The following is a 144,179-nucleotide window of genomic DNA, read 5'->3' on the forward strand; positions in this document are numbered from 1 at the left end:
TAGATGGATATAATCTATCTAATTTATGAATTACTTTTACACACTTTATTCTATTCCTTTAGCTGCAAATATCATGGATATCTGAACGTTTGTCCAGATCACACACAACAACAGAAAACATACAGTAGAACATATAGAATTTAATCTTTTTATTACAATGACGTTCACAGTCACATAAGTTTGGCCAGTGGAGTTTAAGGAGCCATGTTTTTGCACTTCAGCATCATTTAAAATGTTATGTATACCTTAACCTGCCGTATGACATATGACTGCCATATATGACTGACAAGAGACCCAAGGAAAAGATACTGAGGGCAGAAAACAGTTGGCATTCAGAGAAGTCAAATAAACCAAAGCCATAGTGTGGGGCAGCCGCAAGCAACTTAGATGCTATGAATGCTATGTGCATCCGAGTTGCTTGTGGCTAACTGTGGGCTAAATTCCTTTCAAACTTTGTCCTCTGTTCTCTCATACCCGATTTAATAAAACCGTAAAATACATTTCTGTACAACAAAAGACTTTTAAATAATGACAGGGGATGGTCGAACAAGAAGAAGAAATAAAACATTTCTTGAACTGAGTAGGAATGATAAATGATGCATGAACGAAGACGGTGTTTCAACAAAAAAAATCATCCGTTTTCAGAATCCTACATGCTGTGACAGAAGCACAACACATCTCAGGGTGCGTCCGTGTATCGGGCTGAAGTCAGGTCCTTTCATGTTGATGTTTTTCTTTTTTTTTTACAAAGGCTGCATCATGATGACGCGTGGGCCTCTGTTAGCCAGGTGTGTGTTATGTCTCTCTCTCTCTCTGCAGCCGCGCCGGGTCGTCGCCTTCATCCGTTTCATCCCCGCCGTGACCAACAACCCACACTGCCACGAGGAACACAAAACATGTCATTATTTAGTCACATTTGTAATGCACAATTAAATTATTTATTTCACACCAAGGGGAGATTCATATCTTAATGAAAACAACACAATAAAACAATCAGTTTCAAATATGCAGACATGTGTGCGCCAATGGTTCCACAGTCTAGGAGAGGAGAACGTGACAAAACTGCATATATATAGGCTTGGTTATAACAGAGATGATGTCAATTTCTGACTCAGAGGCCCTACACATAAACCTATACATAAGGTACCCAGACAATAACAAACATATTCGGCACTGGAGCTTCTTGGAGCTCTCAGCCGCAGCCTCATGCTGTCATTATAAGCCACTACAGATTACTGTAAATATCCTTCCTCCCTTGTGATAAATTGGCGAACATAAAATGGATTATCATTCAAATCCCAGTTTTGTTTGAACATAAGCATTAACCCTTGCGTCCCTATTCTGGGCATGTCATAATAGGCAAAACATTGGGCAAAAATGATCTACAAGCTCATGGGTCAGCTATTTTCTGCAAAGATATTTGGTGTAGAAGGGAAAAAAGGGGGGCAAGAATTAATGAATTAATTTTATTTGTATAGCGCCTTTCCAAACATAGTTACAAAGTGCTTTACATACATGTTAAAAACAGCAAACATCAGCAAGAGAAACAATAGAAGTAAGAAACAGCATTTGTAGTCAGACCATAAAATAATCCTTAGGAAAAACACGTTATATACAGATGTGTTTTCAAAAACAATGTAAAGGAGGACACTGACTCTGCTAACCTAAGATCCAAGGGTAGGGCATTCCAGAGCAACGGGGCCCGGGCCGAAAAAGCCCGGTCCCCCCAGGTGACAAAGTGAGTTGTGGGAGGATCCAGGAGGGCCCTATCCGAGGATCTAAGTCGGCACACTGGCTCATGGGGTTTCAGCAAGTCCACAATGTAACTGGGAGCCAGTCCATGTAGGGCTTTAAAAGCGATCAATAAAATCTTAAAATCAATTCTGTAGCTCACAGGCAACCAGTGTAGGGCAGCCAGGATGGGTGTAATATGTAATATGGTCTGGTTTCTTTGTGTTAAGAAGTACAGACCCCTAGGGGACCCGGGTCAATGAAGTAGATAGGGGTTTAAACTTAAGTGGTTAATAAGTGAAGACATCAAGGGTACAGAGTAACATTTGAAGTGAGACCAATGTAAAACATATGTTATAAACAGTAATACATTTGAATAGTTAGATATGACTGACATCATCCTATTTAGTGCAAAAGAGTAACATTACTGTGTCTGCCTTAAACTACAGTCAGGTTCACCCCCAAAATGACTATTTTTTCCTATCGATTAGTGTCACCCCATGGAGACTTGAATTCATGGATATTTTTTTGTTTCTGTCGCATTCCTAAGCAAATAATTTGATGACCGGCAGCGGTTCCGGTAGGAGACACAAAGGAGACTGCCTACCGGTCATCAAATTATTGGCTTAGGAATGCGACAAAAACTAAAACCATGAATTCAAGTCTCCATGGGGTGACTAATCGATAGAAAACTATCCCTTTAACAGTCTTGTCAAACTTTACACCGGGTGCATGTATCAGAATACACCGCATAAACATCATGAACCAAACCTCCAGTTTGCCATACCTCAGATCAATGGAAGTAGCTCTATTCATCATCGCCGGCGGCCTTGAACTTGCCGCTGATGTAGGGCACATAGTCCAGGAACAACCTCCAGTCTGTGAAGTGCACCAGAGCTACGCCGCCAACCGTTCCCCACACCGTCAGGGTTGGAACCCTTCATGAACAAGAGAACATCAAACATGTCATTACGCACATTCTAAAAGGCATTAAAGTCATACTGTGTAAAATTAAACAAAACTTACTTTCATAATCTTTCACAATAACGGTTTCAGATAAATGTTTTTTTTTTCCTGACAACTTCCCAGTTCCACAACTTATTTTAGCATTTTAACATTAATGAATACCAAAATATCCTCAGGTGTTGGACTAGCCATGGATCAAGACTATCACAGACGTATTCTTTCAATGTTTACATTTGCATATCTATCATAGATACAAAAGTAAAAGTCAGGCATGATAAAATACATCTATGATAGTGTGACTCTTGATCGAAGGCTACAAAACGACTATAGTGATGCTTGGCCCCTAAACACATGATGCAGGTGATCACCTGCTTTGTTGTATATTGAACGTTTATTTGCCATGAAAGACCTAATGTTCCCTAACCCACAATCTCAAAATAGTCTGAAGCTCTCTGCATTTGCTCCACTATTTCCAAGCAAATGTTCTAATCTCAGCCTGCAGTAGCTGGTTACTATATCTGAAAACGTTTGGCACAAATTAGTTTCAGCAACACCATTAGCCCCAGAATGGCTGCTATTCCAGACATTTCACAATACATGCAATGTAGTAGTATGGAATATATCAGCCATTCTACATGAATAATGTACAACACCATACAGTATACAATATGGAATATATCAGCCATTCTATAGGGTTAATGTACAACACCATACAGTAAACAATGTACAGTATGGAATATATCAGCCATTCTATAGTTAGCAACCATACACTACAGTAAACACATCAGGAGAGATAAGATTACACATTACACAAGCTTCTACTAGTTATATAGTTGCTATTCTGCTTACTGGATTCAATTGTCATGTGTAGAATAATACTAATACTAACAGATCATTTGTGCCTGTTAGACGTCTTGTAAATCAGTGTAAAGGTTAAGATTGTCTTTTGTTGACATCTATAGTGTGACCTCCACACAGCTAGCTTGTGGCTAACTAGCAAGCTAGCTGACGTTTACAAGTCAAAAACACACTCCTTTGATCTCCCCGCCACAGAAAACATGCTCATATATCTTACCAGGACTTGACGATGGCCACGTACTTCGTGCCGATCAGTTTGCTGATCTGCCCGATCATTTTGTATTGATGAATATCTGAGGTTTCTCCAGTCTGTAGTACAGATGTCACCGTGACCGGATGTGATGTCACTCCTTTTAGAAAGAACACCAACTACTTCTTCTCTCAATTGGCGGCGCGTTGTTGCAACACCGCCACGGAATGTCTCATGATAATCCTTCTCTGTGGGAAGACCCTCTGCCCTGGCCCTGGGGGCCAGTTGCACCACCTCACACTAAGTTCAAACTTAGCCTAGTTATATAGCTTAACCCATTCAATCTGGGGAAGTATCTCTGTCATTTTAGATTTCTTTGGCTATTCAAAAATAGCAGACATACAAGCTCATAGCGCGCGCTATGAGCTTGTAGATCTGCTATTTTTTTGAAAAATCGTGAAAATGAGTGCAAATCTTTGACTATATATTTTTCAAAGTGAACATTTGTAGCTCAAATCTTTGCTTCTGGGGGGTCCCTGGAACAAAAATATTTTACAAATGTTAAAAAATATATATATTTAAAGATTTGCACACATTTTCACGATTTTTCAAAAAATAGCAGATATACAAGCTCATAGCGCAGCACTCGGTGCCGCGCTATGAGCTTGTAGATCTGCTATTTTTGAATAGCCATTTAAGCTATAACTAGGCTAAGTTTGAACTTAGTGTGAGGTGGTGCAACTGGCTCCAGAGGTCTCTGCACAGTCTGCAGTCTGCAGAGAGAACAGACTGTGCAGAGACTGCAGACTGCTGCAGACAAAGTATGTGTTCACCATGTACCTTTACCTTAATTGTAAATAAAGCTGTCAAATAAATGTAATGGAGTAAAAACGGGTTTGGTTCTGAGATGTAGTGGAGTAGAAGTATAAAGAAATGGAAATACTAAATCAAATAAATGTAGGTAAATCAAGTAAATGTATTTCCTTGAAAATAACTACTCACATACTTTGTCTCCCATTTCTGTTATTCTTTACACCTTCCATCCATGGATCGCTTATGTTTTGTCCATATTAGTTTAGATACATATATTAATTAAATAAGATTATATAGATAGACTATATGAAAGCACTTCTCTTTCTGTATCGCTTTAGGGAGCATTATTTTTCAACACAATAACTGTCACAAATGTTGTCAAGTATTAGTATTTTTTTTTTGGATGCATGTATCTATCTATTACTTACTTAAGAAATTACTTGAATAACACACAGTAACACAGTCGTCAAGCAATCCAGTAAGACAGGTTTACCAGCCCATTATAGGCACTATAGGTTGTGTTAAGACTCTAACTAACACAACTCTAACAGTTAGAGTCGCTATTTGTCGTCCTTTACTCCTCTGGAAGATACTTGTTATGTGGAATTGTCACATTCCTCAAGTTGACACGATCCACAGACAATAGTACATGGTGGTCCATAGATTCTACAAGAACAGTAGGAGTGTCTTGCAGGCAGTGGAGCAGTTACAATGAATGATCTTCAAGAAACTGTCTGCAGCAGCATTCATTCTTGACATACTGTGAGTGGGACGAATCGATTATCATGCAGGTTCCACCCCTAGCTCATGGCATCCATATACCATCTTCTTTTCCCATCCAGACCATGATCTCTGGTACTATGTGCTCTATGGCAGTGGTTCTCAACCTTGCCGCGACCCCCCAAAATAATCATATTTGAACTGGGGATCCCTCACAATAATCATATTTGAACTAAAGGGACCCCCCCAAAATAATCATATTTGAACTGCAGGGACCCCCCCAAAATAATCTTATTTGAAGTGGTGACCTCCCCACGCCGACAAGCACTTGGAATTGTAGGAGTTGAGGCATTACATTTAGTTTGACTCGGTTCCACAGATAAATATTGTGAAAATAGCCGATTTACAAGCTCACAACGCCTCGCGTTGAGAGGCGTTGTGAGCTTGTAGATCAGCTATTTTCACAATTCTTTCACAAGTCTCTTTTTATATTTTTTGACCAGTTTTTATTGTGTAGTTTGTTGATTACTTTTGATGCAGTGATGGTCTTTTTATTTTATTTTATAAAAATGGATAGAATAATCACTAGGAAGATCCATGGGTAGTTGCATCCATAGATGAAACCATCAGACAGGCCCTGAGGATGATTTCAATCAAAGGGATGAAATTATATTCCAAACAACAGATCCGGTACACGACAGGATGATTTCAGACCCCACCCATGTCCTCCACCCACCCAGAGTATCAGCTTCTCCCCTTTAGGCAGAGGCTTCAAAGCCCCCCTGTGCAAGCTGACCCGCTGTTGTCCCCCTGTCCGTCCATCAAAGCCCTAAATGACAAGCTAGCCAGAGCTTGAATTTTAATGTAGGCTATTTTAACTGGACAGACACGTACGTTTTTATGATGATTTGAAGTTGATCTGACTCAGTGGTTCGAATTTTTTTCATGTCAAGGACCCCCAAATTGACACTTATTAGCCCGCGGACCCCCATTTGAAAAGATATGCCAGGGACCTCCATAAGAGAAGATTTTTATGGCTCTAGCAGTGATATTCTCAACCGTTTTAATTTCAACGACCCCCACTTTGACATGCATTATGCTACGGACCACCATTTAATGGCATTTCTATCTCTGGGACCCCAATTTGAATAGTAAAATCAATGTTAATTTAACTCTGAGAGTGTACAAATGGAACCAAATGGACCCGTTAGGGTCCATTTGGTTCAAATGGAACCAAATGGGACCAAATGGACCCGTTAGGGTCCATTTGGTTCCATTTGTACACTCTCAGAGTTACAGACCCATAAGGGTCCATTTGGTTCATAAAGTCATTTAGCTGGGGACCCCCTGGAACTCCCTCAAGGACCCCTGGGGGTCCCCGGACCCCACTTTGAGAACCAAGGATCAGCGTGTGGGTCATTGAGCAGTGTCTGTGCAATGTGTTATACTGCATGCTGTACAGTACAGCATGTACTGTAACCAATAAGTGAAATACCACAAACAGCAGATCTACAAGCTCAAAACATTGCGATTGTGTTGGGAGCTTGTAGATGGGCTATTCTGTGTATCTTTACACTACGCCATTGTAGTACAAAGTATAAAATACATACGTATTAGAAAAAGGGAGCACTCCTTGATTATTTGATTGATCGTAACATTCATAGAATTCAAAGAAAATAATCAATAGTTATGTCCTGTATGTTTGCATTATGTTGTCTCTGTATGTTTAACAGCAGTTACTGCATAATGTCCATGACACATTTACCATCAGGACAATCAAGTCTTATCTTATCCATCCTACCATATCTTTCCCTATGTATCCTACCATATCTTATCCTATGTATCCTACCATATCTTATCCTATGTATCCTACCATATCTTTCCCTATGTATCCTACCATATCTTATCCTATGTATCCTACCATATCCCATCACGCCAGAAGGAAATGTTTGGATCGGGGCGGTGCACCTGATCTGGCGCAGCGCTCAGGTCCTGGACCTGGTGAGACGAAGGAGGAGCCCGGCCAGGAGACAACCCACAGAGCCTAGTCCCTCCACGTGCCAGAGCCTCCCCGAGTCCCGGCAGAGTACTTCCAGAGAAGCGGACTACCCTGTCTTTCCCTATAGGACTGACCGTGGGTGCTACTGGGACGTAAGTCGGGGCTTGATCAACCCTGGCTGGGTCACCTGGGCGAGGGTGTATGTTGTATGTTGCGAGACCCGAAACACCCTATGACCCCAGGCTACAACACTGATGATACGTCCCAGTTGCATCCATGTGATGTTTTTCTTTATCTATCACACCTATCCTACCATATCTCATCACATCTATCCTACCACAGCTCTTTCCCCATCAAGTTGGCCAGCTTCAAAAAGACAGAGGAAAAGGGTACATTTTGTTATTAAAAATGGCACATTTATTGCTACATTACTGTTATATACACGACAGTTCTCAATATCTACTTTATATATAAAAAATAGGAAACTGGAGGCACTTTGAGGACAATATCCTACATGTAGATGCTGTCCCCAAATATAAGTGTGAGACAGTGAGTTTACGTTGTATCTGTTGTCAAGGGGAAAAAGAACAGGGCTAAGTTTTGCCAACAACCCCCTTGGCAAAATAAAACGCCAGTTTTTGTCAAATAAATTCAATGGATACTGAAGACAATGTTTCTTAGATGCAAAAAAGGAAGAGTAATTTTGCGTCGGTGATCACTGTCTCATTTTCAAGAGCACAATCTCTGGAGGAAAGGGGAGGGGGGGGGGGGGGGAGGGGAGAGAGAACATTACAAAAAAAAAACAGCCAGAGGAAAATAACATTCGGGGCTTAAATGATTGGGGGGGAAATTTGTGACCATGAACTGACAGAATGGACAAAATGGAAGGTAAACCAAATACTGTTACATATTAGCATCAGTTTACATTGATAAAATGGTTGGTAAACTAATATACTGTTATATATCAGCATCTGCTTACAATAATAATAATAAAAATAATAATAATAATAATAATAATACTGATGAGGCCATATCACACTGCTGTACATGTATAATAAATGAACATGCCAATCAAAAAGGATGAAATTATATTCCAAACAACAGATCTGGTACACGACAGAGGAGAGGCTTTTTAAGTAGAGTTTCAGCGTCACATTTATGGTCAAAAACATTGCGTTCATAGATGTCAGGATTCTTTATGAATGGATCTTAAACCACTTAAAAAAACCTATATATACTTATGTTGACCGGGGTCCCCCAAAGGTCTATACTAGGTCCGCTAGTATTTCCCCCTCTCTCTACACCAATCTCGTTTGCTGAAAATAGCTGATCTTACAAGCTCACAACGCGGATGCGTTGTGAGCTTGTAAGATCAGCTATTTTCAGCAGAAACGTTCGCCCCCCCCCAAGCTAGAATACAGATGCTAGGTTTCCTGTGGTCAATGAATCCAAAGCAATGCCACTACAGCCAACTGATGTTAAATCAGTGTGGTCACTGGTCGGTCAGTGAAGTGTTAATTGTTCAGAGATGTGCTGAAAACATTGTCAAAAGGTTTCCCATGTAAATCGTTTTTTTTTTTTTTGCTTTTCTTTTTATACATCTGTATTATTATATAAAAAAAAAGGTTCAACCTATTTATAAATTCCTCAAATGCGGTAACATAACATCCACCATGTAGCAGAGAAGAAGTTATTTTTCAGGCACTGGTGAGTAACCATTTATCAAAACTCCCCAAAGTCAGGAAAATGACTAAGGCCACCCTTTTTTTGATTCATTTTTCATGATTCATATTTCTGTCCTAATGAAACTTTCTTTTTTTTTAGGTAATGTTGTAAGATTGTGCAGAACGTATTCACAATAACTCAACAATTTAATTGCGGACTAGACATTTGCAATATGGGGCGAGGGGGGGGGATATTAAGTCATGTCAGGATATTAAGTCTTGAAAACACCAGATTATTCTGATGTTACTGTGTGTGGTTGGCCCGTTTTTTTTCTCTTTCTGTGTTTCGTGAAACCAACTTATTCAAAAATGGCCAATATATATAACAAACAATCGTGTGATGTCAGCCAGATAAAGTTGGCATTTTGCAATAATATCTGAGCACCTGGCACAACATGTTCAGGATGAAGAGACACACCTCACTTTGTTCCTGGCATCTAAACTGAGCGTTGCCTTTAAGCCTGACGTATACCCGGTTATACGCCGGCGTCGCGCACCAAAAATAGCATTATATTGATCTGCCATTTTCGCTGTGCGACACAGAACGCACAACCAAGCACACGTCAGGCGTTACATTTCAACAATGTAAACAAAAAGAAGGGAGAGGAAAAAAAGCTTTTCAAAAGTAAAAACTCATACAGCTATCTTACAAAGTAAAAAATAAAAAATAAAAAACAACAATGATAAATCAATCAATTCTACAAAAAGAAGGATCCTTACAAACAAGGTTTTTGCAATTGTTCGAAGAGGAAAACAAACCAAATGCTCTCCAACGCGGAGCGACAACGAAAACAAAGTCACTCGATTGGCAAATCGGGTGAAATTCACCACAAGGTGAACAACGATAACGCATTGATGATCCCTTTGAAATCTCAAACTACCATTTTCACCTCACGCTTCCAGCTAAACGCAGTTTTTAACTAAACATACAGACTGTCTTTTCAATAAGTCTTCACCTTGTGTGTGTGTGTGTGTGTGTGTGTGTGTGTGTGTGTGTGACCTGGACATGTGTAGGGTCACTGTGCTGTTATGGAAAAAGTGTCCTCGGCCAGGCCAGGCCAGGCCAGGCCAGGACAGGCCAGGACAGGACAGAATGGTGGCATGCTGGCATGACACTGGCTGTGTTGTTTTATTTGGGGGGGGGGGGTTTGGGGGCTGGGGGGGATCAGACGATGCCAGCGGATCACATGTCCATATACGTCCTGGCTTAGGGGGATGAGGCAGAGTGGGAACTGACTCGAAAAACAAACAAAAAGACTGGTTTCACGGGCAGTGAGAGTCAAATCCTTTTTTTACGCATCGGTCCAACAACAAGCGGTGTCCGAAAAGGAAGCTTGAGATGACCATGACGCCGACCCGCGTGTGATTCTACGTCATGGCGGATCGCCAGTAGTCACGAGTCTGTCTGTGCTCACGTGTGTGTGTGTGTGTGTGTGTGTGTGTGTGTGTGTGTGTGTGTGTGTGGTGGTGTAATGTATATATATATATGTATCCCATTCTGGCAGTCTTTTACGTTTTTCCATAGCCGTGGCAGTGACATGAAAAAGATGGCCGAGGGCTCCACCGATTAAAAACAAAAAATACAAAAAAAAATAACCCCAACAAAGCAGATTTATCCACCACACACCTAAATAAAATGATCGTGGTATCTTTTTTTAAGCCAACGATGACCAAGATACCAGATAGAGGAATCAATCTTCTAAGCTGTCCAGTTTCTTTAACCACTTGAACCCCATTATAGTTTAGTTGAGCGGAGCCCGCAGGGGGCTCTGACTGTACTAGGTCCTCTAGTATCTCGCTCTACACCGAATCTCTTCACTGAAAATAGCAGATCTACAAGCTCGCAACGCGCCGCGGCGTGTTGCGAGCTTGTAGATCTGCTATTTTCGCCAAACGTTACACCCCAAGAACAGGGGCGCTGCCAGGGTTCAAGTGGTTTGTAAATAAATGCTGCTAGCATGGCCTGGATGTCTCCAAACCTACCTCTCCGTATTTCAGTCATCATCCTAACCAAAGGAAAATTTATAAATCATGGCCACTTTTTATCTTACCCAAGCGTTTTAGTGCTATACAGTAAGCTTATAAATCAGACACGTACTCAAACATAGGTATCATTCAAAGATAAGATTAATAATAATCTGGTGTCCTCTTTGTTATAATGAAAGTAAGACCTCCTTTTTCAGATGGGAATGCCAAATAACGATCCAAGGACACCAATGCGAATTCTTTTTTGCTCACATGAGCAATTGATCCAAAAATACTATTTGATCCAAACAAATTTTGCTCCCAACATTGTAAAGCAACTTCTTTTTTTCTTTTTAAACGTCTTACAAAAACATGACCATTTAGACAGAAAGTCGTTTATCTTCCGTTTTCCCACTTCGCCCAAAACCAAGTGTCTCTTCAGAGTCCAAGGTGTTGTTGCTAGGGTACAAGGTCCTCAAACAGAGTTCAAGGTGTTGTTGCTAGGGGGGGAAAGGTCCTCAAACAATTGTCATCTGTTGTCAATGTTGTGTGTTTACTGTTGTATTCGTCATGGTCAGGAATGTGGCCACTGGCTGTGTGTGTGTGTGTGTGTGTGTGTGTGTGTGTGTGTGTGTGTGTGTGTGTGTGTGTGTGTGTGTGTGTGTGTGTGTGTGTGTGTGCCACGTGTGCCGCGTGGACAAACACGCGCTGAGATGCATGATAAGAGAGAATAAGGCCACGTCTTCTAAGGGCTGTACAATCAACAGGAACTGCAAGAGAAAGAGAGAAAGAAACATTTACACGTCAATCTTCTGCCAGTAACCTCCTCAGAGAAAGTAGTTTCAATTTATTTCACTTTGTTGACTGTACATGGTTACTATCTCCTTGTCTAACTGTGCCGTCTTAGGGGGCGATCCCATCGATTCACTAAGCCAGGGGTCTTCAACAGGGGGTCCGGGACCCCTAGGGGGTCCTCAGAGTTACTACAGGGGGTCCGCCAAATCTTTGTGATATTATATATTTTTTTTACATTAACCACTTGAACCCTAGTATCCCTTTTTCTGAGGAGAACTTAAGCCAAAAAATAGCAGATCTACAAGCTTGTAGATCGGCTATTTTTGGCAAAGAGTTATAGGTGTAGAGGGAAAAAAGAGCAGCAAACATTTATCTGAAACACAATTTTATATAATATAGAGGGGGTCCCTGCTTCATCTCTCTCTCAGCTAGGGGGTCCTTGGCCTAAAAACGTTGAAGACCCCTGCACTAAGCGGTTTACGCCCATATTTTGAACTGAAAAGTTGAGATTATACATGTCTACCGTCATGTGCAAAAACGATGAGAACGACACACTGTGCGGTGCAAGAGAGTAGACATTTTTGGGGAGATACCACGATACCGCCATACCGTTGATAAACAGTGATTTATTACCGCCGCAGCCCTACTGTTACATTTGACTGACAGGGTGGTGTTTGACTGACCTGGGTGTTACTAGTCTGGGAGACATCGGCTTAGAGCCTGGACAGCAGGGGCACGGCCACTGCGTTCTGATTCAAATCAATAGCCAATGAAGAAAAGGGGGGCGGGATCCACATGCAGTGGGTGTTGCATGTAAATAGGAGCGACGGGAAGCAATTTCTCCTTGAGAAATTGCGGCCGCCATTGTTGTGTACTGCTGTTTGCCTCTCGTCTGACTGTTTAGACGAGTTGCACAGCTCTCAGACCGGTAAGAGGCGTGTGTCCGCTCAGATTCTGAGCGTAAGTTACATCCCGCCCACAAATACAGGGGTTTTGGCACAGAAGTTTCCTCGCCCCTCCCGTTTGTATGCGAGAGCTGGCGAAAACTTCTGGGAACTCAGATTAGGGTGTTACAAATGACTGACCTTGATGTTACATTTGACTGACAGGGTGGTGTTTGACTGACCTGGGTGTTACATATGGCTGACAGGACTGACCTGGGTGTTACATATGACTGACCTGGGTGTTACATATGGCTGACATTGTGTCCGTCTCCTCCTAGACCAGGGTGACCTCCTCCCAGCTGCATCTGGGGGTCGACGCCAGAAGCTTTCTCCTCCTCTCGTCTCTTTAGACAGGCAGCCTTGGGGTTCAAATTACGCTCTTTTTGAGAGAAAAAAAAACAGGACATACTGTTTAATATATCATAATGAGAAGGAGAATAAAAAAATAACTTAATAATTGCATCCGTTTCTGTGATTGGAAATTAAATTAAATTAAATTAAAAATAAACAGCAATGTGGCAGTTCTGGAAGAAAACAGATGAGGAAAGGAAAACGGAAAAGGAGAGGGAACAGATGGGAAGAGAAAACAAGACAGGAAGGTGAAAACAGGACAGGAGAGTGAAAACAAGACAGGACAGGAAAGTGGGCCGAAAGAAAGGTGGAAAAACTGCATGAAGTTTGGCAGAAGAGCAGGAATATACTTCCTCCTCCCCTCCTTCCCTCTTTTCATCCTCATTCCTTCCCTCTTGTCTCATTAGCTGTTATGAAATGGCTATGGCGGAAGTAGAGAGGTGATGACAGACATGACCGTCGGTCGGTGGCTTTTAGTTCTTTCATAGTTCTCTATAGCGGACTGGAACAGGTGAGGGCTGGGGGGCAGCCTGCCTGGTGGCCTGGGATCAGGCTGCCTGCCTGTCTCCCCTCTGGATGAGACGGACGGACGGATCGTGGCCGACCTACCTCGCACCTGCTGCTCCAGGCCCAGGATGACCTGCACGGCCTGCTGCAGGATGATGAGCTTGGTCTGGGCCTTGTCGCACTGCATGTGGACCTGGACCATCCGGCCCAGCTCCCGGAAGGCCTCGTTAATGTCGCGCACGCGCACCCGCTCCCTAGCATTGTTGGCGTGGCGCCGGCCGCGCTCCCTCTCCTCCTTCTCCTCGACGGTCAGGTTCTCGTCGGTCACCGAGGTCACGCTCATGCTGCAGCTGCTGCAGTGTGTAGAGGTCGGGAGGAAGGGGGTTCTGGTTAACACAACCTGAGCTCTAAACCGCGCTGACGTTCCTATAACGTTCCTAACCCTCAAGCTGCTTTCACTAACAGCCGGAGCCGCTCACTGGCCTTCTGTCTGTGGACAATCGCTAGTGCCGATAACCACAATTTATGGTCTAGATTATTTCAAAAATAGCCAATCTACAAGCTCGCAACATGTCGCATTGCCACACGTTCTGAGCTTGTAGATCGGCTATTTTCAAAACAATGTCCGTCTATGATGAATACCCCAAAGTGGGAGGTCAGGGTTAAAGGATTAATCCTTTTGACCACCATGTGTCCAAACATAACAAACAGTTCATTTCGGGTTTTTTTGCTTGCTTGAAGGACGGAGGATCCTCGTGGCGTGGCGGCGCTGCTTTGCAGGAGAGAGCGTTGGGGTGGAAACTCACGAGGTTCTTTCTCTTGTGTTGGATCTACTGAACATGAACGGTCACAGTTTTCACGACGCGTCCGTAATATCCTTGTTTTTTTCAGAGAAATCAACTGATTTAGTTTTTCTCCACGCGTTCTTGGCAGACCCACCGAGATCAAAACGAGTGGGTCGACATTTTGACTCCTCAAATCATAACGTGTTGATCAGATCAGATGTTTATATATGCACATCGAGGCCGACCGACTAAAATAGGGTCTTTTTTTTCTGTTTCTGGTCATTGAGGTTCCAGGAGTTCAGAGAGGTGGTGGGGGGGGGGTGAGGACTGTCAGATAGGAGGAGAGGAAGGATGAGGAGGAGGGAGAGAGAAGAGAGGGAGAGAGGAAGCAACACCCTCTGCCAGGTACAGACACACACAGACCATAACAAAGGAAAAGAAGCCAGGAGGAAGGAAGAAGAAGGTTGGTGGCGTCATGTTAAATACATCACACACACAGGAGGATGTATTTATCTGAATATATGAGGAGGAAGAACAGGTCACTGCTGCCATCTGCGAAAAGGAAAACCAGGAAGATAAGGGGGGGGGGGGGGGGGGGCAGGAATGGAGGGAGTAACGAAGAGATGGAAAAGTGTGTATAGAAAAAGGGAGGCAGCTAAAATAATGATTTAAAAATAAAAAAGGTTAACATCTGAGAGGCCAGGACATGCAGCAGAGACACTGCAATGAGGAGGTTAATAATAAAAGTGGCGACAGAGAGGACAGCCTCTGGTTTTTTAATGACGACCTGTGTCATTTTATTGGTAGAATGGTTAAGATAGGGACAGGTAGACTTTAAGCAGTACTAGATAAGATAATAAAATATTATAAAATCTATAATCCATAATACTAATAATAATAATAATAATAAACTATTAATAAAATGCAGTCTCCTCTAAACAAATGACCATGTAGCTTTAACTTCAGGCTTAACCCATTAAGGCCGGGAACGCATCTGTGTCATTTTAAGATTTCTTTGGCTATTCAAAAATAGCAGATATACAAGCTCATAGCGCGGCACCGAGTGCCGCGCTGTGAGCTTGTAGATCTGCTATTTTTGAAAAATCGTGAAAAAATATTTTTTAGATTTTTTTCCAAAAAAATGTTAGGATTTAGAAAACAGTTTTAGAATCGGCCTCAGGTCTTAATGGGTTAAAGGGATAGTTCACCCAAAAAATGGAGGTGAACTATCCCTTTTAGGGCCTCTACGGTGGTTAGAAGCAGCAGCAAGTAGAAAAAGAGTGGCAAAAACGAAACCAGAAGGTGAATATGAAGAAGGGACAAAAAACATGTGATGTTAATCTAGCAGAGAGAGAGAGAGACATGTAAGCATTTGGACGGTGGAGGAGACAGACAGTCCATTGTAAAGACTAGAGCAACACAGGGCACATCAGGACAGATGTGTGTGATACCCCAGAGGATGAACCAGAGAATGGGCCACAGACACAGCCTCACTTCTTTGCCCCAGATCTCAAAGATGAAACGACACACGGGTATGACACCAGCACAGAACCTTAAAGAACCATAACCTTTGTCTTTTTTTTAAAGCTTTGTATATTTTGTACATAAACATAAAGTTTCTGTTGACGCCTTTATTTATTTTTTAGATATCAGAGTCATTAAAAACACAACCTAAACTTACCTGAACAACTGAGTTGATGTTGGGTAAACGTCATTGCATGCTTAATACGTCATGGATGGATGTCCAATTCATGCTCTGTCGTACGATGGTTTCACGCTCGGCATTAAGTATAAACGGGGCTTAAAGGGGAATTTTGGACCACGGTTTTCTGACCTTTTCTATGATGTTATGATATCTCAGGATGAATGGTCAGTAGAAAAAAATCATAACTCCATCCCAGGTCCGCCACAGCTTAAAACATGTGCCTTGTGCTAGATTGCGTATTTTAATAGCTTTTTTTTTTGGCATAGTGTGCATCAGATCTAAAAAAAAAAAAAAATGTGGTCCGAGATTTACAAGCTCACAACGGCTATTTTCTGCAAATGATATTTAATGTAGAGCAAAAAACAGGAGGGGGGACTAGTATACAGCCCTGGGGTTCTCCGGTCAACTACGTATAATAGGCTTTAAGTCTTTTAAACATGTCAGACATGCCGGTATGGTCCTTTAAAGAACGGTTGCATTTGTACTGGTGGTGTGAAAGAAAAACTAAAACAAAAAAAAATGTAAACAAAGAAAAGCAATGTAATGTAACAGAAGCTTTGAGATGCAGGGAGCAGCAAGAAGTGAGACTGTGGATGAGGACTGTGTATGTGGACAACCCTCCTCCTTCCTCCTCCTCCTCCTCCTTCCTCCCTGGACGCCCCCAACAACCAAACCAACCAACCAACTGACCTCGGACTTGCTGCTCCAGGTTGAGTATAACGTTTACGGCCTGGTGCAGTATGAGCAGTTTGGTCTGGGGTTTCTCATTGTTCAGATGGAGCTGAACCATGCGGCCCAGCTCTTTAAACGCCTCGTTGATGTCCCGCACGCGGAGCCGCTCGCGGGCGTTGTTTGCCACCCGCCGCTCTTTCTCCCGCTCCGCCTTCACCTCCACCGGAAGGTCCTCATCGTCCTCCTCATCCTCCAGCTCGCCGTCCCGACTGGACCAACAACACCAGCCAAGACCAACAAACAATGTCAATAAAACGGCAAACGATAGAGGGGGGGAACATAGGGTATGTATGGGTACGGTTCAACCGAAAGTTACTTTGTCTACTGATGATGGTGTGCAGATTCTGTGAGAGAAACAAGCAACCAGGTCTAAGAAAAAACAGCCCAAAAGAAGCGACTATGGACCACAGGAGTACTTTAACCAGGGTCCCCACACATTTTTAGCAATGAATTTCCAAAACTTTTCCAAAACTTTTCCAGAATATTTAGCCCAATTTCCAGGCCTATATAACAATCATTCGGCGCAATAATGTGTCTCTTACTCCTATGTAGAATGCCCAAAGATAGGCAGTGTAGCAAAAATAAAGTTTGAGACATACATTAGGCTGCCGTCACACAGCCCGTTCGGCGAAAAACTACTTATGTTACATATTTCGTGTAATATTATTCATGTTTATGAAAATGTTTTGTTTTAACAAAATCAATAGCCAAAAACAATGCATAGCCAAATATTTTTCCAGGACCCTTGATCAATTCCAGGACCTTTGATGATGTTTGATCAATTTCAAACCTTTTCCAGTACTGGATTTTTTTTTTTTTAATTTCAAAATATTTCCAGGAATTTCATGACCGTGGGGACCCTGTTTAACATGTACATCAGCTATTTGAAAATAGCAGATCCACAAGCTCACAACGCGTCGCAATGCGACGCGTTGTGAGCTTGTGGATCGGCTATTTTCAAATACAATCTTGCTGGGAAATTATAATAAGCAGATCTGGCAACCCTGGTGGTGTGTGTGTGTGTGTGTGTGTGTGTGTGTGTGTGTGTGTGTGTGTGTGTGTGTGTGCAGTAGTTATTTAAACAAAACAAGGAGGGTCGCACCCAGAATTAAGGTAGCGGAGGCCTAGAGGTTAGAGGAGCACACACTGTTGTCAGAAGGTTATACCGGTTCGATTCCCCCGGACCGGCAGGATGGAGCTGCTCAGTGGCCAACATGTATCAGACTGTGGTTGTACTGGTCAGCTCCCAGGTTTTAATGTGAGTGTGTGTGTGTGTGTGTGTGTGTGTGTGTGTGTGTGTGTGTGTGTGTGTGTGTGTGTGTGTGTGTGTGTGTGTGTGTGTGTGTGTGTGTGTGTAGGGCATTGTTGAAATTGAGGTCACTTGTGGTCAGCTACTACCCCTGGGTAAATAAAGAACTTAATGTTTTCCTCCTCCATAATATGATGAACAACAAAATGTACTTTTAATTGTGAGTACGACCCTCCTTGTTTTGATGTAATGGTCAGAGCGAGGTGGTATTAGTCGAGCGTTATTTTTTTCTCCAAATATGACTAATAGACGTATATATATATAAAATAAAATAATATGGTCTGGCACACTGCCCCCAATTCTTCGATCAATTCATCAAAATGTCAATATATGCAATAAACAAGTAATGTTGGTATTGTTGTTGATAATGGAATACCTGGCTCACTAACTAAAATCAAACTGAATTTCAATGCTTTATAAATGTGCATGACGATCGCTTGCTTACCTCGGCCAGCTGTCAACGGGACTAAACCATTCCTTCATTGTTAGGTCATAGCTAAGGTTTGGGATATTGTTTATTACTCTTTGGAGGCAACCAACCTGCGCTTTGAGACGGGTGGTTCTTCTTCCTCTCCATGTAATGCATTAAACACCTCCTATAGTGGTGTATTATCCCGTACGTACATACAGCATGTTTCAGAAGTTTGATGTTGTCTGCAACTACTTTTAAGAAAATGGAGCCTTCATCCGACTACTCCAGGAGCAGCCTAATTGACATAATTAATTTACAATGATGTCAATGTAATTAGCTTAGATCCCGGGCTCCCCCAGTTATTCAATGTTATGATTCCATATTATCAGTTTATTCTTAACTACTAAAAAAGGATATTACAAGGGGTGTGATCTTTTTGTTTTCTTTTTGCATTACGCTTCTACAAGCTGTGTGGTTAACGTGATTTGCTTTGCTTTGCTTTGCTTAAAAAGGGGGGAAGAAAAGTCTCTCTTGACAACAAAAAACAAAACCAAACACGGTGCTGATGATGTGTGGTGGTGTTATAAATCTGAGCAACACAACCATTGGCCCACATTTGATCTGGAAAGCTACCAACATCATAAATGCCCAAGGACATAAAAATAATTATGGACTATGCAAGCAACTCCTCTAGCGCAAAACCGATAAAAAAAAGCCTTTATTGGCTAGTTCATCAAGGAACTATTAACCACTTAAACGCCTATATACTTTGTTATATGAGGAATAGCGGAAAAACAGCCAATCTACAAGCTCATAATGTGTTGTGAGTTTGTAGATTTTTTTACTTATTTGCCTATTGACATGCCCAAAACAGGGATGCCAGATTGAAAGTGGCTAAAAAAACAAAATGTTTTTGGCCATAGACTGGCCTTCTGTGGAGCTAATGGTCCACTATTAACTAGCCAGTTAATAAATACTTTTTTTTATCCATCTTATACATGAAGAAGTTGCCTTGGATCTTGGTTTTGTTTCTGATATATTCTAGCAGATAAGTATCACATCCAACTCTTATCCTTTCATTCAAATGTCCCCTTGCGCTGGTCTTAACCCATTAAGACCGAGAACGCATCTGTGTCATTTCTTTGGCTATTCAAAAATATGTGTAATCAGTAGAATACTCCTTACACACGTATATACGACTCACTGTGTGGAAATACATGGGCAGCGTGGTGCGGAATGTGCAGGAGCTAAAGTAGGACTAAGTTTGTGTGTGTGTGTGTGTGTGTGTGTGTGTGTGTGTGTGTGTGTGTGTGTGTGTGAGGGGAAGTGCTTCAGACACCTTGTTCGAATGCGCTTCATGTCCTTTTTCTCGTCATCCGACTTGTCGGCGATGGACGAGTTCTCGTCGTCGTCCTTGTCCTCCCGCTTGATATCGCCGGCGCTCGACCGGGACAGGCTGCCAGACAGGCCTGCAAGGACACCGAGAACCAAGCCACTCGCTGTCAAAAAGCGGGGAGACGGACACCACCGGCGTATTACAACCAAGCTGCTTTAAGTCCATCTATGGAGGTGGAAATAAAGAAGCTAGCTGCCCCATGCCCCTTTATTAATTACCCAGAAGGCATTAGGGCAGTCGTTCCCGTCCTATACTCACCAGTGAAGCCTTCAGGCTGGGAGCCCGGCTGGCCAGACGGAGTGCTGTGGTGACCGTGCAGAAGTCCGCCACCAGAGGGCAGACCGGCAGAGTCCTCATGGAGGCTGGAAACCTACACACAACACAGGTTCAAAAGAGATTGCATCATCTTCTGGGTTTAAAACAAAAAAAAAGAAAAGAAAAAGACTTTACCAGGACAATAACACAGGAAGTTCCCCTTTTACTAATTTGCAGGAGTCATGGATTAAAGCAAAAAGAAACCCACAACGGAGTGAAAGCTAGGTTTTTGTCAGGCCAACCAGTTGAAGAAATCGCAGATTGAGGCTTTAACCTTTGTTGCCATGTGTTGTTAGCATTTAGATCAGCTTTTTCGGTGTGTGACACCTAAGTGTCGGTGCGTAGTATAAACTATTCTTTTAAGAATACATTATTCTTTAAAGAATGCCAAGATAAAGACATGCTGGCCTCTACAGAATCCAAATAACTGATATCAGCGCCGATATCCATGAAGACCAAAGCACAGGAAGCACTTCATAACTACAACCACTGCACTGTTTTTTTAAAGTGGGGTCCAGGGACCCTTATGTTTCTTTAGGGGAGGGAGGGGGGGGTCCAAATGGGGGGGACCAGTTATGTTTATGTTTATTAAAGGATCCCCATTAGAGTCAAATGAATGAGCCTCTAGTCTTCCTGGGGTCCTGGTTACAGGTCTGTAACTCTGGGAGAGCGTACAAATGGAACCACATGGACCCGTGTTATGGGAGGTCCTTGAAATGAAAACGTTTTAAAGCAAGGGGGCTTCAACAGGGGGTCCGGGACCCCTAGGGGGTCTTTGTGTGAAGGGGACTTTTTATCTTTACATTAACCATTTGAATCCTAGCATCCCTATTCTGAGGGGAACATTAGCCGAAAATAGCAGATCTACAAGCACACAACGCCTCGCGCTGCGAGGCGTTGTGTGCTTGTAGGTCGGCTATTTTCGGCAAAGAGGTTTTGGGGTAGAGGGAAAAAAGAGCAGTATTGAGGGTTTAAGTGGTTAAATATCTGAAAACACACATTTAACATGAATACAATATGTAGTGGTGGGAGTCCCTCCTTCATCTCTCATCTCTCAGCTAGGGGGTCCTTGGCCTGAAAAACGTTGAAGACCCCTGTTTTGGAGAACCACTGAACTAATGTATCCCCCCCCACAAAGACATGACCCTCCATTCAATTCCAACGATGATGTGCTTCCTGGTTTTGTTGTGTGGTTGAGGCTCACCAGTCCGGGCAGGCGGCTCGCCAGCCCCAGCCCCGCTGCTGCGGCGCTGAAACCTGGTGGCATTCCTAAGCCAGACGACAGCAGGCTGTGCATTTCAGCCAGAGCCGGGCCTCCCTGTGCGCCGGCGTGACGCTGGAGAACATGGATGGCTTCCTCCAGACGATCCTCCATTTTGTTCTGCCGTGTTTGGAACACAAACGCAAAATGCAAAATGGAGGAAAAAAAAACGTTGTCATGGGAGAGATAAGATAAAATTAAGGCATGTTTCTTCTTCTTTACGACTGAAAACCTTAGCCAGCTCTGTTTAGGCTGTCATTTATTAGTTGTTGTGTGGGTGTTTTTTTACAATGAGACTGGACTCACCAGGGCCTGAATTCCTGGCTCAAAGTTGGGTGAAGGGGTGGCCTGGCCAGAGGACCGGGTCCACTGGGAGGCAGAACCTGGAGGATGACAGGAAACGCACAGTTTCAGCTTTCAGACAACTGGCTTCAGCAATAGATTTGACGACCATGCAATTCAATGGAGCTTTATTGGCATGAGATATCATACGTTTACATTGCCAAAGCAAGTGTCAAAATATAATAAAAACAGTTGAAAATGGGGAAAGTATATACAGTTGGAGGGGGGTACAGCATTGTGTTAAATAGAGCTATGTCACATTGCGTCGTTTTATACATTGTTACATGTACAGGGTATGCAGTCTCCTTATGCAACGGTTAAAATGTAATTTAGATAGCATGTTATTTAGACATATTCCAGGTTCATTTGTTTACCTGGAATCCTATAGTTTCAATGTACAGATCCTTTTTTTTAATATCATACTGTTTAGACTGATGCTAGGTTCTTGGTTTACCTGTGATCCTGTGAACAGAGGCACTACACTGTCTCTATACATTTGATGTATGTGTTTACCTTGCTTACTGTAAGTCGCTCTGGATAAAGAGCGGCTGATAAATAACTAAATTCTAAATTGCAATTTGGTTCAGCCTGACAACTGGCTTCAGCAATTAGATGTCTTAACAGACCCACTGAAAGAGAGCAGTGTACGATATGCTTTGATCTCACGGCGACACGATCTTGTGGGTCGTGACTTGTGTGCCACAACTCTGCCACATCAACAACCATTATGAGGATTCAATGTTTGGAAAACTAAACATTAAAGTGTTTGGAACTATTGGTCGGCAAGATGGCCAAGCGTTGCTTCTGCACTCATGTTGTGTTTGTCCTTATCTCTGACTTCACCGAAAAATATACATTCCGAGAATCAACTGTAATAATTCAATAATAATGATTGAATTATAAAATGTAATTTTATCTTACAAATCTATGGGAGAGTCATAACTATCTCTCTCTCAGTGGCTCTGGGCTTCACCGATGTGACCCAAAATGATCTGGAAATGAAATGTCTCGCCGCGCTTTTCACTGCATCATTTTGCTACTTTGTGATGCGTAAAAAAGAGAATAAAATGGTTGTTTAAATGTGTATGTGAATTGGCCCGGTCAGCTCAATTGCTTTGAGTTGAATGAAGTCTTCAGATTGCCGGGTGGATTTCTTTGGAAGGCACGTCGTCGAGTTGTGTCCAACAAGGTATTTAATACCGCCGTGCTGCAGTGTAGATCAGTGTAAAAATGTCTGAATAAATAAATAATGTACAGCAATCAATCCGCTAGCGTCAAATAATTTAAGTTCCCCTTTTGGCCCAACAGATGGAGCTACATCATTGTGAACGCTTTGGCTTTGGTCATGAAGGAACGTGATATGTTTAGAAGATTTCTATCATTCCCCAGCACACAGGCTGAAGAAACCTTGTATCTCCACATTTAATCATTTTTATGTTTACTTTCATAAATCAATGTTGTATATCTTGTACTTGTCAGTCGCGCAAAAGCAGCCGATCTACAAGCTCATGTCGTGATGCGACGCATTGTAGAGTTTGTAGATCGGCTCAGCAATTTTTCCCATGGCCAAAATCAGGACACCAGGTTGAAAGTGGGTTTTATAAAATATTGAACCAATGAAAAGTATTAACAAGCTTGTGACTAAATAATAATAACTACATCGGATCCTTTTTGGAAGGAACACTCTACGTTCTTTCATTTCCTGAAACCTGTAACGTTTTTTTTGGACATATGTGGTTTCCACCTGACGAGTGACAGAATGACACGACCTGCCAAGTGACACCGAGGCGAGGCGTCACTTAGACGGAGAGCTGCCCGCTCACCTGATATAGCCTGGGGGGAGCCGGCGGGAGTGGACGGAGATGGAGGGAAGGTGGTGCTGTTGGGGTCTGAGGGGTAGATCTGCACGTAAACACACAAACAAACACACAAACACGTCAGACTTTTTCCACTTCCTTCATATAGCCTTCTTTAGCGTTTCTCCCAGTGGTGGAAAAGGTACTCACATGTGTTACTTACGTGAAAGTATCAATAGTGCAATGTAGTAATACTATGTTACATGTAAAAGTCTGGAATTCAAAATTTACTTGAGTAAAAGTACAAAAGTATTGGTTTCAAAATGTACTTGAAGTACCAAAAGTGGAAAGTACTCATTATGCAGAATGTCCCATTTCACAAGTTTTCAAATGTATAAAAGGTAGACTAATCTACCACTGGTTTCTCCTAATAAAGTAGATTTTATGTATGTGTGTATTTGGTGTATATGTGCTTGGAAGAGAGACATTTTGAACGTTGCTTACAGAGGCCAGTGCTTTTCCAATCTCATCACCCGAGCTTCCAGGAGCTGTTCCCCGATTGGCTAGTGGAGGAGGGAAAAAAAAGAGATACAGACACAGTTAAATTAGGACCTGTGTTCAATTGCTACTTCTTCTGAGTGAGGTTACTGATACCATGAATAAATAAATCAGACATTGAACTAAGGCAATTATCAAATCGCAGAGGCTACATAAATAGGCTTCTAAACAAGCTATTGTAGTGTTTCAACCCACTAAACCGCATATTACAGATCTAAAAGCTCTCAACATGTCGTGACGCGACGCATCGTGAGCTTGTAAATGCGTCATTTTCCCGCAAATGTTCATCACAGGATAGGGATGCTAGGGTTCATGTGGTTATGTAATATTTGGCCCATGAATCAAGCACAATATTCATTTGAACCTTACATGCGTGTTTGAATGTTTAGTCCCCTGTCTAGAAGTCACACCGTAAAAGTCACAGTCATACTGTCATAGCAACAAAACAGAGGAAGTACTGCTGTCTGTCTGTCTTCTTGTGTTGTCATTGCTGTTACTGTGTGCTCATGTGTGCTGTTCCAAGTTTTGTTGTGGAACAAGTACAGTGCAGTGGAAAATAATTCCCCCCTGGACAATAAAGTCTAATGTCTGTGTAATACCATTTTCTTAATGTTCCAAGAAGCTTTTTGGCTTCCAGTCATCTCAGCACGGTATGCAAATCAACTTGCAGAGACTTGAAACTTGCTCGACACAAAGTAATCTAACACAGTGAACTTTACATCACCTTTATTGCGGTCAACGTTACGTTATTGTGGTGTGATAATTGCAGGTGAAAGACATGGATTGATTTGAAAAGTCTCGCCGAGAAGAATAGTCCCTGGATAATTAAGTCCGTGACTTCATCACGATGGTGATGTGAATATTAGCAATAAAGTGGGATTAACCACCTACTGTAGAACAGGGATCTTCATCATTTTCAGGTCAAGGACCCCCTAGCTGAGACAGAGATGAAGCAGGGACCCCCTCTATATTGTATAAAATTGCGTTTCAGATTAAACCTTTTTTGTTTACTTGGTCTGCTCTTTTTTCCCTCTACACCTATATCTCTTTGCCAAAATTACAATATATTTCTGTCTCAGAAAAGGGATGTTAGGGTTCAAGTCGTTGAGGTAAAAAAAATCATATCACACAAAGATTTGGCGGACCCCCTGTAGTAACTCTGAGGACCCCCTAGGGGTCCCGGAACCCCTGTTGAAGACCCCTGACGCAGAAGTTTGAGCTACAATATTAAGAAAATCTGATTATTTATTATATTCAAAAATGTTTAAACAAAACTGCGTATGCTTTGGAAAATCGTCGGTAATAATGCAAAGTATTCATGACTTGTAGTCAATGGGCTAAACAGGCAATAACACCGGTATGGCCATTTAAATATCAATTTACCGTACGTACATAGACAGAATCTGATGCAGTCATACTGTAAACAATCACAATCTTAGCAATCACAATATTTGGTGTAAAGGATTACAGTACCCAAATGGTTCAGCCCTAGGTACAGTACACAGCAAAATCCTCAGTGGTAATTCATTCGTAACTCTGGGAGTGTACAAAGGTAACCAAATGGACCCGGAAGGGTTAAATTAACACTGGAGATTTGACTGTGTAGTGGAAAAGCCTAGTGGAATATGGTGGGGTTTAGTTTTTTAACCGATGAGGGTGTCAGTTAGCCTGGAATCCAGACTGATTTGCTTACGTTCGTCTTTTTCTCACTTCGTTACTCAGTCTGGCCAGGGTCCTATTTGACTCGTATTTCAATTACGTAGTCAGGAAGTGACTCGAGTTTTACATTGGACTACACTGGTTCTGCCCCCCCCCCACAGACCAATCAGAAGCCGCGGATTGTTTTCTCCCGTTTGTGCACGGAGATAGGAGGTTTTTCAGAATGTGAAGCGAAGTGAGTAAAAAAAAACGCCGAACGTAGCAATCAGTCTGGATCCCAGGCTAGGTGTCAGTGCCATTGATGGGTGGTGTATGTATGCGGTGTTTTACCCATGATGGTGTCAGTGCCATTGATGGGTGGTGTGTATGCAGTGTTTTTACCCATGATGGTGTCAGTGCCATTGATGGGGGGAGTGTGGTTGGGGACACCGTAGCCGGCGGAGCCAGAGTGGAAGCCGGAGGGGTGGGTCCCGTTCACCTCGCTGGCGTGCAGGGGGTAGTTCTGGGGGGAGAGGGGCAGCGGCTGCCTCTTCTATAGGAGGAGAAAAGATACATCCAAGGTTATGGACTGTTATGTAGTTAAAGCTGCACTATGTAGCTTTCCTCTTCAACCCCGTGATTTGAACCCTGGTTTCCAGCGCGAGTGCTGACATTTTTACCATTGAGCTAAGAGAGACAAAATTTGTGTCAGATCCTGTGTCTAAGGTGAGACATGATGACCTACGACACGATCTAAATGTCTCAATAGAGGAGCAGGGAGACTAATCAGTTATATTGTATTAACACTTTAAGACCTGAGGCAATTCTTTAAATTGCTTTCTAAATCCTAACAGTTTTTTGAAAAAAAATCAAAAACATTTTTTTTTCAAGATTTTTCAAAAATAGCAGATCTACAAGCTCATAGCGCGGCACTCGGTGCCGCGCTATGAGCTTATATCTGCTATTTTTGAATAGCCAAAGAAATCTAAAGTGACACAGATGCGTTCCAGGTCTAAATGGTTTAATATACTCTAGCATACAGATTGGAAAAAAATACTTATATTTGTATTAATTAAAAAAGTTACAAATAAAAACTAAAGTTTAGAAAAAGAAAAGAAAACGAAATAAGGCCAAACTAAATTGAATGTAAAATCGTTTTTCTTTTCTCCACCATCATATCTGACGGCATGCATTCTTCCAGTCTACCTTTATCAGCTTCTACAAATCAAAGCTTTCCTCATGAATGCCGGAAAAACTCAAACTAAGACTAACTAACTGAGTTAATTAGTTTGTTAATTAAAACTGGTTAATTATTTAAAACTAAAACTACTTATGGACTCGTAAACGAACTCAAACTAAACTCGAATCAAACACCAAACTGAAAGAAATGTAATAAAAAAACAAAAACAAATTAATTATTTCAAAACTATAATACTTCTGGATATTCCAAACATTAAAAAAAAAAAAAAAAAAAAAAAGACTACACAATGAAGCCCTGCATCAGTCCAAGTATAGAAGCGCCATGGGTCCTCTCACCATTCTGTCCTGGGGGTTGATGGCAGTGAAGGGACCCGCTTGTCCCAGGTGGGGGGAGTTGCCCAGCATGGCGGAGTATCCAGGCTGCACCATCGACCCGCCGGACGCCCACGGATCAGGGGAGGGGTGAAGACCTTCTGTCAGGGGGCCGCCATCCGAGGGAGGAGGAGGAGGAGGCAAGGGGAGGGAAGGGGGTGAGGAGGAGGTGTAGGGTGAGAGGAGGGATAACCAGCCACGGGAGATGAAAGACAATGAAAGCCACATATGAGACATGTCACATTATTGTGACAACTTCATTGAAGCGTGATGGCTGCCGTTCAGCAGCGATGGCGCTGCGGGGCGGCCGCTTGCGCCAGCTTGAGGCGGAGAAAAAAATAAAAAAGCGCCCCAGCGGTGTCTCTCTCTCCGTTGACTTACGCATACGCTTAAAAAAAGATGCTGATCTACCAAAAAACTAAACATGATGCACCAAACAGGCGTCCATATTTTTTGGGGGCATATTAACTTATCAAGCAATTTCAAAAGCTTTCATAGTTTTACAACGCTTACAAAGCGGCGCATTGTGAGCTTGCAGATCGGCTATGTTCGCGCGTCACCATCATACAACAAAGTATAAAATAAGGCTTAAGTGGTTTTAAGACGCCAATCCCCAAACTAAATATGATCCATTATATCAGTGGTTCTCAAAGTGGATTTCAGGGACTCTTTGGGTTCGTTTAGGGGGTCTAAATTGACCCTTACAAGTATGTAACTCAGACAGTGTCCAAATGGAACCAAATGGACCCGACAGTTAAGGGGAGACCTTGAAATGTAAAAGTTTGAGAACCATTGCATTATATGACATTTCCACATCTTTATTACCGAGAGTATAAAGGGCTTTATCCAAATGTCATGAGACAATCTGTTCATCACCACACAGCAGACTATTCCTTCCATAATTTCAATATCATTTTATATAAACACAAATTCAATCATATACATATGATACACAGTATCGCATACATGTTATTACAGTGGTTCTCAAAAGCGAGGTCAAGGGACCCTCAGGGTTACTTGAGGTGGGTTCCAAATGCACCCTTACAGGTCTATAACTCTGATAGTGAACAAATGGAACCAAAATAGACCCGTAAGCAAATGGACCCTACTTACGGTTCCATTTGTACACTCTCAAGAGTTATGGTGGTCTATTGAAATAAAAAAAGTTTGAAAACGATTCCCGGAAACGGTTCCAAAATGTGATAGAACCGATTCCGGGTTCCTCAATGTTGGATCCGGTTGCTCCGGTTCCCGGATCCCCAACAACCCCTAATCATCTGTTGATCCCAAATACTAAACATGGATGGATGAGGTCTGGAACATAGACATATAAAGATAGACGCCTCCTCTGACTCTGGGGCGTCTGTATCACTGGGCGCCATTTTTGGGAAGGCAAAGTGCCTATCAAAGTGACTACTGGCCAATCACAGCGCGTCTTTTCTGGGACTTGGCAGAATCTAGTTGTATAAAAAAATATAACGGGATATTCTTTATACAACTAGATTCTAACAGGTCCCGGAAAAGACGCGCTGTGATTGGTCAGTAGTCAACTTTGAGTGGCAGCGTGCGTGCCTTCCCCAATATGGCGGCCGCGGATACAGGTCGCTCCAATGAACTGCGGCGGCCAAATGAGGTATCGAAGGTTTCTATATCTATGGTCTGGAAGGTGCTCTCTCACCTGGCATGTAGAAGGGCGCTGGGTAGACACCTCCTGCCTTGGAGGCGGGGTACCCGGCGGCACCGTCTCTGTTGTTGAAGTCCTCTCCTGTGGCCGACGCGTACACCTGCATCACACACACACAACAAGAGACAACAAGAGACAGAGTTATTGGCATGGATTAAAGAAAAATAAAATCTGCGTCATCCCAAAGCCTATACCACTTGGTCAAGGAGTGGCAGTTGGGGCAAACACTCACCCCAAACATGCTTTACGATTCTGTGCCTATCGGTACATAACTTGGACGGCGCTGAGTCGGCTCAAGCGAACTTCACAACGTTCGGCACCGCGACTAGCTCGCTTAAGCTCGCTCTGCGGTGCCTCGCGTGGCTCGAGTTCGTTTGAGACGGCGCGCCTCCGTTGCGGTCAAAAACTATACTTTATCGGCCCAAAACATTTGTGCTATAGGTTTTGGTATGTCGCACAATTATGGTGTTTTGGTAGCCATACAGCCAACAAGTTGAAGACATTTCAGATTGATGCTAAGGTATTCTATTGCTAGTTTGCTAGTTTACAACAAGCTCTTAGATAGGCTATTTTCGGTGCATGGCATGCTTCCATTGAAGACATGCTGACTTCTATGGAATCCAAATGACTGAGATCAGGTCATAGCGACTGAGAACTTTAATCCATGTATTGGCCTGACACACTGACCACTAGGTTCTAATAAACCTTGTTTATGCTGCAGTACCCATGCGTTCCTTGATGAAAGTCATCAACGTATGAAAAGTGCTGAGGAGGACGGCGGTGTGGTGGTAAAACAGCTTCTCTTTACGCTATGTACGTACCTAATGACAATCTATACTTTTCAGATTTAAAAGCTTAAAGATTTAAATCTGAAGGATTTATTAAAAACGTAGCAGAGAAGTGGACGATTCCGAGTTAAGTCTGGGGTTTTTGAGGTTGAAGTCGCGTGAGGCCTGTTGTGTACTTGTTGTGACTGCAGTTGATTTTTTTTCCCAGCAACATTTAGAAAAAGGATAAACACATAATCGTTGCTGTCGTGCAGAAAACTCTTATCTCCATATTCTAACTTTGTGTTTTTTTTTCTGTAAATCAATGCCCTACAACTTGATCATACTACAGTGTCACACAAAAGCGTAAAAATCAGGAGATCCATTTCAGCTTGTAGATCTGCTGCTTTTGCCATTTTTGAATTGGAATCCTGAAAATGAACAGTTATTTATTAATTTATTAATTTATTAATACTCGCTCAATATCTCCTTTTCTCCCATGGGGGCGAGACATCTCGCTCGTATTATATTCAAATAACCGGGGTTACGTTCGTAACCTATAGTTTCGGACATATGAGGTTTCCTCACCCGACGGAGGCGACGTTCGCGTCTTTCGACCAGGACTACTTTTTATACAGTACATCAGGCCAAACAGCAGTTTATTTGTTGTTGTTGGGTTGGGCTTTTCTGTGCCGTTTTAGACCTCCATGCCAAAACCCATTCTACTGTCTGCAGCCGTTGCAGCGACATCCTCCGTGTAACACTGCTCCTCTTGTTGTTTATTCTTGGCCTGGTGCACATTTTTACCGTCTGATTTTTTTTTTTTTTACTGCTTAACCCATTGAATCCGGGAACGAATCCGTGTCATTTTAGATTTGAGCTATAACTATAATTTTTATACTTTGGCTATTCAAAAATAGCAGATCTACAAGCTCGTAGCGCGGCACCGAGTGCCGCACTACGAGCTTGTAGATCTGCTATTTTTTAAAATATCTTGAACATTTGTGCAAATCTTTGAATATATATATGTTTTGAAACAACATTTTTAACTCAAATCTTTGCTCCCTGGAACAAAATATTTTGATGGGGATCGGCGGCCAAAAACATAATTTATGGGGGTCCTTGACAAGAAAAGGTTTGAGCACCACTGATATAACAACAATAGTTTTTCAAAAAACTGTTAGGATTTAGAAGACACTTGTCAAATGTTTGACAAATGACAAATGCTTTATAAAATATATATTCATAGATTTTCACGATTTTTCAAAAATAGCAGATCTACAAGGCGCTATGAGCTTGTATATCTACTATTTTTAAACAGCCAAAGAAATCTAAAAATGACACCGACGCTTTCCCGGTCTGAATGGGTTAATTCAATAAACAGCCTTCCAACAGCTAGCGCAGCACAGCCTCGCCGAGCTATTGGATGTGCTGCTGTCAGGGCTTTTATTGGGCTCCACTTACTGTCTCCTAGTGTGGCTTTTACATATTAGTCTCTCAGACACAGACGAGTGGGGAGAACGCTTCGGTAGACCAGTGGTTCTCAACCTTTTCGGGGCCGTGACCCCCCCCAAAATAATCATATTTGAACTGGGGACCCACCCAAAATAATCATATTTGAACTGGACCCCCCCCCCCCCCCAAAATAATCATATTTTAACAGCAGCCGAACCGACAAGCACTTAGAATTGTAGGAGTTGAGGCATTCAATTTAGTATGAGTCCCACAGAAAAATATTGTGAAAATAGCCGATCTACAAGCTCACAATGCCTCCTGTTGCGAGGAGTTGACAGCTTGTGAGCTCGGCTTTTAATTTTTTTTTACTCTTATATTATTTGACAATTTGGCCAATGTTTGACCAGTTTTTATAGTATAGTATGTTGTTTACTTTTGATGCAGTAATGGTCTTCTTTTTCTTAGCTTAATTTCTTTCTTTTCCTTAAATTGCCTAACCCGCTGGCCTAGCGGTTAAGGCGCATAACACATATAGGCTCTAATGCAGCCTGACAGCGAGTCGCGAGTTCGAGTCCAAGCCCGACGACCGTTGCCGTCTCTCTCTCTCGACTGTGTACTATCAATTAAGTCAGAAAAGCCCCAAAAATATCTTTAAAACGGCGTCGACACCGCCATACGACAAAGTATATAAAACGTCACCATTTTACACTTTGGCTATTCAAAAATAGCAGATCTACAAGTTCATGGCGCGGCACCGAGTGCCGCGCTACGAGCTTGTAGATCTGCTATTTTTGAAAAATCGTGAAAATGTGTGCAAATCTTTGAATATATATATATATTCTTTTAAAGCGAACATGTACTCAAATCTTTGCTTCTGGGGGGGGTCCCAGGAACAAAATATTTTGAGATGGGGGTCCGCGGCCAAATTCATATCATTTTTGGGGGGGGGTCCTTGACATGAAAACGAAAAACCACAACATTTGAAAACCACGTACCGCCATACGACAAAGTACAGTATATAAAACGGGGCATTTTCAATAACATCAGACGTGACAGTACAGAGTGAAGTTGACGTAGGGATTGTGCTTGTTTTCTAACGCAGATTAAAAGGAAACCGTGTTCTGAACTGACATCACCCCTTTCCCTGCCGACAGCACAAAGAAAGGAAGAAAAAGAAAAAAAAGAAGAAAAAAGGAAAAAGTAGTATAAAAAAAACTCTGCATCTGAAAACTCCAAATCCAAACGGACTGAAGTTTTCTTCTGTAATTTGATTAAACAGGGAGGGAGAGAGAGAGAGAGAGAGAGGAAGGAGTGAGAGAGAGAGAGAGAGAGGAGAAGAGGAGAAGAGGGAATGGAGAGATGCACTCCTAATTACTGAACCATCTGCCCAATCCTGGACGGCAGCCAACTCTACTGGCAGCTGGGAGAGAAAGAGAGAGAGGGAGCGAGAGAGAGAGAGGGAGCAAGAGAGAGAGAGAGAGAGAGAGAGGGAGCAAGAGAGAGAGAGAGGGAGCGGGAGAGAGAGAGAGGGAGAGAGAGAGAGAGAGAGAGAGAGAGAGAGAGAGAGAGGGGGGAGGGAGGGCTGTTGGGGTGGGGTGAGATGGGAGGGTGTGGGGGGTGTAGTGGAGAGGAGGAGGAGGTGGGGAGAGGAAGAAACAGAGAAAGGGAGGAAGTAGAGAACCCGGGGAGGGAGGGAGGGAGAGAGAGAGAGAGAGGAGGAGGAGGGGGAGAAATGGAGGAGGAGTAATAGAGGTAGAGAGAGAGGGAGAGAGAGAGAGAGAGAGGAATGGAGGCAGATTACAGGCCAGGAATGGTATAGAGAGCGGCTGGATAAATAAAGATGTGGAGTCTCAGATAAATGTGATCCTAAGTGAGAGCAGTCTGAAAGCCATCAAGTCTCATTATGGCCTCCCTGCTCTGATCTAACAAGTACACTTGGCAGGGGGGGGAGGAGGGGGGGGGGGGGTGAGGTGGTGCATGTGGCTATAAAATAAAAAAAAGGCCCACAAATACAACGAACGCACTATAAATACGCTCTGCAAATGAATGAGCGGGGTGAACGAGTGGCTGTACGTATCGGTATATATATATATACACATGTATATATATATATATATAACGTCTCTGTCAGGTCGAAACCTCATATGTCCAAAAAAAACTGTTACTTTACAGGATTCAAATTCAAAAACATCAAAAGTAGCAGATCTACAAGCTCGAAACGCGTCGCTTCGCGCCGAGTTTCAAGCTTGTAGATCTGCTACTTTTGATGCTTTCGCGTGACGCTGTAGTATGATCACGCAGGGCGCTGATTTACGAACAAACACAAAACGTTGTGTATGGAGATAAGAGGTTTCAGCCCCAACAGCGATGATATATATATATATACATGTATGTATTTATACACACACACACATACTTAACATTTTTCAAAAATAGCAAATCTTCAAGCTTTCGTGTGACACACTGTAGTACGACGAAGCAAGGCATTCATTCACAGAAAAGAAAAAAAAAGTTGAAATGTCGAGATACAAGGTTTCTGCGCGACAACGACGATATATACACGTCACGTATATAACCCACCCCCCCCCCCCACCCCTTCTTGCCTCCCCCCACCCCCCCCGACCGCAACAGTGCAGATACACAGCTGTAGGAGCTGGATGTCCTGTCTGGCAGCCAGTCCCCAACGCTTTTACAAGCCAGGGAGAGAAGCTTACGATGCCAGTTGGAATGCAAAGGGGGCATAATCTGTGCACATGTGCTCCCACGGACTGACTGCAGGGGCCCAGATACAGTTTAGGGGCTGCGGCAGGAGACGGAGAAAAAAAGAAAACGAGAAAAAAAATAAAAACTGGGATGTGGGTATACTCACCGAAGAGGGCAGGCCAGGGGGCACTTTCCTGATCTTTTTTGGCTGGGGATCTGAAGTGAGAGAGAGGGAGGGTAGCACGTACACACGCACCACATACATACACACACACACACACACACACACACACACACACACGGAGAGAGAGAGAAAGAGAGAAAAGTCAGCACCGCCTATAGAGCATACATTACATACCAATGCTGTTTATTTGCACAGCTTCCCCTCTCGGTTTCGCCGTGCTGAAGGAATCTCTATCCATCTGTCTTTATGGCTGCTCATTAATGCCTAATCAAAGGCATATTCTAATCTTATCTGATGTTATTCCACACAACCGCTGGGGTTGCGCGGCGTGTGTGTGCGTGCGTGTGCGTGTGCGTGTGCGTGTTCGTGTGTGTGTGTGTGTGTGTGTGTGTGAGAGCTCACAGGGACACACCTCTACTGGGTTGTGTGTGTGTGTGTGTGTGTGTGGGTTTTTTTTAAACTCCTTTCTCCTTTGCTAAGCAGAAGTGAGATTTCTCGGCGAGCTTTTTATAAACCTCACTAGGAGAAGTGACGGTATGCCGCGGAGCTTAAATATAAACCTAGAACAAAACTCAACACTATCTCACACTTCGAAAATGGAATCTGGAATTTCTGCTCAAATCGCTGCGTTTGGAAAACGCATTGGTCTTGCATTGTGTTTTAGTTATAAAATATATAGGACAAAATATCCCTAAGGTGGTGGCGGGGATTTGGTTGTTTAACAGCAGCCAGAGGCAGAATAATAAAACACACAAGATAGACCCGACAAATTAATAATAGCTCAATCCAAAGATAAATGAATAAAAAACATTTACAAAAAAGATATAAATAAAAATGTGATGTCCAGACAGCGGCAGTGTTGATTTCGTCGACTAAATCTATGACGAAAAATGTTAGTCGACTACCTTTTTTCACTGACGAAAACTAAATTAAAACTAAGCAATGATGACTCAAACTAAGACTAAATATATTGACAATTTCGTCAACAAATAAAAACTAGACAAAAATGTTAGGGTGGTACTAGTGGAGAAGACATTTTATATTTGGCTGCGCCCGGGTGTTCGGGGTGAAAATAGCAGATCTACGAGCTCACAACGCGTCGCAGCGCGACGCGTTGTGAGCTTGTAGATCTGCTATTTTCAGCATGCAAGTTGCAACCAAGTGTAAAATCAGCCATTACGACGCCATCAAGGCACCGCCAAAATAGTCGACGAAACTAGACAAAAACTGAAACATTTCAGATGACTGAAATATGACTAAAACTGAACGGAATTTTATCCAAAAGACTAGTATGACTGAAAACTAAATCAAAATTTGCTGTCAAAATCAACACCGGTCAGCGGGGTCTTACCCATGCTGTCCTGCGGGGGTCTCCTGCGAGAGCCGGCTACCGGGTACGATGAGTAGAACTGCGAGTTGGACTTGAGACCAGACGGAGAGAGGGCATCAGGACTGGGCATGGGCATCTCACTGGGCATGAAGCCCTGCTGGAAGAGACAAGACAACGGATCAGAGGAAATAAATAACTCTCTTGGGGGAAATAAAACAATGGGAGGAATAGAGAGAGGTTTCATGAAAGGAGAGGAGGAGCAGGTGAGGTGCGGAGAGAGAGAGAGAGAGAGAGAGAGAGAGAGAGAGAGCATAGATGCATTTCTTTAACGCCCTGATTTATACATAGTTGGATGCCGGGGGTATATCTCGAACCAACAAAAAAAAACTGCTAATCTACAAGCTCACGCGCCTCGCAAAGGTTGATGCGTTGTGAGCTTGTAGATCAGCTATTTTTAAGACCTGGAACGCATCTGTGTCACTTTAGATTTCTTTGGCTATTCAAAAATAGCAGATATACAAGCTCATAGCGCGGCACCGAGTGCCGCGTTATGAGCGTGTAGATCTGCTATTTTTGAAAAATCTATTTTTTGGGGGATTTTTTTCAAAAAAATGTTTTTAGAAAACAATTTTAAGAATCGTCTCAGGTCTTAATGGGTTAAAAAGGTGCGGGGAACACCGGTGAACAACTTTAAGTATAAATCAGGACGTTTCAGCCCTCCGGTTAATTTCAATTCAATTTACCTGTGTCGCGAATGAAGACGGGTACGGTCCTCGCTCGGGCTTGCCTGTCAAACGATGAGAAAACACAACATTGACAATCAGGTCATCATCGTGTAGAGAAAAATAAATAAACCAACAACAAAAAAAAAAACAGGGGGCTTTTTGTGTTTTTTTTTTCATGCCAATGGTAATTCACAATCTGGGTTGTTCCCCTTTTCTCCAGTTGGCCGCCTCCCATCTGCCGTGGCAAGAGTATATACGGTGGTATATGATGTGTGGTATTTACGGCTTTGGACTGCAAAACAACAACAAATTGGCCCATTATAAACGGTCCAAGGGTAATCGGCCCCCGGCCCCCCCCTGGCCCCCACCTCCCCTCTCTTCTCTCTCCCTTGACAGTTCAGCTGAGGAGAGCTATAGGCCACCGTAATCCCAGGGGGAGAGCCTTGTTTGCGCATGGGTGCTCTTAACCGTGTCCCCCCCCTCTCCACCTCCACCCCTCCCTCCCCCCACACACACACACACACCACACACTGCCTCCACACATACTGCCACACACACACACACACACACACACACACACACACACACACACACACACCCCTCCCCCTCGTCCGTTCCATCCCTGATTACCCTGCTCCCCTCCTCATCCCAGCGCTACCTAAGCATAAATATGGATTGGCCTCTGAAGAAGAAGTCCCGCAGTGTCTGTAAGCTGTGAAGAGGTCACACGCGACGACAACACACACCATAAGATGGTCCATTATTATGCAGCCTTTATCTGATGTACCTGTGTGTGTGCGTGTGCGTGTGCGTGTGCGTGTGTGTGTGTGTGTGTGCAAACCGATCTACGAGCTCATAGTGATACGCTATTTTTCACACGCCACACTTAACTCACTAAGACCGGGAAAGCATGTGTGTCATTTTTAGATTTCTTTGGCTATTAAAAAATAGCAGATCTGCTATTTTTGAAAAATCTTTTTTAGATTTTTAGCAAATCTTTGAATACATATATTTTTCAAGCAAACATTTTTTTCTCAAATATTTACTTCTGGGGGTCCCTGGAGGAACATATTTTGAGATGAGGGTCCGCACCCAAATGGATATAATGTTGGGGGTCCTTGACATGACAAGAGTTTGAGCACCACTGATATAGAAACATGGGTTTTTCAGAAAAAAACTGTTCGGATTTAGAAGACATTTGAATCAGCCTCAGGTCTTAATGGGTTAAGCATAAACCAGGCTTTAGATGATAGAAGCCCTGTCTTGTCTCGTCACGGACACGTACACTTCCAATACAGTTCACTTGGTCTGATGACCCCTATATATTCATTTAATATTTACTTCTTACTCTTCTATTGTATTGGGTTTTCTTTTCTCTTAATCTGCTGTACACACTCTATACATAACTCTTTAGTAATGCATCTCACAGCAATGCCTTCTACACAGCCAACAACGTATACTTGACCAATACACTCATTCTGTTTCTCTAAAGAAAATCATGCGGTTCTTTTTCTCCCTTCAAGGGAGGGGGGGGGGGGGGGGGGGGGGGGTCAAGTGTAGCAGCCGGGGACCTGGACTGCCAACTAGAAGGTTCTTTTAGATGAAAGCAATGACATGCATATGTGTTGGGGTGAGGCCACAGCAAGCGGCTGAATTTAAAAACGTCCCTTCTTACCCGCAATGCCTGGGCCAAAAATGGGGGCAGAGGCAATGCCCTCGTGTTCGCTGTAAAGCCCTCCTTCGCCATAAGCCTGGGGGGGATGGGCCTGAGGGAGGGAGGGAGGGAGGAGGGGGGGGGGGGGGAGAGATAGCATAAGCTTTAAGAAAAGATACACAGGCCTGTAATTATGTTTCTGGTGATGTCATCATCCGTCCGTCCACAGCACACACACACACACACACACAGGGCTTCAGAACACAGATGCCATGACATCTCCGAGTCATCTTGTGTAAACGCCAGTGGTTCTCAAAGTGAGGTCCGGGGGACCCCTCGGGGGTCCGTTGAGGCGGTTCCCACGGACAGTGGGTCCCCCAGCAAAATGAACAAACAATCGCGACTTTAACCCTAATTGTATAGTTTGTCTACAAGCTCACAAGGCGTTGATCAGCAATTTTTCTTAAATCTTTCAAAAACTAAATTTTAACAATACATAATCTCCTCTTATGGGGGTCCACGGCCAGGGTTGCCAGATCTGATTTTATTTGAAAATAGACGATCTACAAGCTCACAACGCGTCGCATCACGACGTGTTGTGAGCTTGTAGATCTGCTATTTTCAAATAGCTGATGTATATGTTAAAGTGCTCATGTGGCCCATCTTTAGGGCTGGTTTTCCTAGACCTGGTTGCTTGTTTCTCTCACAGAATCTGGCAACACTGTCCAAGGCACAATTTTTTTTTTTCAGACAGGTTGTCTGCGGGCCAAATATTGATCAATTCGGTGTTCCTTGACACAAAGATGTTTGAGAACCACTGGTGGTGTTAACGTTGTGCTACAATAGAGCCGCAAGTAGCGGTCCTCTTCCTTCCTTCCTTACCCGTCCCTGGCTGAACGCAGGAGGAGTGCTCTGTTCTCCTCCAGCTGGTCCCCAGGGAGCAGCGGGCGGTCCGCTCCTCTCCTCTATACCTGAAGATATAAACACACACACACACACACACACACACACACACACACACACACACACACACACACACACACACACACACACACACACACACACACACACACACACAGACAACTAGGTTATAGAGAGGGTTTGATGATCAGCCCGCTCAGGAACACACACGCTTTTCTAATGATTTTTTCCCCCCTCCCTCTCCTCTTTAAACATGGTTCCTACACCTTAGGTAGGGGTTTATGCGATAAACTCTCTGGGGTCTAACTTGTGGGGATAGAATTGTAAACGCGACCTGCCTGCTCCCATGTGCATCTTTTTTTTTCACACACACACACACACACACACACACACCGATCCGACACGGGGAGAGCTTCCTTCGCGACTTAACTCATTAAGACCTGGGAAAGGCATCTGTGTGTCATTTCTAGATTTCTTTGGCTATTCAAAAATAGCAGATATACAAGCGCTACAAGCTTGTAGGTCTGCTATTTTTGAAAAATCGTGAACATTTTCTAAGCGAACATTTTTTAACTCATGTTACAACTTCTGGGGGGGGGGTCCCTCCCTGGAACAAAATCATTTTGGGTGGTCCTTCCCATGAAAAGGTTTGAGAACCACGTACAGCAACATACGTTTTTTTCAAAAAACTGTTAGGATTTAGAAGACATTTGTAGAATCCCCCCCAGAAGCAAAGATTACAATACAAATGTTCTGCTATTTTTCAATAGCCCAAAGAAATCCTTTTTTTTTTTAAATGACACAGATGCGTTCCCGGTCTTAATGGGTTAAAGGCGCGGGGAGGAGGATGGCACGGTGACAGAGCCGTCACATATAGGCAGCGTGGTTATGATGATGAGCTGTAGGAAGTTTTGAATAATTAACACCCGGCGTGATGTGATGGGATGTGAGTGAGGCTTCTTCCAGAAGAATCCTCCTCGACATTCTTCTTCAATATCTCCTCCACTTCTCTCTCTCTCTCTCTCTCTCTCTCTCTCTCTCTCTCTCTCTGCTCCTTTACGTTTTTTTCCATGGCAACAGTCACTCACTCACTCGCTCACAGCCGTTCGTTCTGTCACAGTTGGCCCTAAACACACTTTTTGGCTCGATTTATATATACTCGGGTTTGCTCGTTTTGGTGCCGCGCATCGGAAAAGGTGCCGCGCATCGTGAAAAAACAAACAGATCTAACAGATCACACGACAAGCTTGTGGATCAGCTATTTTTTGATGTACGACTATGAGTTTATATCAGGTTTGTCGGAGATTTGGAGGGCTCACAAACCAACATTATTTACAACAAAACAACACATTTCTTCTTCTTCTCCCTCCTGAACCAGACTAGAGAACAACAGCTTTGAGACAGGAGGAGACAGTGGGGGTTGAATTTGGACTGGGGGGGGAAAAAAAGGAGGAGAAAAAAGAAAGAGAGTGATTTTAAAAACCGGTGAAGCAGAAATTCCTGTCTGTCCCCCTCTCTCTCCCTCTCTCTCTCTCTCTCTCTCTCAGTCTCCTCTCGTACCGCAACGCAGCATCTCTGGGGGGCGCGAGCTGAAGCTTAATTGCGTGCTGATTTGCATAATTGTGCATATTAATGAGGCTCCGCTCTATGAATATTCATATTTTTTGTTTTGTTGTCTAATTAAAACGCGGAGATGGGGGAGGGAAGAGGGGGGGAGGTGGGGGGCGAGGGGTGGGTGGTGGGGGGGCTTAAATCATGACAGGATCAGCAGTTGAACAGGAGTGATGGGTCCAGAGCAGCGCAGGAAGCTGCTTGGATTGCCGTGACAACTGTGATCTATGGACGCGACATCGGCGGAATAGGATATGAAGGAAGACGACGTCTTCGTCCTCCCCGCGATATGGTCAACTGTCACCCGCCACGTCAATCAAGGAAAAGAAAGCGAAAACGTTCAAAAAAAATCCCATAGAAAAAATAAATAAAAAAATCACCATAATCAAATTTCTTTTCCCTCCCTGTCACACATCAATTGTTGCACAGTTCTATCCCACCATTTTGGTACCCCAAAATAAGCGCGCCCTCACAGCCCTAGAGCCCCGTGCGCGGCTGGGGTCGAGGGGGCCGTAGCCCCCCGAGACTCTAGTTGTAAAGAACGTGCGTTTTGCGTTCTTGATTATGAAACGTGTATAAATGTGAAAAGTCGCAAAATACGCATTTTTCTGTTCCTTGCGTTAACGAGCCCCCAGTGCTCCAGAATTATGCAGAACATAATATTATGCATGTCCTGTGCATACGTAGCTGTCACACGCTGTCGATAATATATCACAACAATCGACGGCGCCCCAACCTCAAAAAGAAAAATGTGATCCTCGTAATGCAATTTTCTTTTTGTTTACTTGCATAATATACACGGGTTGAGCCTTTAACCCATTAAGACCTGGAACGCATCTGTGTCACGTTTTGATTTGAGCTAAAAAAAAAAGCATTATTTTACACTTTGGCTATTCAAAAATATCAGATATACAAGCTCATAGCGCGGCACCGAGTGCCGCGCTACGAGCTTGTAGATCTGCTATTTTTGAAAAATCGTGAAAATGTGTGCAAATATTTGAATATATATTGTTTTAAAGCGAACATTTTTAACTCGAATCTTTGCTTCTGGGGGTCCCTTGAACAACATATTGGGAGTCGGTGGCCAAATACATATAATTTTGGGGGTCCTTGACATGAACAGGTCTAGCACCACTGATATAGAAACACACGTTTTTCAGAATACTGTTGGGATTCAGAAGACGTTTGCAGAATTGGCCTCAGGTCTTAATGGGTTAAGCTTTCAACCTGGTGTCCCTGGTTTGGGAATGTCATTACGAAAATTGGCGAATAGCAGATCGTCTATTCTACCCTATTTGTCGTACGACCAAGTATATAATAGGGCTTAAATGTTTACAAGTACTGACCAGAACAAGGTTTACTTAGAAAGCCTCCAGCACCTATTGTCATTAACAACATGACTGGTCAATAAAATCAGGGCTAGTGGCCTGTAGGAGGGGGGAAATAAGCCAATTATTTAGAGGTGAGTAAGGTTTTATTAGTGGCCTTTAAAACAAAGACAAACAGCAGTCAAACTAAACTTTAAAAACGGAGCTATGTGAAGATTCTGAAGAATGACCCGCGTAGCCGCTAGCTAGGAAACGCACATTCTCGGTATCATCTCACCACCTCTTTTGAGTCAGACTGACAGGTGCAAAGCAAAGAAGACTGACATCTGAACTGACGCCATTCAATTGAACAATAGCAGGGTGCTGCTCCGCAGGTAGCTCGACATCACAAACCCCCCCATCCCCCCCCTGCTTCTAGAAATACTTTCTCCAGGGAGCTATAGGGGGGGTTGCGGCGGGGTTGACACGTACGAGGAATTGGGAAAGACGTTGCTTGGGAATCCATGGATGGCTGTGTGGAAGAATCCATAGTACTAGGGTTATTATAACCCCATTCAATCTGGGAACGCATCTCTGTCATTTTTTGATTTCTTTGGCTATTCAAAAATAGCAGATATACAAGCTTGTAGCTACGAGCTTGTAGATCTGGAAGTAAATATTTTGTGACGAGGGTCTGCAGACAAACGCATATGATTTTGAGGGTCCTTGACATGAAAAAAAAAACGGTTAGGATTTAGAAGACATTTGCAGAATATATATTCAAAGATTTGCACAAATTTTCAGAATCGTTCAAAAAAAATTGCAGATCTACAAGCTCATAGCGCTGCACTTGGTGCCGTGCTATGAGGTTGTATATCTGCAACATTTTTGAATAGACATAGAAGTCTACAACGACAGAGACGCGTTACCCGGATCTAGCGGGTTAAGACGTAAACGCACACTTCATAGTGTATTCTTTCTTCCCCCCGCAGGGCCAAACACTTTGGCAATGTGGGGTCCAGGCTACAATTATGAAGTGCTGAAAGAATAAACGGCAGAGAGAGAGAGAGAGAGAGAGAGAGAGAGAGAGAGAGAGAGAGAGAGAGAGGTGAGGAACTACGGAGCAGAATATGCTTTCGTTGCTTTGATGCTTATATACTACGCACAAGGATTCCTGCATTTTGCCGTCTAATTTACAGATCAGAGGTGATAAAAAGCAGATGAAGGAGAGAATAAGTGAAAGACTCGTTTAAAGTTGAATCCTTTTTGTTTGTGGCCAAGAAAAAAAAAAAATCAAATGGCTTGGAGAACGGAGTCGTTACCATGACAGCCCCGACAATCACTACTGAATAGATAAAACCCACCGAGTGTCAGGCCAACAGAAGTCTAGCTTCATACAAACCACAGCAACGCCTTTGAGAAACACAACACCCGTCGTTTGAAATTCAACCAACGCAAAACAAAAAAAAAACTCTGCATCAGTCCCTGATTTCATTTCATATCCAACATAATCACAATGCCATTTCCGGTTCCCGAGAGAGACCGGTGGGTGAGATGTGTCAAAACTAAGAGCCATTGTGGCAGCTATTGTTGAGAAGGCTTGGGTCTTTAGCCCATTAAGACCTGAAGCCGACTCTAGAAATGTCTTTTAAGTCCCAACAGTATTCTGGAAAAAAACGTATGTTTCTACATCAGTGGTTCTCAAACCTTTTCATGTCAAGGACCCCCAAAATGATATGTATTTGACCGCGGACCCCCCATCTCAAAATATGTTGTTCCAGGGACCCCCCAGAAGCAAAGATTTGAGTTAAAAATGGTCTCTTTAGAAGAATATAAATATATTAATTTGCACACAAAATAGCAGATGTACAAGCTCATAGCGCGGCACTCGGTGCCGTGCTATGAGCTTGTATATCTGCTATTTTTGAATAGCCAAAGTGTAAAATAATGCTTTTTTAGCTCAAATCAAAAAGTTACACAGATGCGCGTTCCAGGTCTTAATGTGTTAGGGAAGCTACTACCATGACTTGTTGGGATAGACAGAGAGAGAGAGAGAGAGAAGCTGGGAGGCAGGGTGAGCAAGGCCAGACAAATTCTCCGGTGAACCCCAATGCACTTCTCCTCCCAAGCACACAACGCCCCTTTAAGCACGGCTAGTCTATAATTACACAGGAAGAGATACTGGAAACACACAGTCAGCCTGAGTCACAGGCTTCACAGTTAAAAAAACTCACGCACATACATTGGCTCAACTTGCGCACACGCACACACGCACACACCTCATCTCCCTTCTTTTCTTTTTTTTTTTACAGGGAGACTTGCCCCAGGCACCTATAACTGACTGAGCGTTGCCTTTTTTGCCCTAGACACCCTCTTCCTTCCACCGTTAGCGTGAGTCACGCAGGCAGACACAAAGGGATGATGTCAGGGTCCTAAGTCTCGAGAGAGCCGAACGTCCTTAATGAAATACTAACAATGTACAATAACACACAGGGGCCGAGCGAGCGGCTTTATCTTGTGAGTCACTTATAAGTCAGACAACTAAGTCATACACGCCGCAAACGCGATACATCAGTAATACATCAGTAATACACGCGACGACGTGTCCCCTCTGGATAAAAGTTCACATAGTCTATACCGCAAAGAGGAGAAAGGAACCTTGTTCTGACTAGCAGTGGTGTACCTAAGTACATTTACTCAAGTACTGTACTTATGTACAATTTTTAGGTATTTTTACTTTACTGGAGCATTTCCAATTTTCATTATTTTTTACTTCTACTCCACTACATCTCAGAGGAAAATATTGTACTTTTACTGCACTACAATTATTTGAAAACTTGAGAGTTACTAGTTACTTTGTAGATTTGGATTATTATTACAAAACATACATTAACCACTTCAGTCCTATATACATTTCGGCCATTTGAAAATAGCCGATCTACAAGCTCACAATGCGTCACGATGCGACGCATTGTGAGCTTGTAGATCTGCTATTTTCAAAATATTTTTTATACATTTGAAAACTTGAAAAGGGTACATTCTGCATAATGAGTGCTTTTACTTTTGGTACTTTAAGTAAATTTTTATACCAATACTGTTGTACTTTTACTCAAGTACATTTTGAATTCCGGACTTTTGCTTGTAATTTCTACCTTGCAGTATTAATACTTTTACTTAAGTAAAAATTCGGAATACGTTTTCCACCACTGCAATACTAAAACATTTCTACATTTCTTTTTTCTTCCAACGCAGTGGTATGTACGGCCTGTGAAGCCTCGCTGTGCTGCTGTAGGGAATTCCATTTAACAAACAAATCTGGTCATGTCACACGTCTCTGATCTAAGAAGAAGTCACAACGTTGAAGAATAGGAAATTCATGCAAATTTTCACACATTCCATTTCTGCAATTTCAGCACCAAAACCAGTTTAAAAATAAACTTTCAGAAACTCTCGGTTTCTGGCCTCACCGTAAATGAAAGCAGAGCCTCTGAAAGATGGATGATGTTGACTTACTTACGACCTAGTGAGGCGTGAATGAGCCCGGCAGCACTGACAGTCTATAGCAGCACAACCAAAGTAAGACATGTCAGACCAGACACCACAACCTGAGGAGATATATCCTCCTGGAAGCCACAGTGATGGAAAGTAACTAAGTACATGCACTCAAGTACTGTAGTCTGTACTTAAGTACAAATTTGAGGTACTTTTACTTTGCTGGGGTATTTCCAATTTTCTATACCTTTACTCCACAACATCTCAGAGATATTTGATTATTATTACAAAACATAGGCTACATCAACCACTTCAGCCCTAATTAAACTTTGGCTATTTGAAAATAGCCGATCTACAATTTCACAACGCTGACCCAATCACAAACTAGACTGAATCCTCCTGACCCAATCACAAACTAGACTGAATCCTCCTGACCCAATCACAAACTAGACTGAATCCTCCTGACCCAATCCAAACTAGAGACTGAATCCTCCTGACCCAATCACAAACTAGACTGAATCCGCCTAACCCAATCACAAACTAGACTGAATCCTCCTGACCCAATCACAAACTAGACTGAATCCGCCTAACCCAATCACAAACTAGACTGAATCCTCCTGACCCAATCCAAGCCAGACCGAATCCTCCTGACCCAATCACAAACTAGACTGAATCCTCCTGACCCAATCACAAACTAGACTGAATCTTCCTGACCCAATCACAAACTAGACAGAATCCTCCTGACCCAATCCAAACTAGAGACTGAATCCTCCTGACCCAATCACAAACTAGACTGAATCCGCCTAACCCAATCACAAACTAGACTGAATCCTCCTGACCCAATCACAAACTAGACTGAATCTTCCTGACCCAATCACAAACTAGACAGAATCCTCCTGACCCAATCCAAACTAGGGATGTCGAAGGTAACGATTATAGTCTGAGAAACAATTAAGGACCACAATATAAACAAGCCTGGGGCTTTTTGTGTTATCCTTTTAGAATAACCTTTCACTGTACTACCCTGTTAATAATCATGTTAATACAAATCATGTCTTAAGATCACATAAAGCATTCGTAAAAGAGGTTTTATTTCCCAACAACATCTGCTTTGTTGGCTTCTGCTTAACATTGGTTGCATTTCAAAAACACAAATAATACAGCAGTACATACAAAATAACTCAATTAAAATCAACAAAGTGTAAAAGGTCTGTACATACAGTGCTGCTGCTGAGCCTTTACACTCACTGAGTGAGCCTCTACTACGGTTATATAACCGTGACGTCTTAAATCACAGAGGGTTGATAGTAAAGAATCGGTTAATCACTAATCCCAAGCCTTAATCATGCTGCTGGGGGGGGAAAGGCTAATAAATGTATAAAACATCTCCCCCACCTCCTCCTCCTCCACCTCCACCACACATGGCATCTCCTTTTACAAAACACAGGAATGTAAACAAAACAAACTCTGATCAAAACGACAAGAAGGAAAGAAACACCTTCTAGGGAAACGAGAATACAACAACGTAAGAGAATCCACACCCGCAGACCTGTTAAATTCTGTGAAATACGCGCTGCTGGGTAATATGATGAGTTCCCTTATCGAATTACACAAAATGATAATGTACTGTTACTTCCACGTTACTTAGCACAGGAAATGTTATCTCTCTCACGCTGAGAGATAAGATCCACCACAAATAATAACATCTGATATCCTCAACGTGTTATTTTTTTTCACACACGTTGTTCATTGAAATACTTAAGCCCTATACAGTATGTACTTCGTACGACGAATAGCAGAACAATCGCCGATCTACAAGCTCACAACGCATTGCGTTGTGAGCTTGTAGATCAGCGATTTTCACGATTTCTGAAAAATGGCTGATTTGGGGTTTGTTTGCTAAAATGCATTTGCCCAAAAACAGGGATGCCAGTGTGTTAACGTGGTTAAACATATCGTCTCTGTCGGGTGGTCCACAACTGTTACTTTTCAGGATTAAAAAGTATCAAAAGTAGCAGATCTACAAGCTGAAAACGCGTCACTTCGTGCCGCGTTTCAAGCTTGTAGATCTGCTACTTCTGTGTGACGCAGTGGTGTGATCAAGTAGGGGCATTCATTTACAAAATAAAACGCAAAAAAGGTTAGAATATGGAACTAGGAGGTTTCTGCCCGACAAACTATATTTATAACAGTGGAGCGATGTATGCTATAGTATATAGTACTATACTATAGTATGGTATATTATTCCTAATAGTCAGTATTCCAGTGGAGAGACGGCCTATACCATACTGCCCATAATGCAGCAGCGACTGGGAGTAGAGTAGAGCTTCCACAGTGAAACCAACAGTGGTGGGAAAATTACTCAAATTGTTTACTGAAGTAAAAGTGTCAATACTGCAATGTAGAAATACATCCGTTACAAGTAAAAGTCCAGAATTCTAAATGTACTTGAGTTAAAGTACATACGTATTGGCATCAAAATGTACTTAAAGTACCAAAAGTTGAAAGTGCTCATTATGCAGAAGGTCCCGTTTCACAAGTTTTCAAATGTATACAATCTTTTGAAAATAGCAGATCTACAATGCGTCGCATCGCGATGCATTGTGAGCTTGTAGATCGGCTATTTTCAAATGGCCGAAATGTATATAGGGTTGAAGTGGTTAATGTATGTTTTGTAATAATAAACAAAATCTACTAAAGTAACTAGTATCTAAAGTTTTCAAATAATTGTAGTGGAGTAAAAGTACAATATTTGCCTCTGAGATGTAGTGGAGTACTGGAAATACTCCAGTAAAGTAAATGTACTTAGTTACTTTACACCACAGTGAAACCAATACCCCCTCCCCAAGCCCACATATGCTGGCTTGACTCTCCGGTCCCTTTTTTTTTTTCAGTGACCTGTGCCTTTTGTCTAAAGCAACCCAGCGTTAGCATTGTGTTGCAGCCCTCTGTGCGAAAACGCTGTGAAACAATACCAGGCAGCAGCCGTTGGACTGATAACAGCCAACGTCTCGCTCTTTGTAAAGCGAAGCCGAAGCCGCGCACACCTTGGCTGCCACAAAAGAACACCTTACAGTAAAGTGCCCCCTCAAAGTGAACACAAGAAATAGACCCCCCCCACCCCCTCCTTTCTTTCAACCTACACATCCAAACACACACACACACACACACACACACACACACACACACAGTGGTTTGTATTACTTTACTTGCGAGGACATCAACATTTTAGGACATCGATTTTATGAATGGCATCTTTAAAAAAGATATAGGCCTAAAGCCTAAATCCCGAAAAATAGCAGATCTACAAGCTCACACCTTATGAGCTTATAGATCAGCAATTTTTCAGTGCATGACACTGGCAACGCAACTATAGTACAAATCATGTTTAACTCTAATTCCAAACCCCCCAAACTTAACCCGCTAAATGTCTAATCCTGAACTCAACCTGAATCTTTTCCTATTTGTAAACATATATCTCAAAAAATCTTCTTTTCTTTTTTTTTATACAACCATTTTCCTTGTAAGGACTAAGGACCAGGAAAATGGTTCCTCACAATGTCAAATTTTCTCAAATTCTACTATATACTGTATACACTTGGTCCTCACAGATTTAGTAATACAAACTCTCACACACACACACACACACTGCTTGCCTTGACTTTCATCTTAGCGCTCCGCATCTTCAATATCATCGCTGTCTGGGCAAAAACATTGTATCTCCAATATTTCAATGGGGTTATTTGGGGGGGGGGGGTTTCCGCAAACGAATGCCCTACTTCATCATACAGGAGTGTCACACAAAAATAGAGAAGGAAAGTAGCCCTATCTACAAGCTTGTAGATTGGGCTATTTTCACTGTTTTAAAGGGACAGTTCACCCCCAAAATGACTTTTTTTCCCTATTGATTACACACCCCATTAAGACTTGAATTCATGGAGATTTTTTAGTTTTTGTCACATTCCTGAGCCAATGATTTGATGACCGGCGGGCGGGGGCCCCGGTAGGAGACACAAAGTGTCAACTTTGTGTCTCCTACAGGAGACATTAGCATCTTTCCGCCGGACATCAAATGATTGGCTCGGGAATGCGACAAAAACAAAATAAATCTCCATGAATTCCAAGGCTTCATGGGGTGTGTAATTGATAGAATATAAGTACTTTTTTGGGGTGAACTATCCCTTTAAATCCTTTTTTTTTTTAAATAATTTAAAAAGTAATGTTTTTTTTTTTGGGACGTACAAGGTTTTTTCCACTGATATCCTGTTTCATTTCTGCTTGCTACCTGAACAGGCGTGTGTGTACTGTACACGTGCTGCTGGAGGTATGAAGGTGACAGAATAGGGTTAATGCAGGGCGGTCCACCATGCTGCGGTCGGTCACGCTATGCTAGAAATGGAAATAGGAAAAGGCTTCTTTGTATGTAGTGATGTGTCGCTCATGATCGATTCGTTCGAAGAAGAACTAGTTCATTTGCCGCGAACGTGAACGAGCTCGTTCACTTTCTGAAACTGTTAGGTTCACGCGCGACGTAAAAACAAAACGCTCCCGCGATGGTGTTTTACACACATTATAAAACACACATTAACCACTTTAGCACTACCCTATTTTATACCTAGGCTATTTGAAAATAGCAGATCTACAAGCTCACAACGCGTTGTGAGCTTGTAGATCGGCTATTTTCAAATATGTTAGCACTTTTACTTTTGGTACTTTAAGTATATTTTGATGCCAAAACGTTTGTACTTTTACTCGAGTACATTTTGAACGCTAGAAAATAGCGCTACTGAACGAGAACGTTAACGAATCATTTGAACGAATCCTTGCCGCGAACGTGAACGAAATCGTTCGTTCACTGAAATGAACTTTTTTTCCCACCACTATTTGTATGTATACAGGTATGTATGTGATTGAGAAGGAGGTGGGGGGGGGGTCTTATCTTGTGGAGAGACAATATGGCTGACTTGTCAAAATCAGCTGTACCGCTACGCACACCGATCCCACGCCACCACCTCTGAGAGGGGGGGGGGGGGGTGCTTTTGGCAGAGGTAGAGAGTTGAGCTGACGGTTGGATTTCAGGGGGAAAAACGTGTGAATCCTGACGGGGTTCAAACGTTCAGGGTGCGAGATTACCCCGAAAACACAAGAGGGGAAGAAGAGTTTTTCACCCGTTTAAGCCATTCAATCCGGTAACGCATCCGTGTATTTTTTTTAGATTTCTTTGGGCTATTCGAAAATAGCAGATATACAAGCTTGTATATCTGCTATTTTTGAAAAATCGTGAATATTTGTGCAAATCTTTGAATATATATAATTTTTTTTTAAAGCGAACATTTGTAAGTCAAATCTTTGCTTCTGGGAGGGGTCCCTGGAACAAAACATTCTGAAATAGGGGTCAAATACATATCTAAAAATGTTTTCTAAATCCTAACAGTATGTTGCAATATCAGTGGTGCTCCAACTTTTCCATGTCAAGGACCACCCAACATTATATGTATTTGGCCGCGGACCCCCATCTCAAAATATGTTGTTCCAGGGACCCCCAGAAGCACAAAATGTTCGCTTTAAAACATACTGTATATATTCAAAGATTTGTAAAAAAAAATAATCATGATTTTAAAAAAATTGCAGATCTACGAACTCATGAGCTTGTATATCTGCTATTTTGGAATAGCCAAAGAAACCTAAAGATGGCACAGATGCGTTCACGGTCTTAACGGGTTAAAGGAGCGAAGGATTAATTGGTCCCGTCCGTTCCCATCCACCCCCCCCCCCCCCGCACTGTCGTCCCTTTTGTCCTCCCCAACCAGGGGTGAGAGTGTGATGATGGAGTGGCGACAGCTGAGAGAAGGTGAGGGAAGGGACACCAAGGAGGAGAGGAGCGTTATGAGCTGGGAGAGGAGAGGAGAGGTTGATGATGATGACTCTATGCCTGGTCATATCAAAGCCTCCGAACGTCTTCCCAACTACCTGTGATCTAGAGCAGTGGTTCTCAAACTTTTTCATGTCAAGGACCCCCAAATTGACACTTATTAGCATGCGGACCCCCATTTGAAAAGATATGCCAGGGACCCCCCATAAGAGAAGATTTTTTACAGCTCTAGCAGTGATTCTCAACCATTTTAAATTTCAAGGACCCCCAGTTTGACATGCATTAGGGCTACGGACCCCCATTTAATGGCATTTCTATCACTTGGACCGCAATTTATATTGTAAAATCTATGTCAATTTAACTCTGAGAGTGTACAAATGGAACCAAATTGAATCTATCATTTAGCTGGGGGCCCCCTGGAACTCCCTCAAGGACCCCTGGGGGTCCCCGGACCCCACTTTTGAGAACCAATGATCTAGAGTCACCCGCATCTTCTGGCACTGAAGAATGAATGGGAATAAACATCCTCTTTCTGGCTGTCGTTCAAAACACTACACCACACCACAGCGCTGGGTGGGTGATGCTGGATGACATTTCGACCGTATAATTTTGATTGTGATAATGTGATGATATTTTGGGGATTGACACCCAAAGTGAGTTTGAAAACATGACCAACGAAAGAAACCTCCCATAGGCTACCTACTGGGAGAAATACAACAATGTGCAAACACAACAGCAAGATTTGTGAACTGTTGCGATAAAAGACGGTTAGCTGATGGAATACAACCACCCTAAGGACTACTAACCTGTACCGAGTAGACCTCTAGACCTACTGCACACATAAACACCTTTGAAACGCATATATTTTTTGTATACTTTTTTTCTAATAGTTTTGAGAAACTATGCTGCTATTTCTCTCAAAGTGACTGCAAAAGATTGCTGCTATTTGTCTCAAAAAGCTTTATACCCTGTATATATAACATGTATAAAACGACGCAATGTGACATAGCTCTGTTTACACAACGCTGTTCCCCCTCCAACTGTATATACTTTCTCCATTTTAAACCGTTTTTATTATATTTTGACACTTGCTTTGGCAATGTAAACGTAAGGTTTCTCATGCAAATAAAGCTCCTTTAAAATCACACTATTGTAGGACATTTTGACCGTATAACTTTGATTGCGATAATGTGATTGACTTATTGGTGCTTTCATGAGATGTTTGTTTACACATTTTCAGAATGTATGGTTGGTAATGTCGATAATGATGACCATGAACAGGTAGAGAGGCCTTCCATGTTCATTTCACTCAGCTGCAACGGTCTATAGATTACGCAATTTGTATCACTTTAATGCAATGCAGTCTTTAACCACATTAATCCCTATTCTGGGCATATCATTATAGGTGATTTTCGCAAATAAAAATTGCAGATCTACAAACTCACATCGTGTTGCAGTGCAACGCATCTGTGTCATTTTAGATTTATTTGGCTATTTTTTTTTAATCGTGAAAAATGTGTGCAAATCTTTGAATATATATATTATTTTTTTTAAGCGAACATTTTTAACTCAAATCTTTGCTTCTGGGGGGTCCCTGGAACTAAATATTTTCAGATGGGGGGTGCGCGGCCAAATACATATAATTTTGGGGGTCCTTGACGTGAAAACGTTTGAGAACCACTGATATTATAGCAACATACGTTTTTCAGAAAACGGTTAGGATTTAGAAGACATTTGTAGATGCGTTCCCCGATTGAATGGGTTAAGTGGTTAGGACCCAGAAAAGACAACACTTAAGCCATAATAACCACGTTATTACCATCTAGTAATAAATTACCATGACGCTGATATCATATTGATATATCACCCAAGTTCTTTTACACCAGGCAAATGAATGGGAGTGGATTCTAGGTGCTGGAAGACAGGGTTGCTGAGAAAGCAAACAGCCTCCTTGCTGCCAAGTAGCTCTGCCAAGATATATTGGGGGTGTCATTACAAAGCAATAATGGCCTCACTAAAGTAGCTTCAGGTGAGAGAAAGGAGGAGAGAGAGAGAGTGTGAGTTTTTATTTTGTTGTGACGGCACTTTAATTGCCATGTATTCCGGGTGAAGGGAATCCACATAACCGTCAGAGCACACACCAGCACAACTTGCCCGACAGTTTTCGCAAATGTGAGAAGAAAAAAAACAAAACATTTTATAACAAGCATATCGTTGCTGTCGGGGCAGAAACTTCTCAACTCCATGTTTTAACTTTTTGTGTTTCTTCATAAATTAACGCCTTACTACTTGATCGTAATACAGCGTCACACATAAAAGTATAAAAATCACACCCAGTGTGAAGTGAGCGGTGTGGTCATCACATTGATGGAAGCTCACTTAAAAAAAAACGTTTTTTTTAGTGCATAGTGATATTTATACTGGTTATTAATTTCATCGTGTGTCTCGCTAGCCAATCACAGTGCTGAATAGAGTCAGCCAATAGAGTCAGCCAATCACAGTACAGCTAGGGGTGTACTAATGTAGAGGGGTGTGCTATTATGAGCCAATCACAGTACAGCGAAGGGTGTACTAATGAGGTGTCCCAACCCCACTTATAGGAGCGGCTACACCGCTCAAAAAATAGCAGATCTGCAAGCTCAAAACGCGTCGCTTCGTGCCGCGTTTTGAGCTTGCAGATCTGCTATTTTTTTGCTGTTTTGGAATTTGAATTCTGAAAAGGAAACAGTTTTGGACATAATTATGAGGTTTCCACCTGACAGAGACAATATGAATCAGGGAGATGGATGTTATTTGGGAAGGTAGAGCGCCTTACCTGAGCCCCCTCCAAAATGGCCGCTGGCTAGTGACGTTTGTTGCCGGGCCTTCCCAGAGGACACTGGTGGAGCAAACATCTGAAATGGAAAAAAAACATAGGGAATATAAAAACCACTGGGCACATTAACCCTGAAGCCGATTTCTACAAATGTCTTCTAAAAATCGAAAAAAAAAAACAGTTTTCTGAAAAACGTATGTTTCTATATCAGTGGTGCTCAAACTTTTTCATGTCAAGGACCCCCAAAATGATATGAATTTGGCCACGGACCCCCATCTCAAAATGTGTTGATCCAGGGACCCCCAGAAGCAAAGATTTTAGTTAAAAATGTTCGCTTTAAAAGAATATAAATATATTAATTTGCACACATTTTCTCGATTTTTCAAAAATAGCCCAAAGTGTAAAATAATTCTTTTTAGCTCAAATGAAAAAGTGACACAGATGCTTCTTCAGGTCTTAATGGGTATATCTGCAAATGTGTTGCATTCGTCTTCCCCCCCCTTACCGTACATAAAAAAGGCAACACTGTCGATTAGGTGCAAATTGAAACTATCTAATAAGAATTTAGAAGCACAGCTACATCACTGCCAAGAAGTAAAAAAAAAAAAAACTCGTTCCAGTTTCTGACTAAAGCCAGTAATGACACCAAAGTGACTCGCTACAAAGACAACAGTGTCATAAAAACTCTGGGCTGAATTTATGTCTTTGCAATCCCTCAGTTTAAGACATTCATGGAGCTACTGGGTGATTTGTTTAGCCTTCTTGTTCTGCTGTGACCCTACAAGACTTCATTCTCTTAACCACTTTATTGACTTTAACCCTGGCATCCCTGTTCTTCTGGGAAAGTCATTAAGAGGCACAAAATGTTCACAGAAAAAAACAGCCGAGGACCTACAAGCTCAGCTGACCTTTGCAGATCGGCTATTTTCTTTTACATTTTCTGAAAAGTGGTTAACCCACCCAATACAGGAATGCATCTGTGTCATTTTAGATATTAGCCATAACCATTATTTTATACTTTTTGGCTATTTTTGAAAAATCTTGAACATTTGTGCAAATCTTTGAATACATTTTTTTTTTTAAACAACATTTGTAACTCAAAACGTACAACCTATTTTGATGGGTAAAACCATCATACCCTAAATGATATGTATTTGGCCGCCGACCCCCATCTCAAAAAATGTTGTTCCAGGGACCTCCCCAGAAGCAAAGATTTGAGTAAAAAATGTTCGCTATGACCTTGTAGATCTGCTATATTTTGAATAGCCAAAGTATAAAATTATGGTTATAGCTAAAAAAAAAATCGAAAATGACACAGATGTGTTCCCGGATTGAATGGGTTAAAGGTCAATTCCAGCCATTCTCCGAAGGATCGGATCAAAAAAACATGTTAGCGGACGTATAAGAGCAGGACACGGAGCGAGTGGAAGCAGTGTGTGAGTGTTCAGGTGCATCGTTCTCTTACCGCGCTGAAATCCAGCAAGTCGCTGAGCTCCTTGTCCGTTCCCACTGCAGCCATTCTCTGCTGCTGCTGTTTACCAGGATGCTCCAGTCTCAGTAAGTGACTGCAGGCAGAGGTAGAAGGACAACGTGAACACAGTTTTTGCACAAATCAGGGCTCGTCAAACTTTGTTTTTTTTATAGATACATTTTAGACTAGAGCAGTGGTTCTCAAACACCCCCCCCCCCTCCCCAAATTAACCCATTAAGACCTGAGGCCATTCTTAAAAATGTTTTCTAAATCCTAACAGTTTTTTGAAAAAAAAAATCTAAACATTTTTTTTCAAGATTTTTTCAAAAATAGCAGATCTACAAGCTCATAGCACGGCACTCGGTGCCGCGCTATGAGCTTGTAGATCTGCTATTTTTGAATAGCCAAAGAAATCTAAAGCGACACAGATGCGTTCCAGGTCTTAATGGGTTTTAATAGGTATGTATTTGGCACCCATCTGGAAATATGTTGTGCCAGGGACCCCAATAGAACTTTGTCAAGTTTTTACAAGATCGTTTTGAAAATAGCAGACCTACAAGCTCATAAAGTGTTGCATTATTGTGACAGGTCGTGAGCTTGTAGATCAGCTAGTGTCAAATAGCCCGATGTATATAATATTGTTTACTGTATATATATATATTGGGGTCCCCGGACCCTACTTTTGAGAACCATTGCATCAAAAGGCAATAGACCTCCGTCTGATAGCAGAGGGCTGCTCCAGGGTGGAATCCAACCCCCCCCCCCCTCTCCCCTCCCCAGTATGGCAGATCGTTGTCAGACATGGTTTAGTACTGGATTACGTAAGTGTAAATGGGAGGACGACACGTGTTGAGAATTCTCTAAAGTGGCAAGATTTCTAGTTAATTAAATTACAGCGAAAGTATTTTCCTCGGGACCCCCCCTGCCCCCCCCCCCCCTCCCTGTCATCACATCCTGGACCCCTGGGGGGAGGGTCCTTTGAGAACTAGCCTAGAATGGTCAACTAACTACAGTAGATGACTGACAGAGAAACCCCAGAGGATGTTGACAATTTAAATGCATTTACAAGGCGAGCCCAATAAACAAGGTTGGTGTTGGTTGGAAGCTGTAAGTGTATACAATCAATGAAACACCTCATTGGCATTTCAATAGGAGGCATCAGGTACGTGCAATTATAAACCAACAATAATGTTAATTAGTGAATAACTAATGCTTCCATCATCACAACAACAGAGGCTGCTTTCAACCTTGTTGGAGAGACCAGCAGTTGTTTTGTGTGTTGTGTGCGACTGACTACGTCAATATAACATCATTGAGTTGTAGGACTTTCCCTGCTAAAAGCCACATCTAAAAGGTGCCTATCTTGAATTATGACCCATGGTTAAGCCACAAGGCCACACTACTGCGCTCTCTCTCTCTCTCTCTCTCTGCCCGGGGGCTCAGCTGGAGCTGCATGAGTTCCTCTCCTTCTCCCTCTACCTCAGAATACAAACCTGCTTTAGGCTTGTTATAGCAGCTTCCTTCACACTGCCTTGGAGTTTACAGAACAATCAAAATCACACAATGTGTGTGTGTGTGTGTGTGTGTGTGTGTGTGTGTGTGTGTGTGTGTGTGTGTGTGTGTGTGTGTGTGTGTACTCACACAATAAACAATATGATTAACATTGTGTCAATGGTGAGCAACATCTGGGAGTACAAATTAAAAATCTAAAACTCATGTTTTGGGGAAAAAACACCCCACAATAATATAATATTTACAATTTAGGCATTTAGCAGACACTCTTAATCCAGAGTGATTTACAGTAAGCAAGGTAAACACATACATCAAATGCATAGACACAGTGTAGTGCCTCAGTAATATAGTGTCATAAGTAAACCAAGAAAGTAGTCTAAACAATAAACTATCAACAATAATAATCTGTGCATTGAAACTATACAAACTATGAGATGCCAGGTCAACAAACGAACCTGGCATCTGTGATCATATGTAACAACGTTCTTATATGTGTATGTCTGAGTGTGTGTGTTATTATTACCCAAAAGGAAAAAAAGTATATAAATGTCATAAATACCTGTTCATTGTCTCACACTGCTAGCACGCCAATTTAGCCACACGTTTTAAAAACTAAACTTGCATTTAATTTCCAGCACGCATGGCTAAAAGATCTCTTCGGAAGAAGCCCTAATAATCCTGTAGGTAGTCAAGAAAAACAAAACAAACAAAAAAGGCCAAAAGGTTGAATTGATATGTCCAAGAGACGCACGCCAGTAGATCCACCTCAGTACTAGATAATAACAACATATAAACACACTCCATTCAGTCAAAAAGCAACTCTTCCAGATATTCTGTTTTTAAGTTTCTCTCTACTACCCTGCCCTGGTGGCTCTCTCATTGAGCCGAGGTCAAAATGGGGGAGAAGAGAAGTGCTGAGCCCCTCCTAACAAATGGAAGTTAGCCCCCCACCTCCTCCTCCTCCCTCCCCTCTCCTCCCACCTCCTCTCTCCCTCCCCTCCAAGCCTTACCCGATTGGAGAGAAAACTTTTTTTTTTGTGATAGACAAAACACTTTGCGTTTTTAAACAAAAGAACAATTCTTATGACAGGAAGCGACTGTTTATCGTGGGCTCCTCAATGGGCCACAGTGTGTTTAAAGGGAACCTAAAATAATATACCTGTTGCCCCGTTTCTTCTCTCCACGGAGGAGAATGGAGCCCCCCCCCCCCCTTCTTCTGATCAACACAAAGACCTCGTTTAAAACACTGTTGAAACTTTGATAAACATGAGGTTTTTCAACAAATCAGTCAAACTATCAAAACATATCGTAACTGTGGTGTTTGTATCTTGCTAGGTGTAAATAATTAAGATAATAATAACAATGGTCTTTAACTCAAGTTCATTTGTAGCTAAGTAGTAGTTTAGGATGTTTTAAAGGGGAGGATGTGAGACACAAAGTACAACAGGCCTACTGTAAGCATTTACACACTTTGGTCATAATGTGGAGAACAGGTGTCTGTCCATGAATGTTTAGAAGACACAAGAATGCATGTCTTGTTTTCTACCCCCCCCCCCTCCCCCCCCCTCCCTACACACACACACACACACACACACACGTCAAGGCATCTATCTCATTTCCAAAAAATATGCAAGATATGGCAATAACCCTGTTATTCACTCAACAGCAACTCAAGTCAGTCTTTCTGCTCATAGTGATAAACATATGATAATATAATATTATGAAGACATTAAACCGACAAAAAAAACGCGTATTTTTCCCAGCTTTTCAACAAGAAAAAAAAGCTGCAAACAGAACATAGTGAAACTACAGCTAAAGACCACCGAGAAACCAGGCCGGACACACACACAGACAGACACACACACACACACACACACACACACACACTTGAAACACATTGGCCCCACGAAAAAAAAAGTTGACAAATAACTATGTGAATAAAAGCCCTGGCTCCAGACTATCCTCGTTGACATGCAACGCCACTTTAATAATGGCTCTATAGACGCTTTATAAAAGGCCATGTTTACCTGTTTTAACAACGTGTTCTCCAACAGAAAGAAAAGTAAGTTTAATGGTTGTTTAGGAGAAACCCTCTCCTTCCTCCCGTTGGACCGAAGGCTCTGCTCTGTGATGAGGAGGAATGGACACAATATATCAATATATATCCTCCTCTTTACGACGCACCGCCGTCACAGCGACAACTCGACACAATGTTTCAAGGCGGACTCATAACTGTCGTAAAGGTGATGATAAACTCCAATGGGTGTTTTTTTAGTTTGTTTTTCCTTCGCCGCTTCTTTCGGTTATAAATGTAACCATTTCATTTTCCTCGTAGACATTTTTAACAGCCTCCACATTGTCGCTTCTTTTCCACACGGTGGTTATGTATCCCTCCGCCTGGCCAGGCAGCAGCAGCAACTAAAAACTAAAACCCAGGAACAGGCTGCTAAAACACGGCCTCACGGCAGCCTGCAGCGGGGTTGTCCGGGTTAAAAAACAACCTAAATAATAAACCCCGACGAGAAGCGCTCGTTTCGGGCGGCTGTCGAGTTGCCTTGACGCGGCGGTGACCCCGGTGGAAGCGCCGGGCGGGCGGGCGGGCTGGGCAACGTCCGTCTCTAGTCAACAGCCTCCAAACCCCGGGTCTTCTAGTGGCCTCCTGCCTGGTGGCCTGCCTCAGCCTCAGCCTGGCTGCAGAGCGCGGTGTGCTTAGCCCTAGTTCCGCCAGCTAGAACAACCCTCTCGGAGGATCTATGTCGGCGGGCGGAGGAGCACCACGGCGGAGAGCTGCAGAGACTAGTGACAGAGCCCTACAGAGCACAAGATGGAATGATAATATCGAGCCAACCGACCAATGGCGGGGCGGGGAGGCCGCGATGGACCAATGGGGAGGCGGGGAAGCCGTGATGGACGTGCGAGACGCCCAATGCGTTGCGGAGTGATCCCATCAAGGGGCGGGTTCGTTTTGCATAGGGGGCTGCATTTTAATTTTGTGCTGAAATGCTGCCCAGGCTACAAAAAAATAAAAAAAACTTGCATAAATTGTGTGTGTGCGTGTGTGCGTGTGTGTGTGCGTGTGCGTGTGTGTGAGAGAGGGTGAGAGGGAGAGAGAGAGAGAGAGAGAGAGAGAGAGGGGGGGGGGGGAGAGAGAGAGAGAGAGAGAGAGAGAGAGAGAGAGAGAAAGAGATCTTGGGCAATTGGGTGGTGGGGAATTTACGTGTGTAAATTGTAAAAAATGCATTTCTATACAGTCCCAACGTTAGTTTAGTACTAGGAGATTGGTTGGTTCCATTTATGGTTGGTTTGCTTGTGGACAAAATTGTGGACAAAGTTTTACAGTTACTGTAAGCCTTTGATCTTGTATGTAGGCTACTGTCTGTGTGTGTGTGTGTGTGTGTGTGTGTGTGTGTGTGTGTGTGTGTGTGTGTGTGTGTGTGTGTGTGTGTGTGTGTGTGTACATCTGGCATCCATATTTTGGGCACCAGGTCATGATAAACAATTTTCCAAAAATGTCCATTAAGAAATTATGAAAGTATGTTTGCTATTTTGGAATATTTTTCGAAATGATAAATAGGGCTTAAGTGGTTCAGAAAGTGTGCTGCCTTGACCAACACACTCCATATTGGACTACTCCAATATGGAGTACTCATAATTATACAATTATACAACGTATTATGTTGTATAATCATATATATTCAGTACTTGTGTCAAAGATTCCGTGTTCAAAAAGTTTTTAAAAGAAAATACTGTACCGCTTTATTTCAAACGTGAAAGGGAAAATACACTGACACCGGCCTATGGTGTCAGTGTAGGTCCTAGAAAAATAAAGTATTTATTTTCAGTAAATAAAGATGTACTCTGTACTGTTACAAGAAACAACACGTCTTTTTACAGCGTGGACGAAGGACAAGCTAACTAGAACCGTGTTTGGCTGAATGTCCCCTCAAAAGTAAACCAACTACATCTCATGTCACTATGTGCTGCTTATATCTATGTAATATGTATGTCCCCACAAAAACAGACCAAGCAAACCACAGCTCATGTATGGCCCCACAAAAGTAGACCAATAACAGCTCACGTCACTACGTGCTGTACGTATGTCCCCACAAAAGTAGACCAATGACAGATCACATCACTATGTTTATACCAGGGACAAGTGACTTTTTTTTCTTTGCTCTTCCTCATGGACCTACTTGCGGATTATACCAGTGTCAGTCTACCTTACAGTATGTGGATTATGGGTCGACACACACTGACATTTTGCACCTTAATCCCAGGTACAACGCACTGACTTTTGTCTTTTTATTGTGTGCTTTTTCTAGCACCTTAACTAACGTCCATAAGTATATCATGCACAGTATACATCTGCTATACTATGCTCATGCACCTTTATATCTTATTTCAGGTACTTGTGTAAATATGTAGATAACTTGTTTGGTCTTTTTGTTTTCTTGTTTGACCTCCTTTCCCACTTGCCCCCCCCCCCCCTCTTCATGGAAATAACTATACGAGGGAAACTATGCACGAAAATGAATTTCACCCACTTTTTTTTTTACTTCTGTAAACCTGTGATGTGACAATAAAGCTGAGTCTGATTCTGATTCTATGTGCTGTGTGTATGTCCACACTAAAGTAATACATATGACATACATACACAGCACTGCTATGTATATATGTATGTATGTATGTATGTATATGTCATAATGTATGTCCCCACAAAAGTAGACCCAACCACAGCTCACGTCATTGTTGTGTCATGTGTTGTGTCACGTCAAGTGTTGTGTCCCTATTTACAGTATTTGTAATTGTTTAAGCCAACAATCAGCTCATTACAATTTACAGTTTAGGCATTTAGCAGACAAGCTCTTAATCCAGAGCGATTTAAAGTAAGCAAGGTAAACACGAATGCATGGAGACAGTGTTGTGCCTCAGGTAATCCAGGATCATAGGTAAACCAAGAACCTATCATCAGTCTAAACAACTAGTAAAATGCTATTGATATTTAAAGTTTGGACAGGGATGCCATCATTACATTATGTCCTGTTTCTATTGCATATCCCAATAGTAGCTGATACAGATCTAATATTTTTGGAATTGTGCTGCATGTTTTTTTAAGCTATAAATCTAAATTATATTGTAATGACCGATGGAAATGAAGCTTACTGATTAATCTTCAAGATAGGAATACTAAACTTTAACCACTTAAAACCCTATTATACATATTTGGTATAATATTTCCCTCAGTCTACACCAAATCTATTCGCCAAAAATAGCTGATAGACAAACTGTACGAGCTTTGTAGACGTTCGCCCCCAGAATAGGAACACTAGGGTTCAAAGAGGTTAATTGTGGCTGTGAAGCTCACAACACCAAACCAACTCAACCCACAGTGACAGAAAAAGTGGGGATGGTATGGGTGGGTGGGGTGCATAGAGTTAAAAAATAAGGTGGGGTGCCCCAGGGTGGGTGGGGTGCCCCACAACCACCGCTAGTAACCCTGTTTTATTTTTTTTACCCAAAATAACACACATTTAAAATAAATGGTGAATGAAAGATATAACATAAATGGTAAATGGTGCATTTATTTTATCCAAAGCGCTTTACTTAGATTGTGCATTACATTCACCCATTCACACACACATTCATACATACACTGATGGCAGAGGAAACCATGCAAGGCACCAAACTGCTCATCGGGAGCAATTAGGAGTTCAGCGTCTTGCTCAAGGACACTTCCACACTAACCCGGGGGAGCCCGGGATCGAACTGGGAACCTCGCGGTTGCCATCCGGCCGCCCTACCGGCCACTCTTCCCCTGAGCCACTGCCGCCCACATAAAACAACATCATTCATTAACACCCCACCCCCCCCAACATATTCTACATACAAATAACTAAATACTAGGGGTGTAACGATACAGTAACTATGGATGCATTGATTTTAATTTCAACGATCCAACTATATTGATAGCCAATGTGTAAACGGTAACATATTGTATTGTGTGACTTGTGTCGATCTAAAATCGTATCGCCTTGCAAATAATTGATTGTATCGATACATTTAGAACTTGTGCCTTGTATTTAGTAATGTTAGAACAAGAGGGGTTTAATTACTTCATGCTGCGTTCCATATCACTAAACTCTATAAATGTGTGGAATCTCTATATGCCTGCCAAGGTGTGAGTTTGTCCATATTTGGTCAAAGAAAATGTCTTATATATTTGCCAGTGAATCAATGTCTTTACTTTGTATACCCATAATAATTAATATTTCCCTTAAAAGACAAATCCTGCACTATACATGTATACATTTCACACAGATAGAATGTTTGGCTAAATAGTTACTGTATCGATTTTGAATCATTGAATGGTATCGTATCGCTATCAATGAACGAAATATCGTCCCTGTATCGTATCGTCAACCATGTATTGTGATGTGTATCGTATCGCTGTTACACCCTGCTAAATAACACAATAATAGAACCATATCACATACAGGGCAGCTCAGTGGTCCTTGCGATTAGGGTGTCCGCCCTGTGATTGTGAGGTCGGGGGTTTGATCCCCGGCCGAGTCATACCAAATACTATAAGAATGGCACTCAACATCAAGTGTTGGACTGGGGGCAGTCCCTGCGACATTGATTGAATACTTTATTAGCAGTTTGCAAAAAAAAAGCACAGGAAAGTACAGTTTCAGTTCAATACAAGGTCTGCTAAGAGGATTCTAAACCCAAGAAAGCCTATGGTTTGTTTCCATTGGGGTCCTTTGTACTCAATTCATCGAAATTCACATAGTAGCGTCATGTCCAGGGGATGTACTTGTACATTAAGCTGCCTCACGCTACATAAACAGGAGATAGGCTCCTGCCCCATGGGCCCTATGGCTCGGCAATGCTTACTTACTTACTTACTTACATACAGGTACGCCTCAAGGCATGCTGGGAAGTCCCCTCAGCCACTAACAACCGGGGACACTACAATACTGTATATTGTTTTTTTAAGTACTATATTTTAGATCCTTATAGATTTTTATGAACTGTGTTTCTTTTAGGTTGATATATTGGTTTGTTTAATGAACTATGTTGTCTTACATTTTGTATGTATAATATATATTTTAATATTAGTCTGTTTTACTCTTTAATGGGGGTTTCCTCTCTTAAAAATGTCCCTTTGTGAAGCACTTTAGAACCTTGGTTTGAAAAGATGCTTTATAAGTGAAGCATTACTTACTGTTGAGTTGCGTAATTAAAGAAGTCAATGTAAATAGTGACCATATTGTGACACACACACACGCACGCACGCACACACACACATGCACACACGCACACACACACACACACACACACACACACACACACACACACACACACACACACACACACACACACACACACACACACACACACACACACACACACACACACACACACACACACACACACACGCGCACACACAGCAAATATCTAAGCTTGCTCCATATACATTGTGGTATATCACTTTTAAGCCCATCTCTAGCTGAAGCATATACTGTTGTCGGTATGAATCTATCCGGATTGACTCATCGCTGTAGTTGGAGCTGACAGCTGGGTCCTGTGTGGTGTGTGTGCGTGTGTGCGTGTGCGTGTGCGTGTGTGTGTGTGTGTGTAATGTATGGACGTTGGTGAGTGAGTGTGTAAGAGATGCATACAGAAAAAAAGATGGCAAGAAATACAGTGGACAGGTTTTGTGTCTGATGTTTTCCCACACATGAAATTGCATCAAAAAGAAAATATTCTTTCTCATATAGCTTCAGGGGAGTATTGCTTTGGGAAAAAAAGAGAGAGAAAAGGACAGACTCACGCAAACAGCTTGGCGCTGGGTTCTCATGAGATGTGTTCTTGGTGGCTGTGTAAACAAGTGTCTGCAGTCACTGGTGGTGTTTGTTTTGTGACTTTCTAGAGAAAACCTCAACTTGGTTCAAGGGGGAAAACCTCACTAACATCTGGCCTGGCCTTTTTTTCCGAGAACATCTGAGCCATCCAGCCACACACGCACGGACACGCACATGAGCGCACGCGCACGCGCGCGCACACACACACACACACACACACACACACACACACACACACACACACACACACACACACACACGGGGCGCCACACCTGTACGCCATTAACAGCCGGCGTAAAAGTAAAGGACAGGTTATCATGTTAAACCACATGATTAACTAACTATAAGGACCAAATAAATGTACAATTCATAGTAGAACAGGAACAAAATGGAAGCAACAAAATGCGTTGCTTCATTTCGTGATGATGTGTTTTTTTTAAATGTATTTTTATGCATTTAATGCACTCAGAAAAAAATGCATCCTTAAAGCAAGGAGGCAGTCAAGCGATGAAGGCTGTGCTCGGTGAAAACACGAGTCAGCTCTGCATACAGTTTGCCAGTGGTGGAAAGTAACTAAGTACATTTACTAAAGTACTGTACTTAATTTCCATTTTTATGTATTTTTTACTTTACTGGCGTATTTTTAATACTTTTACTTCTACTCCACTACATCTCAGAGGCAAATATTGTACTTCATTGTACTCCACTGCAATTATTTGAAGATGTTAGTTACTTACTAGTTATTTTGTAGATTTAGATTAGTATTACAAAACATACACTAACCACTTCAGCCCTATATACTTTGGCTATTTGAAAATAGCCGATCTACAAGCTCACAATGTGTTGCTTTGCGACGCATTGTGACCTTGTAGATCTGCTATTTTCAATGGATGTTATACATTTGGAAACGCACGAATGAGTACTTTTACTTTTGGTACACTAGGTATATTTTGATGCCAATGCTTTTGCACTTTTAGTCAAGTAAATTTTGAATACCGGACTTTTACTTGTAACAGAGTATTTCTACATGGTGTATGGAGTATTTCTACACACACGTGTGTGTGTGTGTGTGTGTGTGTGTGTAGTAATGATACTTTTACTCAAGTAAAAATGTGCAGTCTGCCACTGCAATTTGCCGCTGGAGGGTATAGGAGCATCTTCAGACGGCGTCAGCCACTCAACCCCATTATGACAAGAGTCGTCTCAGAGATGTCACAGATTTTTTTTTCCTTCTTTCTTTGGTGCCAGGCTCCGGCGTACACACCTGGGGACAGATGGGGGCATGTCTCTCCACTACAGCAGTGATCATATCATTTCTCTTGACACGAACATCAAACAGTCGCTTGTATGTGCATGGGGTTGTTTGCCTTTTAAGAAAAGTAGGACAAACAGCTCTGTGGCGAAAACAGCGTCAAGGTGCACGGGGCGGCGGCGACGAGGCGTCAGGCGGTAAAAAAAAAGGGGGGTTTATATATAGATATATATAGAGTGTAACTCCATGTTCCCTAAGCCACAGACAAGAGTGTGCTCTCCTCTCCACCCACGCTTTTTGCTGGGTTCTCTCTCTCTCTCTGTGTGTCTTCTACGACATGAGAGAAGAGTCTTCTTCTACACCTCCATATAAGTGGGTTGCCCCCCCAAAGTTCAGCCGCCCACGCATCAGGTACAGTATGAAAACGTGAGGCTTCCTGTTATGACTTCTGGTTTCCTGTTTCCTGTAAAATATGCAGTAAACCCCCCTCTCCCTCCCCCCAACCTATCCCCCAACGTGCGCACGCGCACACACACACACACACACGCACACACACGCACGCATTCATGCACGCACGCATCATCAAAACCCCCAAACAGAGCAGTTCTGAAATCAGCTGCAAAAGCTCATCTCTCGTGTGTGCGTGTGTGTGTCATGTGTGTCATATGTGTGTGTGTGTGTGTGTGTGTGTGTGTGTGTGTGTGTGTGTGTGTGTGTGTGTGTGTGTGTGTGTGTGTGTGTGTGTGTGTGTGTATGTATGTGTGTGTGTGTGTGTGTGTGTGTGTGTGTGTGTGTGTGTGTATTGTACTCGTGATCCAACCTAAATTATTTGGGGTGTATTTATTTATTCTGTAGTGCTGCTGCTTTGATGCAATGCAACCTAAAACAGAGACACATAAAGGCGAGGCACACCTTGAAGCTTCCCCCCTGTTTAGAGCCCTTGCTATTGTGCATTTATGGGCTGTGTGATAGTACCACTACAGGCTGCAATGCTGTTTTTACAGTACAGCTATAGCATTCGTCCGTGGTAAAAAAAAAAAGGTACACAACAAACCCCAACGTACACACAGCACACTGCGAGGGAATCATTAGGCTTGGATGAGATGACAAGGAAGCATCTGTTTTTTTCTCATTTCTCATAAGATGAATTTGTTGCTAATTCTTCGTATGATACGTTTTAATGCACGACGGGGGCGGACGTACATACAGTACATATACATACACATATACATACATGGTACCAAGGGACCACTGAAGCAGCAATAAACAGCAGCCCCATGTGCCCGTCCGTCGTGTGTGTGTGTGTGTGTGTGTGTGAATTATTATAGGAACACGGGCACGTTTGCCAAAAATATCAAAATAACATTGTTTGTGACACATGACATGCTGCCACTGCTGCAGCCTCCTGGCGAGGTTACCTGAGCACCGGCTCTCTCTCCCTCTCTCTCTCTCTCTCCATCTTCTCCCGGTCGCTCTACAGGGGTCAGCCCCATCACTCTTTAACGAGCGGGGAATCTGTCTCCCTTCCTGTGGCGACACTAGCCCTCCATGCTGTGAGTTTAGTGATGGTGTGTGGTGTTAATTGCCTTCGATACAAGAACCTCCACCCCACCCCTCAGGTTTTTATCTCCTTCCAATGCTATGCATGGGAGCTTGTACTCTGTGTTGAAATGGTGTGTATACCCATCCTATCAAAGACCCACATCATATATAGCCTTATATATGTCTCGTCGTACAACGGTGTCGCGTGCCAAAAATAGCCGAACTACAAGTCCACGAGGGCATTGCCATGCGACGCTTCGTGGGCTTGCACATCGGCTGTTTTCGGCGGATCTTTTTAGAAGCCTCCTCATCCACCCTGTCAGACTATATAACTGGTGTCAGATGTTTTTGCACGGGCCATCGTCTGAGGGCTTTTATGTGCTTTGTGTGTGTGTGTGTGTCTGACGGACACGTTTCACGAGAAAACACACAAAACACCGTAAATTGTTTTTTCTATAGGTTTGCTTGTTTTTTTTTTACGACTCCCCATATCGTGCTTTTGACGAGGCAAGGAGAGGAAAAATGCACAATACCGAGCTCTTCTCTCCCTTTTTCCCCTCATTTTCAGCTCATCATCCCCTCCCCCTTTCTTGCAGATTGGAATTCATTAGCAATCAAAGAGCCACTGACAAACGCCCAATCTTAATTACCCTCTCATTTGCATATTTGCATATTAATGACTGCAGACTTTGCTGTTTTCTCTGCTGCAGCAGTCCCCCTCCACCCTCCCCTCCTTTTAGACTTGCCACCCAGCACACACACACACACACACAGTGTCTCTCTCTCTCACACACACACAGTGACTGCAACGCCGTTGCTTTTCCCACTCCCTGCTCAAGGCCTTTCTCCTCTGACTCAAGTTGAAACACATTCAAGGAGACATTTCATTATCGCTCCAAATATGAACCAAATTTGGTGCAGATGAATCACTGTGGCGCTCATTTACATGGACGCCTTGACGTGAAGGGACACATTTCAGCCTTCCCTTTACTTTGTAACCTTTTGCTTTCCTTCCAAAAAAAACTAGTAACATTAACTTGATGGCAACCTGTGCATTACACACAACACAATAGAATCTTTATATATAATTAAGATCAGACTTTGTACACAAATAACTATTATGGGAGTCATTCTACCATTATGACCAAGAGATACCAAGGCCTTTTACTGATATGTACTTCCATGTGCTGCTGCCCCCTTCTGGTGACAGGCAGGTAATACAGAGGTAAAAAAAAAAAAGTGAAGTGTGAACGTGTGACAATACATAACCATTTATTTATTGACAAATTACTTTTTATAAAGACAAAAAAAGCTTTTTCGGTGGTTTTCGCCATTAAAAACCATCTTCCATTTTTAAACCGTTTAAACAGGAAATTCACAGAGAACAAAAAAAATAAAGCAGCGAAAGGAAACCCCCCCCATCACCCCCACCCCACCCCCAGACATAGATAGGAAGGATGCACTTTCATGGCAAAGCCCCATGTCCTTTGCTTGTTATAAGTAGAACATATAGATTTCATATATAATATAGATTTATAAATTACTTTTTTTTGTGGTAATAATCATCTCACAGACCGCTCAGTGTTAACCATGCTGTTCTCTCTGCAGAGATAAACAGGAAACGTTCTTTCAGGGCAGATAACTGGCTAAAGAGAAGAAAAAAACCTGATTTATACGTTAGTTGCGCGCCAGACAGTGTCATCGTTGTGCAACCTAGGATATTATCAGGCATAAAGGTTGCTACAAAATAATCTTCCGCAACTTTCCTCTCGCTCTCTCTCTCTCTCTCTCTCTCTCTCTGCTCCCCCAGCCGGCTGCTCGTCGGGGGGGGGGGGGGGGGGGGGGGGGCACAAGGACAAACGGGGGACAGTGGTTCCAAGGTACTGTCTGTCTGTGTGTTTCTGAGACACCGTCCCAAGGGAGCACAGAGTGCAGGTTTTTGTTTCCTTTTCTTTCCTTTTTTTTTTTTGCTGGGACAAACAGAGGTTCATGCTAAAAATGTTCGCAACATTGTGTTTTCAACTCAAGGCTTTAAAAAAAATACCCCAAAAAAAAATCGACCAGAAGCATCAGCAGAAGATTCAAAGATTTGCACATATTTTCACGATTTTTCAAAAATAGCAGATCTACAAGCTCATAGCGCGGCACTCGGTGCCGCGCTATGAGCTTGTATATCTGCTATTTTTGAATAGCCAAAGTGTAAAATAATGCTTTTTAGATCAAAATCAAAAAATGACACAGATGCGTTCCAGGTCTTAATGGGTCAAAGGAACTTTTTTTCCCCCACAAATCCGTGAATTTCATTGGCCGCCGTTATAAGGCTGATTTATGCGTAGCACCGGTGTCGCGCTTTAAACAAAATAGCTGATCTACAAGCTTGCATTGCATCGCGTAATATGCGACGCATTGTGAGTTTGTAGATCGGCTATTTTCGATGCAGGACAAGTGACCAAACTAAGCATAAATCAGGCATAACTGTAAACATGGTAAAAAAAAAAGTGTCTCCTATGTCGTTACTATGGTACTTTCTACTTCACTTACTAGCCAAAAAAAACAACCCCAAAAAAACACCTGCCCCGCACCGCCCGCCCCCCAAAAAAAAGAAAATACATAACCACCCATGCATACAATTCCTCACATACTGTATGTGAACATGTTCATCATGAAAACAAGTTCACATCTATTACACATGTAACTAATACCAAGTCCTGATTGTAAAGAACACCTGGGAGAACAACGCACTGTGACTCTCCTGCTAGGAACCCTCACATACATACATACATACATACAGTACATACTCCTAGGAACCCTCACATACATACATACATACAGTACATACTGCTAGGAACCCTCACATACATACAGTACATACTGCTAGGAACCCTCACATACATACAGTACATACTGCTAGGAACCCTCACATACATACATACATACATACAGTACATACTCCTAGGAACCCTCACATACATACATACATACAGTACATACTGCTAGGAACCCTCACATACATACAGTACATACTGCTAGGAACCCTCACATACATACATACAGTACATACCGCTAGGAACCCTTACATACATACATACAGTACATACCGCTAGGAACCCTTACATACATACAGTGCATACAAAGGGACTCTGTATGCACGATAGAACAAAAACAACACTTTACTTAAAAAGGTCGGGTCTATAATGCACTATAAATCACATTTATAATGTATTATAATGCAGTGATAAGTCACATCATTAACACATTGGGTGCCAAAAACCGTGATTTACCGTGTTATCAAAGAGTAGCGCTTTGGTGCCCAAACCTATAGCCTGGTTCCAGACCATAGACCCCGCCCACTCTCTGAGTGGACTGTTCCTCTTGGTCTGGTGTCATAATGTGAGCCTATGGCTTTTCACGGTCGAAGAAAAAACCTGTCAAATCAGAGTCGGAGGTGGGAGTGGTCTAACGACGAGCCAATCAGCGAATATCTGCTAAAACAAGCTGTGCGATGACGTCAGATGTAGGCGGATCCGTGGATCTCTTGTGATTGGTTTAGGGAAATTTGAATCCCCTCCCCCTGGTAATCACGGACACTGCAGCCAATGTCAGACTGAAGCTCCACGCAGCTTCAGGCTCATAATCAGGCTAGCCCAAACCGGTAAAAACCGTGTTATCAATCTTTTTGTTTTGTTTTTCCACAAAGGGTGGGCTAGTGCAGCTCTGGAATCACCCACGGTGACTCTGAGAAGGAAGGGACAGATGGATCACTGTGCCAAAAAAATCTGTCTCCCGTCCGCTCCCGTTCTATCTCCTTGCAAAAAAAGACTCCATATTTCCTTAACTTTTTACAGTGGGGAAAAACGAGTCCCGTTCGATCCGAGATCACTTCCGCCCTGGTGACTCGCGCGAGAGATGTTATTGTTCCAGGCGTTAGCCGGGACCATCCACCATCGTGCACGCATATTTTGTTTACAATCGGGTGCTCGTCGTGGAGTCTGCAGCTGTAAACAGCGTAGCGTTACAAACGATGAGATCGATGGCACTCGACGTCACTTTTTTAATACAACTCTGGCACCGAATGTGTCAAAAGGTCGGGTCTATAATGCACTATAAATCACATTTATAATGTTATTATAATGCACTGATAAGTCACATCATTAAGCACATAATGTCACCTTTTTGGGGTTTCGGGCCTAAAAGTATGGTAATTGTTCAGTAGGGCCCAGTTAGGGCCAGGCTCTCTTTTCAACATTGGGGAAAATAACAGACCTGAAACACCCCTTCAGCCCTTTCTAGTTAATTATGAACATTTATAAACGAGTGTTATGAAGCCTTATATAAGTGCATTATAGACTCCACCTCAAAGTAAAGTGTTACCAAAAATCAATACATCAGAAATCAAACCTCTTAATAAAAGAAAAATACAGTTATGAAGTGCAGCTATTACGTGTGCATATTCTTTATGAAACGTTTTTTTTTTTGGACAAAATATTCATAAGCATTTTGTACGACCACTATGCTCATGGTGGCGAGATAATAAAAAATAAAAAGCGTCGTGGTATTAAGAGATCCATGCGACGGGACGCCGGTCGAGGCGGGTTCTGAATGCTCGACTTTGTTGACGATATTCCCCAGAGGAATCCCGAGCCCACCCTCTTGCATACAGTGGCATTCATGATAGGCAAAAGATTCAATCTGATATCCATAGATATGTAAACCCCCCACCCCCCTCTCTCTCTCCCAAAAGCAAGTGATTAGATGGCCCTGCTAGGTGAGTAGGTGACACACAAAAAAAGACCCCAAAACAAACATAAAAAAGTGAAAAGTAAATTAATCGAGACCAGCAGCCCTCCCTCTATGTTGGCACCAAACATTCAGAGGAAATATAAGAATGATTTAACAAGGAATAGTCGTTGATGGTGGATGTCATTGTAAGCCGATCCTCATCAACAACAACGACAACGAAAAAGGTTTTGTTTTGTTAACGTTGCATTGCCAGCGACATGATTGGATAACATTGTGGTTTTAAGTGAGGAAGGAAGGGGTTGTACAGTATTTGATACATGGAGTGGTACTTGGGAGCAGCGGTATTACGTTACGTGCAATCGAGTTGTTGTTGTTGTTGTGTGCGCCAGCAGCATTGGACAAACTCCTGTACAGCAGATAAGATACATCTCAACCTGGCATCCCCCATTTTGGCCTTGTCCTTATCCCATTATAGGCCCGAGATTTCCCCCCAAAAAGGAAATAGCTGATCTACAAGTTCACGCAACGCGTTGTGAGCTTGCAGATCAGCCAATTTACGATATTTGCACGTGGTGTAACTTCACGGCATGTCGATTACACAGAATCACCAAAATGGAAACAGAGGGTTTGGAGGAGAACCCTAACTGTCGAGTGTCGGAAACACACGGACAAGTGTTTCCCCCCCCCCCCCCCCCCCGATGACAGAGGCTGCATTGGAATGATGAGTGTTTACAGCAGCCAGAGGCCATTCAGGCCTTTTTTAATTCCAGCCCAGCTCTCTACACACCAGGAGATTTCACCAATTAGAGCTATAATTGTCTCTTGGATTTACGGTGTAATAATAATATTAAGTGAAATCACACAGCGAAAGGGTTGAGCTGGAAAGAAGAGCGACCTACTGTACACATAACCATGACACATAACCTAATACCACTGTTACAGAGGGTTTACCTGAGGGAGGAGATGGGTGACCAGGGTGACACAGGTGTGTGTGTGTGTGTGTGTGTGTGTGTGTGTGTGTGTGTGTGTGTGTGTGTGTGTGTGTGTGTGTGTGTGTGTGTGTGTGTGTGTGTGTGTGTGTGTGTGTGTGTGTGTGTGTGTGTGTGTGTGTGTGTGTGTGTGTGTGTGTGTAGGGGAGGGGGGTCAGGCAGCAGCTTGTCTATCTGTGTGTGTGTGTGTGTGTGTGTGTGTGTGTGTGTGTGTGTGTGTGTGTGTGTGTGTGTGTGTGTGTGTGTGTGTGTGTGTGTGTGTTTAGTCTGCAGTGCGTGTGGGAGTGCTCGGTTGGTTCAGGCTCATGGTTTTACAAAGCCAGCCGGCGAAGTCGACCTCTTCCACTTCCGAGCGCTTGATAAACGTGTGGTTCTGCAACGACACACAACAACGACGTGCACAGTTTAACACGGTTATCCTTCCTTGGACCAATAGGGAGACAGCTTACTCTATACCCACACCTGATGAGAGAGAGAGTGTTACCACACCAGGGCTGCCTGCATCAAAATTACATCCAAAATAGGGATTGGTCAACTAATCAATTAGCTGGATCAACTGTTGCACACCTATAGAACACACAGATGATCTCGTCATGATCACGTGATTCATGCATTATGAGCGCAATAGGCTCTATGCACAGCAGCCATATTGGACATAAATTGGGCCTTACTTCCTTCACAGGTGTTACCAATTAAACTAATGAAGCCTCTGTTCCATTCTGGTCAAACAGAAAATAAATAAATGATTGATAGTTTATGAATATTCGTCGTTAGACTGGCGTTCACCACACCAGTCTATGGGTTGTTGACTCTCTCTCTCTCTCTCTCAACAGCAGTGACTCTACCGTACCACCCCCCCTAAAAGAAACAGAACAGGCCTGCTGGGTTCAGAATGACAACACAGCACAGCTTCACATCATCCCTAATGCAACACAGCTCTAGGGTTGGGATCCTTTAGGATTTTAATGATTTCGATTCCTTAACAATTCCCTGTTAACGGTCCGATTCCTTAACGGTTCCCTTTAACGATTCCTAGGGGGTTCCAAATGGACGCTGAGAGGTCTGTAACTCTGAGTCCCAACCCAACACAGCTCCGTTGGAAATTACCCTACTATTATTAAGATGGCAAACGGTGACATTTATGTGGTAGTCATGTTTGACTGATATTTCAATCACATTACTTGAACCCACTTAGACCCGAGGCCTATTTAGACCTTCTAAATCCTAACCTACGTTTTCTGAAAAACTTGAAAAAAAATGTATGTTGCAAATATATAGAAACAATATATAGACACAGATGCTGTCCCAGATTGAAAGGCATAACAACGTATAGGTGTAACAGGCCTTAATGCTGTTTAAGATTGCCTGCTCTTTTTAGAACCACCTACCTCATGTTTGTCTAGTGAATTTTTCCGGCAATACATGTTAGATTTCAGTGTCTTTGCTAGTGGCCATATTCTCTCAACATCTCTCCTCAAAGTAACGTTTCTTCCCAGGATCTTTAGTCCACCTCAAAAATGTTAACACGTTTTTTGAAATATAATTTATTTTGAAATGTTGCACCTGTGTCACTCTTGACTAACTTCATGTGAACACATCCTTTTTAGTGAGCAGGGAGTTAGTAGAGTCATGTGATGCCTTTGAAAACGGGCGTTCCCAAAACTTTTACAAGCCTTACAGAATTCACATCTGCTCTGCATTAGAAGCCATGCACCACTTCAGGAACCATTTGTTGTTTTATGATTTAGGACGGAATTAGAAAAGCCAGTCTGCAGACGAAGAGATAAATGGTGCACTAAGTAGAACCAGCACTCGGAACGAACGCATGTCTTCCATCAAAACTGGTGAATGACATTCAAAGTCTTGTGTATTTTGATGGGTTAGGGTAAAGTGGATAAACACAAAAAGGAAAAGTGGGAAATATTTATTTTTCAGCCTGTTGAGGCTGGTAGGGGTCTTTGCTGGACAGCGCCATAAAGCAGTATCAAAGAGAACTGGAGCATAGGGCTCCAAAATAGTTCCAAGGAACTAAAACAAACATTGTTGGGGTTTTTTTTTCACTAGGAAAACATTGTTCTGGAACAGAAAAGTTCATTTATAATCTCTATTACCGGTTAGTAATTATTTTAGTTTTTCATTCAGAGTGATGTTGCACCATTTCTGCCTGATTTACACTTCTTCGTACAACTTAAGACTTACTTACAAATAATTTGAAGACTTACTATGAAGTATGCAACACTTTTCATGCAGCTATTTTTGACAATAAATATGTAGTAAACTGAACACGTCTAAAAGTTATTATTTATTATTGTTTTATTGTGTTGAAACGTTGAAATATAAATTCTGCTCAGAAGGAACTGACTGGAAAGTGAAAATACCCCTCTCCCAAACTCAATAGCCCATCTCCAAACGGATCGCGGTGCGACGCGGTATTTCTGAAAGTTTGGATTTTATTTGGAACATCTTTATAAGTTTAAAAGTGGTTAAAATAATAAGTGATTAAAATAATACCACCACTCACCATCAGCATCTTCAGGTCAGCCCGGTCTGCTGGGTTTTTGATGAGACTGTAAAAACAAAACAAACAAAGCACACAAACATGAAGCAATTGTTCAGTTACTTCCATATATTGAACATCATATCATCCACCCTTGTGTTTATAAAGAAACACTTCAAATCATTCATAATACCATATGGTGTGATGTGTGTAATAATAATAATAATAATAATGAATTGCATTTTTATAGCGCTTTTCCAAGAGCTCAAAGCGCTTTACATGGTACATGGTTAAATGGTTCATTCATTCCTACAGGGGGGGGGGGGCATTGGGAGGTGAAGCGGCGAACAGTCGACGCCAGCGTCCTCACTTTTCCCACATTCACACACACCAATGGTGGCAAGCTAGAGCCGACCGAACTCATTGGAGGCAATGTAGGGTTCAGTGTATTGCCCAAGGACACTTTGGCCCTGTAATATAACAACACCAAAAACTCACCACTTGGTCACAAAATCCTGGAAATCAGAGGTGAACACTCCATGTGGCAGTTTGGGAGGGGGCTGAAATGCAAGAAGAGAAGTTCATTTGGTGTGAGGGGGGATCATACGATGTCTAGAGTCATGAAGAGCATACTGTTTAGACAGATGTTATAGGTTCTTGGATCCTACTTTCTTGAGGCACTACACTGTCTCTCTGCATTCTATGTATGATATCACCTTGCTTATTGTAAGTCACTCTGGATACGAGTGTCTGCTAAATGCCTACACTGTTTTCAATACAGTATACAGATTAACATGCACTAGCATACAGCTAACCACAATAATAACAGAGGACAGGGGGTTAAAGCAAGCATAATTAATAAACAAATGAAAGGGATCGTTCACCCCCAAAATGACTTTTTTTTCCTATCGATTACACAACTCATGGAGATGGATAGATAGATCTGCTATCTTCTGGCGGAATTTCCAACCCCATTATGACATGCCCAGCATAAGGAGGCTATAGGGTTCTTGTGGACATGCCCAGCATAAGGAGGCTATAGGGTTCTTGTGGTTAAGGCATGAATCTTACCTCATTGACTATGTAGTCAAGCAGCTCAAAGATAGCCATGGCTGGACCGTGACCTGGAAAAGAGACAGGAGAGGAGGTCAGCTGAATGGTCAACTGGAAGTGAAAGACCCACACTCACTCGCCCCCTGCATACTGTAATTAAGAGTTCTCAACGGGCCTGAAAATTAAGGCCCAGAACCTAACTGGGCCCTAAGTGGGCAGGCCCAAGGCTCGGCCCGGCCCGTCATGAACAATTACCATACTTTTAGGCCCGAAAACCCCGAAAATGTCATTATGTGCTTAATGTCCTCAAAGTCACGCATCCAACAAGCTTTGAACTGAACAGATTGGACCTTCTCTTCCAGAGATAATGGCCAAAACATCTTGAAAACGGCCACTTTTGCCGATTTTCGATTGAGTTTTGGCCATTGCCGCCCGTTTTTCTTTAATAACACGGGCTAGGAAGGTTGCACGGCGGCAAACTAAATACCTGAATAAAGTTAACTTTGACCTGCATCCAACACATCCACTGACATTTCCGTCTGCCTTACCGTTAGGCCTCTAAGGGCAGTTGAACTGTCTTTTTTGGGGTTAAAAGATTATTTTCTCCTTTTTTTTCACGGAACCCGAGGCTGGGCTCGACCCGGCTAATTAGTATAGATTTTGGGCCCAGCCCGAAAACGTCGGGTTGGGTTCGGGCAGAATTGGAGAACTCTAACCTGCTGCTGACCTTGTTAAATAAGTATGAGAGTAAAGATAGCCACCATGCAGGATTTATTCGTATGAGAAACCAACGTTTCGACCTAGCAAGGTATTCGATTATATAATACTAGAGGGTCGGGGCGCTGCGCGCCCCTCCCCCCTAGCCGCTGCGCGGTGCTTTGTGTTTGTTGGTCTCTATAATATATAAAGCCATAATAGGAGATGTTCCCAATGGAGCTATGCCCAAATATGGAGTGTGTTGTCTGACCTCACTTGGGTCTCGTTGGGCGGTGGTCGGCGATGACGCTAAGGAACAACATGGCCGACTGTAATGTTGTGAGTTTGTGTTTGCCGCAATTAATTATGCTGCGAGGGGGCAGATGTGTGCTGAGCAGTATGAAGTGGCCTACAGACTGCGCGTAGTAATTCTGCACGTTGTGGCGTGTCTTGTTAGTGACATTGATATGTTGTTTTTGTGTTTAGTCCCACACAGTGGCAGGTTTTTTTGGGGGGTTTTGGGTTTAGAAATGTATATATAGATAGGAAGAGTGTGTGTGTGTGTGTGTGTGTGTGTGTGTGTGTGTGTGTGTGTGTGTGTGTGTGTGTGTGTGTGTGTTCCTCACCACCACTGACAGGCCTGCCCGGAGGCCTGGGTCTGGGTGAAGTGCTGTGCGTCTCTCCCTCGGCTCCGTCCAGGATGGGTCTCCCGAATATGGCCTCCAGCTCCTTGGCGTCCGGAGGCGGGATGGGGAAGCGTCCGACGGACAGCTCCACCAGAGACAGCCCCATGCTCCACACGTCAGACTGCACCGAGTAGTGGGTGCCCTGCAACCTCTCGGGCTGCAACGTCAACACATCAGGGCGTTAACTGATTATATTTGAAGCAACCAAAAAGGTATGGCACAAAGCCTGATCCAACCCTACCAAATGCTGAATAAATAATGGACCTTGATATGAAAGGGGCTGAAACCAAAACAGGGACACCAGGGTTAATGTGGTTAATATACATGAGTGAGAAGTGACAGTTAGAAGACGTTGACGGTTGCATTACATATGCTATTTTCGCCCCCTCAGGTCTTCTAGTGCTGACCTGCTTCAAGTGCCTAAAATGGCAAATAAAGAACACGGTGAAGCAGCATTCTGCTTCTACGGGCCGACGGCTTGGAATAAACTCCCATCACACCTAAGACGGGCAGCCTCTGTAGATCGCTTTAAAATACAGCTCATTTTTTCACTCTTGCTTTAAGTAGATTTTTTTTAATCTCTGTTATTCATATGTCTTCACTGTTTTGGCCTGATTCATTCTTTTTTTGCTATTATTTTGATGTAGTTTTATGCTTTTGCTTTTCTTGTTTTGCTTTGTTTCTAAATTATTTTTGCCTTTTCCGTAAAGCACTCGTGCTTTATTCTTACTCTGTTTTGAATGCTGTGTTACTGTGTAAGGCACTTCATGTCATGAAAGGTGTTATACAAATAAAGTTTATTATTATTATTAGAACGTACCGACATGTAGGATCTGGTTCCCACAAAGGAGTTGGCCATGGAGTCTATGAGCTGGCCACTGACGCCAAAGTCACACAGCTTGATCTCCCCACGCGAGTTCACCAGGATGTTGGATGGCTTCACATCTGTGTAGACAAGTACAAATGTTGAAAAACAGATTAGACATACGTTCGTGATGTGTACTGTACAGCCCATTATCCCATTAAGACCTGGAACGCATCTGTGTCACTTTTTGATTTGAGCTAAAAAGCATTACTTTACACTTTGGCTATTCAAAAATAGCAGATATACAAGCTTGCAGCGTGGCACAGAGTGCCGCGCTATGAGCTTGTAGATCTGCTACTGAGTAGAATCGGCCTCAGGTCTTAATGGGTTAATTGATTTTAGTTAAAAAGATTGTTTTTTTTTTTGGTTGTTGTTGCCTATGACATGCCCAAAATAGGCTAGGTTGAAAAGTGATGAACACCTTGAGAATAAAGATGCAATAAAAATACAAACACATCACCATGAAGAAAACAAATATGTACCTCTATGCATGATCTGGTGTTTTTCTCTTAGATAAGCAAGACCTCTCAAAACCTGTTTCAGAGAAAGAGAAAGCAACTCTCTTACAATCTGCAACACGGCTGTTTAATACATGCAGAGTAAGGCCTAAAATAAAGCCAAATCGGTGTAAAAAAAAAATCACCAACGTTATTTATTCTAACATTGTGTAGATATAGTAAAAATGTATACTTACAGCAATGCTGACTTTGCCCAGAATCTCCTCTGGGATTCTCCTGGCCTCCTTCAGCACCTGGTCCAGAGAACCTCCGTCCTACAGACGACAACACACACACACACACACACACACACACACACACGGACGGACCAGAAGAGAAGAGGTCAGCTGACACCAGGAGAAAAGCAACACCTCATTTATCTAGTCCAGTAGTTCTTACGTCTCGCGTAGCTACTAGCCAGACAAACTATTCCACAACAATCTCCGAATGCTATACAAAGTCTGGAACTACTACACCATCCGGATAACATTGAGAACCACTGAGCGAGCCTGATATAGTGCTTCTTTCCCCAGACATATAGAAAAATATTTTCAGAATGTCTTCTTTTTTTTCCTGGCTTTTCAGCCTTTAATTTTTTTAAAGATTTATTTTTGGGCTTTTATGCCTTTATTGATAGGACAGCACGCTGACAGGAAATGGGGTTGAGAGATGGGGAGTGACATGCAGCAAAGGCCGTCAGGATCGGGACTCGAACACGCGACACACTGTCAGGCTACACTGTGCCTAGGTGCCTGGACAGTAATGATTTGTTATCAAAGGACTGGGCATAGGTTTGTTAGCGGCCATGTCAGTAGGCAGACATCAATGATCGCTTAGCTAGGAGAGACTGCATTCTCTACTGGCTCATAGGATCCATGGTCGGTCAGTAGAGTCCATTCTGTGTCCAGGTCTTACTTTTCAAGGACATTCACCTATTTAATAATAAAACTTATACTTATATGCACCTTTCATGACATAAATGCAGCTCAAAGTGCTCTACAGAGCAAAACAAATAAATAATAGTGCTTTACAAAACAAAAAAAGCAATAATAATTTTAACAATAAAGCAAGAAGAACAAAAGCAAAAACATTACAATAATTTTAAATAATGGCATTAGCAAAACAGTGAAGACATGAATAACAACAGAGATTTTGATAAATCAACTAAAAGCAAGAGTGAAGAAATAATATTTGGACCTGTCAATAACAGTGCCTAAGAAAAAAACCTAGAGCCTGTGTGAACCACTTTCAACCTGGTGTCCCTATTTGTCATTTATAGGCTCAAATGTTCCAAAAATATTCCAGAAATAGCAGATCTACAAGCTCACAACACCTCACAAGCTTGTGATCTGCTACATTTTGCTATTTGTCGCACGATGAGGTATTTAAGGCTTAAGTGATTAACAACAGCAGATGCCCAGGGCAGGGCACTGAGGGCAGGGCATCTGCCCTGGGTGGGTGGGTTGGTGGGGTGATTAAAAGACTGGCTGGTCGGGTCAGCACAAGCTGAAATGCAACCGCATGCTCAACTGTTCACTACGTGTGATGTCACTTCTGCAGGAACTCATGTCAAACATGGTCATAGGTTCAGCTGCCATGATGGGAGACCCTGGAAGAGACTCTAGAGCAGTGGTTTCTCAAACCTTTTCATGTCAAGAACCCCCAAATTGACACTTATTAGCCCGCGGGGACCCCCATTTGAAAACATATGCCAGGGACCCCCATAAGAAAAGATTTTTACAGCATTGCAGTGATTCTCAACCATTTTAATTCAAGAACCCCCAGTTCGACATGCATTAAGGCATACGGACCCCTGTTTAATGGCATTTCTATCTCTGGGACCCCAATTTATTTAGTAAAATCAATGTTAATTTAACTCTGAGAGTTTACAAATGGACCCGTTAGGGTCCATTTGGTTCCATTTGTACACTAAGAGTTACAGACCCATAAGGGTCAAATTTGGTTCCTAACTATCCCTCATTTAGCTGGGGATTGGGGACCCCCCAGGTTCTCAACCTGTGGGGCGGGTCCCCACATGATTTTGGGTGGGGGTCCCCAGATGACAGTTAAGTGACAATTTACCTTTTTACTAACAAAAAATAAATAAAAAAATGAAATGAAAAAAAAAAAAGACTATTACTGCATCAAAAGTAATCAACAAACTATATACTATACAAACCGGTCAAACATTGGCCAGATTGTCAATATAAGAAAATAGCAGATCTACAAGCTCACAACAAGTCGCGTTGAAAAGCGCTGTGAGCTTGTAGATCTGCTATTTTCACAATATTTGTCTGTGGAACCGAGTCAAACTAAATGTAATGCCTTAACTCCTACGGTTCCAAGTGCTTGTCAGGATGGGGGGTCCCCCAGTTCAAATAGGATTATTTTGGGGGGTTCACAGTTCAAATATGATTATTTTGGGGGGGGGGGGTGGGGCGGGTCGCGGACTCGCGGGCTGAAAAGGTTGAGAACCAGTGGTTTAACGTAGCGACTGAAGCCAACCGTCTCCTTTACAGACAGAGCTTACTTAAGGTGAACAAACATCGTCCAATTAAAGTTAAACAGTCATCATCGGCCTTTCTGGAAATGTCTCCCACAGCTGCCTTATCGTTTCCCAGACGTCTCTTCATCAGCTAAGAGTTCCAGAGCAAATCCTTTCATTCATTTAAAAAGACACAAAGCCATTAAAAAACTAAAGTGAAACGTACCTGGGGTTTATAGAATATAAAGCTGCCTTTCCCCCCTGCTTGCTTTTCTTCCCTTTAACCCCAATGCAGTGTTGATTTCGTCGACTAAAACTATGATGAAAAATGTTGGTCGACCACCATTTTTCAATGACGAAAACTAAATAAAAACTAAGCTATGATGACAAAAACTAAGACTAAATATATTGACAATTTCATCAACAAATAAAAACTAGACTAAAATGTTAGTGAGGGACTAGTGGAGAAGAGATACAGTAGAACTAAAAGACAAGTCATTTTATGTTTGGTTGCGCTCGGGCGTTGTGCTCTGAAAATAGCAGATCTACAAGCTCACAACGCGTCGCAGCGAGCTTGTAGATCGGCTATTTTCAGCAATGCAAACAAGTGTAAAATCAGCCATTACGACCCCATCAAGGCACCGCCAAAATACATTTTCGCCGACTAAATCAACTGTATATTTAGTCGACTAAATTCTTATGATATTTAGTCGACTAAAACTAGACAAAAACTAAAACATTTCAGGTGACTAAAACTAAATGGAATTTTATTCAAAAGACTGTGACTAAAACTAAATAAAAATTTGCAGCACTGCCCCAATGAAGTCGTTATGCCAATTAATTCCTCCCCACACACGTTTCTGTGTTGTCACTGCTGTTGTAATTCTACTGGCTCACCTGCCAGCATGAGGAGGAAATAAAGCCTTCGTCCTACTCCTCCCGCCCGCCCCAACACTCCCTTGATGACAGGTAGTCGCCCCCAGCCCGCAGGAGGAGCGCATGCTGCTTGTTTTTGAGGTTAATATATAAACAGATTTTGTGGCAGCCAGAAACACTGGATATACGATACATCAGATAAAAATCCCACAGGGACAAGCAGGTTGGTTCAGCTGTCTCTACTCGTGGTGCTCATCAGACCGTGCGTGCGTATACCGTTAAGAATGAAGCACTAATCAAATCCAGTCTCAGAACTGCTAAAAAAAACAGTCACTTTGAAAAACAGAACTAGCGTGTTAACACACTGCTAGTCTTGTATGAATTACAAATACATACAACATCTTTTATAATTGACATTATTTATGAGTTGAACCAAAAAAGGGTGTTTCAAAGAAGTACTGCTTAACTCCCAAATGGTGTGGACTGCAGACTTGCAAAGAAATAATTCCAAGGCACTCTGTCTTTGATGAAAAAAAACTTAGGATGCACGTCCCAATCCCTAAAGGCTATGTGTATGTTGTGGTCAACAAACGACACCTCCTAGCATTTGTTGTTGCCCTTGTCATCCAAACCTTGGGCATGGCTGCGTCACATGACACAACAGCCCTCTGTTGGACTTATGCCCCAGTGATAATCTATATCATTGGTTCTCAAAGTGGGGTCCGGTGGCCCCCAGGGGTCCTTGGGGGGATATCAGGGGGTCCCCAGCAAAATGAGTTAATATAGCGTTGTAATCATTTTAACCACTTTAACCATATTTTATACTTTGGCTATTAAAAAATAGCAGATGTGTATGCTCATAGCGTTGAGTTACAAATATATATATTTGTAACTCAAACTTTTGCTTCTGGGGGTCCCTGGAACACAATATTTTGAGATGGAGGTCCGCAGCCAAATAGATATTATTTTGGGGGTCCTTGACATGAAAAAGTTTGAAAAACACTGATCTCTATATATCGTTGCTGTTGGGCAGGAACCTCTTATCTCCATATTCTAACTTTTTGTGTTTTTTCATAAATTAACGCTCTACTTGATCATACTACAGCGTCACAGAAAAGTAGCAAAACTTATAGATCAGCTACTTTTGTCGTTTTTTTATTAAAAATCCTGAAAAGTAACAGCTTTGAGGTTTCCACCCGACAGAGACTATTTATTGCTTCATTAAAAGGTTGTAATGGGAGCCTTTGTTTCTCTCGTTAAGCATCATCCTCTCACCATGTGCTCCATGCAGATGCTGATCTCCCCGTCGCTGTAGAAGGCCCCGTAGAAGCCCACGATGTAGGGCGAGTTGCACTCGTGCAGCACCTGCAGCTCTCTGATGATCTGGTTCCTGATGGCAGGTTTGATCTCTAGATGAATCAGCTGGGTTGGTTTGGAGGAAAGCACAGTTTGGTCATTGGGTCAGCGTTTTCATAAACAATCACAGAATACATTAACCCATTCACTGCCAGAATGTTTTCAGATTGTTTGCAGTTTTATGCCAAGAGATTTTTCATTGAAAAAAAAAAAGTACTCAGGAGCCGAGATACAGAATTTTTAAATTTTAAGTTAACAAGGAAGTGGATAGGAGTCTAAATCTTCAAAAAATCATATCTCCTTGGTCTTTGGGTCAAAGACCAAGGTTAACTTGATGTTGCTAAAATCAAGTTAACTCGATCTAGGCAATCAATGTGTTAACGTTGCGGGTAACAGAAAATGATATATCAATTTTATTCCACAGTTTTGCAGTGATTACATCACATAAATATATATGAATATATAGTACATCGCGTAAATACATTTACCAGTAGATTTACCAGCAATCTCAAGTTGGTCAGTGCTTTTTTGTGTTTTTTTTTTTTTAAACATCCCCTGAGGTTATCCCCCTGCTCCCAAATACACCCCCCCCCCACCTTCCCACACACCTATCCACCCCTAAAAAAAACAAAGGAGGGAAAAGGAAAAAGAAAAAGTTAAGAAAAGAAAAGGAGGAAAAAGAAAAAGGGGAAAATTAAAAAGAAGCAGAAGAAAAGGGGGAAGAAAAAAATAAAACGAAAGAAAAAGAGTGGAAACAGGATGTTGACTCAGCCTCGAATGGTGCATGCACTTCATGAGTTGTCATCCAGGATAAATCAAAATCCACACCCTCAAATTTCATGTGGTTTATAGAATCTTGTCTAATCCAGTGAGATTGTTTGTAGTGCATCAAAGTGAGAGATGAGAGGCTGCCAGTGTATACAAGTTTTCGGGTCATGTCTATCTATGCCTTTTGCACCAGAGCGTTTCTCAAACCATGGCAAACATGAATTTTTCATTGACTACGCTGTCCTCCCTTTTGGCTCGGCGGAAGTTCTGCCGTATGCCCACTTGTAGCCAGCCTGTTTACAATATGTAGCTAGCTAGCCTGCTAAAGTGTGAAATCCAGTAAACGGGTGATACATCAATAATACACGTTTGCTGATGTGCCAGCCCAGGCCTTCGGCTACTCAGTGCGGGCACTGACTCGCCTACCGGCCCGCTCGGGCACGCCTCACGAGCCACTAGGCCTCGCTGTCGGCACGCCTTGCCTTGGTGTCCAATTTCACAGCAATGGGGGCAGGCGTGGTTAGCAAAGTTTTCTGGTGCAAAATGACATACCCGTTTGTTTTCACTAATGGTGTGGTAGCTTGTGAATAAGTAGGCCTTGCAGAGCCATGAGGCCTCATAAGGCAGGAGCTTATCTCCTGTTTCTGTAGCGTGAGGCAGTGTACAAGTACACCCCTTGGACATGACGCTAGTATGTCGCAGGGACTTACACCACAATCAGTGTTGATTTTGACGACAAATTTTGATTGAGTTTTAGTCATAGTCTTTAGAATAAAATTTCATTTAGTTTTAGTCGTATTATAGTCGACTAAATCTACAGTTGATTTAGTCGACTAAAATGTATTTTGGCGGTGCCTTGATGGTGTCGTAATGGGTGATCTTACACTTGGTTGCATTGCTGAAAATAGCCGATCTACAAGCTCTACGAGCTTGTAGATCGTCTATTTTCAGAAACACCCGAGCGCAAACGAAACATAAAATGACTTGTCTTTTCGTTCTACTGGATCTCTTCTCCACTCGTGCCTCACTAACATTTTGGTCTAGTTTTTATTTGCTGACGAAATTGTCAATATATTTAGTCTTAGTTTTAGTCATCGTAGTTTAGTTTTTATTTAGTTTTTAATTAGTTTTCGTCAGTGAAAAAAGGTAGTCGACGAACATTTTTCGTCATGGTTTTAGTCGACGAAATCAACACTGCCCACACAATGCCACCCTTGATGCCGAGTGCCAAACAAGGAGGCATTAGGTCCCATTTTTTAGAGTCTTTGATATGACCCGGCTGGGGATCGAACCCTGACCTCCCAATCTAAGGGTGGACACTCTAACACCGAAAGGCTGAGCTGGTGTGACTTCACTTGTGAATACCTGATTTCAAAACAGTCCATTAATGCCATGGTGGCTTACCTTTCTGGCCATAACATAGCCCGACGGCTTGTGGCACACTTTGTTGACGACTCCTCCGTTTCCGGCCCCCAGCTCACAGATGCGGTGGAAGTCGTCCTCTTTCAGCTCGCCCACCTTGGCCTTCTGGGTGAGGAAGGCCTCCAGCCTCTTCTTCTGCTGGTCGTCTAGGTCCAGTTCTTCCAGCTTCTTCTGTAACGCTTCCAAGTTGGCCCTGGAAATAACGAGGAGCAATGAGGAGAGAAAAGAGCACGAAAACATGCACTTTTGTCGCACGACAAACGGCAAAAATAGCAGAGGTTGTGAGCTTATAAATATGCGATTGTCGCCCCGTAAAGGTCCATTTGGTTTCCATTTGTATACTCATACAATTTGTATACCCTTTTAGAACCCCCTTCGGTAACCGGAACGCTCGCCCCAAAACACACCAGCCCCCAGCAGTTCTTGTATTCATTTTTACTGAGGATAGGTTAGGAATAAGTTTAGGGTTAGGCATAGTTTTATTGAGGTTACGTTTAGGAATAACTGGCGGCGACCATTGCGAGGTCGCCGGATTTGACCTGGGGCTGGGGCCAGCGTGTTTTGGGGCGAGCGTTCTTTTATTGACCCTGACCCTGCGTTTTAACAGCGGGCAACTCTCGGGCGATGCCGGGCAACATCGCCCAAAATATAATGAAAGTCTATGAGAGCCGGCGATCGGGCGAAGTGGGCGGGGGGGCGATGAAAGATGGATTTTCTTTATCTTTTTGGGCGATATCGCCCGGCATCGCCCAGAGTTGCCCGCTGTTAAAACGCACCGTGAGGGTCCCAGGAATGGATCCCACTTTTGAGAACTACTACTACTGGCCTATAATGCCATGCCCAACATAAGGAAGCCAGCTAGGTTGAAAGTGGTTACCTCATGCAAGTAACTATGACATTGCTGTCTAGAGATCAGGGGTCTTCAACGTTTTTCAGGCCACGGACCCCTTAGCAGAGAGAGATGAAGCAGGGACGCCCCCACTACATATTTCATTCATGTTAAATGTGTAATTTCATACATTTAACCGCTTAAACCCTCAATTTGTACACTTTTTTCCTCTACACCAAACCTCTAAACCTGCCGAAAATAGCCGATCTACAAGCTCACAGCGCGTCGATCGGCTATTTTCGGTGAATGTTCCCCCCAGAAAAGGGACGCGAAGGTTCAAGTAGTTCATGTAAAAAAAAAACTATAAAGTTCCTATCACACAAATATTTGGCGATCCCCCCCCGTAGTAACTCTGAGGACCCCCTGTCGAAGACCCCTGGACTAGATAAATGCTATAAACATTGACACACACTCACACACGCTCGGTACTTACTCAGATGAAGCATCGATGCTGATGGAGGTGGACACCCCATCGCTGGTGGGAGCGATGTTTAAGGGAACCGGTCTCTTCTTGGGGGCCATGGTGTTTTAACCGTGAAGACAACGACAGCAGATCTTCTTCACAGAGGTTTCTCTCAGATGATGATGGGTTCTCTGCCTCCAGGCTACAGATAATGATGATGATTATGTGTAACCTAAACACAGAGATTTCTCTGCCTCCAGGCTGCAGATGATGATGTGTAACCTAGTGATTGCCTATCTTAAACACTACCTGGTTGAGTGACACCCACACTGGACAGAGGGCAGTTTATCCACACAGCTGTGATGATGACCAAAGGAACCCAACAATAACAACTGTGGTTTCCTATTATGTTATCCAGTAGCACTCAGGCATAGAGTTATTATATCTGCCTTGGGGACAGGGATGCTTGCTAGCTAACCTGACACTTAACTATAGGATCAATGTGACCACATTTCCTGTGTCGTTATTAAAGTCAAATATGACTTTCTAAAGTTCAAGTTCAAGACTTTTTTTAAATGCAGAAGTGGACACAAAGTGGAATTCAGTTGTTGCCAACAGGTCACCACCATCAACAAGAACACCACCAAGTGTTAGACAGTAACAAAACAAAACAAAAAAAAATAAGTTAGCAACCATTAGCTAGGTGGCTAACGTAAAAACGCTAGTTGGGAACTCCTACGTTGAATGAGACGCACTGGTAACCACAGATAACCTGGCTATAGCAGTCTAGTTAGCATCGTGAGCTAGTTAAGAAGCTACATCTGGATCCCAGAGGCACCACAGCACAGCAGCCTTCATCATCAGCTGACCACCACCACCACCACCACCGTCTAGCTAAGCTAAGCTAACTGTTAGCTAGCTGTTGCATGTATTGTAACGGTCCATTAGCCAACACGGCTAGCAGCGTTTAGCAGTCGTGCTACTATAGTCCTCAACTTCCACAGCTGTCTGTCTGTGAGTCTATCTATCTATCTATCTACCGCCTTGACGTATGGGCTCCTCAACCCGGACCCGGTGGTGTCTGTGGAGGTTCTGCTCTGTGTGGTGCTGGGCTGGTGGTCCTGGCCGGCTGGCAGGTGTGTGTGTGCGGCTACAGCTGTAGACACAGGTCGGTCCTCTCTCCTCTGGTGGTCCCAGGGCAGGGGCAGGGCAGGGGCAGGGCTGGGCTGGGCGGGGCGCGAGGGGGGGCGCGGTTTCTTCTCGTTGGAGTCCTGATCCCATTGTCTGGAGGGGACGGACGCGCTGTGATTGGTTGGTTGAGGTGGTTGCCAAGCAGCCGTTGATGCAAGAGAATCAAAGATTGTATTTGTTGTCACTCACAGTCAGAGTCACTACTATCTTATAGTTACAGGTTTACAGGTACGACTGTGACAACAACAACAATAAGGACATATAACAATAATAATAATAATAATAATAATAAACTAAGATAGAAGATATATATATATATATATATATATATATATATATATATATATATATATATATATATATATATATATATATATATATATATATATATATATATATATATATATATATATATATATATATATATATTATGCACATATACATATTTATACTAAAGCAACAACATGGCAAAAGTGCAAGATACCTGCATCTAACTATATCCTATATTAAATAAGATACCCACTTGTATCTATAGCCTAGATATTGTGTATCTGCATCTTATATTAAAATGGCCTAATGGGTTATGGGCCAGTCGGTCGGTCGGACTCAGACATAACCATATATAGAGTTCACTATGACTCAGACATAAGGATATACTGCATAGAGTTCACTTTGACTCAGACATAACCATATATAGAGTTGATTTGATTTGATTTGATTTTGGTAAAAGAAATACAAGTAATCACAATCCAGGATATATAAAAGCGTTATGAAACACTTGTTTCAAATGTGGTCCTGCAACATTAAAAAAATATATGATAATAGTCCAAAAAACGTACATAGCACCAATATTACTCTATTCCTGACTCTCCAAAAAAGTATTCACCGCCTGCAGCTCGTTCAGAATGCAGCTGTGTGGCTTTTAACTGGCTCCAGTCCAGAAAGTTTGATCACATTACACCCATTCTAGCTTCCTTGCACTGGTTGGTTGCCCATTTCTTTTAGAATTGAGTTTAAAATTGTACTCATCATCTACAAGGCCAGATCTGGTCTTGCACCTTCCTACATTTCGTATTTACTAGACCCTTATCATGTGCCACACCGCAAACTCAGATCTTCAGACAAAGCACTGCTGAACGTTGCCAAAGTGCCACTTGAAAACAAAAGGTGAACGTGCCTTTGCTTTTACAGCCCTCTCTGCCCCGTTTTAAATCCCTTCTGAAAACTCACCTTCATAAAGCTGCTTTCAACCCCCAGCACTCTGAATTTTAATGTATGCCATTATTTCTTGTTATTCTGATGTATTGTTTTCTTTGTATTGTGGATTGTTCTGTCAAGCACTTTGTGACTCAGTTCCTAAAAAAGTGCTACACAAATAAAGTTTATTATTATTATTATTATAGTAAGATTGCACAGCACCATAAATTACATAGCACCAATAAATTACATGCATGCAGCACGTCACATGAAATACAAAAACATGAAAACAGCCTAAAATCCCTAACAAATATCAAACAATAAAAAAATAAACACAAATTAAAGTAAAAGAGTTCTCACTGCAGCTAAAATGTCATAGGGTATTTACTACTAACTGGCCAAGAGCTTGCACTGTGGGATACAGAAAATAATGATGATGCTGACTGATTGTCTCTCACTGCTGAGTGTCTGTGATTAGCCTTAAGAGATCGAAAGAAACAGCATAGATTGGACAATCAGCTGCCAGTGCTAAAGAGCAATTTGGCCGCTGCCTTTTGCTTCTGTACTTGAGCCAAACACGAACTTCTAACCATCGTTGAGTAGGTTATCAAGGTAGTAGCCTTTGCCGCTCAAAACAGATTATGTAGCCATAACGTTAAACAAGGCTCTGTTATGACATACAGAATGTGTGCTGACTTAGCTCAGTCCACACCAATGATTCTCAATGCAACTAGTCACAACTTGCAACTGCAATGTCTTGCAACTGGTTGCAAGTTGCAACTAGTTGTGTTGCAAAATATTGCGAAATATTGGTGAGGACTTAAGGGGTCACATCACTTGATCTCTCCTACCGATAAAGCATCATAACCCACAACGAAATATGGATACTGTATACAACATACAAAGCCTATTAGGCTAAAGCCCAGTCACAGTCCACACCAATGACTCGCAACACAACAACTTGCAACTTGCAACCAGTTGCAGCTGTCTGAATTGACCCATTGCAGGTCAGTGCAGTTTTAGGATTCTGCTGCAAGTGGCTGCAGTTGCAACTTGTTGAGTTACCCTCACTATATCTTCTTACCCGTTTATATAACCTTTCACTAAACCTCATTAGCTATGTCATTCTATATTTACCTTGGCAAAAAACGGACACACAGTGCCAGTGGTGTAGCCTGGCCACTTGGCCTTTGCTGTTGTCCATTTTTTTTAGGGCACAAAGGCCAAATGCCAGGGCAGGAAGGCTATCAAATAAAACAAGACTTTAGTCCATTGAAATAATTCATTTAATTTAAGGATTTTAAATGTAATATGTAGACTATCTGCAGCAAACTAAATAAATGATGGTATCCATGCTCAGCCTTGCACCAATCAAAGTTACCGGATTGGTTTAAAGATGGGGACTCAGGGGAGTTAAGGATTCAGAATCTCAACAAAAGACACTGGTGTCTACATGACAAGAAAGAGACAGAGGAGAAAGTGGTACAGTCAGCTGGGGCATTAAGGCCACTGTGGCCCCAGGGCCTGCCATCTTTTCGAGGGGCACAGGGCCAAACTGAGGGGCAACGACAGCCATGGCCTTCGTGGCAAATTCCTGCCCTGGCTACAGGGTTTAAAAACAATGGCATAAAAATAGCAAAGGCAAAACAAAAAAACATTCAGCAAACAACATAAGACCCTTCTTAGGGTAAAAAGCTGATTAAAAACGAATGTTATGTTACTACTGTTTATTCTTATTTTATTTGACTTAAAGAAGCTCAGCTATATTCTCTCTAGCATGTTTCATGCCTAGTGCTGTGCTGCTATGACAACTGAATGTCCCTCACATGAGGATCAATAAAGGTCTATTGTAATTGGCTAGTGTATATCCCATATGCCGGATGGACAACTTGCGCCCAATAAAGGGTAGTCCGGTCCAACCCCATTGCCTTATAGGATGTGTATCCCATAGATCGGAGGGATGGTGGGTCCGAGGTTATAACAAGTTACGATGTGAGTCATGATGCCATGATATTGTCTTTTTATTAAAGAGTAGCCAGTTATTTTGACCCATTGTAGTCCGACTTTTGTCATTATTTACTGTACTACTACTGTAGTACCCATTCCCTACTCGGGGGGAACGGTACTCGAACCCGCAATGCGCTGTCAGGCTACTAGAGCCTAAGTGCCCAAACCGCTAGGCCAGCGGTCCGGGGTCTGCCTTTGTCCCTTTTATGCCCACTCCATGTCAGGCATGCCAAAATATGACGTCTAGGGCAGTCTATGACGTTAGTAGCACTATGACATCATATTGATGACATCAGGGTATATACTCCATATATGGGGATTTGCGGTTTCATGTCGGTCGGTTGGACTGTTCTCAAGATACGTGAACTACAGACAGACGGACACATGGACAGAAATTCCTGCCAGCAAAAGAAAGTAAAGGAAAAAATAAAAATAAAGGGGCTGGCGAAACGTTCTCTGAAGATGAAACTGTATACTTGCTGGTTCTGAACATTAGTTCTGCCCATAGACAACGTTGTATAGTCTATCCTGTGTTGACACCAATGCCAACACTGGTGTCTCTGCGTCGGTCCAAGTACAGCTCCTGTCACGTCCTGTCTGTCTGTATGGACGGATATGCCCAAATATTAGTTTTATGACATCCACAGGTACACTGCACGGCCAGGGACCAGCACCCAAAGACACCAGAAGTAGCAGGAGATGGTGCTGATAACCTGTAAGATGGCCGTGAGCAAGATGATATCCTTCATGTTCACCGCCATGCCCTGTTTCGTGTTCAAGTCTGTCCCCGCGAACAACAGACCGCCGTCCGCAGCAAACGTTGGCTTGGCCATGAAGGCCATGATGCAGTAGGCGACTGCATTCACAAACACGGCACACAAGAGCAGCGACCATGTCCAAAATGTGGATGAACCATAGAACCACAGAAGATTTATGGCACCATATATTACACTAGCTAGTTGAATTACTGTTATGTAGAACTTCAGTGTAGCCGTATTCTCCTCGTAGATCTGATTCTTCCCCTTGGTGCCAACTTTACCTCTGGGCGGCATTCTGTTTTCCAGTCGGTGCTACTGTTCACTCTTGTAAGAACTCAAGTAGTGACGTCTGACTTTGCGATCCAGGAATACAAGCTGAATATTACGTTTTATGTTTATGGTCTTTCTGTCTCAGCTCTAACGAATGGTTGGTTTCCTGGGTGAGGTGGTCTCTGAGTTGGGTGAGGTGGTCTTTGACGTACAGCTCGCTCTTACGTGTAGTCAGCCTTTTAAAGGCCAACAGCTACAGTACCTCAAATCTCGCATCATCATGACATCAGAGTTAACCAAGTATGGAGTTGTTCCACATGGCTTCTAGTCTATTGGGTGACCATGGCAACCCGATATCAACAAACATGGAAGGTTCTAGTTCACAAAATATGCAAAACTAGATTTTCAGTGGTCTCCATATATGGGTATGTTATGTGATGTAAGCACTATGTCACCTACAGTATGGGACATTTGTGCACCTGATGTCCCACAAAATACCACCTCCTATTTTGTGATGAAACAGGAACTCGGTTTGTCTCCTCCCCTTTCTTAGTCCCGGGTGCTTCTGTGTTTATATTCCTACTAACAACAGTAGATGTTTAGGGCAGTGGTCGTGCTGACAGATTCTGCTGTTTTGAGAGATTACTTCTGATCTGGCCTTTATCCACTCTAAATTATGTGTAGAAATGTTGTTGTTCTACCCATCCATCCGATCCCACCCAGGCATCTGCATTCATAAACATTCATGAAGCGTCCTTCATAATCATGTCAGTTTTCAAATAGTTACCCTCCCCTTGTTGTAGCCGGTCAGAAATCAACCATCCTTTAGTGACATATACATGTATAACGCAGTACATGGGCACAACCACTAGGTGTCCTCGTCCATCCAGTCTACAAAGAGCAGATGATTTCTGACTCTGGATGGCTGCTGTGCTGTCTTTTAGAAAACATAACATATGCAGTTTATACTGTATACATTATTAGACTATGTATTGGGGTGTCATCAAGAAAAAGAGGATTTATTTTAAATTCACCATGTGCATTCATGTTATTGTTATTTATATGATATTGTCACAGTCATGCAGAAACCTCGGAGATAACCTATGGAGATAGGATCCTATCTCCATATTTCAACGTCTTTTTGTTTTTTGTAAATTAATGCCCTTAATAATCTTGTCATAATACGGTGTGACAATCTACAAGCTCAGTGGGGCGATCCACAAGCTCACAACACGTCGTGATGCCATGTGTTGTGAGCTTGTAGATCTGCTATTTTTTGCCATTTACAGTATAAATATTGAACCAATGAAAAGTAGGCTAGAGTCACAAGAGTAAATAATAACTACATTGTATCCATTGGAACGCGGGTTCTATTTTTGCCCATTTCCTGAAACGTAACCGTTTTGGACATACAAGGTTTCCACCCAAACTTTCATGCATCTCAAAAGCGTTCTCGGCTCACCCATCTCACCCACTTTTTTAAAAGCACATTTAAGTCACACGAGCCAGTGTCATGTTTCACTCCCACTAAGCTATAATGTAAACTTTAGGTTGAGGTTGAACTGAGGTTGTTAAAATAGCTATAGGCCTAATAACCTATGTGAGTGAGTAACTCTTTGTCTGAAGTGTGGTCTGACTTTGTGTTCTATTCTGTTCAATTATTCTCTTCATAATGTTCAGAATTTGTCTTAGTTTGATTGGTTTTATTTGAATTATATATTTTAATATTTTAGCAACATCTCTAGCGAAAATAATGGAATTAGGCCTATCATTCTAAATGAAGCTGAATATATTTGTCAGTTAAAATGTTCATGAAGTGTTAAAAATAAAGTGCCAATATGTTGTTCTTGTTTGATCTTGTTTCTTTTGTTTAAATGTCATGTTACAGTTGTGCTGTGCTACAAGACACTGTTTGCTACATTGGTGGCTGCTAATGAACAAAATGCTATTATAATTGATGTGGGCCAGAAATACTGTATGTCCAAAAACTGTTACTTTCAGGATATGGAAAAAATAATCTGGTGCATTCTGTGGAGTGCATATCTCCACCAGGTGGAACTCCCATATTTGGGCAAGAGACTGATCATCCTAGGCCTACTATAAATGCAATCATCCTAGGCCTACTATAAATGCAAAATCTCTGCATGCTTGTCTATTGTTCACGTTTGTTGAGAACCGTGTGACCGATTGACTTCGAACTTGGCACGCACATTGCAGAGGACCCGAGGGAGTGCGATGCCCGAGGTCGAGATCGGTGGTTGTCCATTACCGCCGATCGGACCGATATGCCCATATATAGGCATAGGCATATACGCATAAATGGAGATCCGTTTGTACAGACCTGCTACCGATATACCTATATATGGGCATATACTGATGACATCAGAGATCTCCATATATGGGTATAAAAGGGACAAGGACAGACAGATACAGATATCTCCATATCTGTAAGATGTCATTTTTCTGGCCAACATGCCCATATAGGCATATATGGAGATTCGGTTGTACAGAACTGCCAATCTGACATCAGAGATCTCCATATATGGGTATAAAAGGGACACGGACAGACAGATAGAGAGATCCCCATATTTGGGCAAGAATTATGTACTCTGATCTGATCCCATAGTCTGGAGGGACGGTACATTTGAGGTTATAAATTCACAACAACAAAAAAAATGTTTTCTTATTTGTTTCTGTTGCTGCTGGTTGTCATGGCTCCCATTTCCCACCTGGTGTCGTATGGGAGCCCCGACTGATCCAGACCGTACTGAATAACTGCTAGCTTGCATAACGTCTTCAGACTAGGGCTTAAATCTAAGATGAAGAGGACACTGTCTCTGTGTCTGTATGCTCTAAAAAACACGATACGATCTCCCACCATGCAACAGGACATAGCAGTCATCATAGCAGGGCCTTTCCCCTTGGGCTCAACCGTCTTCCAGGAGAAGGTCTGGGGATTGAACCTCCACAGATCATTTAAGTACCGATTCAGAATAAAGTTGTGGCCACCAAATATGTACAGCTCTCCATTGTAGGCAAAGGCTGAGTGACCTTCGCGTCGTTCCGGCAGAAGCTGTGCAGAAGAAGGCGGGCTCAGCCAGCAGTCGGTCTCTGTGTCAAACACTCTGATGTTGTTGTCGATCTCCTGGTCCCCTCGGCCCCCAAATACAAACATCTTTGTCCCAATGATGGTGGCAGAGTGAAGTTCTGAAGAAGGCGCCAGAGTGCCTCCCGTGTTAATTAAAGACCAGAACATTGTGGTGGTGTCCAGCCTGTAGATGTCATTTTTGTGTCCAGTCACCCGGTTGAATCCTCCATAGATATACATGACCTTCCCCAAGACGCAGGCTGAGTGGTCGTCCCTCCCCTCCGGGACAGTTCCAGACATGTCGGGCTTGAACCATCTGTGGGTGTTGACATCGAACGCATAAAGCATGTTGCAGTTGCGCCCCTGGATGGTAACCCAGTCGTCGTTCTCCTCTATCTCAAAATCCACGATACCCCCCCAGATGTAGATGACGTCTTCTATCAGCACAGTTGTGTGGCACACACAGTTGGAGGGAACCTCCAGGGTGAGATGTTCTCCTGTCCCGGTCGTCACAGCAGGAGGCAACTTCCCCCAGCGCAAAGACACTGTGTTGAAGACGTGCACCTCCATCTGACCCCGGTTGTTGGTGCTGCTGTACCCTCCAAAGGAGTACAGCTTGTGGCCCACCGCTTCGGCAGCAGAAAACGGTCTCTTTGGTCCTCCTTTGAGATGCACCGTCCAGCACAGCAACATTTCAGAAGTGAACTATAGTGCATTGATCACCTCATGCCCTGTAAAATAATAATGTAGTCCTACTGCGTCTCCTATCACTTATATTGATACAGTGGCACAAACAGCATGCAAAGAACTCTGTATTTGAGCAATCCTGACGTTTTCTCGTGGACAATAAATCTGAAGCTGATTTTATTTTATTAGTAATTAGCGAGATTAGCGAGATTATCGGTAGACAGAGAGACAGACAGAAAGAAACACACACATACTGTAGCACAGTAGTTCTCAAAGTGGGGTCTGGGGGTCCCAGCAAAACTAGTTAATTTAGTATCACAAACAGTTTAACCACTTAAAGGGATAGTTCACCCATGTTTTTTTCTTCTTCTATCGATTAGTCACCCCATGGAGACTTGAATTCATGGATATTTTTGATGACCAGTGGACCGGTAGGCAGCGGTTCCGGTAGGAGACACAAAGGACACTCTTTGTGTCTCCTACCGGAACCGCTGCCGGTCATCACATTATTGTTTTAGGAATGCGACAAAAAAATATCCATGAATTCAAGTCTCAATGGAGTGACTAATCGATAGGAAAAAAAGTCATTTTGGGGGTGAACTATGCCTTTAAACCTATTTTATACTATTTGAATCCTCTATCCTCGGATCCAGTCCGGGTTTTCTTCCCAATACAAATAGCAACATCAACAGGAAGTTAACATTTTTATTAAGAAAACAAACTACTGGGTTTTGTGATGTTCTACATTGTCTGAATCAACTTTCGTTTACGTGCGAAAAGAGTGGCTTTGAGAGCTGTTTCACCGATTTGTTGTCCGCCTTTGGACAACCAAGGTAACTACACAACCCAAACTTCTACCAAAGTGGTCTTGACCATTAAAGGAGGACCGTCGGGGCGGCGGGCGGGCGGAGCTCTTATGTCAAGCTCATGTCACAATGACTCAGCCATAACCATATAAGGAGTTCCCAATGCAGCTACATTCAAATATGGAATCTGTTGCCTAACCTCAATGTGTCGTCATGACAAATTAGTCAGCTCCATATATGGGCACAAAAGGGGGCATGGGCATATGGGCATATACTGATGACATCAGACATCAGCAGATTGATAGACAGCTGGAGAGAGCTGAATAACCTCTTTAAATTACATTAGAATATGTAGGCGACCTTCATATTTATGTTTTAGCTTAGATATAGGCGACAATATATAGTGAGATAATTGGTAAAGGATTAACCATGACAACGACTTTTTCAAAGAGAGACTTTAATTTTGTACTTTCTTGAAGCATAAGCGTGACAGAACTCTATTTGTCGCAGAGAACAGTCTCTCAACACTGCAGGATGTTAGCGGGAGGGATATGATGGCCCTCAACAGACGGTTAACATTTTGAAAAACGCCCGCAGCCTACGTCCATTATTGTTGGGAGTCTCAATTTCTCCTCATCCATTCTCCATGTGATGTTCTCAATGAACCAATAATGTTCAGTGATAGTAATCCCATACAAATTGCATGGTCCCTTTAAAAGTGCTTTCATGCCAAAAGTGACAGATCCAGGCAGGAGAGAGTCAGTTGCTGTCCTAATTCCATGTGTCCTCTTTAAAATGGCAGTTTAACTGACTTATCTTCCTGTCTAGAACACAGTTCCACCGTGCCCTTAAATAACCATTGCACTTGATACATGACGTTTTCCCTAATGTTGTTGTGACAGTAGAGTCATCACATTTCACAGGCAGCTTGTGCTTACGAGAATGAGTTACATCCCAGTTAGTTACATCATGCGTTTTCCATCAGTGGCAAAGTCAGTAGTCACCCTTTGAATCATCACAGAAAGTCACAAACGTTGCTTTCAAAGATATCAAAGATATGCAGGTTGTTACACATAGTGTTGCGCTCTGTAACCCCTTTGTGGCATAATCGCTGTTCTCAAACAATTTGCTAAATGTTTCAGTCTGTTGCATCATGTTCTCTGCCTCTACAGTACTTGGTCCACAACTATCTGTATATTTTGGCACCTCCAGTATTTCGTCCAGCAACATCAATATTTTATGCACTGACCCCGACTTTGAGCTCCATCTGGTGTTGCACGCTCGTTGTAGCTCAATAGACAGAACTCTTCCCATCTCCTTTTGTATCTCTGTGAATCGAGCATGCCGCTGGGCCCCAGTGAAAAAGTTGTGGATTTGATTTACAGTTTCAAAGAAGCTAACATACTGGGATGCTTTGGCTACAGTGCAAAGCACTAAATTTACTCTGAGAATTGCAGTGTACATAAACTGCGCTTTTAGGAGCTCTTGCACACCTCCCTTGTACCCCGACATGACAGATGCAAAGCCCAACACAGAGAGAAGGATCCAACTTAAATAAACTCCAAAATCCTTTTTGTGATCCCTGTGCAGTCAAATCCGCGGTGTCAATAAATCCTAATGCCCGCTCTTTGATCTTCCATTCATGAATCGAATACAAACTGCAACTAGAAAGATCTTTATACTCATCCGCGAGTATCGCAAAATATTGTCCACTGAGTTCAGTCTTTATAAGCAGTCATCGTAGACTGCTTTGACTAATATTTTGTTGGCACTGTGCTCCGCCATGGCATGTCTGGAAGCTGTCTGGCTGGGTGGCTGGCTAGCTGTCTATTTTTGACTAATATTTTGTTGGCACTGTGCTCCACCATGGCTTGTCTGGCAGCTGGCTGGCTGGCTGGCCGGCTGGCTGTGGCCGAATGTCTGCATCTTCCTCTGTTTCTGTCATAAGAGAATTTTGTTTTCTTCCTGCATTCAACTTTTCTGCACTTTTTTTTCTCCAGTTATAACATCAGTATCTGTGATATCATCAATGTGTTTTCCATTGTGGCTATCCAAGCTCATTGTCGTCCATCATAAACACAGGTGGGGGAAAAGAATAAAGTGTGCAAAAGAAAAATGGCACCGGTCGGTCCAGTGGTTTGACCATTAGACTTGGTTTCAAAGCAGAAAATGCATTAAAAAAGACAAACAAAAGGTGACCTGGGCGGTATGTTGCATCTAGTACCATCACTTGGTGGTCAGATCACCGTGATATCATGCAGTCATCTTTTAGGACTGATGTCCATTCCCTCCTCTTGGGAGGAAAAATAAGACAGATTCTAATAGCAAGGCAGGTCATTACTCGGAAGCCAGTCTGGCGTCATGTGGAATAGTCATCTCCATATTTGGGAGACGTAGGACATACAGACAGACGCTTTTCTAGATGGCTGACCACTTCTGTGCCACGGCGTAAATACATACTGTATATAGTCATTGCCAATTCCCCCTGGTGTTGTGCCTGTTGCTGCTTAACCCCATGTTGGCCTAGGGACCTCACATACCAGTATACTCATATGTGGGTCACAACCAGTAGGGGATTCGTCAGTGTAGCATCAGCGACGCAAATGCCCGGGAAAGATCTACATCGAATCTCTGATTGGATGGATTTTCAGGCGCAGGTGCAGGTGCAGATTTCTTTTTCCGATTTCTTCTTCTGCGCCGATTGGACCTCTTTTTGGGCCCGTTGTCCGATCTCTGTTCATTGTACGAGTCCTGGTCCTCCGCTCTGGGTATGACAGTCTGTGACTGAGATGATGATGATGATGATGGTGGTGGCTCTTCACCGAAGAAGGTCGTCAGTGATCGCCTCAACTTCTTGGACCTCTTGTCCTGCCAGAACTCCGTTCTCTGGTTGGACCTCTTTTCATGCCAGTTCTGACGGTTGCACCTGTTTTGGTGCCAGTAGTCCAATCTCTGTTCATTGTGCGAGACCCGGTCCTCCGTTACGTGGACAAACACTGTCGTTGTCTTTGTCCTCACCTGTGAACGAGACGACTGTGGCATTTCACTCTGATGATGATAGGTCCTGCGGCAGATCTCTTGGCTGGACCGCTTGTTCGGCCAGAAGCCCAGTCTCTGATCAGAACCATTATTGTCCAATCTCTTGGCATTGAACAAGACCTGGTCCTCTGCCCTTGTCCTCACAACCGACGTGGAGGACGGTCTCCCATCACTCTGACTGGAGATGCGACCGAAACGAGCTATCCGATGCTCCAAGCCAGTTGTGTCCTCCATCCACGCGGGTTGTGTCCTCACAACCGGCGCAGAGGAGTGTGTCCCATCACTCTGACTGGATGAGATGCGACCGAAACGAGCTATCCGATGCTCCATGCCAGATGCAGGTCCTCCTCATAGTGACACACGGTACAGAGCTTCCGGCTTATATACTTTCATATGCACGTCATCACTGAAAGGCAAAGAATACTCGATTCTGATTGGTCGTCTATGACACATCTATGATGTACAGTATCCTATATATTAAAAGTGGCTAATGGGAGGGCTCTGATGTCATTCTGACTCAGCCATAAACAAACCACAGCCCACGTCACTATGACAACATAACCAAACCGCGAGAAGGGACAAGGACTGACAGATACAGATATCTGCATGTATGGGCATAAAAGGGATACAGGTAGACAGACAGAAACAGACAGACAGACAGACGGTAACAAAGGGTACTATAACAAAGCCTTGTATACAGACAAGGTAGACAGACAGAAACAGACAGACGGGTACAAAGGGTACTATAACAAAGCCCCCGACACTAAGACTCAGACATATTGGTCGGATTGGCAGTGCGACGCAGAACTTATAGTGACGCCATACCTGGGCAAGGTTTCGGCCCAATTCGACCACCACTCGACTTCCATTATCCGTCTATACATTTATAGAATCTCTGCGTGTGTGTGCGTGCGTGGGTGTGAGTGTCACCACCAGCTTATCTCAATAACCACCCGACCGGCTTGAAACTCAGAATGAATATACTTTATATCACTTAGGAGCTGAGGGAGTGATGCACCGAACATTATTGATACATCCATAAATTCCCATACCGTATATGGAGACCTGGACTCCACATTTGGTCATGGCTCACACAGAACTCCATAAGGGGGCATAAAAGAGGCACAGACAGACAGATTCATGAATATCCATATATGGGCATAAAAGAGACAGACAGATGGGTCCAATGAGTACTGTATAACCAGGTGGGGCATGCATTCCCAACTTGCATCGTTCCTGGATTTCATCCAGTTCCGACTGTCACTGACATCCATTATAAAATAGAAGTTAAATATTTAAAAAACAGTGTTAATATGTGAAGGAAATGTGGGGAGTTCCTCCATTGGCCTACTGGCAGTCAGTGTGCATAAGAAATGTGGTGGTGATCCAGAACTGGATTAAGACTATGTAGACCCTGAAGAGAACACGACAGTATTTCAGCACCATAGACAGCGGCTTCATGTTATCCAAACACAGAGCAGTCTGTTTTTATAGGCCTATTTTAATCGCATAGAATTCATTCAGTCATTAAATGCAACAACCCTCACAATATAATTATAATACTCAAATTCATTCAGTCTGACTTTGGGATCCAAGTGCAGACCTACTGTACAGTATGTTTACATTACCCAGAAGTTGTTTCTTCTTGGTTTTTGAGCTGAGACGAGAGATTGAAAAACTGCTTAGGTTACTCAGAAGTAGGGGTTCGATTTCCTATAGGGGGTTCCAAATGGACCCTTGCGGGTGTGTAACTCTGAAAGTGTACAAATGGAAACAAATGGACCCTTACGGGTCCATTTGTTTCCATTTGCACACTCTCAGAGTGATGGTGGATGTTTGAGAAATGAGGCGCAGTTTAGGGAGCTAGTTCAGGCCAGGCAACTCAAGGGATTGGGCTAACTGATCAGGTGACTAGTCACAGGCACTCTTCTCCTGGTCGGTGGGTTATAAGTATTGCTCTGCCTACCTGTTCATTCTAGTTGCGCTCTTCTGCTGCGCTGACGTGCCGACGCTGCTCTGCTGCTGAGATGGATCCTGCCGGATCTGCTGCCTTTGCTTGCCTACGTATGCCGCTGACCATGAATAGCCTCATCCCACCGCCTCCCCGGCATCCACCTGTAGGTTCTGTTTCTAGATCCCCGTGGGGGTCTTTATTCATTCCCTGTAAATGCTATTTGGCATGTAACATTAATTAAAATGTTATTATTATTCTTACAGGGAGTGAATGGATTCAGAGTCCTGACGCCAAACTATGCTTCCTCATGCTTTCTATATCCATGCTCAAGCTTGCTTAATAAATATATATTCTAATCCAATCCAAGAGTTGTCTGACTGAACTGCTGTATAGCAGACGTGAAGTCCACATACCAGCTCTGAAAGTGTGATAAAACCGGTTCCGGAAACGGTTCCAAATGTGATGGAACACATTCCGGTTCCTCAATGTTGGATCAGGATCTCAACCCTTCTCAGAAGCTCTCTGTTCTTGCTTTTGGAGCTGAGAGGTCCACAATAACAACACTGCAGTCCAGTTAGTTCCCTTAAACAAGTCACATCCTAAAGACGGCTCTGTTTCGTCGGCCAGCAAAGTCACATACATTTGTAAGGCAATGCCAGCATTGTGGAAAAACATGCGTGATTTTCCTTATGAGCTTGTGTGAATGTTTCCCTTGCAGATTGTTTTAGCTCATTCCCTTGGACTATAGGCGTATTTCATTTATAGGCTGATTGCTGAAGAACAAATTACATTTTCGCACGTGCACATACACACACACACACACACACACACACACACACACACACACACACACACAAGCCGCTTGCCGTGCGAAAAAAAAGGTTGGTGGGCCCCTGCCCTTGAGAGCCTATGTGTAAATCTGGGCCGGTTGGAACAGTGGTTTGTGAGATTAGCCTGACAGAGAAACAAACACAGAGACCCTCTTCTAGACGGCTCTTCCTCATATAGCCATGCTGTTTAAAAAAAAAAAAAAAACTCTGTTTGTTGTTGGTGTTTTGCCATTCCAGGGATCGTTGCCATCCTGAAGTTCTTTCTTGGATAGGTGCTTTGTGATTCTGACTGCAGCTTCTGCCTTTCCGTTGGTCTCGGGATGCCTCGGTGGGGAAGTGAACAGGTTCAAACTTCCACTTCACAGCAAACTGGAGTCTGTTTGCTCGGAGTGTATGGGTGCAGTGTTTACACTGCATTTAACCACAGTTGTTTGTTACACCAGAACGTGCTTCTGCGCTGCTTCTTTGTCTTCTTCCTCCAAACAGGGAATTCTAAAATCTATCTCTCCACATGGGCTTCACTTGGCTTGAATAATAGAAACCTACTTGCCAATTCACCCTGAATGTGAAAAAAAAACTGCTCCCTTTTGATAGGTAGATAGATTATCCATGTATGGGAAATTCAAGTGTAACAGGAAAGATATGCAGTAGTTGCGAAGGTATAAGGGCGACTAAAGCAATAACATCTCGGTTCAGTGAGTTAGTGCAGCCTTCCTAATATCAATTGAGAAGTCTCTGTCTAAGTGGCGAAGCGCCACAACGAACGTCTCGTAGTTTTCCAAAACCTCTTCCTCCAGCTTTCAACGGATGGAGGCAGGGTTTTAGCCTCTTCATCGCTCTCCTTCTCCACAATGTCTTCCAGCTCTGCCTCCTCCCGTCTCTCGTCAGTCCTAGCCTTCGTGAAAGAAGTTTCAGTGCTGCTACACTCTTCTTCCTTTTCTTGAAGCTGCTTCTCATAATCACCCTGCTGGTGTTCCTCCTCCTCCTCCTCCTCCTCCTCTCCCCGAGAGCTGAGACGTGACTGAAGGGAGATCGCGTGGTCTTTCTCCCCTCCGACCTCCACCTCCTCATCCAGGGCTGTGATTTCCTCTTGGCCAACAACCTCCTCCATCTCCTTCATCATCAGCAGCTCTGCAGACAGGAGCTTCTCGGCCAAAACATGATTCTGAACGGTCACCGATTTACAAACCAACAACGTGTCACGGTGACACACGTTGACCTTGACTTGCACGTCAGCTCGACGCCGCGCGGCGGAGTAGGCTAAATTGGGCATCAGTACGCGGTTGACCATCGTCAACCGCGTTCGTACGCCACGTAGGCCTACCGCGGATTGGGATGAGCGGAGACGGTGCTATGCCGCTCTTGGACGACTCGTCGCTGTCGTCCATATTGTCCAGAGTGCTCGGGTTCAAAACTAACAAATTGAAGAGGTTGTCACGTGTGTGTGTGTGTGTGTTCAGCAGGACCCCTCAGCAGACTTATATACAGCTGCAAGCTACAGATCCCACTCGCCATGACGTAAGTGATGACGTATGCATGCCCATATATGGTGCAAAGCACTGTTTGGCTGCTGTGTTAAGTGGAGAGATGGGTGGGCCCTGATCCAGTAAAGCATCCTTCTCTTAGGACGGACACTTGACAATGAAAACATCTAGTTCAGAGAGGAATGGACTCAACACAGACTCTCTCTTTCCCTTTCCCAGGTGTTTCGCCCATGGGTGTGGTTTTGAGGTTAGGTTAAGGGGTCCTTGAAGGCATTAGTGGGTCCCCAGCAAAATGTGTTAATAAAACATCCAAATCAGTTTAAACACTTAAAACTGGAATGTGCATTTGACTCTAACTAGAAATACATTTGGTTTAAAAAATAAACTTAAGAAGCAATAATCAGAAAGGAAATTAGATTAGATTGTTGTTATTGGTATTTTCAGACTGTTTTTTATATTCTTGTTATATTTTTAAACCGTGTTCTCAAATGGTCAGACGGTGCACATTAGAACTAAGTCAGGGGGTTTACAACCTGTTTTCCTTGGAGCCTCTCCTTACATACAGTTGAGGAAAATAACTAGGTACATTTACTCAAGTACTGCTTTAGAAAGTGTTGCCAGGTCTGCTTATTATAATTTTCCCCAAGATTATATTTGAAAATAGCAGATCTACAAGCTCACAACGTGTCGCATCGCAACGTGTTGAGTTTGTAGATCTGCTATTTTCAAACAGCAGATGTATATGTCTGATGTATACTATGTTTAAAGTGCTCTTGTGGCCCATAGTCGCTTCTTTTGGGCTTGTCTTCCTAGACCTGGTTGCGTGTTTCTCTCACAGAATCGGGCAACACTGGCTGAAGGCTCTGCCAGTGCTCAATACATTCAAGTATGTCAGGTGTAAACTTCAATGATGCAGTTTACAGTTTACAGTTTAGGCATTTAGCAGACGCTCTTAATCCAGAGCGACTTACAGTAAGCAGGTGGGTTTTTACAATGATTGTGATCTGCGCAGCAATGTTATATCTCATTCAATTGTGTGTTTCTTAAAAAAAAAATGCTTAAAATTAAATCCTTCTTACAAGTAATGGAATATTCATTCCCTATTCAATTAGTAACGCTAGTTTTGGGATAGGTGATAAAATAACAATACTTATATATTCTTATTCTTATATATATATATACTTCTTATATAGCCCATATCAATTATAACATACTAGACCATACCCGGTCGGCGCAGCGCATCCGTGGGGGGATATGCGCACATGATCTGGCAACCCGGGAGGCAGTTCGTCCCATAGCTGGGCAGGCCCGTAACCATGGCGACATTGTTTGACACATAAACGCTAATAAGAAGCTGAGATTTGATGAAATTGAAAAACGGGCTTCACAGTTGCGTTCAGATGGTAATGGTCAATGTGTGTGCAAAATCAGAGCAATTGCTCCAGCCACTGAGGAGAACCGGGTAGCTTCACCTACTCACTCACTCACCACTAGAAACGGACGGACAGAGGTTACTAGAATTATAGTAGGATAAAGTAAATGTTTTAGTTTAAAAAAAAAGAAAAAAGATTTAATCATGAGGCCCGTAATGAAATATTGTCTTTTCATTCTATTGTAAAATTAATAACAGTAGTTTTGGGATTGGGAATGAAATGTCATAATTATTAAAATATATAAAACAACTTTATTTAGGTTAACAAAAAACTAGAGTGACTCATGTGGCCCCGCCCCCTACAAGACAACTGCATAGAGTGTTGATGCCAGCGGCTGGCCCTGTGAAACGGCTCACAGCTCAGCAAGGCGGTACTTCAACCACCGTCCGTCCACATAGCCTCGTTCCCAGCCTCACTCATCTGCGAAGAGAAGAGCCTGGTCACGTCCTAAAGCAGAGAGCGTCCCGGAAGTCCTATGTGGACAGGCCTTACGTCGTACGTGTTTACCCCGGAAACGATATTTTTTTACCAAACAGTGATCACAACACTTGTTTCATTCACGGGAGAATGTTAACAGATTTGTAAAGCATCAACGTCATTTCCGCGGGCGGTACTTCCGCCAAATTCAACCACTTCCGCCTAGACAACCAACAGCCCAGGTCTTGCCCAGCGTGCCGTCCACGTGTCCATCCCGCCGCGGAGCTTGTGCATGCATGCGCTTTGTTCAGCATGGTGGCAATCCGTCGTTGATCCATATGCAGCTAGAAATGCTGCTCAAAAAATGACATCACCAATGTAAATGTGGAATGAAGGCCAAACCAACTGTAGTCTGCATGGGGCCTCTTTGTCATCTCTGTAGAACCTCTGCTCTTCTCTTCCCTCAATAATATGCTTCCGCTCATACACAGTGGTGGACTGTGTGGATTGGATTATGTATAGGTCCATTAGTCCATAGTTAATCTCTCTTGCAACCTGCTCGACGGAGCAGCACCAACTTTAGTGTGCACTGTGGGCAAACCTGGTACTTATACTTTTCCCACATGTTTTATACTTTTTATAATATTTAACTTTAATTTTATAATGATAAGATATAGAAGATATAGAAGTGAACGGGCATTTCATTTCCCACATGTGGCCATGAATGACTATTGATGACGTCATTGAAGTTGGAATTGTTTTGTCTGTCATGGGTAGACAGTCAAACACCCTAGCTAATAGGCGTTTGCACGATTGGCATGGCCAATCATGCAAAGTGCAGAAAAATAGAAGCAAAGAAAAAACTATTCACGCGTTAGCCAGGTGAGGCATGAACGGCAGCACAGTGCACAACAACGTCTATACAGGAACACAGATGGTCAAACAGCAGAAACATTGGCATGGCACAGGCAGGGGGAAAGAGGCAGAGACTACGACTGTCAAACAAGAGGCACAGGCAGTCACAGACTGGCCACATGCAGCTATTAGACCCCACTTTGTTTTTATCATCTCAATTGCCTTTTATTTGGATCTAACAACATAAAAAGTAGACAGTGCGATCATTACATTTCTTTTTTTTAAACTACTATTATCTTACTTTGTAAAATTGCATGGTCACAGCAACAGAACATGAAACAGCTGGGCCTCAAAGGCGTTCAAAATCAGTCCTCATCATCCCAGTCCTTCTTCTGCTTGGGCGCTTTGGGTCCGCCTGCTGGTTTGGCCATGATGATCTGGTTAACCCTCAGCACTGTGACAGCAGCGTTGGTCGCCAGTTTGATGCCCCAGTGTTTGACCAGGTAAGGATCCACGATACCGGCTTCTAGCATGTCCTTCAGAGCAAGACTGTCTGACTCGATGTCCAAGCCCATGTTCTTGTTTCCCTCGTGGTGCGCGGCGTACAGTTTAGAGATGAGCTCGTTGCCCTTGAAGCCGTTGTTCTCGGCCAGGGCGCGGGGCACGGCCTCAAAGGCTTCCCCAAACTTCTTAATGGCGTACTGCTCCAGACCGGGACACGACTCTCCGTAGGACGTGATCTGTTTGGCCAACTCGATCTCGGTGGCTCCGGCCCCGGGCACCAGACGATTGTCCCTGACGAGGACCTTGAAGGTGTTTACGCCGTCGTCCACGGCCCTCTCGATGTCGTCCATCAGGTTCTCGGTGGAGCCTCTGATCACCAGCGTGGAGACGGCTGCGTCCTCCACCTCGTGTTTGAAGACCACCACCTGCGTCTCTCCCACCTCCGTCCGATAGACGTTGTCACAGTGACCCATCTCCTCTGGAGTAGGGGTGGTGAGCCAGGGCAGCGCCGAGGCCCCCAGGGTCTTGCATAAGCGTCTGAGGTCCCATTTGGAGTGCAGCCTGACCACCATGATCTGGTACTTGTTGGCGTAGTGCAGTGCCATGTCGGCCACCTTGCCCCCGGCCACCACCACGTTGGCCCCGGCCTCTTTGATAGCCTTCACGTGCGCCTCCATCATGTCCTCCTCTCCCCTGCTGAAGTTCATCAGCTCCTCTGCGCTCTTGATCAACACTGTGCCCTTTGTCTCTGTCGACATACAGTCAAACGGGCAGGAGAAGACTGCGATCTTGGCGTCTTTCACAGACGTGACGTCTCCCTCCACCTCCCTCTTGAACACCATGCCGTGCAGCGCGGAGGAGGCCGTCAAACCGGAGCCCAGGATCTTGCACACCCTGACGCTATCCACATTGAAATTGCCTGAATCAGGGAAAATGGAGACGCAGGCCTGGGCGATGAGGTTGGCCAGGAAGTCTTCGTGGCCGTACTGCTTGCTCATGACTGCCGGGCGGATCACGGCCGTGGCCTCGTTTATGTCATGGAGGTTCTTGACCGATGAACACACACAGTCCGGCAGGATCGCCAGTGCCTTCTTGCACGCCATCTCATAGCCTTGGATCACCTCCGGCACGGCCAGGCCCATTCTGAGCAGCTCTTCCGCCAGCTCCAGAAGAGCTCCGGCAAACACCAGGACGAAGTTAGTCCCGTCGCCGACCTCCTGCTCCTGCATGTGGGAGGCCATGACGATCATCTTGGCAGCTGGATGCTGCACCTCCAGTTCCCTCAGAATGGTGGCAGCATCGTTGGTGACGAATACCTTCTCCAAGTGGTTGATCACCATCTTATTCATGCCGTTCGGCCCGTAAGCCGTGCGTGTCGTCTGAGCCAGCTCCTTGCAGGCATGGACGTTACGGATGACTGTGTCCTCTAGACCTGAATAATGCTTAGCTCCGTCCTTCAACATCGAGGAGAAGCCGGGGGCTTTAGGTACGTGAAACGCCATTTTAGGGTATTGTGCGGCTTCGGTTTACAAGAGAGAAAAGGTATCTGTAGTGTATTAAGCTCTTGAGATTTGCTATTTAACAAGTTGTACAACTACCCTCTGTTGGAATCTTTGCACTTATATACAGCTGCAGGCTACAGATCGGACTTATAGATGACGTATGTCTTCCATATATGGTGTTTGGAGATAGTGTAGCTTGTTTACAGTTCAAAATGTCCTTGACTAAAAGTACAAAAGTATTGACATCAAAATGTACTTAAAAGTACCAAAAGTAAAAGTAGGCCTACTAAAATGTTTGAAAATAGCAGATCTACAAGCTCACAACGCGTCGTTTCTGCATCTCTCTCATCATTGGCCATATTTCAACCAATCCAGTCAGAATGCGGGCGCCACATTGAGCTATAAAACTGTACCTTCCAGATCCAGAGGCTTTAGTATTTACCTATAAAGGGACTGAATTTCATATTATAAAAAAAAATAATAAATAATCTACAGTTGACTTCAAAACTATGCTTTCCCTTCAGTAACAAGTAACGCCAAGGAGTCAAAGGTACAATATATTATGTCTTTAAAATGTAGTAAAAATCATATAAAAAAGGGAAGTCAAGTATAGATTCTACTTATGTACAATACTGAAATGTACTGTACATCCCACCACTGCTCTGGTCTGGTCTTTTAGTGTGGTGTAGCTAACAGACTGTAGCTAACAAACTGTCTTCATCCCATGCACTTCAATCAGTGGTGGACAAAATGTTTCAAAAGTACAAATTACAAAGTATGTTTTTTTCTCTTTTAATATCAATGCTTTGCTGTATTTAATTTTAGAACATAAAAAAAGTATCTGAAATTTTCAAAAATAGTGAAAATACCAGATATGTGGTTAATTCATGTCTTTTTTTTGTATAAGTTTGGGTCCCAAGAGTCCTAGAAAAATGTAGTGGAGTCAAAAGTTCAATTTTTCTATTTGAAATGTAGCGGAGTGAAGTCAAGTGCTTGATTTTTTTTTAAATAAAAATAAAAATCCACAAATTCACAGTACTCATGTTGTTGTGAGAGAAGAGGAGGAGACAGAGGACAGGGTGAGATGGAGGCAGATGATTGGCTGTGGCGACCCCTAAAGGGAACAGCCGAAAGGAAAAGACTAAAGTAAAATGTACAAACAGTAGTTACTGTCCACTAAGGCTGGAAAGCATGCGATATTCCATAACAGCATGCGATATTCCATAACATCATTGAATTCCTCGATAACATTATGACATAAAGTAAAAAAAAGTAATAACAAAAAAATGATATTGCAGTACATTGTTTTAATGCATGCGTTTAGGTCCATGGCTGACATGTATCCCAGACAATGAATATTCTATGCATATGCATGCAAACACTGAATAAAAAGAGTTTCAATGCATTATATCCTGGCCATGAAAACTAGAATGAGGAACAAAGCACAGAATATTGGTTAAAGTCAACTATGGTTGACTAGTACGTGTTAAGCGTTATCACTTAACACAGTGTATTGGTCTAGTGTGTGAGTGTGTGTGTGTGTGTGTGTGTGTGTGTGTGTGTGTGTGTGTGTGTGTGTGTGTGTGTGTGTGTGTGTGTGTGTGTGTGTGTGTGTGTGTGTGTGTGTGTGTGTGTGTGTGTGCGTGCGTACGTGCGTGCGTACGTGCGTGAGTGAGCTTAAAATCTATTGGCTACATGCTATAACATGCTAGACATGCTACAGCATGCTACAGCATACCCTCCTCCTGTCCTGTCCTCCCTTCTCCTCTCACTGAATCAAACTCATGAGCTAATAAGAACAGCTTACAAACTGGGCATAGTATCTGTTATCATGTTGACAATTAATAACTCTGTCTATTCAAGTTAAAGTTGAAACTACAATATAGCCTACAATGTTACAGTGTCACCCAGACTAATTTATTCCCCATGTCATTTAAACACTTACTGATGGCAAGAGGTGCAGCCAGTCGCCTGAACGTTGAAGTCTAACTTGGGAAAAAAATAATTCTGTGATGTAATCTGGAATCTTATACTGTAGGTCCAATGTGTTTCAGACTCTCTGCTCACTGTATTCAGAGTCTGTGGCACTTGAAGGTTTTCTAGAAAGGAGTCACACACTGCAAAAGTGATGAATGGACGTCCGTTGGACTGTTTTGCTGCTACTTAACGTAAGTTATCCTAACGTTCAACTTTATTTGAACCCTTCAGATAGTTCTCTGGTTGTGTTAGTGTTGTGGCTATGGAGATTGGTCATCTCTCTTTTGGTTCTTGCATAGTACCTGTGTTTGTAACACATCATTTCTCTTGTATCCAAAATAGTGCCAGATAATATTTCATTTTAAACGTGTTCTTCTTGCTTGTTTTACAGGTATCTCCCCCCCCCCCCCAGAATCTTTACCTCAGACACTCCCACTCGCATCTCTCGTGTACAACACACCTTAATGTCTATATCATGTACAGTATACCTGCTATTATACCCATGCACCATATGTCTAGACTTCATGCACATACAGCTTTTAGTTTTTCTTCTGATTCCCGCCCCCCTTTTTTCTTTTTTTTATCTTTCTCTGGAAAAAACAAAAACTAATTTCCCCCACTCATTTACACCTGTAAACCTGTGATCCATTGTGAGGCCATTTTAAAGCAACAGGGCTCAGGCAACTTGACCGGCCAGATGTATTGATGCAGTGTGTGAATGCATTTTGGCACACAATACCAATTAACGCAGTTCAAGCCGTCTGTGTTTTGATACTTATATCGCTGATGACATCGCGATGAAGGTACATTTTCGATCTATCGTGCAGCCTTACTGTCCTCCCTACTGTTTGCCATCATTCCACATTTCCACCATCAAGCTCTTCTAAAGAGTCTATTTCCTCTTTTCCCTGTGGGGGGGGGGGGGTGTGTGTGTGTGGCTACAGACCATTATCTTCATAACATGTCCTCTTCTGAGGACATGTCATGAGGTGGTGTGTGTCTGCGCTGGGGGGCGTCGGGCGTGTCACGCTGCCACGCATGAGCATGCGCGCGTCGAGGCGGCCTGCGTGCATGTGTGCCATGCCCGGGCCCCCATGGTGGCATATGCATGCCGCACTGCTCCACGTGTCGAAGCGGTGGTCCCCACGAATCCCGCCTATCCCCGAAGCCCGAATCCCGCCTATCACTGAAGCCCGAATCCCGCTGCCTGAAGGCCAACCGTGGCGACCCCCCGTGGGCGTCCGGATGATTAGTGCCGTCGGGAAACGGAATGGCGGAAATCCCAAACGACATTTGGACCTCGCCGAAGGCGAAGCCTTGATATCCACCCTGGCTTTCCGGCTCGGGCCTCAGTCCTTGCGGTCGCGGCGGCGTCTTGTCTCTGGGGTCCTGCTGGCCCGCCGTGCTCCCCCGTCCGTACAGGGGTATGACCTTGTCTCTGTTTACGCCGGCGGTGCACACAGGACACACCTGTCTGTTGGGTCTGGTCTCCAGCCACTGGTGCAGGCAGGGCCAACAGAACAGGTGTCCGCAGAGGCTGATCACCGCGTCCCTGGCGGTGTCCAGGCAGATGTTGCATTCGAAGGTGCCGTCCTGGCCGCCGTCGCCGTCGTCGCGCCCGGACGAGGCGCAGCTTGGGCAGACGGGGTGCGGGCTCTGGGCGGCCGCAGAGCCCGGGGCGAGAGAGGAGTTCTCCATTTAGATCCACAAACGAGAGGTATAGGCCGATGGTAACACAGCTGGCTTGGATGTATGAAGCTGATTAAATCACAGAAGCAGGTATGCTATTGATTTGAGCCTGGTTTGAATCCACACTCATCCAGTTACAAGAGCATCAGTTTGAAGAAGTTACTGTTATTGCGCGCTACCCTCTTATATTGTCAATTGTGATGTCACGCGAAGCTTGGTCAATTGTGATGTCACGCGAAGCTTGCCCAATCCAGTCCCATTGGTACACTCTCAGAGTTAAATTAACACTGAGGATTTTGCAGTGCAAGAGACGATACAAAGCATATCATAAGGCAGTCTGTCACCTAATGTACAGTACAGTAAGGCCTATATTAAATAGCTTGAGTATCACTGATGTAATGCAGGAGCATTCTGAAGTTTGCCTGGGACTTTATGGTTGATTGATTGATTGATTGAGTGTATTCTGTAAAATAATTGCAGTCCCATCTGCTCTTCATAACCCATTCCAGTGGCGTGATTGACAAAACGAATGACTTGCTACTGTAAGTGTTGACAGGTCATGTAATCATGGAAGCCATGCAGTGAAGGCTGTACTGGCTATGTGTACAGTATATGCCTCATGCTAGCATATACATGTAGTCAACTTAATGAGTAACTAATGAGTAACTACTCGTCAAGCAGAACAGGAGTGTTTACAAAAGGGAAACAACATATTTTTTTCTTTACACTAGCTCTGTGTATATGTCAAAGAATTGATTCAAAAATACTACTGTTGGTTTACATTTCTGACCTTTTAGCGATATATCATGAACCATCCAGACCTCTCGGGTCATCTGGGACAGGTCTGCTTTCTGTTTCTGTCCCCAGAATCACAACTAAACGTTCAGTTTTTATGCACCACATATCTGGAGCAAACTCCCAGAAAAACTACAGGTCTGCTTACAACTCTGAGTTATTTTAAATCAAAATGTATATACCGAGATTTCCATAGTTTATGGGCATAAAACAGACACAGACGGTTGGGTGCGACGGGTCCTTTGACAATGGATACAATGGATACAACGGGTATTGCGTAACTGTGGAGGGGCATGCCGTACCGCATGCCATTCGGCTGTCGTGTTAAGTAAATCAATCGATTGTGTTCTGGCTTGAATCAATGGAACTAACGTAGCACGTGTTAAGTTCCTATGTAATGGTTACCCTTAATTTCTTTAAGGGTTTGGAAGAAAAAAACGACTTTATTTGTTTTTACATTAATTTATATTATTAAAATCGTAGTGTTTTGGCAATTTTGGGGGGGGGGGGGGCACTTGCAATTTCCTCACGGGCACGGCCCACCAATGGGCCCCGACCCACAGGTTGAGAACCACTGACCAAATAGACGCATAATGAGAACGTACATTTCTTTTGGTCATTTCGAGAACGCAACCCAAACAGACATTTTTATTTATTATACCAATCAGCAGTTAGTCTCTGTCTATGGTGCTGAAATGGTCAAATCCTGCCCCCCTCCCGCAGGCGGTCTTTCTCTTTGTATTTGTGTCCCAATGAAAATATTGCAGGAGCAGGCGGTACTCAAACTCTACGAGCATGAACAGGCGATCAAAAATAATCTGCGAGTTGAGCCCCATTATGGGAGCAGCCGATAATGGTCAGAAATCAAGTGGGCGGAATGAGAGAAAAGAATCACACAGGTCTCTCTAGGTTAACAGCGTCCGTACACATTCTGTTGTGAAGCAGCCTGGGCTCTGGCCTGTTGCTGTTGGGAGTACGGCTCTTCTAGGGACTTGACCAACACAGTCACCTTCGGCCCAGTCTTCCACTCCGCGCCACTTTCGTCCACCACCGACGCCTCGACGGTGACGACGTGGGTTCCGAGGTCGGAGAAGCCGAGCAGGAACTGGGTGCTGAAGTAGTCGCTGTGAGGTTGTACTCGCTGCTCAATCTCATTGGTGGTCTTAGTGTCCAGTGGAGTCCTGTTGTCAGGCCCGGTTCTACCCTGGAGAGTGGAAGTGACAGTGATGCAGACCAACCGGATCTTACGGAAGAGTCGTGGGGTGGATCCATTGTGCACCACCCCCCCCACCTTCAGGGTCAAGCGTTGGCCGCCCTGTACGGGGATCGGCTCGCTTGGTGTCCGCTGGGACGGTGAGAGGGTGAGCTTAATGCTGGTCGACTGGAGCTTTTGGAAGAAATACCGTTGGAAGGACAGTGGCACCTTGAGCAAAGCTACGACAGCGTCGCAGAGGCAACCTGTATTTATGTAAGAGACAGGAGGATGCCTCTTGCTCAGTCCTTCTACTTCTTCCAGAACACGGTTGAATACTGACATCATCCGCCTCTCGTACTCGCTCTCTGCCTGGAATGACCCGAACGTGTCACCGAACTCCTGAAAACCGTCCGACCGTGGGTCCAGTATCAGAGCTTCTATGACATGAGAGACAAGCAAGCAGCTCTGCTGTTGTAGCTCCACGTTGCGGAGGGTGGCGCAGTCTGCGTTGAACGATGACCGATGCAAATCAGCATAGCGAGCGGCGAGGTTCCAGAACTCCTCCATGGAACCTTTCATCTGCGTTGAGATGTGTCCGTAGTGCGGCAGTTCGCTTCCCAAGGGGACGTTGGCGGTGGCAGCGGTGGCGGCGATGGCGGGAGGAGGGTTGGTCTTCAGGCTGTTACATGTGCAGAGGAGCTGTAACAGGGCTTGGAGGGTGTCGATACGCAGCTTCACAAAGTCCCGCTGGAAGGACAGGGGGCTCAGAGGGGTGCTCGCCGACGCAAGTGAGGCGATGCCCTTCTGGTACGAGCACAGGGCCTCTGCGACGGCGCCCGCGGCAGCACCGTAGTCTCCGTCCCGCACGCGACTCAGACGACTCTCGGCCAGGGAGAACTCCTTCAGGCTGTTCAGCCAGAAGTAGAAATGCTCTGAAGCCACGCAGGTCCTCAGGCTCCCATACAGCTCCTCAGAGAACTCGTGGCATCCCATGCGTGAGGCTTGGCGTGCGATGCGGTACACCGTCCAGCCGTTTTCCACCTTCTCCAGCTGCTGCTTGATGACTGACCTTACTTCGGCCGTCAGCGATGACAGGGGTGCTTGCTGCCGCTTGTCCGCGGTGGAGTGACTGGCTACCCTGTACAGGTCCACCAGATCTCCCAGCATGCCATCCCCGAGCACCGGCAGATGGGTGGCGATGGCACACAGAGCGTGGCACATGAAAACACGACAGGAGTCACAGGAAGATTGGAGCTGACAGAGCAGGAACTCCACCGCCGCCTGGCTGAGGTGTGGTCGACTCTTCACCAACTGAACCAGGCAGGTGAGGGCTGTCCTGAGTGTGGCGTGTGCTCTAGCGCTGTGGTCTTGACTGCAAAGCACCAGAAGACTCTGCACTCCCAACAGTGAGTCCTGTTCCAGTTGTACCATGTCTTTCTCCGGACAGGAAACTGTGATGTTGGTAAGAATGACGACCCCTTGTGTGACCACCGCTAGGTTGCTGTGGTAACAGCATTCCTGTGCCAGCTTAATAAGCTCATTGAGCTGAGGAGGAACTGAGTACTGCTTGATGGCAATGGTTCCAGAGAGCGTGGCGAGGACAGCCAACATTCCCAGCTTCAAGCGGATGTAAGGGCTACTCAGTGCACACTCACTCAGGGTCTGAGTGCATTCTCTGCTCCAGAGGTGAGGAGTCTTCTTGGCCAAGAGCATCAAGTCCTGAATTGCCAGCCTCTTCACAGCTTTTCTCGGGTCATCTTTCAAGTAGTGGAAAAGAAGCTGCAACTGCTCAGGGATGTGGATGAGAGAGGAGGCAGCCAGCTGGGTGAGGGTGTGCAGGATGACGATGACCATGGGGGTAGACGGGTACGAGTTGACCAGATGCTGTAGAAGCTTTCTGCTGCTGGAAGCCAGGCTGGCGTCGTGGTACATGTGCTGCATCACAGGGATCAACTTCAGCTTCAGGTCTACAGGAGTTTCCAGACCTTGGATCATCTCCCTGACCTTGTTGGAGATGGCAGCCGCAAAGTCCTTGGACTGTGCAGAGAAGCTTGCAGCGGCGAATATGGCCGCCTCCACCTCTACGTTGTCGTGAGAATCCAGACTTTGGCGAATGCTGTGGTGGGCGTTCTTCCTGTCTGGGATGATGGAGGCCAGACTACCGAACATCCTGAGGGTGATGGCTCTGGCCACGGGGTCATTGCTATGGATGACAGAAAACACCCTGTTGACAAACTCATCCAAGTTGAGGATCTTCTCCAAATGCTTCTCGCTCTGCTGGGCGACCTTCAACACGCAGAGGCGCAGGAAGTTGTTCCCGAGTGAAGACGTGAAGACGTCCGCTAGCTTGAGAAAGGCAGAGTTGACGAGAAAGGGGAACGGGTACTTCTGGAAGAGTTTGGGGAAGAGGACCATGGCCTCACACTGCTGTCCGAGGTTCCCAGACCTCAGTCCTTTATCCAGCTCCATGAGAGCGGAGTTGGCGTCCTGTTCTTGTTGTCCATAACCGGCCTCCGACAAGAACGACTGTTGAGTTGAAAGCAACATCAATGTTTGTGTGTGTCTGAGTTGTACCTCAAACCGTTCGGTAAATTCTTATTACAAGGGCCTGAAAGCGAACACGTGGCTCTTTAAAGAGACTAATTACAGAGACCGTATATATGATGATGTGCTGTAGCTATAGCTGCTCGGTGAAGAGTCACCACTCTGGTCCATTTTAGGTCATTAAGTTTAAAGAGTTGTGTGTTGTGTATTTTACCAGATGCCATACAACTGCAGAGGTGACACTTCATGACGTGTTGATGATGTATGCCTGCCCGTATATGGTGCTTTGCTCTAGCTGCTATAGAGCACCTTATATGGGAAGGACTCTGGACTCCGGGCCAAACCCAGAGCATTCCGTACCCATTTATAATGATGCCCGATGGCAACACATGCTCTCCGGTTATGCAATACCCGTTGTACCCATTGTACTCGTTGTCAAGAGTAACCATTGCACCTGTTTTACACTTGGAGGCCAGTCTATGACGTCAGTATGACATTATATTGGTGACATCAGGGATCTCCATACATGGGCATAAAATAGATACAGACAGACGGATGTGTTGTGAGCTTGTAGATCGGCTATCTGGGGGGGGGTGGGTTAATACATTTTGATGCTATATTAACTAATTTTGTTGTAACACGTTGTGAGGTTGTAGATCTTCTATTTTTGAAAGAATTTGAAGAAAGAATAATATATAGAGTATATATTTCTTACAAATCGTCTCTTATGGGGCCCTTGGCACAATATATTTTCAAATGGGGGTCCGCGGCCAAACACATATCAATATGGGGGTCCTTGACATTAAAAAGATTGAGAAGCACTGCTTTAGATGGCTTGCTTGTACAGAACAACGAGATTTGCAAGTTGCTTACCCAAGGTCTTCAGGCGTGACATCAATGAGGAGTATGTCCACAAACCAGCGGTAATAATCACCATCACAATCAACTTGCATTCCTGGAGACAGAAAACATGCAAAAAACAAGATTAATAAATATCATACAATTCAATGATAGAACTCACCCTTGATCGGTGTCTAATGTCAACAGACTATTGATTGTCTTTGTATTGATAAGCAGTGGTGGATTAAGTACACTCCGGTAGGAGACACCGCCGGATACATTGGCATCTTTATTATTATCATCAAATTATTGGCTCAGGAATGTGACAAAAAACAAAAAATCTCCATGAATTCAATGCTTCATGGGGTGTGTAATTGATAGAAAATAAGTAATTTTTACTCCTTTTAAGAGAAGTCCTGATTTGTTCTTGAATCAGGGACTCCTAAAACATATAAAGACTCACTGTATACTGTACAGTTTCTGTGAACACCAGCATCCATATTCTGGGGGGAACATTAGCCAAAAATAGCAGATCTACAAGCTCACGCTTGTAGATCTAACGCTTGTAGATCTGCTATTTTTTAGTACAGAGACAACTCAGGTCCAGTTTACTAGAGGGTTTAAATAGTTAACAACCTGTATTATAGTTACATGTATATATGAGCTGTTTGAACTTGTAAGATGTGTGTCATTGACTGATTCATTCCGACAAAAATGAGGAACAAAGTGTGTCCCTTATCAGTTCAATAAGGCATTGGTCCTCAAAGTTGGTACAGGGGTCATGGGGTCCAGGGGTCCTTGAGGGGGTACCAGGGGTTCCCCCGGGGACCCCCAGGGGTCCTTTAGGGGGTACCAGGGGTTCCCCAGCAAAATGTGTTAATACAGCGTCACAATCATTTGAACCACTTTAACCATATTTTATACTTTGGCTATTAAAAATAGCAGATCTAGAAGCTCGTAGCACGGCACAGAGTGCCGTGCTACGAGCTTGTAGATCTGCTATTTTTGAAAAATCGTGAGGAATTTGTGCAAATCTTTGAATATGTATAGTTTTTGTTAAACTCAAATCTTTGCTTCTGGGGGTCCCTGGAACAAAATATTTTGAGATGGGGGGTCCGCAGCCAAATACATTTCATTTTGGGGGCGTCCTTGACATGAAAATGTTTGAGAACGACTGCAATAAGGGACACGGCTTTTAGTTTCCAAATTACGGGACGATTCCTTATTTCAAGGGATGGTTGGCAAACCCATACATAACCCACCACAAGATGGTGCAAGGCACCCAGAAAGAGAGCTCTGTCTTTTGAACAAAGCTTATTCAGCTTCCCACACAAACACACCATCCATGAGCTCACTAACTTTCCGAGAAAACCAAATAAAATATCAAATGGGATTGAAAGATCCGGAATGGGGTTGTTGTTGCTCTGAGTAGAAGACATTCCGGGCGGCGCGCGTACGTGCTTCCTTCCAAGTCTGTCTCGTTTTTCATTTGCAAGGACGAATCGGACAAATCATCCCTTTTAAAACAAAACGCCACGCCTAAAAAACATCACCCTGGCTCTCTGGCCAGTGTCGTAGCCATAGCAACGATGGCTCGCTCAGTCTCTCTGGCCATTGCTATGGCGATGCCCTCTGACCTCGGGCCGTGGGGGTGGTGTGTGTGGTGTGGTGACCTCTGGCCCGAGGGGTCATCGGCTGAGGTCAGGGGGTCACCCCTTGCTGGAGGACAGTAAAAGCACTTCACTGATTGGCCATCATTCGTCCTTTGGATACCCTCATCTATATAATTAGTGTATTGACCAGCTTTTCTTTTTTTTTTTACACACTGTCCATAACACCTCTAGCTACACTTTACACAGTGAAGCTGTGGAAGCCGCCGTATAGTATGTGATGTTTATGTGTTCGGCTGTTCAATAGTCATCTCACTTCTTTAAAAAAAACTCCATACGCTGTTGAGTGGAGTCCCTCAGGGCTCTATGCTAGTGACTGTTCAGTTTTCGCACGACAGCCAAAAGCTTTCGCTGAAAACGGCCGATCTACTATTTCCTGCTAAGGGTTTCTCCCCAGAATACGGATGCTGGGGTTTAAACATTGGTGTGTTCTACCGTGTTACGTTATATACGTAGTGTGACCTGCAGAACATTTTCATAGCCAAGCGTAGCCCTCTACTAACTATTTCATCCATTGAAAACGCACTAGCGTATCTCCACAACCACGCGCATGTCGTGCAGGGAGTGATTATCGTATCCTTCCGAAAAAACCTAGAACCCACCACTGGGTTTAAGTGGTGTCAAAGTTTAGGAAGTGGTGCGCGATGATGTGTTTGTATGTGCTGGCGGGAGTCTTAACATTGTCACTGCGGTAGGGGCGCCTCAACGATGGCTTGGTTATAGGGTGACAGACCACAGAACGTAACTGCATCGTCTTCAGTCGGGCTCACGGATCCATTCACAGTAAAGTCCTGAGTAGTTTGCCTTAGCTCTGAGATTGTGCAAAATGGAACCAAATGGACCTGTTAAGTTAAGGGTCCATATGGTTCCATTTTGCTGGTTAATTGGAGGTTAATCCCTCTTCCCCTGTGTCTGTGTCTGTCCACTGTCCTGTCCAAAAGAATAAAGGTAAAAATGTCAAAGAAAATAATAAAGAAAAGACAGATTCCATCTGTGATTAGTGGATGAGGTTGATGTGTCAATTTACGCACGGCGAGCTCTAGCAGCAGGTTGACATCGGGGGTTAAATTAACAACCCACGCAGGTGGTCCATGAGGGACCATCGCTCGGCTCAAGTCTCACCACGGACCCCCTCCCCTCCCCTCCCCTCCCCTCTCCTCCCTCCCCCCGGTCCGTCCGTCCGTCCGTCCTGATGATGTATCCCTCAGAGGGGCATGACCTGTCGATATCTCTACATTAATTTGAGGGACTGCATGGCAGCGCAGGTTGCATGCATGCATGCGCACGTACGTGCACTGGAGAGGGAGGGAGGGAGGGCCTGTGAGAAGAAGCAGGTATAGGGGGGGGCGAGGGTTGGAGGGAGTGTGGGTGGAAGGGGGGGGTATAGCGGCACGTACAAGACAAGGACGTACGAAGGAGAGAGAGAGAACGGGCCAGAAGAGAAGCGAGAGGGGAAAAAAACGAGGGGGAACAATCGCGGAGGCATGAAGGGGGGGGGGGGGGGGGGAGGCAGAGTGAAGGACGGCAAGAGAGCGATGGTGAGAAAAGAGAGAGAGAGAAAAGGGCCTTGCGCCCGTCGTTTAAAAAAAGAAAAGGCCTGGACGTGTGTGTGTGCTTTTTTTCCATTAACTATTCTTAACGCATGCCGTTCACACCGTGAGCATCAAAAGATGACGGACCTGAAAGCCTTTCAGCTTGTTGTCCCAACCAACAACGGCTATACCTAAAAGTCAGCAGTTATCCTTAATGATAATGGCCGTTTGAGTGCCGGCCGTCACCCAACGCCGGGGGGGGGGGGGGGATCCATCACACACTACGGCCATCACATCACATCTTCGGACCCTCTCTCCAACGAGGGAACGCCGGACGATTGGTGATTTATGCTGAAGGAGAAGTGCAGTTCTTCTTCTCTCTAAATCAGAGATATGGTCACCTGTCCTTTCCTGACCCCTCTTTGCCACGCTCATTCTAACACGCTGCTAAAAGACTTCCGCCGGTGGTGGGGGGGGGGCAGTACTCAAATGTTTTACTTAAGTACAAGTATCAATACTGCAATGTAGATACTCTGTTACAAGTAAAAGTCCGGAATTCAAAATCTACTTGAGTCAAAGTACAAAAGTATTGGCATCAAAATGTACTTAAAGTACCAAAAGTGAAAGTACTCATTATGCAGAATGTCCCATTTAAAGTTTTCACATGTATAAAAATCGAAAATAGCAGATCTAAGCTCACAATGCGTCGCACCGCATGACACATTTTCAAATGGCTGAAATAGGGCTGAAGTGGTTGAATGTATGTTTTGTAATAATAATCAAAATCAAAATAATAATCAAATTGGAAATACTCAAGTAAAGAACAAATACCTGAAAAGTGTTACTTAAGTCCAGTACTTAAGCAAATGTACTTAGTTACTTTCCACCACTGGGGGGGGGGGGGGGGGGGGGGGGGGGGGGTCCGACAATAAAAATTATGCCTTGTTCAATAACCGTCCTCTCCTCTATTACCCATCCATCCTCTGGACCCCCATGATCTTTCACCCCTCAACTCTGACCCCATATGGCAGGGACCAGATTACACCAGGGAATAGCAAAGCCCCCCCCATGACATCTCAACCTGACACGCATTAATGTCAGGGGGAAGAAGTACTCTGATTAAGACTAGGATTTTACTTTTTTTACTTAAGTAAAAGTAGCAATACCACAATGCAGAAATACTCTGTTACAAGCTAAAGGTCCTGTATTTGAATTAAAGTACAAAACTATTGGCACCCAAATTAAAATTAACTCATTAATATTCAGGTCCAGTTCTTTCAAACGTTTTCAAAATGTATCAAAATGTATTAAAACAATACAAGCTCACAGCTTTCATGTGAGCTTGTAGATTGGCTATTTGAATAGGTCAAAGTATAAAATAGGGTTTAAGTGCATGGTCAATGTATGGTTTTGTAATTATAATCTAAATCTGCAAAGTAACTACTAACTAAAGCCGTAGAATAATTGTCGTGGAGTAAAAAGTACAATATATGTAGTGGAGTAGAGGTATAAAGTATAAAAAATGGAAATACTCAAGTATAGTAAAAGCACCTCAACATTGTACTTAACCCATTAAGACCTGGAACTGTGTCATTTTTAGATTTGAGCTAAAAAGCATTATTTTACACTTTGGGCTATTCAAAAATAGCAGATATACAAGCTCATAGCGCGGCACCGAGTGCCACGCTACGAGCTTGTAGATCTGCTATTTTTGAAAAATCGTGAAAATGTGTGCAAATCATTGAATATATATATTTTTTTAAGCGAACATTTTTAACTCAAATCTTCTTCTGGGGGTCCCTCGAACAAAATATTTTGATGGGGGTCCATATAAAAAATACATGTTTAATACAATTTTGGGGGTCCTTGACATGAAAAAGATTGAGCACCACTGATATAGAAACATACGTTTTTCAGAAAACTGTTGAGATTTAGGAGACATGTAGAATCGGCTTCAGGTCTTATGGGTTAAGTACAGTACTTGAGTAAATGTACTTCTACTTAGTTACTTTTCACCAATGAGCGCAGGTGGTCTCACACACACACACACACACACAGACACACACACACACACCCACGTGCACCGTCCGTCGTGTCGTCCTGGCTTCCGTGTTATTGACTTATCTGATTAGCCGGGTTGCATTGGATGTTTATTAATAGTTTTTTTTTTTTAAACATTGATAAGCGTTTTGGTCTGTCAGGAGGACGGAGGCCTGAGGGACCAGGAAGACAGCGGCCATGTTTGACATCATCCTTCTAACGACTCCCAACGTTTCAACCAGGTCGTATTTCATTTAATAAGGAGCATTCAGTCACAATGATAGAAAACATTACATCACCCAAAGAAAAGCACTTCTAGTCCATCTCCAAGTTGAGCAGTTATGACTATTTTGGATGCTTATTAATAGTCGTATACTTTTGTGGCCAGAAATACAGGCTTACAATTAACCACTTTAACCACTTAAAGGGATACTTCACCCGAAACATATTTTGTTTTTGCCGCATTCCTGAGCCAATGACAAACCATATTTAAAACATTCTCTTTGAACCTGGATCATCAGTAGGCTCATCAGAGATAAAAGGGATGGTTCACATTAAAACATTCTTGTTCTCTATTGATTAGTCATGGAGACTTGAATTCATGGATATTTTTTTGTTTCTGTCGCATTCCTAAGCCAATAATTTGATGATCAGTAGGCAGCGGTTCCGTTACGAGAAAGGAGACTCTTTGTCTCCTACCGTAACCGCTGCCGGTCACCAAATGAGGACCGATATTGTTCTTTTATATAGTATACAACAAAAAACAACAAACAATCTCTATGAATTCAAGGCTTCAGGGGGTAGAGTAATTGATCCCTGATTCCTTTAAGCACAAAATTGTTCTAAATTATTTTGACGATAGCCCGCCCACAAGCACCAAACCCATCACACCGTGAGCTTGTAGGTTATTTTTTACATTTATCTTTTATCTTTTAGGACTTCACCTATAATGAAAGCTGCCTTTATTTCCCAAATATTTTAACCCATTGTGTTCTACTGCATTTGCTGCGTATCTCCTGTTATATGTTGTGTTTTTGATTATCTGTGAAGCACTTAGTAACGCTGTTTTAAAAGGTGGTATATAAATAAAGCTTAATTATTATTATTATTATGACATGTCCGAAATTGGGACGCCATGTGGGGTCAAAGTAGTTAATGTATATTATAATTAAAATATGATTTAATTGATTTCATGGACATTTCAGGAAATCTTTCGTGTGCTTTTTCCATCTTCCAACACAACACAACATAACACACCTCCTGGCTGTTTGTTTCCTACATATAGCAGGGCTTATTGGTGAGCAATTTGAAAAGGACCGGAGGGGAACTATTGGACGGGGCTTGTTGCCTCAGTGAGTCTCCATGCAGCCTAGAGGAATTCTATTGAAGCGATGGTCTGTTAAGTAACTCCACCGCATAGAGAGGCTCAATCCTTTTTCCACCCTACTTACACCAATGATTTTTTTCGCCACCATAAAACTTGCAAACATCGGCCGTATCGCGTTTAATTGAAATCGGGAAACGTTTAGTTATGTTCAGAAGAACGCGTACGTATATATAACATGCCAGGTGAGGTATGTGTTCACGTGTGCGTGTCTGTATAGAGCGCTTGAATTCGCTCCGGAAAAGGATTTCCACATTTTCCAGCTCTCCCCCTGCAAATCCAGCGGGTTATTTGTCATCTGCAGAATAAAGGATTTTTAAAAGTCAAGCCAGGGCCCACTCCCTCCCTATCCGCTCTCTTACCCTGCCTCTCTTTCCCACTACCCCCCTGACACTCGCCAGAGGAGATCGATAGCTTATTGATCAACTCTCTCTATCGCCAACCCACCAGACTAATCACCTTAACACCAGCCCAACTCTCTCTCTCTCTCTCTCTCTCTCTCTCTCTCTCCTGCTCTGTTGCTCTGCATGCCTTCCCCTTGTGCTCTCTCATGCGCCCATGCACAATCACATGCACACACCAGTACACACACACACACACACACGTAAACACACACACACACACACACACACACACACACACACACACACACACACACACACACACACACACACACACACACACACACACACACACACACACACACACACACACACACACACACACACACACACACACACACACACACACTTTTCTGCAGTCATACCTCACACAGCATATAATACTAATGATACTAGAATACTAACATAAGAGTCAACATACAGAATGTTTATATCAACCCAACATTAAAACGTGTCCATCCGCTCATTACATTCATAATTTGCCACTAGGGATCGGCATGCAAAATCGAGGGGGCCATATTATTCTAGATAAAAGAGGGAAATTTCCTATACTGGCAAGCACAGCACCCTTCATCTATCTCTCATTTCTCTCTCTCTCTCTCTCTCTCTCTCTCTCTCTCTCTCCTCTCCCACTCCCTCCCTCCTTCTCTCTCTCTCCCTCCCTCCATCTCTCTCTGTCTGTCTTTGTTCGAGGGCAAAATCGATAGACTGTATGAAACCGGCATATTTCTCTGCCTCCTGCTGTAGGAGACCTGAGGGGAATGGGAGAGAGAGGAGCAGACATGATATGCACACGACTGTTTAAATCTGCACATGTCTACTTTGTTAATAACACTATACATATACATACTGTACCTTCTTTTATGTTTTAATGCATGGGCAGCTATACCAGATTAATTACCACGATGCCTTATGAACTTCTCTGGAAGTAAAACCTCTTTGTATTTAATGTCACTTATTTTTGTTGAATTCATCAGGTTTCTATTTCTCTTGCATTCTGCAGTTGATGTTGTTATTAGTGCAGCGCATGCTGTTTTCTGTATGTACCACCACTATAGAACATGTAACATACATGTTGTATTTATGCACCACTATAGTAGCCTACATAGCATACATGTTGTATGTATGTACCACCACTATAGTACATGTAACATACATGTTGTATGTATGTACCACTAGTACATGTAACATAGGGGTTAAGTGTCTTGCTCAGGGACACTTCGACACATTGCTGGGGCCTGGAATCGAACCTGGGACCTTCTGCTTCCCAGACAGACACTGACCAGTGACCACAGAACTACAGTATCTGGGTTTGGAGAATTCTGCTACAAATCAGTTTTCTGCCTTCATATTCCTGTGTCTCCTCATTCAGTTGAACCCTGACTGTTCATTTAGCTCCCTGTGAGTGTGTACAAATGGACCCATTAGGTAAATATATCTTGCGCGCGCGACACACACACACACACACACACACACACACACACACACACACACACACACACACACACACACACACACACACACACACACACACACACACACACACACACTATAGAAGAAAGATATGGAATTCTGCAAAATAGTGGATCAAGCTTAAAACATTTATCCTTCGAAAAACGAAGGACAAAACGGTCCCCTGCAAATAAAAATCACACCCTGTGTGAAGGAAGCGGTGCCTTTGGGGCGGGCCTTAACTCATTTCAGTTCGTCCCTATTGGTGGTCTGAGTCCACTTACCAAATTTGTACTTGGTAGCATGCTGCAAACTGGAATGATGGCTGTTTAAAGCCCAGCCAATGGGCAGACAGAGGGGGCGGGGCTCAAGTAATGACAGTTAGTCCCTATTGCTGCCTTTAGTCCATGTACAAAATTTGTACTCCATAGCATGCTGCGAACTTCAGTTATGGCTGTTTGAAGGCCAGCCAATGGGAAGACAGAGGGGGCGGGGCTTCAGCAATTCATGCTGGTCCCTATTGGTGGTCTAAGTCCACATACCAAATGTGGACTTGGTGGCATTCTGCAAACTGGAGTTATAGCTGTTTAAAATCCCGTGCTCATCCCGTGCTCATACGGGCGCTGGGGGTCCCTGGACCCCTCTTTGATAACTTCATCAATTCATGCTCGTGCCTATTGGTGGTCTAAGTCCACATACCAAATTTGGACTTGGTGGCATGCTGCAAACTGAAGTTATAGCTGTTTGCTTCTTTGCCGTGCTCATCCGGACACACGCCGTGCTCATCCAGACACACGGACATACGGACAAAGTCAAGCTTAGAGCGGTTGGCACCGCTAAAAATCACACCCTGTGTGAAGGAAGCGGTGCCTTTGGGGCGGGGCTTCACTCATTTCAGTTCGTCCCTATTGGTGGTCTGAGTCCACTTACCAAATTTTTACGTGGTAGCATGCTGCAAACTGGAATGGTGGCTGTTTTAAGCCCAGCCAATGGGCAGACAGAGGGGGCGGGGCTTAAGTAATAATACCTGAAATAATATAAATACTATTTCAGGTATCTGGAAAAAAAGACAAAGGTGGAACTGCAAGAATGATCAAAACAGTAGCTACTGTATAGGTAATTGCCATGGAAGGTACTGTGTCAGGTTAGTTAAGCCCAAAGTCAGATGCAAATAAAGAGACTGCAAACTGCACAGAACAAAGCCACTTGGTTGATTTTTGGATGACGTCCATATGCCATGTCCCTTTAATAAATGCATAATGCACCGAACTGGTTCATCTGTTATGATAAGATTGAAACCATACCATGATTAAAACAGAAAACTTGTAAGTAAACTAAGTAAAAGCAAACTTTCTGCTACCGAGTGATGTCTTTAAGGAATAAACTTCCAAATTATACAGTGTGTGGAGCATCTATCCAAACAGTTATTTAAGAGATGTAGTGAGAATATGTTTTAAGATTCAGGAGAGTGTCTAGACAATTTAGATCTCTACTGACATCTATCTGAATACTGTCTGGATTGCCATGCAGTTTGCTTTGCACTTTCATCTTTCATGCACCCAGGAGGACGATCCCTAACGATGCTTGTGAACCCCATGGCCTTTTCTCTAGCGCCACCCTTAGGACCAAAGATTCCACTTTACACCACTCAAAATATCACAAGTCCAAATTGCCATGAAACTTGAAACTTGCTTCCCTGAGACCGCGTTGAATTGAATACATAGGACCACAATGGAAACAAGTCCCCAGGACTTTTTAGCCTTAATGTCTGACTGCACCTCGTGCCGTTTATATTTCTGACTAATAAAGTATTCAACCAATCAAACAAACCATAACCATTTCAGTGACCCCATGAACTTGGCCAAAATGACGATTTTTTGCATGCAAGTTATCACATCAACAGGCAGATTGCAGGATGAATCGTACAGATCCTCTATGAAGTGATTATACAATACATGCCCCTAATAATAATTTAACATTCTCCTTTTATTTTGTAAGTACTGGTGAAAGCACGGGCCTCTTTGGTCTGGTTGGGTCTAAGATGCAGCACAACATCTATAGGGGGCATTAGTGGTGGTTTCAGACTCTATTGGTCTTGTTGTTTAACATGTCAGATGGGGAACTTTTTTTTTTAAACTTAGAACTATTGGGAGGAATACTCTGTTTGGGCTCAAAGAGATGATATAAATAAAGAAATAAATTACAACAAAGATGCCTGTGGCTAGTTTGCATGTTCTCCCCGTGTCTCCTAGGGTAGTTAATACCCTCACAAAAACATGCAGTAATCCTGGTCGCTATACCGCCTGCCCCATAACAGCCGGGTCGCCCGATGGAAGGGAAGGGAACTGGTTGGAATAACGTGTTCCTTCCACGCGCTACGTCCAACCGGGGAAACTCCCCCCTGTCAGGTGACAAGAAGCCCACTTGGCTCTCATGCATTGAAGGAGGCTTGAGCTCGGCTCTGGGCCCCCTAGGCTGGCGGGGGGGAGTGTAGCGCCCAGGATCACTTAGATAATTGGCACCGGGTGAAAAAGGGCTACAAAATCGTGGGATAAAAAAATATATATATATTTAAAAAAAATCACACCCAGTGTGAAGTGGGCGGTGTGGTCACAGTGGTCATCACAGTGATGGAAGTGATTCACTTTTAAAAAAAAAACATAAAAGCGTTTTTTTTAAGTGCATAGTCCTATTTATAGGGCTATGCACATGTGTCATGTGTTTCTAGCCAATCACAGTCCGGAATAGAGTAATGGTGGCCAATCACGGTGCAGGGTTAGGGGGGTACAATGGTGGCCAATCACAGCGCAGGGTTGGGGGGGTGCAATGGGTCCAAATGTCCAAACCTCACATCTAGGGGCGGTTGCACCGCCCAAAAAAGATGCCTGTGGCTCAACGGTATGGGAAAAAACTGAACCTATCTAGCCACGGTCAACACGTTCTATCATTTTGATAACACTGTGCTGAGCCAGTCGGTCACCTCATAACGTCCTCGTTGCTGTCAGGAATATTCAAGAGAACGTTTTCCTGGAACCGTTTAGACCCGAAGGAGGGCGAGGAGGACGAACCCGGTGATGTCCGATGATCAGTGGTGGAAAGTAACTAAGTACATTTACTTAAGTAAGTGCAATTTTGAGGTACTTTCACTTTACTGGAGTATTTCCAATCGTCTATACTTTTACTTCTACTCCACTTCATCTCAAGAGGCAAATATTGTACTTTTACTCCGCTACAATTATTTGAAAACTTTAGTTAGTAGTTACTTTGCAGATATAAATGATTACATTATAAAACATACATTAACCACTTCAGCCCTATTTCATACCTAGGCTATTTGAAAATAGCCGATCTACAAGCTCACAACGCGTCGCACCGCGACGCATTGTGAGATTGCGGTATTGGTACTTTTACCTAAGTAAAGAATTTCCCTGGTTTCCCTGGTGGCTCCTCTACTCTTACGTCCAGCAGTATGGTTTCTAGAGAGAGCACATCTTCCTGACATACTGTCACTCTCCTCTCTCTGTACTCGGGCTGATAAGAGTTTCCCATCCAGGCCCTGCAGTGATGTGATGTGAGCAGATAATCCCCCCCGAGCGGAGGAGCCGAGGAGGGAGATTCCGGCCCGACCTCTGACCTCTAGATACCGGAGTGGTTAAGAGAGCATATCCTTACAGTTTATTATAGCCTTGAGATGTGTCCGGCTGACATGTGACTGTGACTCACACACACACACACACACACACACACACACACACACACACACACACACACACACACACACACACACACACACACACACACACACACACACACACACACACACACACACACACACACACACACACACACACACACACAGGTTCTCAACCTTATTAATTTCAAGGACCCGCCCCCCCAATTTGATATGATAAGGCCACAGACCCCCATATATTATTATAATATTTTATCTCTGGGATCCCAATCAGTGTTGCCAGATTTTGCGAGAGAAATAAGCAACCAGGTATATGAAAACGAGCCCAAAAGAAGCGACTAATAATCCATGAGCTATATATATAAACCTATATACATCAGCTATTTGAAAATAGCCGATCTACAAGCCGCAACGCGTTGTGAGCTGCTATTTTCAAATGAATCTTGGGAACAAAGTGAAAAGTGTGAAACATTTTTACAACACAAATCTGGTAAGGGGACTACCTCCCTGGCACAAAATGTTTTCAGATGGGGGTCCGTGGACAATTACAAATTAATTTGGGGGTCCTTGACATGAAAATGTTTGAGAACCACTGGTTTAAACAGCATTTAGTGATCAAGCCCAAATAAGCAACTTAGCACTTAAAGTCACTCAAAGTTGATTCAGACAATATAGAACATCCCCAAACCCAGTAATGTTTGTTTTTTTCAATAAAAATTTTAACTTTTATTAAGAAGAAAACTCAGACTGGATCCACAGATCCGGATCTGCAAATTGTAAAATCAACAAGAAGTTAACATTTTTATTAAAAAAATAAACAGTGCTGGGTTTGGTGATGTTCTATATTGTCTGAATCACCTTTGTTTGTGTTTGTTTACGAGCTAAAAGAGTGACTTTGATTCACTGTACAATGTAAGTCAATGAGGAGCATATTTTGAATGATCACTTTCTAATCAATGGAGCAATTATTTTTGATTTCTTGTCCACCTTTGGAGTTATCATGTCAAGGTAACTACACAACCCAAACCTCTACCAAAGTGGTTTTGCCCTTTAAGGTGAGTGGGGGAATTGGACACAAACGCAGATGTAAAGTTCAAGAATACAAGGCGCCATTATTGCACCAACAAAACAGGCCAACAGGCAAAGTTCAAAACACAGGAAAACTAAAAGGGCAAACAGCAAAACACATACTATGGACTGACATAGAGGAACAAAGAAAACAGGGCAGTACTTACTTACACACAAAGGGGAGGACTACAAACAGAAGACACCTGGGATGATTACAACACCTGGGAAAGACACAGAGGAACAGAACTCCAGAAACTAGACACTGAACACACTACTGAACATAGAACTGTGGAAACTAGACACCGAACATAATACTGAACATAGAACTGTGGAAACTAGACACCGAACATAATACTGAACATAGAACTGTGGAAACTAGACGGATGAATAAAACACCATTCTAACAAGCAAACAACCAGTGAACATGACTGAACAACCACTCCTAACAGGGAACAAGCACCGGACAGAGAGACAAGTAAACGTCCCAAAGGCTGAACACATAAATGTACAAATAAAGGCTTGAGGAGCATGACAGAAAAGGGACAGAGGAGCAGACTGTGATAGATCTACATGATTCCATTTCTACAGTGTGGCTCTGACGGACGATCAATCTGTGAGTCTGTCATATTTTGTATACTTTTTTACTTTGATGATGGAAGTAAATGGAACTCGAATCTGGATTTGGAATCATACGTCATAGACTGAATGACATATATACAGGCTGGCCTCATTTTTTCAATCTGAGAGTGTGCAAATGTAACCAAATGGACCCGTAGGGGTCCATTTGGTTACATTTGTACACTCTCAGATTCACGAATGGAGTCAATTAGAACCTAATTTCACTGCGTATAGACCCTGAGTGACCGAAGGAGTTGCCCTTATCCTTCGGTTTGTATGGCGTTCATTAATTGCTTGAAATCACAAGTTTGTGGGTAAATTATGTTGTAATTTCCAAGTCATTCTATATAGCCTACAATGTCAGATATATATATATATATAGATGTATTATATATATATAGATGTATTTGTTTTTAATGGTGTGTGTGTATATAGTATTATACATAGAACAATACCTACCATATACAATAACAAGGATGTGTAAACAATGGTGACACACACACGCTCGCGCGTGCACACACACACACACACTTGCGCGTGCACACACACACACACTCGCGCGTGCACACACACACACACACACTCGCGCGTGCACACATACACACACACACACACACACACACACACACACACACACACACACACACACACACACACACACACACACACACACACACACACACACACACACACACACTTCAGAGCCAGAATTGATTGACTATTCTGTCTCAATACATCTCTCCTTCTGTTGCTTAGCAACCGGTGTCCCAGTGGATATGAATGCTGGGCTAAGATGCATTCCAGTGCATTCTCACAGGATTAAGACATTTATGAATAAACATTGTCACCAATGTGTTATTAACGGTAGGGTAAGAAGTGATATTGTTTTGTTAAAATAAGTTTTAAATAGTTCTATATTGTGATATACTCATTGCTATAGAGTGTGTGTTCAGTAACAGTGTTAAATAGCTCTATATTGTGATAGTAATCATTGCTATAGAGGGTTGTTTGTTCAGTAACAGGGGTCTACCCGTCTCTCCTGCTCTTTAGTAAAAAAAGAAAATACATTTTCAGGTCGGGATACCAATTTGATCCAATCAGGAAAGAGAACTCATACAGGACACATGATAAACAAGAAATGAGCACGCCAAAATTGGAACTGGAGCACTATAACATTTTAACTGATACATGGGTACTCTCTCCTGATTGGCTAAAATTGGCAACCCTCCTGAAAATGTATTTTCTGTATATTAAAGAGCTGAATTGACGGTGAGACCCCTTTTATTGAACAAAAACACTAAAGTACAGTTGCAACTCAAGGCCGTTTTTAGTAAGTATAGAGGGCTGAGAGTGGTTAAACTTCTCATCTATATTGTGCTCGGGCGGTGCAGTGGTGAAGTTCCCAGGTTGTGGGTTTGAATCTACCGTGGTGCATCTGCCTTTGTCGAGCGTCTATACCAGTGGTTCTCAAAGTGGGGTCCGGGGACCCATGAGGGAGTTCCAGGGGGTCTCCAGCTAAATGATCGGAACCAAATGGACCCTTATGGGTGTGTAACTCAGAGAGTGTACAAATGGAACCCTGACGGGTCCATTTTGGTTCCAGGTAGCCCGTGTTTGGGGGAGTAAAGCCAGGCGGGGAGGTTGATATTTGTCACTGCACGTACTCCCACGTGCTGGGGGCGGAGCTTGTCAGCAGGGAGAGTTGGTCGGGAGGATGAGGACGTATAGGCTCTATCTACGTCCTCCCGGTGGGGGCTCCTCACTGGCAGGTAAGTCAGTACAACAGCAGTGACAACACACAAAATGTGTGTAAAGAGGAATTGTGGAGGAAAAAGGGGTAAAAAAGAAAGGAAAAAAACTCTCATATATATATATAAACCAGCCTGCATGCTTCTCCGAGGGCCTGAAGAAGGAAAGGAGACTTGGCTTTGGTTCATGTCTGGACTGAAGCAGCGTGCCAGACACCCTGAAGTCCTTTATAACGTTGAAATACTTTATACAGCGTTCTGCTGTCATATAAACCATGTCCCCAAAACCTCGGCGACAATAATTTCACTCTGCTGTCGAAGGGCAGTTCAATAATGTGCTGCTTGGGCTTTGCTGCTCTTCTAACTACACTGGAGGTTTAACTGAAATGTTACTGTTCTTGTTACAGGTACTTTGGAGGGTATCATGAGCTGTCAGACTTTTAGAATGAAATTAAAACTTTGGGAGTTTGCTATTTTTAACATTACTGTCTCTGTTTCTCAATTTTTTGCCCTTCCTTAAACACAACCCCAGGCACCCATTATTATTATTATAATTTTTATTATTATTATCATTATTACATATCATAATAATGTATTATTATTATTGTTATTATTATCTGCCATTCTTCACACAGACGTTTCTGATCGTGTGTCTTCATGTAGATTTAACCCCTTAAGCTCTATAGAAGCTACTGTATACCTCGTCGTACAAACGGTAGCGACAATAGCAGATCGACAAGCTCACTAAGCATCACAATGCGACGAGTCGTGAGCTTGTGGATATTCACTTGAAGCATTGATTGATTGATTGATTCAATACTTTATTAGTCAGAAATGTAAACAGCATGAGCTACTGTCAGACATTTAGGCTAAAAGGATATCACAAAAAAAGTCCTGGGGACTTGTTTCCATTGTGGTCCTATGTATTCAATTCATCAACATAGCATAACAAAATCAACACAACAATAATACATGACATCAACAAACACTATATGTACAAAAGATATGGGAAAATGTGTGTGTGTGTGTGTGTGTGTGTGTGTGTGTGTGTGTGTGTGTGTGTGTGTGTGTGTGTGTGTGTGTGTGTGTGTGTGTGTGTGTGTGTGTGTGTGTGTGTGTGTGTGTGTGTGTATGTGTGTGTGTGTGTGTGGGGGTCAGGGTTCAACAGTGTGAGGAGAGACAGGAATATCAGAGCAGAAAACTGATTTTCCAAACCCAGATACTGCAGTTCTGTGGTCACTGGTCAGTGCATTACGTGTTTGAGCCACCAGGGCACAGTGCCATTATGTCATTTATCTAGATTTAAAAATCTGAATTAAAGTTGTTTTAATATAACAAAGCTGAATTGTTATTGAAGCAATTAGGTTGGTAATGTTAGGTTGTTGCGTTGTGAGCTTGTAGATCTAATATTTTTGAAGAAAAGAGAAAAATAGTGAAACATTTTTTTTTTTTTTTATATATTTTGAAAATTGTTTAAGATTTTTGACATGCACAAAATAGGAAAGTGTTTTTTTTTTGTTTGTGTACATGCTTGTTGCATTATTGACATTCCATAGCATTATTAGGAATATTGTACAGTATAGGGAAGAGAAGACTCTTCCCTATAGGACCATGATCAATCAATTGATCGTGTTGCAGCTTCGATCAATGGAACTAACATTAAGTTTCTATTCATCATTCTGCATATATGAAAACTCATTTTTGCAAGGTTTTAAACAAAAAATACCAAAACAAATATGTTTTGTTTCAATATTATCAACACAATCTAAGTGTTTTGCTAAACACTTAGATTGCAATATCTTCACAACCCACTACATGGGCCCCGGGCCACAGGTTGAAGACCATTGCCCTATATAGGACTTTTACACTGTGTGTTAAGGTCTTGTAAAAGTTATCATATATATTTATCACATCTTTTATTTCTTATATTCCTCACAAACATGAAATTACCCTTGACCTACAGCTTATGTGACATGGGTTACAGTTTATCATGATTATCACTTTAATTCAAATCAATAGTTACTTTTCAGAGAAGACAGTAAAAATATATATGTTGGTGTTTTGGGATCTGAGGAGTAAATAAAAAATGTTTTGGTACATTATCTGTAGTTTTGTGAAAATTATAAATATATATATAGTTATAGTTATATATATAAGTGTATTTAAAATGTTGTAACTGTAGGTCTCAATTCACAAATATTACAAAGTGTGGCATAGATTAGAGATTTTCAGAAAGTTTTAATTTTTATTTCATTAAAATAACTTTATAATGTGATATTTTGCAACTTCCTCTGTGTCTGTATGAATTAGAATTATGATGATGATTTGGGTTTGTAAGAGTTTTGTATGAACTCAATGTCTGCTCAAAACTTTTAAAATCCAAACTTTTAAAATGATACTTCTTTGTTTGTATCTCTTCCAATTGCAGCAGCAGCACATTAATCGGTTCCATAAAGGCATATGAAACATTGAAATAATATAGGGCTGACTGTTTCTTGGTGGCCGGTGGCTCAGAGAAACATTTGTCAGTGCTGTTGTATGATATGATATATAATTATTTAAGACACAGACACAACAGTGAACAATTTAATTGAGAAATCACCTCCATTTTTCATGTCTCCTTGCATTATACTCTCTGGGTGGTCGAAGGTACACGCGACAATAATAAAAACCATTTTGTCAATATTCCCCTCAGTGAGATAATTAAATGGAATAAAAGAAACTGCAAGTAAAATCAAACTATTCTTCATTTTGACATCTGAGCCCATAGCCTCTTCCTCACTCCACTGGATTTGGCCAACTAAATGGACTTCTGTGGTCTACAACTCTCTCTCACACACACACACACACACACACACACACACACACACACACACACACACACACACACACACACACACACACACACACACACACACACACACACACACACACACACACACACACACACGTCATGAAATGTACATAATTCAATGTTCTCAATAAATCCAAACATTAATTATAATGAGAGATTAATCTCTCCAACTTGCCTGATGAACGTGCCTGCGGTGCTGCATCATGCACTAATATATACTATATAGGCTCGCCAATCAGAAATATTATTTAGCCTATATATTTGAAATGTTACATCTGTAATAAAAACGTGTTATTTGTGTTATTGTCGTTTTTATTTGAGCGAAGTGGCTGCAGTCCAAATGAATGGAGTGTGTGATTAACAACTGCCATAATATATATATATATATATATATATCAAGAACTTTCTTTTTTTTAATCACATCATTTTGATAACGTGGCTGCAGCCTTACACATGTATAGTCAAAAATATGTTATTTTATTTATTTTATTTTTTTGCTTGCTCAACCAATTTAACAAACGGACTTACACACGTGTATTGATTACCAATATAATTGAAAGGAGCAACTTAAGCAGCTATTCATTGTTGTTGCAGAATGCAACATCCTGAAGCATCCTTCAGCAACACATACGGCCTCGAAACTAAGGGGTTTACTGCAAAAATAGACAATTTACTTGACAACGTGTGTCCCTACAATGCAACACATACATCAGCTTGTAGATCCGCTATTTCGGCTTATTATATTTTTTTTGATAGGGCTTAACTGGTTAATTTGGTATTTAAAAGACACAAATATATATATAATAGCCTATACAATATAGGCTATAAGGCTAATAGTATCGTTATACTGGTATTTTACAACCTAAGGGTACAGCTATAGGCTAAAGGCCGTCAGGCAGACATTCCTGTAGTGTAGTAGTAGGTCTACTACTACAAGTTTATGCCTACATTTTATGCCAAATTCTCAGTCTAAGGCAGCGGTTTTCAACCCTTTTCATTTCAAGTTTCATTATTAATTCAGTATTTGAGCCACGGAACCACCATTTCCTGAGATTTAGCCTCTCGCAGACCCAAAACTTAGAATATTTTTGTTGTCGTGGATCAAAATAACAATTATTTTACATTGTCTAATCGTGTAAGACTTCTTGTAAATTAAGTAATGCAGATGTTTAACAATAATTTAACTATTGAGAGCGTAAAATGAAACCAAATGGACCCGTAGGGGTCCATTTGGTTTCATTTTACGCTCTCAAGAGTTAAAGATCTAATAAAGGGTCCATTTTACCAACTCTCCATCATTTAGCTGAGGACCACCTGGAACCCCCTAAAGGACTGGTGGTCCCCGGCCGGACCCACTGGTTGAGAATAGGGTAAGCGAGGCCGTCAACGCTTTGTCGACAAGAACACACATCTGCATGCTTTCAGATCTGTTGTTCTCATTCGGGTGCAAACACCTCATTATGTCCAAAAAAACAGTTACTTTTCAGGATTCAAATTCAAAAGGTAGCAGAGCTTGTAGATCTGCTACTTTTGGTGCTTTTGTGTGAAGCTGTAGTATGACCAAGTAGTGTGTTAATTTACGTAAAAATACAAACAAAGTTAGAATATGGAGATAAAAAGGTTTATTTCTGCCCGACACAGCGGTCGGTCGTATTATATATATTGTGGGAGCTCTCGGCTCTTTAAACGGGGCCGTTTTTCAGGGCAGAACGCAACGGATTGAGATTGAAGTGATAGAGGGATCGATAAATCGAACCCATCGATCAATTTCTAAACTTAAGAGAAACAGCTCAAAGCATCAATTACAGCTGTCCAAAAAAATAAAATAACAGTTGGTTATGGATGGATTACTTTACTCGATTTATTATTATGAGCGAGCCCCAAATATTATAAGACCTGTTTTAGTTTTTAGTTTTTAATTCAGAAATGTGGCCTGATAGGATACAGAGAAAGTGTGATTTATTTGATTTGTTATGATTAATAAATGTTTAGATGTTATTAAACCCATACGGGACGTCACGAAGGTTCGTATATTATTTTAGTTGTATTATTATGATCATTTTTTATAAAGAGGCCTATAGATAATATTCCTGCAATGCCAGCGAAAACGCCTGTGTTTGCTGATCAATGTCCTAATAGATTTGTTAAAAAATAAAATAAATACTTTAAATACTTTATTAATATTTTCCTAACTGAAGACTGGTTCAGGAGTGTGGTTAGAGAAAAAACATAATCAGCCCACAGAACCAGCCATCTGGCTAATTTAGAAATGAAGGACAAAAGTGTGGTTTACAGTTTATAAATAATCTGCATAAAACCCAAGCCTATGTGCATTTTATAGGCTGCACGTGGCTTTTATCAAGGAAATAAGGAAAGTGTAATTCCATTTAGGAATGGAGTGTTATTAATAATAATGGGTTATTATGTCGCGTTGGATATACTGAAAATATTTTAGTTTTGGGAGTTATTGTTTTTTATTTTTATGCTTTAATAGACTTATATATAGCCATTCGGGGGTTGCAGTGTCACAGTGTGGATATAGTTTTAGTAGAATATTGTAGGCTAAAATAATGAAATAAAGTCTGACATCAAAATACAAAAACAGATCGGGGGATCGCGTATTATATAAGACTCACTCACACATGGAATATAATAACCTCACCTGTATACAGGCTATATATGTCTATATGCACACTTGTAGCTGTAAGCTTAATGTTGTATAGAATGTTCTCTTTCCCTCTCACTTCACACAGCTATCGATCCAAAAAGCCGATATTCCACCAAATCAGTGATGGAACGGAACGTGCTCCAAACCCCCCTTCCTCTGTTAAAAATAAAAAACTTGGCTTTTACTTTTCATCAAATAATGTTCCATGACCCTCACTCCACAGACCGCCCCCCCCCCCACCCACACACACACACACACACACACACACACACACACACACACACACACACACACACACACACACACACACACACACACACACACACACACACACACACACACACACACACACACACACACACACACACACACACACACACACAGGCTGCTAAAACACTAACTTATAGCCACTTATAAAGGCCTATATACTTCGTCTGCTAAAAAAATAAATTACTGTAATGTTGTATTACGAATAGCGAAAAGTAGTCGACAACATTGCAATGCATGCTTGTGGACTTGTAGGTTTGCAAATATAGGGACGCCAAATTGGCCAAAATATGATAATCGGAAGAGTGGGCACCTCATTGTTAAATTGGCAATTTGTTTCCCCTAAATGTAAAAAATGCATAAATAAATAATTTGGTAAATGGTCTTATAGGCTAATGTAAAGTATACATGATTTTGAGCATGCACGGTACATCATCATCAGACTTAAATGTATATAATCTTTTTGTTAATGCCCAAAATGACTGGATATACAGGTTTTTTATAGCAATATGAAGCAATCGTAGAAATATTAGGCCTTAATCGTCTAATCTTCAAGCATGTTCTCTTCTTGTATCCCAAACTATAAGGCTCACCATGCAGGTATAAAGTGGTTAAAGACAAGACTACATGCTAATATGCTATATATAAGAGAAGGACCAGCCGTGGCAGCATGTGTTGTGATGTGAACACAGCAAATGATGCAGGCATCAATCACCTGCGTCAATACAGCGGCGCTGCCGATGCGTGGTGCCTGGCCAGCACTACCTCTGGACCGGTCTGCTAACCTCATCTATTCCCCTTATATGGGAAACTTACTGGGTACAGTCAGAAGAAAGATTAAGGAATAACACATTAATAACTGAAATTAATCTCTAGACCTATAGTATATTATTAGTAGTAGTAGTAGTAGTATTATTAATATCATATATTTATGTTGGAAACCATAAATAGCCTAATACTTGCGTTATTAACTTTGATGCTAAAATTACTTAAATTAATTGCACGATATTTAAATCATAGCTCATTCAATTTTGGATTTTTTTTTTAATACTGCAACGAATAATTCCATTTTTGACGTTATGTAGCCTACTTAGGTTAGGCCTATAGGCCCACCTGTTAGTTGTCAACAAACACCCCCTTTTATTTATTTATTATTATTTTCTCTTCAATGTTTTGTTTTATGGGGATACAATGATAAAAAGATAGACAGCTAGAGCTATATAAAATAAACAAGTATTGTGGTTCAGCCTTTACATTCACACTGAGTGTGAACTCAGAATTGAACTTCCTCCTCACATGAAGAAAGGAAGTGTGCTTCCTGCCTCCTAGGATCCTAACTCCATGACCTCCCTCACCCTCCAACCTCCTAACCAGTCCCGTCACGTCATTAATCTCTGTCAGTCGATACATCGACCCGGTTTATCACTATAAGCGCATGAATGCAAAACCATACAGTCCGTGGGAAAACAAAGTTTATCTGCATGGGAGCTACATTCTAGCTATAGAGAGGCTAAGTCTTCTTGTGTGTGCAGAGCGAGATTTAAATAAGTGGGAATGGTTGAAATTATTCTGTTTGTCTGTCTGTCTGTCATAGGAGAGAGAGAGAGAGAGAGAGGGGGGGGGGCGAGTGCATGGGAGAAAGAGAGAGAGAGAGAGAGAGAGAGAGAGAGAGAGAGAGAGGGGGGGGGGCGAGTGGGAGAAAGAGAGAGAGAGAGAGAGAGAGAGAGAGAGAGAGAGAGAGAGAGAGACAGACACGCAAGCACATAAGGGAACATTTGACCAGTCTATAAACCTTCTCAAACTTAGTTTACGCATTCTAATCTCATGAGTTTCTCATCTCGTTAAATAACAAACAAAAAAACATGAGAAATAGACGTATTTACAAAGACCATGACTCCAAATCACATGCTGACATCAAGATAATGGGCATTTGGGGCTTTACTAATTAATTGGTGTCCTGATAGGCTAATTATAGTTCTTATTGGATTTTAAGGATAGGAAATATTTTAGGCTACATTTGTTCAATTTATTTTAAACGGGTTGTCAATAAAAAAAATGACTGAGCAAAACACTTTCTCCCCACTTTACACATCAGCTGATATTTGGCATCCCAGTCAATAAGATAATTCTCTCGCCGTGACTTTGTATTGTGAACATCCAATACGATACATCATGTAGGCCTATATTTGATATTAAAGGCATATTAGGTATCAAATATTACACGCTTATACTTTACAGACAACGGGCCTGTGATTTAAATCCCCCCCGCCCCACATACACACCCACAGTGAGGGAGAAAATGTCATGAAAATGTCCCGCTCGCACCCGCCCCACATTTTAAACACAGAGAGAGGCGCGGTCACGCCGCGTCTCCTGACACGCGCCTCCGCCAGGCTGAGCCTTTCAGTGTGAGGCTGTTGGCCAGGAGATGAGATACAGAGCGCTGCTGCTACATCCACACAGACAGCAGCGGAGATAGACGGCTCCTACCTACCGCCCTGGAACAAGAAAACTTTATCTAAACCCATGCTGGATTGAGCGGAGAATCGTAATCAATGGATTGGCTTTAAAAAAAAAAATCGTTTGGTAATATTTATCGCACCGGGCGGGCTACAGGAGTCCCTGCGCGGTGAGTGAGAGACACCAGGACAGCAGGGAGAGACCGAGGGGAGAGAGAGAGGGTGGGGAGGAGGGTGGGAGATATATTTTTTAGCTATGGAACTCACCATGGAGAACCTGGGAAACCTCCACCACCAGGCGGGGGACCTGATGAGCTCCCCGCCTCCGTCCTCCGGCGTCGGCGGCGGCTCCTCGCACCGGAACCTGGTGTCGCACGCGTCGGGCGCGCGGTCGGCCATGGTGTCCAGCATGGCTTCCATCCTGGAGGGCTCCGGCGCGGACTACCGCACCGACCCGGCGGCCGCCGCGCTGTCCGGCCACCTGCACCCGGGCATCAGCATGTGCGAGTCCGGCATGAGCCTGAGCAACACGTACACCACGCTGACCCCGCTGCAGCACCTACCTCCCATATCCACCGTGTCGGACAAGTTCCACCACCCGCACCCGCACTCGCATCACCACGCCGCCGCCGCCGCTCACCAGCGGCTGTCCGCGGGGAACGTGAGCGGCAGCTTCACGCTGATGCGGGACGACCCCCGCGGGGGGCTCGCCTCCATGGGCAACCTGTACGGCCACTACCCCAAGGAGATGTCGGTGTCGGGCATGGGTCACGGCTCGCTCTCCCCGCTGTCCAACGGGCTCGGCTCTTTGCACAATTCCCAGCAGTCGCTCTCGGCCTACGGTCCGAGCGCGCACCTCTCCACCGACACCAAGATGCTGTCGCCCGTGTCGGGGTTCGAGTCGCACGCCTCCATGCTGTCCAGGAGCGACCAGGAGCACCTGGCCAGGAGTTTAGGCGGCCACGGCCACGGCATGATCTCCAACCTCAACGGCATGCACCACCACCACCACCACGGGCACCTGCACTCCCAGGCCAACGGAGCGGTGATGCTGGGGGACAGGGACCGGCACGGCCCCGGGGCCGGCCAGGGAGCGGGGTCGGGCGTCCAGGCGGAGGAGATCAACACGAAGGAGGTGGCTCAGAGGATAACGGCGGAGCTAAAGCGCTACTCCATCCCCCAGGCCATATTCGCCCAGCGGATCTTGTGCCGGTCCCAGGGAACCCTGTCGGACCTGCTACGCAACCCCAAGCCCTGGAGTAAACTCAAGTCCGGCCGGGAGACGTTCAGGAGGATGTGGAAGTGGCTGCAGGAGCCCGAGTTCCAGAGGATGTCTGCGCTCCGGCTGGCTGGTAAGCTGCTGCTCCCTGCCCTGCGTGCACTTTATTGACTTTCCAACCATTTAGCTTACTACTTCATATACATAGCAGCCTGTAGGGGCTAATAGCCTACATGCTAATACAAATGAATTCATAATAATGATAGTACAAGGAA

The 144,179-nt window shown here is 43.2% G+C and overlaps 5 protein-coding genes and 1 long non-coding RNA gene across 8 annotated transcripts in view; 2 read left to right on the top strand and 4 right to left on the bottom strand.

Annotated features, from left to right (window-relative positions):
• Positions 1-7,669: 7,669 nt before the first annotated feature.
• tcf3a (transcription factor 3a) lies at positions 7,670-59,806 on the bottom strand. Of its 3 annotated transcripts, none has more exons than XM_084058196.1 (21): positions 58,915-59,806; positions 57,447-57,565; positions 55,370-55,469; positions 53,905-53,983; positions 38,769-38,857; positions 37,908-37,998; positions 36,251-36,294; positions 35,529-35,664; positions 34,160-34,209; positions 29,063-29,168; positions 27,349-27,485; positions 26,215-26,365; positions 24,121-24,179; positions 23,644-23,722; positions 21,785-21,861; positions 21,422-21,598; positions 20,161-20,272; positions 19,846-19,975; positions 16,744-16,994; positions 12,941-13,084; positions 7,670-11,736 (listed from the first exon to the last, which is right to left on the bottom strand). In XM_084058196.1, exons 2-20 carry the CDS (start codon positions 57,452-57,454, stop codon positions 12,948-12,950), a joined length of 2,013 nt encoding a protein of 670 aa, XP_083914322.1. In that variant the 5' UTR covers positions 57,455-57,565; positions 58,915-59,806; the 3' UTR covers positions 7,670-11,736; positions 12,941-12,947. The 3 variants fall into 3 exon arrangements, with proteins under 3 accessions (XP_083914322.1, XP_083914321.1, XP_083914320.1); XM_084058195.1 differs by having other exon boundaries at positions 19,846-20,005; positions 58,915-59,804; XM_084058194.1 differs by lacking the exon at positions 16,744-16,994 and adding an exon at positions 13,666-13,916 and having other exon boundaries at positions 19,846-20,005; positions 58,915-59,801.
• Positions 59,807-71,810: 12,004 nt separating this feature from the next.
• map2k2b (mitogen-activated protein kinase kinase 2b) lies at positions 71,811-88,023 on the bottom strand. The gene is made up of 11 exons (XM_084058198.1): positions 87,802-88,023; positions 86,462-86,672; positions 84,209-84,355; positions 79,770-79,847; positions 79,558-79,609; positions 79,031-79,155; positions 78,151-78,367; positions 76,847-76,899; positions 76,274-76,335; positions 75,800-75,845; positions 71,811-73,651 (listed from the first exon to the last, which is right to left on the bottom strand). The coding sequence occupies exons 1-11, from the start codon at positions 87,888-87,890 to the stop codon at positions 73,541-73,543; spliced, it is 1,191 nt and encodes a 396-aa protein (XP_083914324.1). The 5' UTR covers positions 87,891-88,023; the 3' UTR covers positions 71,811-73,540.
• On the top strand, positions 87,801-88,341 carry LOC311046097. The gene is made up of 2 exons (XR_014600833.1): positions 87,801-87,936; positions 88,016-88,341. It is a non-coding gene; the product is annotated as an uncharacterized lncRNA (long non-coding RNA).
• Positions 88,342-108,152: 19,811 nt separating this feature from the next.
• On the bottom strand, positions 108,153-109,793 carry LOC311045272 (T-complex protein 1 subunit theta-like; the record flags this gene model as incomplete). The annotated part of the gene is made up of 1 exon (XM_084057082.1): positions 108,153-109,793. One exon carries the CDS (start codon positions 109,791-109,793, stop codon positions 108,153-108,155), a length of 1,641 nt encoding a protein of 546 aa, XP_083913208.1.
• Positions 109,794-115,164: 5,371 nt separating this feature from the next.
• On the bottom strand, positions 115,165-117,996 carry LOC311045154 (integrator complex subunit 7-like; the record flags this gene model as incomplete). The annotated part of the gene is made up of 1 exon (XM_084056964.1): positions 115,165-117,996. One exon carries the CDS (start codon positions 117,994-117,996, stop codon positions 115,165-115,167), a length of 2,832 nt encoding a protein of 943 aa, XP_083913090.1.
• Positions 117,997-142,941: 24,945 nt separating this feature from the next.
• The window catches only part of onecut3b (one cut homeobox 3b), a gene marked incomplete at both ends in the record, with an annotated part of 26,756 nt that continues 25,518 nt past the window's right edge, over positions 142,942-144,179 (top strand). The window contains one exon of the mRNA XM_084056966.1: positions 142,942-144,037. Coding sequence (XP_083913092.1) covers positions 142,942-144,037 — 1,096 coding nt within the window. The remainder of the gene's footprint in view (positions 144,038-144,179) is intronic.

This window comes from Gymnoscopelus microlampas (assembly GCF_963454915.1).
Source record: "Gymnoscopelus microlampas genome assembly, chromosome: 5".
Taxonomy (NCBI): Eukaryota; Metazoa; Chordata; class Actinopteri; order Myctophiformes; family Myctophidae; genus Gymnoscopelus; species Gymnoscopelus microlampas.

Bases quoted from the DNA above. Each gene is read 5' to 3' on its own strand.
- tcf3a (XM_084058195.1), bottom strand. The intron at 35,665-36,250 runs GTAAATTGAATT...TGTCTCTTCCAG, and splicing joins CGTCTTCATTCGCGACACAG to CAGGGCTTCATGCCCAGTGA. The intron at 20,273-21,421 runs GTGAGCCTCAAC...TGTTGTGTGTAG, and splicing joins CGAGCCGCCTGCCCGGACTG to GTTTCCAGCCTCCATGAGGA.
- map2k2b (XM_084058198.1), bottom strand. From the start codon at position 87,890: ATGGCCCCCAAGAAGAGACCGGTTCCCTTAAACATCGCTCCCACCAGC. The intron at 78,368-79,030 runs GTACGTTCTAAT...TTGACGTTGCAG, and splicing joins GAACCAGATCCTACATGTCG to CCCGAGAGGTTGCAGGGCAC. The intron at 76,900-78,150 runs GTGAGGAACACA...TCTCTTTTCCAG, and splicing joins GGGCAGGCCTGTCAGTGGTG to GTCACGGTCCAGCCATGGCT.